The following is a 144179-nucleotide window of genomic DNA, read 5'->3' on the forward strand; positions in this document are numbered from 1 at the left end:
GATCTGGTGGTTTAAAGCAACACCAAAGAGTTTTTTTACTTAAAAATAACGTTTCCAAAAACGTTTCAGTTGTTCATCCACTCGAAACAGGGTGAACGGCACTTTCACATTCGCTTTGCAGCCCTCTATCGGCCAAAACCGCACTAAAGAAGTTTCCAGCCGTCGGGTCGTGGTCCTGTAGGTCGAGTGAAAACTACAAAAACTTGCTTTACGGCAGACCTACAATCCAATCAGAGCCAGCTTTACTGCAGTAGGCTAAATTATTTACGACAGTGGTAATGGACAATTCTGCTTCCAACCTGTAGGGGGAGCAATGAGCAAAAACTCTTTAGTGTTGCTTTAATGCAAGAAATATTTCACATACTTCATGACTGCTCTGTTTTTTAGATGTCCTTGATAAACTTTAGGTAGTAAATTTTACCATCGAGGCACAACTGTTGTTTTATGTTCATTTACCAGCCAGTGTGATTCGAACCATTTGTTGTGTGTCAATAGGGTTGCCAACTATCCCGTATAAACCGGGACATCACGGATGTTGAGCCTAATTTATTTGTCCTGTACGGGACATCTAGTGCCCTGCTTTTTGACTGCTACCATAATCTTACCAGTGACTGATACAACAAGCTTGTTCAACTGAGTGGCAAATAACATTAAAATCCCACTAGAGCGATCTGAGACATCATACAAAGGAGACTGCTATCGAAATGCTCTCGCTGTACTTTGATGTCATCCACCTGTCAATTCTTACGGCGCCACCAAAAGCAGCATTGCTGACATGACACTTGAGAATGATCTCTGACACCTTTCATCCAATCACAGACCCCCTTCAAGCACAATTACTATACGTTTAAGAGGGTCAACCAATACGATTTCATATTTGTTTTTTATATAGTGGGTTATTTAGCTGTTTGTGCATGTAAAGATCTGCAAAGTTACAAAGTTCGGTCTCAATTCTGAAGAGATTGCTGATCCAGACCTGCCTATAACGCCTCTATCTGAAATGTCCCAAAGCTTTTGCTAGGGAAATCTCACGCTCTGTTGACTCTAAAAAAACTACAGCTTAAAGAATCTATGTTAGTTTTAGTTTGTCACACGTTAGATTAACATGAAGGAGATAAAGTTTTTTACCCTTAGTGCAAGATTCACAAGTGTTTTGTTTTAGACAGATAGTAAAGGTAATGGATCAATTACCTAAGGACTGTGTTAAAAGTACCTGTTAAAATTAACAAACTACCGTAGGTTGCCAAGGCATAAGAGTTATCAATTAATATTTGAAGAGTTTTGTTGCAAAACAAGATAAATCAATTTTTTTTACATTTTTGTCAAAACATGTTTATTATTATTTTATCATGTTATTATTTTGTTTTATGGTGCAACTTAGCTGTATTTTTTAAGTTATGAAGGTTTAAATCAAAATAAACCAACTGCAGTTGAATTGATGTTAATTGGAATGCACAACCAAAAAACAAGATTTCTGAACAATTAAAAAAACGGACTTTTCTCGTTTTGCAACGAAACTCTTCATTTAATTATTCAATAATTTGAAAAATGGCTTAAATACACTGACTGTATACACCAGGGGTAGGCAACATCGGTCCTGGAGTGCCAATGTCCTGCAGATTTTAGTTCCAACGCTGATAAAACTTTGGCTGTCTGTAGTTTTCAGGTGACACTTTAGACATTGATTAGTTAGTCAGGCATGGATTAAAGTGAAAAAAAATTCTTCTGACTGAAATGGTTTTCAGGCCAAGTCATATTCCTTTAACTAAAACTTAATGTAGGCGAGACCAATAGCATTTTAAGGGGAGATTTTTTTGCCATTAATTCCATATTTAAGTCTCCTGTGGCATACAGTATATAGGTAGCTAGTCTGCATGGCATTTAAGATGAAGGCGAAACAGCTAAATAACTTACTATATAAAAAGAAAACATGAATATCACCACCTTTAATGAATCTTTGGATTTGGATGTCATCTGCCTCTTGGTTCTCGTGGCACCACATTAAGTTTACCCACGTGTTTAACAAACCCGTTGTATCAGCAATTGGCCTGATGAGCATAGCAGTAAAAACGAGATGCAGGTGATCACGTACGTGAGAAATCATTTACCCCCAAAATACAGGACCCCTAATCGCAAAGACACGTAAATTACCTGGCTGTTTGGTTTTCTTATCCCACAAACTGAAAGGCTTGCCAATCTTCATCATTTCGCTAAGTCCTTCTCCATTGGTCTTTTACACCTTTATCAATCTCAAAAACATCAGAGCCTTCCTGCATTATAAGTTTGTCGATGCTAGCTGAATATAAATAAAGTTTTACCTCAGCTTAACGTGATACAGCCAGAAAACCCGGAGTGGATCCGGTCTGTAGTGATTACAGAACACTTAAAGTGGAGAGAGGAACGTGATTTGGCTCCACTCCAGGCCTTGATCACATCCCACTTAAAAAAGGTGAATACACGTCATCTTTATGAAAAGTGAATTTAATAATTTTGCAATTGACGGAAATCTTTAATCCATGTAGTCAGGTGTGCTTGATTAGAGCTGAAGCTAAACTCTGCAGGACCGACGTTGCCTACCCTTGTATACATGAAACCATTTTCGCACTGCTGAGGCAGGCCACCTTTCGTCCTGTATTTCAGAAAGTTGGCAAACCTATGTGTTAATTAAACGATCATCCAAATGGGGAGTAACTTTGTTGTATTTACTTAGCAAAGCCAATGTTTATTAGCATCTGGCAATGTGGTAAGTGTTCATTTTGGACCCAGTTTACAAAGCAGAAAAATTGGCTAAAACTTGACAATATAAGAGTATGATCTCATTTCTGGATAATCTATAGCATTAATCCTTCACATCACACTTCCTCATCAATGATCATGTGCTCAATAACTTTAAAGTGCACCTATTTAATTACTAAAAACAACGTTATTTTGAGTATTTGGTATAATACAATGTGTTCGCCTGGTTTATGGTAAAAAAACACAATATTTTCCACATACCGTACAAACGCACTGATTTTTGTACACAATTCATCGATTTGAAAAGCTCTGTGTCCCTGATTGGCCAGCTAATTTGTACGTTGTGATTGGCCTGAATACTTCTGCTGTCAGCCGGAGATGTGACGCTCTTTACCATGTTTGAAAGATTCGCTCACAATGCAATGCTAACAGGAGTTAACTTACAGGTTGAGACCGAAGCGAGAGGAATTATGATAATGTCGGTCTTTATCACTAATCCCAGGAAGTAAACTGTTGCCTACAATCTGTGTGTTTGTTGTAGTCAAAGAAAAGAGATTTACGTTGGAGACAATAACTCGCGCCATCGTTTACTTTGGGGTTAGTACCTTTTGCATACGGTTAACATGTACTAATACACACTTACACACCAAAGGAAATCCTGAATCGGACCATACAGTAGGTGCCCTTTAATCGCATCATCTACAGTACTAATTATTCTGACTATAGGGTTGTATTTGTTTTATATTTCAAAATATTTTCTTTATTTAAAATACGTCCATTGATATATAGAATTTATCAAGCAGACTTTTAAATGCAGTGCCATATAGGAAGTTTTACAGCATACCTTACATTATTCACACAAGTCTCTGTCGATCAGGCCTTTAAAACCATTGCAGGATCTCGGCAGAAACTCTTTACAGTCATTTAGTTTGTATTGGCAGTGTGCTGCTCTTTGCTCTTCTCCTGCAGGCCAAGATCTCGTTCAGCGACCTCTGAATATGCAGAGGGTAATGCAGTGGTACTGGCCGATCCTTCTCCATCCTGAGTGCCAGCTGGATCTTGTGTGCCAGGACTGATTCTGTTATCGGCCATCAGTGGGCTGATCAAACCCAAACTGCTCAGAGCATCCAAAGTACCATCAGGGTCTACGATAATATCAATCACTAGAGGTGGAAAATTCAAGAAAGAAATGATTTAATGAGTATCATCAATCAATCAATCAATCAATCAAATAAATCAATCAATCAATCAATCCATCCATCCATCTTTCAATCTGCATATCCATCCATCCATCCATCCATCCATCCATCCATTTATCCATCTATCTATCTATCTATCTATCTATCTATCTATCTATATATCTGCTTATTTATCCACTTATTTGTTCATCTACTTATCCATCAATCAATCCATCTATCCATCCATCTATCATCTATCCAACCGTGCATCCATCTATCTATATATCCAACTATCATCTATCCAACCATCCATCTATTTATATATCCATCTACCTATCCATCAATCCATCCATATATCTGCATATCTATCCACTTCTACATCTATTCATCTACATAACCATCTATCCATCCATCTATCATCTATCCAATCTGTCTGTCCATTTCTCTGTCCAACTATCTATCCATCTACATATCTGTCAGTCAATCCATCCATCTATCTATCTTTTCATCTACATATGTGTCTGTCAATCCATCTATCCATCCATCAATCCATTCATCTATCTATCTGCAAATCCATCCATCTATCCATCCTTTTATCCATCTATCCATCCATCCATTCATCCATCCATCTATCTGCATATCCATCCATCCATCCATTTATCCATCTATCTATCTATCTATTTATCTATCTATCTATCCATCCATCCATCTCTCTGTCCAACTATCTATCCATCTACATATCTGTCCGTCAATCCTTCTACCCATTCATCAATACATCCAACTATCTATCTGTCAATCTATCTTTTCATCTACATATCTACATATGTGTCCGCCAATCCATCTATCCATCCATCTATCTATCTGCACATCCATCCATCCATCCATCCATCTCTCTGTCCAACTATCTATCCATCTACATATTTGTCCGTCAATCCATCTACCCATTCATCAATACATCCATCTATCTATCTGTCCATCTATCTATTCATCTACATATCTACATATGTGTCCGCCAATCCATCTATCCATCCATCTATCCATCCATCCATCCATCCATCCATCCATCCATCCATCCATCTCTCTGTCCAACTATCTATCCATCTACATATCTGTCCGTCAATCCATCTACCCATTCATCAATACATCCATCTATCTATCTGTCCATCTATCTATTCATCTACATATCTACATATGTGTCTGCCAATCCATCTATCCATCCATCTATCCATCCATCCATCCATCTCTCTGTCCAACTATCTATCCATCTACATATTTGTCCGTCAATCCATCTACCCATTCATAAATACATCCATCTATCTATCTGTCCATCTATCTATTCATCTACATATCTACATATGTGTCCGCCAATCCATCTATCCATCCATCTATCCATCCATCCATCCATCCATCCATCCATCCATCTCTCTGTCCAACTATCTATCCATCTACATATCTGTCCGTCAATCCATCTACCCATTCATCAATACATCCAACTATCTATCTGTCAATCTATCTATTCATCTACATATCTACATATCTGTCCGTCAATCCATCTTCCCATTTATCAATACATCCAACTATCTATCTGTCAATCTATCTATTCATCTACATATCTACATATGTGTCCGTCAATCCATCTATCCATCCATCTATCTATCTGCACATCCATCCATCCATCCATCCATCCATCCATCCATCCATCCATCCATCCATCCATCCATCCATCCATCCATCCATCCATCCATCCATCTATCTATCTATCTATCTATCTATCTATCTATCTATCTATCTATCTATCCATCCATCCATCTATCCATCCATCCATCTATATATCTGCCTATCTATCCACTTATCTACTTATCTATCTATCCATCCATCTACCATCCATCCAACCATGCATCCATCTATCTATATATCCATCTATCATCTATCCAACCATCCATCTATTTAAATATCCATCTACCTATCCATTCATCCATCTATCTATCTGCATATCTATCCATCCATCCATCCATCCATCCATCCATCCATCCATCCATCTATCTATCTATCTATCTATCTATCTATCTATCCATCTATCCATCTAACAAAACCTGTATGTAATAAACATAAATCCTCAGTTCTGCTTACCCAGCAAGTGTCGTTCCACTTTTTTCAGGTTCTGTAGTATTGAAGAGATCTCCTGAGGGTGATAAAATTATGATGTTTATATAGTCAACTTGCTTGTCCAACATAAGACGAATTTTTGGGAATTGTGCTGTGACTAAAATAATCCAAAATTAACCAAAACTGTGTCATAGAGGTCTTCACGGGTCCAATTAGATCCGAAAACCAGAGGTCCGACCTGAGACCCAAGCCAAAATGGTTGTGGGGCCACCGGGGTTTCTTTCTGTCTAACTGGTGCATGCCATGCTGCACACACGTCGGTGCTGTTTACATCCGGGTCCAGTGGGGTTAAAAAATGGGTCGGACTCGGCCTCATTTTGTTGACTTTGTTTCGGGTCCGGTATTTCCTTAAAAAAAAGTTTATGCACGTCGGGTTCGAGTACATTTCTTTGGACTCGAGAAGACCTCTAACGTGTCATATTTTAGGATCTACATCTTAGGTCTCACCCTGTGATGCTTTTATAACAGTATTTAAGAAGTTCCCATCCATAATGAGCTTTTATTGACAGCTTTTTTATTACAAGTTATTAATTTCAAAAACGTAAACTACTTTTTTTACATTTATTCATTTGGCAGACACACTCAGAAAAAAGTTTAAGTTTTTCTCAGTCGCTTTTGTAGATTTCTTGAATCATCCTCGGCATTTGCAAAACAGTAATTTCTCAAAGCAATTCGTACAAATACAAAAACACCATGGATCAAAATACATTCATCTCTCAAAAGTAAATATCTGGGTCAATGAACAAGTCAGTGCCATCAGAATGACAAGTCCTTTTGTCATTATTTACAGATAAGACAGTCGGCTTGCTTAGTCATGTTGTCAATATAACAGTTTATATTAAAGATGTTCTGATGTAAACTATGGCTAAAGTTTTCATGACAATAATTGTAAATTGTAGTTAGACTGCAAGAGACAGAAATATTTACATTTACAATTGTACTGTTTGTACTGTAATTTGTTGACAGATCATGTCATTGTGATACAGAAAGGAAAAGACAACACTGCATAGCACAAAGAAAAAAACTAAAGTAGAAATGTGAACACAGGACAATCTCCTTAGGGAAAACTATGCATGCAGTGCAGTAGGAATTACAGTGCAGTCTTCCTACACCTATTCCTGTGTGTTATGCCACAAATTCTCATCCACATCACAACAAATATCTTCTCTTGTGATGCAGCGTGAAAATAATCTTTTAGTGTCTTATCAGCCTCTGCGGGCATCTGCTGTGATGTCATCACACGCCGCATCCACCGCAGGCAGTCGGGTCATCTGTGTATGTGGCGATACTTTCTATCTGCAATGGAACTGACATTGTCCCAACTATCACGTACTTTGGCAGGTCATCTCCAATCTGACCCCTCTATTGTTCAGGGATGAGATCCCTGTAGAGAGTGTCTAAAAAGGTGACAAGACGCTCTGTATTTTATGGGCCAGTCATCTGAATACAACTTTGTCCTTCCATTGTCAGACATTGTAACATTGTGTTGTACTCCGGCTATATATACAGTATACTTGCCAATTCATGAGATGCACATTCGTTAGAGAAAGTCAAGATTTACCTGGAAACAATTTTCTTATTCAGGACGGATTTAGAAAAAAAGTCTAATGGATATGTATAGAAATATGCTTGACATATTATGACAAATGTGAATCTTGTCCGGTCTCTAACTCCCACATAACCTACTGTACAATTTTACAATAATTGTCATGAAAACTTTAGCCATAGTTTACATCAAAACATCCCTCCAGAGTAAATTGTTATATTAACAACAAATATATCATAAATATATTATATAAATAAAAATATATACATAAATATATATTTTTTAAATGTATACATGTATGTGTATATTTATAAATACATAATAATTACACACAAAACTATAATATCCAACACAAACTTTTATTTTGCTTGCGATTAATCTTTTGACAGCCCTAATTTAAACTTCTCATATTTATGCATAATAATGTCTTGATCTTCAACTGAGAAATATGCACCGCTTTATCACTGTTGAAGACAAATGGCTTTTTGTTGCAAACATCTGCCTTTTAATGTTCATGTGCATGCTAAGTAATCCCTGATTCAGGCTTAAACTTGGGAGAGTTGATAACCAGCTCCATGAAGCAGATTAACCTAAATGAACATGGGTTGTATTTTTCATGTTTTTTCAATTTACTTCTGAATTAGTTTAACTCACTTTTGTTCCCCAAGTACCTCCTGGTTAGACACTGGAGGATGTACCTTACACAAAATCGCTAAAATCCCTGTCGCTTGTGGCTTATTGCTTTAATCTCATTTATTATGAATATAATATGAATATTTAACATTCTGTAACCTTAAAATATTCACATATTTACTATTATTTCCATGTGTGTTTCTCCACTGCTCCACAACTTGGTTTGAGAAGTTCCCAAAGTTCAGCTGAGGGCAGTATGAAGTACAGAGCGAGATTACCGGCCCCTTCACTGAGCAGAGGTGCTGTGCTTCAGGCCTGATCTACTGTATGTGCTGGCAAGCAATCTAATTAAATTGAGAGATCTTGAACTGAAAGGTCTGTGATGTATGAACTCTGATATCTATCAACAGCACAAGGAGAATGCCACAGCAACACAGAAGAGAAATACGTGATATCTTCCAAAAACACTCTTGTGATTTAGTGATAGTCAGATTCTGCCTGCAAATGCTTCTGAAACATTTCAAAACATTTCATCACTGAAGCAAGTGGTTTCCTTTTGGAATTTCATTCCAAAAGGAACCACATTTGGACAACGTGAATATATGATTCACATTAAAACCTTCCAAAAGTTTTTTTTTCATTTAGACCCAAGGGTTTTTGCACTTGTGGCCTTTCTGTAAGGGTATAAAGGCATAATGGCAAATAATGGCATAATATTACATCAGCTTGAAACAGCATGGAAATTCATGCTTGTCTTTTCAGCATATTTTGTTACCTCATGTACTTCAATTATGTTCAATCTCATCATTAAGACAGCATAAACATGCTTTTAAACCACCTACAGTATTTGAACACCCTGCTAGTTTGCAAGTTCTCCCACTTCAAAATCATGGAGGGGTCTGAAATTGTCATCGTAGGTGCATGTCCACTGTAAGAGACATAATCTAAAAAAAAATCCAGAAATCACAATATATGATTTTTTAAACTATTAATTGGTATGATACAGCTGCCTGCAAATAAATATTTAAACACCTGTCTATCAGCTAGAATTCTGACCCTCAAAGACCTGTTAGTCTGCCTTTGAAATTTCCAACTCCACTCCATTTATTATCCTAAATTGGATGCACCTGTTTGAGGTCGTTATCTGCATAAAGACACCTGTCCACCCCATACAATCAGTAAGAATCCAACTACTAACACGGCCAAGACCGAAGAGCTGTCCAAAGACACTAGACACAAAATTGTACACTTCCACAAGGCTGAAAAGGGCTACTGGGAAATTGCCAAGCAGCTTGGTGAAAAAAAGGTCCACTGTTGGAGCTATCATTAGAAAATGGAAGAAGCTAAACATGATCTCCCTCGGACTGGGGCTCTATGCAATATCTCACCTTGTGGGGTCTCAATGATCCTAAGAAAGGTGAGAAATCATCCCAGAACTACACGGGAGGAGCTGGTCAATGACCTGAAAAGAGCTGGGACCACCGTTTCCAAGGTTACTGTTGGTTATACACTAAGACGTCATGGTTTGAAATCATGCATGGCACGGAAGGTTCCCCTGCTTAAACCAGCACATGTCCAGGCCCGTCTTAAGTTTGCCAATGACCATTTGGATGATCCCGAGGAGTCATGTGGTCAGATGAGACCAAAATATTACTTTTTGGTCATAATTTCACTAAACGTGTTTGGAAGTATAAGAATGATGAGTACCATCCCAAGAACACCATCCCTACTGTGAAGCATGGGGGTGGTAGCATCATGCTTTGGGGGTGTTTTTCTGCACATGGGACAGGGTGACTGCACTGTATTAAGGAGAGGATGACCGGGCCATGTATTGCGAGATTAACCTCCTTCCCTCAGTTAAAGCATTGAAGATGGGTCGAGGCTGGGTCTTCCAACATGACAATGTCCCGCAGCACACAGCTAGAATGACCAAGGAGTGGCTCGGTAAGAAGCATATCAAGGTTCTGGCGTGGCCTAGCCAGTCTCCAGACCTAAACCCAATAGAGAATCTTTGGAGGGAGCTCAATCTCCTTGTTTCTCAGCGACAGGCAAGAAACCTGACTGATCTAGAAAAGATCTTTGTGGAGGAGTGGGCCAAAATCCCTCCTGCTGTGTGTGCAAACCTGGTGAAAAACTACAGGAAACGTTTGACCTCTGTAATAATTGCAAACATAGGCTACTGTACCAAATATTAACATTGACTTTCTCAGGTGTTCAAATATTTATTTGCAGCTGTATCATAGCAAGTAATAGTTAAAAAATCATACATTGTGATTTCTGGATTATTTTTTAGATTTTGTCTCTTATAGTGGACATGCACCTACGATGACAATTTCAGACCCCTCCATGATTTCTAAGTGGAAGCACTTGCAAAATAGCACGGTGTTCAAATACTTATTTTCCTCACTGAATACTACTTCCTATAATCAAATAAAACAATTCTGATTAGAGACCACAAAAAAATCTAATTTGTGGTGAAAAACTAATTGAAAATCACCATAAAATCACATTTTAAGTAGGGCTGTCAAAAGATTAATTGTAATTAAACGTATACAAAATAAAAGTTTGTGTTTGAAAATGTATGTATGCAAAATAGATGCATGTATAAATAAATACAAAATAATTATGTATATATTATTTATTTATAAAATATATTAAAAAAAGTGTGTGTGTGTGTCAGAGCCGGCGCCAGACCATAACTAACAGGGGGGCATTTGGCTTCCAACGGGGGGGCACGCAATAGCAACAATAACTTGCAAAAACAAGACATTAAAACAACAAATACAGTGCAAGCACAGACTCATACAACTGGTACAGACTGTCAGCTAATTTCCCGTATAAAGTGCAAAAGACCACAAACAATGTGCAAAACTACTGAACTTCGACCTCGGCGTGAGGGCAAGCTGAGCTCCGCTGCGCTTGCGCTTTGCTTAACGCAACAACAAACTGCCCTCACGCGGCGCAAGCTATTGAAATGAATGGGTTTCATAGCGCAGTGCATAGCGCAGCGCACACCGCGTCCTACCTTGAAAAAAGCCGCTTTACCATAATCACGTCGTAATGCTGTTAACGGTCTATAGCCACACTTCACATTTAAGCTTACGTAATTTAAAACAACGCTAACTTACCTTTAAAATAGCTGAAGACGGCATGTACGAACATTAAACTTCCTTAAAACAGTGTCCTGTAGATTTGTAAATTCCACCTTGACCTCTAATCTCTGAGTTTGAGCCAGTCTGTGTTTGCATGAAGTCAGATGAAGCAGGCGGTGCTGGTTCGTTCTAAATGTTCTAATATCCATATTTTACACGATCCATAAAATGCCGCGAAAAAAACACGTTGCTAGTATCAAGTCACAAATATGCTAAAGACGTAAAAGACGGGTGAGACGCGGCAATACATCCAATCAGAGAAACTGTACTATTTTAATTAAAGAAAACAACACTGTAAAAAAAATTCCGTAGAAATTACAATGTTATTGCAGCTGGGTTGCCGGTAATTTACCGTAGATTTACATTTATGTAATTTATTGGCAAGAATTTGTTCAAAGTTCAATCAATTTTAAATATTTACAAGTATTTGTCTTTACAGAATAAAACTATACAATAACAGCCTCATGCAAAGCATTCTGGGAACCAGAAGTCATCATCAACCTTTTTCTGTTTTGTGCTTCAGATTTTGTTTCCCAGAATGTTTTGCTTGATGCTGTTGTTTAAGTTTTACTCTGTAAAGACAAAGACTTGTAAATGTTTAATGTTCATTTAACTTTGAACAAAATGTTGCCAGTTAAAAACATAAATTTAAATCTACGGTAAATTACCGGCAACCCAGCTGCAATTTCTACGGATTTTTTTTACAGTGAAATATCAACTATATTTTCATCATTTGATTACATTACAAGTCATGAAACATTCAATGTTTAATTTATTTTAATTATTCATGATATATATTAAATTAATAAAAAACTTTGTAGGGGGGCACAACAACCTATTTGGGGGGGCACTGCCCGCGAATGCCCCCCATGACGTCGGCCCTGTGTGTGTGTATGTGTGTGTGTGTGTGTGTGTGTGTGTGTTTGTGTGTACCTGGTAATTATCACGTTGTGACCAATTGTCCCCACAAAGATAGGAATACCAGTTTTTTGTGACCTTGTGGGGACATTTTGATGTCCCCATGAGGAAAGAAGCTTATAAATCAAACAAAATGATGTTTCTTGAAAATGTGAAGTACCAGAACGTTTTCTGTGATGGTTGGGGTTAGGAAATGGGGTAGGTAAAGGGAATAGAATTTACAGTTTGTATGGTATAAAATGAATTACGTCTATGGAATGTCCCCACAAAACATGGAAACCAGAATGTGTGTGTGTGTGTGTGTGTGTAAAATGTTTCTAAAAAACATCCATGAATGTATACAAAATATTTACACATTGCACAGTGCACACACATATATTATGTAAAAACAAACTTTTATTTTGTATGTGATTAATCGCGATTAATGTTTGACAGCCCTAATTTTAAGCTAATGGGATTTATCATTTGGATGATCCCGAGGAGTCATGTGGTCAGATGAGACCAAAATATTACTTTTTGGTCATAATTTCACTAAACGTGTTTGGAAGTATAAGAATGATGAGTACCATCCCAAGAACACCATCCCTACTGTGAAGCATGGGGGTGGTAGCATCATGCTTTGGGGGTGTTTTTCTGCACATGGGACAGGGTGACTGCACTGTATTAAGGAGAGGATGACCGGGCCATGTATTGCGAGATTAACCTCCTTCCCTCAGTTAAAGCATTGAAGATGGGTCGAGGCTGGGTCTTCCAACATGACAATGTCCCGCAGCACACAGCTAGAATGACCAAGGAGTGGCTCGGTAAGAAGCATATCAAGGTTCTGGCGTGGCCTAGCCAGTCTCCAGACCTAAACCCAATAGAGAATCTTTGGAGGGAGCTCAATCTCCTTGTTTCTCAGCGACAGGCAAGAAACCTGACTGATCTAGAAAAGATCTTTGTGGAGGAGTGGGCCAAAATCCCTCCTGCTGTGTGTGCAAACCTGGTGAAAAACTACAGGAAACGTTTGACCTCTGTAATAATTGCAAACATAGGCTACTGTACCAAATATTAACATTGACTTTCTCAGGTGTTCAAATATTTATTTGCAGCTGTATCATAGCAAGTAATAGTTAAAAAATCATACATTGTGATTTCTGGATTATTTTTTAGATTTTGTCTCTTATAGTGGACATGCACCTACGATGACAATTTCAGACCCCTCCATGATTTCTAAGTGGAAGCACTTGCAAAATAGCACGGTGTTCAAATACTTATTTTCCTCACTGAATACTACTTCCTATAATCAAATAAAACAATTCTGATTAGAGACCACAAAAAAATCTAATTTGTGGTGAAAAACTAATTGAAAATCACCATAAAATCACATTTTAAGTAGGGCTGTCAAAAGATTAATTGTAATTAAACGTATACAAAATAAAAGTTTGTGTTTGAAAATGTATGTATGCAAAATAGATGCATGTATAAATAAATACAAAATAATTATGTATATATTATTTATTTATAAAATATATTAAAAAAAGTGTGTGTGTGTGTCAGAGCCGGCGCCAGACCATAACTAACAGGGGGGCATTTGGCTTCCAACGGGGGGGCACGCAATAGCAACAATAACTTGCAAAAACAAGACATTAAAACAACAAATACAGTGCAAGCACAGACTCATACAACTGGTACAGACTGTCAGCTAATTTCCCGTATAAAGTGCAAAAGACCACAAACAATGTGCAAAACTACTGAACTTCGACCTCGGCGTGAGGGCAAGCTGAGCTCCGCTGCGCTTGCGCTTTGCTTAACGCAACAACAAACTGCCCTCACGCGGCGCAAGCTATTGAAATGAATGGGTTTCATAGCGCAGTGCATAGCGCAGCGCACACCGCGTCCTACCTTGAAAAAAGCCGCTTTACCATAATCACGTCGTAATGCTGTTAACGGTCTATAGCCACACTTCACATTTAAGCTTACGTAATTTAAAACAACGCTAACTTACCTTTAAAATAGCTGAAGACGGCATGTACGAACATTAAACTTCCTTAAAACAGTGTCCTGTAGATTTGTAAATTCCACCTTGACCTCTAATCTCTGAGTTTGAGCCAGTCTGTGTTTGCATGAAGTCAGATGAAGCAGGCGGTGCTGGTTCGTTCTAAATGTTCTAATATCCATATTTTACACGATCCATAAAATGCCGCGAAAAAAACACGTTGCTAGTATCAAGTCACAAATATGCTAAAGACGTAAAAGACGGGTGAGACGCGGCAATACATCCAATCAGAGAAACTGTACTATTTTAATTAAAGAAAACAACACTGTAAAAAAAATTCCGTAGAAATTACAATGTTATTGCAGCTGGGTTGCCGGTAATTTACCGTAGATTTACATTTATGTAATTTATTGGCAAGAATTTGTTCAAAGTTCAATCAATTTTAAATATTTACAAGTATTTGTCTTTACAGAATAAAACTATACAATAACAGCCTCATGCAAAGCATTCTGGGAACCAGAAGTCATCATCAACCTTTTTCTGTTTTGTGCTTCAGATTTTGTTTCCCAGAATGTTTTGCTTGATGCTGTTGTTTAAGTTTTACTCTGTAAAGACAAAGACTTGTAAATGTTTAATGTTCATTTAACTTTGAACAAAATGTTGCCAGTTAAAAACATAAATTTAAATCTACGGTAAATTACCGGCAACCCAGCTGCAATTTCTACGGATTTTTTTTACAGTGAAATATCAACTATATTTTCATCATTTGATTACATTACAAGTCATGAAACATTCAATGTTTAATTTATTTTAATTATTCATGATATATATTAAATTAATAAAAAACTTTGTAGGGGGGCACAACAACCTATTTGGGGGGGCACTGCCCGCGAATGCCCCCCATGACGTCGGCCCTGTGTGTGTGTATGTGTGTGTGTGTGTGTGTGTGTGTGTGTTTGTGTGTACCTGGTAATTATCACGTTGTGACCAATTGTCCCCACAAAGATAGGAATACCAGTTTTTTGTGACCTTGTGGGGACATTTTGATGTCCCCATGAGGAAAGAAGCTTATAAATCAAACAAAATGATGTTTCTTGAAAATGTGAAGTACCAGAACGTTTTCTGTGATGGTTGGGGTTAGGAAATGGGGTAGGTAAAGGGAATAGAATTTACAGTTTGTATGGTATAAAATGAATTACGTCTATGGAATGTCCCCACAAAACATGGAAACCAGAATGTGTGTGTGTGTGTGTGTGTGTAAAATGTTTCTAAAAAACATCCATGAATGTATACAAAATATTTACACATTGCACAGTGCACACACATATATTATGTAAAAACAAACTTTTATTTTGTATGTGATTAATCGCGATTAATGTTTGACAGCCCTAATTTTAAGCTAATGGGATTTATGAAACATTTCCTTCTAACCTGATTGGATGTCTTGAGGAGAGGCACCTCATTCTCTGCCTGCAGTTTGCTCTCAATCTCTTCCCACTTTCGGTCCTTGTCTTTGAATAAAATCCTGCAGGAATGGTGAGTCAAACTCATTCAAAATGTGACAATGACCTTATTAAACTAAAACACTATATACATTTTGCACTGTGCAGAATAAATCAAATCAAAATCATGGCTGCAGTAATCACAAGCCCCATTTTAAAATGATAAAACTAAAGTTTTATAATGAATGAAGTAAGAGTACCTGATTTTGTTGGCTGTCTTTTCCACAGCTTGTCTGATTTTTGCTGAGAGCTGGGAAACCGATGCCAGCAACAAACTGTCCAGTACACCCTATGCATGCAGAATAAGCAGAGAGTAGCACTTTTTGTTATGCAGGTAATTTTTCTTTTTTCTTATGCTGTTAGTGTCAGATGTTGAATCCCTGATGACAAGATTTTCACAAAAGTAAATACAGCGCCCTCTTGTGAAACACAGGCAGCAATTCAAGTAAGTTTTATATTTTTGCAGTACCAGTGATGAGAGACACAAGACTTATAAAAGCCACTCGCTGGCGACATCCACTGGTCAATGTGGTGTAATGCAACAACAATACACCTTTAAAGGGGACTTCAGCGGCCAGTTGATGAATTGCAGTTTCAATTGAAGTCACCTCCGTATTGGCTTTACGGTCTACATTTTAAGATTGACAATCAATAATTGAGAACTACTGCTGAATGTACATTTTTAAGGGTAACCATATAGCCTTTGCTTGACATACCATTTTCTTTGTTACCCAAAGCCAAAGATAACTCACCTCATCACGGTTCCAGGTACGGCGGCGGATGGATCGAGAATCCTGACTGCTGATAACACCACGAGGTCTTAATTCTACTCCTTTGCTACTGATTTCTGGAGCACTGCCAAGGACGTCCTCAAACACACGGTCCTCAACCTGATATATAGGCACAGAGACTTCTTACCCCGACTTAATCTATATAACAGCATCTAACATTTAAACAGTTAGACAGCATTGCTATGAAACCATATCTATATGTTGTACATGTAACTGTTAACTACCTCACTGTTAGTTTTACTGATGGGAATAGCTACTCTTGATTTAAAGGTAAAAATTTAAATTACTGCAATGCTACTATTTAAAATTGTTATTAGCAACAAAACAATCTGGTAACAGAAAGTGGCTACCTACATTAAACATTTTAAAGGAAAACACCACAGTTTTTCAATATTTTACTATGTTCTTACCTCAACTTAGACGAATTGATATATATCTTTCTTTTTTCAATGCGTGCACTTAATCTTTGTACAGCGCGTCGTGAATATGTTAGCATTTAGCCTAGCCCCATTCATTTCATAGGGATCCAAACAGGGATGATTTTAAAAGCCACCAAAGACATGTTTTACCTATTTAAAGACTGTTACATGAGTAGTTACACAAGTAAGTATGGTGGCACAAAATAAAACGTGGCGATTTTTTTAAGCGGATATAAAATGAGAACTATATTGTACGCCGGAAGAGCACTTAGTTTTCAGCACTTCCACCTCAGCGTGCAGTAATATCCTCACTCCTGACTACTCCCTCTCTCACTCAAACTAAGTGCTCTACCGCCATACAATATAGTTCTCATTTTGATCCGCTTAAAAAAATCGCCACTTTTTATTTTGTGCCAATTATATACATCTAAAGACTAAGAAAGAACTGATAAAGCTTTGTTATTAACGCTTTCCCCACCAGCGTTTTTATGATTTTCACAAAAGTTTAATGCCTTCCAAACAGGGGCGTAGCACAAGGTCCCGGGCCCTATGCATAGGCAGTCCTGATGGGCCCCCCATTTTTCCATTTTAGTTTTCTAATCACTACATGAACAAACTGTTTGATAACCAAACAAGACTTGATTCAGTCATATTTTATTTTGCTAAATGAACAAGACATTACATTTTTACATTACTTTATTTTTATTATGCTTTATTACTTTAAGGCATAAATAAAATTTTAAATATGCATTTCAGTTTTGTACATTAACAAAAAGCTCCAAAAAAAAACGACAAACAAAACTTGTGTCATTAGTCATTTTAATTTGGAGAAACAGGCAAAATGAAACAAATGATATTGCTTACATGCTATAGCTTTCTCAAATGTATAGCTTATACTTAAGTTTATTCCCCAGTAAATGCCCACTGGCTTTTACAATATAATGTTGACATGATATGTACCAAGCTACCTATGATACTGACTAGCCTATTATTGCTATTTTTAGATATTATAGCCTATTAATTTAAAAATAAACATGTTTCAAATTAGGCTATTATAATGGAGTTTTGTATGCAAACAGCACAGCATTAGTATACCGTTTATTTATTTAGCCTTTCACCTCAAATTGCATGTAGTCTATAACCAAATTATCATCTGAAAGTGTATGTTCTGCTTTTTCAATGGGTTGTCTCAGATCATTTTTAGCATTAATAATATGCAAACAGTTTAGCACTATAGATTTCGTTTTCTAGTTTGTGCTCACCTTTCTTTGAAAAGAATTCAGTCACAAATCGTTTCCCCTCAGTTTGTTTGTTGGCCTGATTTAGTTTTCTTTAGAAAGACAATTCAGCCAAACCTCAGAAATTTGCGCTTCACCAGACGCCTCAAAAACGTAAACAAAATGCGCGTGCAGATGGACTAAACCATTTGGCGCATTAGCAAGGGGTGGAACCGTGAGACTTTAGATAGTTTTTACTTATACAAAATTTAGTCAGTCAAACAGTTATTCAGTCAATAAACTAACTTTACATGAAAATATCCAGGTAAAATAAAATATATTCCAGACCCCTTCTTCCCTTGGGGCCTTGGTAATCAGTACTGGTTTTACCCCCAGTCCGACGCCCCTGCTTCCAGAAAATGCTCTTCTATAAATATATAAACATACAATATATAAAATGAAAGAACAGACCCTCTGCTTTCAAATGAAAAAATAAAAAAGGTTCATCCTATATACATGTGTTCTCTTCTATCACCTCTCAAATATGGGTCGGTTTCTTTTTGAGCAATTTTGAGCAAAAAGCTGAGATAATTGCATTTTTGTAAAGGACTTTTATAGAGATCAAATTCCGAGGGATGATCAAAACATACAGTTTTTACTGTTTTGAATCCGTGGATGCTTCAGTGCTTTATAAGTTGGGTAAGAGCGACACCTGACGGATAATAGCGGGAATATGGATTGCCATAAAAATTTGTCATTGGCAGGGAAGAGCTTTCTCTTAATTGACGAGATCACTTGACGAGTTTTTACAGTAATTTCCGCTATTATCCACTAGGTGGTGCTCTTACCTAACTTATCAAAACACTAAAGCATCCACTGCTTCAAAAACAGTAAAAAATCTGTGTATGTTTTGATCATCGTTCTGAATCTCATCTCTAACAAAGTCCTTAAAAATATGCAGTTATCTCAGCTTTCTGCTCAAATTTTTTTGTTTGTTTGTTTGAAAGCAGAGGGTCTGTTCTTTCATTTGATATATTGTATGTTTATGGTAGAAATTTTTCTGGAAGGCATTAAACTTTCGTGAAAATCACAACAAAATGCTGGCTGGCAACTTTTTTAAAAAATGCTGGCGGGGAAAGAGTTAAAATAGTGTACTAAAAAATGTGGCTAAGTTAGCTGCATAACCTATGTAAATAGTTGCTGTCCTTTTATCCTATGTCCTTAGAATTACAGTAATGTTCTTCATGTGTCAGCACACTTTTTATTAACTAGGTTTTTTAACAGGGTTGTTAATGCATGTTGATATTAATCTCTACAGTCATATTAAAGCAACACTATGTATTTTTTTACCTTTAAATAATGTCTCTAAAATTATTTCAGTGATAGAACAACTTTTAACTGGACAAATTTTACTGTTGCTGCAACCTGAGCAGCCTCCTAGCTGCTACAAGCACACTCTGAAAGTGGCGGTGGAGGGTAGAGCACACAGCCCCGCCCCTCCCCCTGCCTGCAGAAGACTGTCTGATACCAGGAACTGTTGCGCTTTTCAACCACATGGGGGAGCTGTAAGTCATTTTTACATGGAAACTACATAGTGTTGCTTTAAATGAATTGCTTCATAAAAGAGTGTACCAATGGGCTGTGATCTTACCGAAGTCAAGGGAGCGGAGGAGGGACTAACAGAGTCAATCTCACCGGCAACATCGTGAATCTCGCGTGCCAGCATGGCCAAATCCTTTGCCAGGTCTTGGCTGATTCTGAAACAGTCATAGATAAACAAAATATAAGATTATGGACTGAATATACACGTCTGTATTCATCAGTATGAACCCTTCTTTAAAATGTCTGTAATGAACTTATTAATGTTCAGTGAGAGACGATGGTTGAGCAGATGAAAAAAATGAAAAAAGGTAACCCTACAGTATGCAAATGCAAAACTCATGTGATCAGCCTTGAGTCATCTAATCTGGTAAGGTGTCAGCAACAGAGAAAAGTTAATCGGTTTTCTGATTTTATGCATGTTTCTGGCCACATACAGGGACATTTATATATTAAAAATGGTTATAATGAACGTAAGCCTATTCATTTGGTGTTTGTGTGGGAGAGCTTAGATAGCTTTTACAGTTTCAGCACTGATAGATGGCTGCATGGGTATAGAGCATTTGCTTATTCATTTTTCATATGACACATTATGCAGTAGTGCAATTGATATGCAATCTTTTTCTAGAGTGGTATTTTAAGTTGCTTAAAACTGATTCGATGCCAACATTCAATGACGTGGGACAAAATTTAAGCAGTAGTGACGTTCATTGCGTAGTGACAAAGCCGCTGGGGGTGTGAATAGGGTTTGAGTATGTAACTATTTTGTATGTTTCCATTGAAGTGTAAGTACAGTTTCTAAGGTCAGTAATTCATCCATTTGCTAATTTTAAAAAGTCAATTCTTTAAATTTGATTTGAAGTAAACACCCACTGCACTAAACTGCAATAGTGCAGGTAGTGCTGATGGGAATGTTTTAGGCCTTGAGAGTTACCTGGCAATCTCTTCACTGTGAGCAGTCCAGTCTCTCATATAATCATCCTGTTCTCTGCTGGACTGGTGTCGCAGCATGAAGACACCACCAGGGCTGGGTGTCGCAGGGGCTGAACCCCCTAACTGAGCCACCTGTGGAGCTATTGGACGTAGACGGGTGTGCTGGGTGGGGTGACGGTTCGAGCCATACTCATCCTCCGAGGTAGAAGCATATTCAATGGGTACACGGCGCCATTTTCCACTTGCTATGAGGAAGACGTGCAAAAAGGTTTGTTTTATTTTACCATTTTTATTCTTAAAATATAACAGCATGAGTTTGTTGTTGAATACCCAACCCAATATCTTAGGGGTTCAGGACAGAATTTTTATATTTGGATAAGCTGCTCCAAGGTCTTACCTGCTGGTGTACTTTGTACATGAGGAGCACCAGCACACTTATCAGGCAACTTGGAAGCACTGTTCGCTCTTGCTCTGGGGACTACCACAGTGGAAGAGGGTGCTGTGGACCGGAGACCCAGGCGCAGTGCACTCTCAGGGGCTGGGCGTGGGGTGAAACCCCTGATCCTGCCTGATGTAGCCTCTGAATCACTCCGAGCTGAAGGCGAAGACACTCTTGGCCTTCGTGGTTGTGCAAGCGCCTCAATCCGAGAGAGAGTCCTACGGCCAGCTGAAGGTCTTGAAGTAGAACTGGCGGTAGAAGCCTCTGAAGCGACCGACATACGGTCGGCATCTCCAAGGTCATGATCAGAAGTGTCGCCCAGTCGTGCACGGCGAAGGAGAGAAGCCCGTGTTGGTCTGGGCTGGGTGCTTGGTTTAGAGGTAACCGGTGCAGGAGCAACTGCTGTCTTTGCTCCTCTAGTTTTGCCACCTGTAGGCTCTGCCCTAGAGCTGATATTTTGTCCCCGGCCATGTGGTCTCTTGGAAGATGTAGTGTCTTGTGTAAAAGAAGAGCTTAAGTCATCATCTGTTAGGTCGAGAGACGTCCAAGCCCTTGATCCAGCTGAGCCAGCGGGCTGAGTCTTGCTCTTTCTTTCAGTTGCTCTGGTGTGCTTATTAGTATCACGATCTGGACCTCCAGACGAATGTTTCCTTTGGGCTGTTTTTCGTCTTCCCTCTCCCCCAGCTTGACTGACAGTGCTTGTCGTATCAATGTCAGATTCAGGTGAGACAGAGCCTTCCAGGGAGTAGCTGGGTGGATCTGCAAGGTCTGATAGAGTGGTTTCCAAAAAAGAAGCTACAGCCTCTGAGTCTTTTAACATATTGACAACATCAATTGCCTCACTGATAACACCCATTTCCCTTGGCTGGACTGAGGTACCAGGCCCATCGATGCAAGGTATGAGCTCCAGGGGAACATTAGCACTTGGTCTTTCTACTGTAAAGCTTTCCTGTCTCAATAGCGGCTTCCCAGTCTTTTCCCTGTCCTCCACAACTTTTTTCCGTCTCCCATCATCTTGTTTCTTCTCACCCCCTACAGTCTGTCTTGATTGAGGTCCTTGTTGACCAACCTTACACCCCACGTCATGAGTTTTGGTTGAAGCTTGCTTGCTCACTTTGGACCGATCTAAGTCTTTGCTTGCTAAGGTTGTTTCTGCCACTCTTTGTCCAGTTTTGGAAATTCTATGAAACTGATCTGCTTTCTCCTGAAGTTCTAGGTCCTGTTTCTCAGACAGAGGCACTGTTTGCCTGAATTGTCTTCTTTGGCTTTCTGGAGCCACTGGTTCCATAGCAGAGTCTTCAGAGGGAAGCTGTGGGAGGGTCCTTCGCTTACGTTCTGAGTGTCCTGATGTGTCCTCTGTGGAAAAGAAAGAGGATGTTTTAAAAACAAAGTGGTTTATAATGTTTAATAAGTGTTAAAACTTAATTAAAACCTTTCTTATCCGTGGTAAGCATAGTGGGTTCAGTCCCAGATCCCTCAGGATCTGTTCGTATATGACTTGCAGCTAGGCTAGTCCACTGTGAGATCCACCTTGGACCACCTGCTACAACCAAGTCATCTGGTAACACCTATGGAAACATATCACTTTTATTTTTATGGTTTATTGTAGATCTTTAATAACTGAGTGTAAAACAACAAGTATACAGATATAAATCTTGAACGGAATGGAAGCCTAGACGGGTTACATTGTTTTGTTCCAGACATGCATGCTTTTAGTAGCTATTCAAATTGCTTTTCAGAACAGTGACATAAATATTAAAAAATATTTCAGTCTCTGCACCCACATAACCAGCTTGTGTTGTTTCCATGGTTCCAGATCTTGGAGAGATGGTGCCTCTATCTCTTTGGTGCTTTGGGAAACGCAGTTGTGTCAGGGCTTGATTATCCTCCACCCCAAACACCTAAAATGTAACACGTTCACTGATGCTATGAAATTTATAGATGTCTACAACCATTGAAACAAACATGAACTTTTTGTGCTACTGCACATCTACCTTATCAATCATACGTCTCGCCTCTTCTTCCTCAGCATTGCCATTTTCCAGCTCTATAGTGTAGGTCCCTCTGTCGCTTTGGTCATCTATTTGTCCCTTATTAGTAGTCTCTTGAGACCCAAAGCTTTGCTGTCTGGATGTTTTGGCTTTCTGTGGTGAAGAACGGGTTGCTTTTTCGCTATCCTCACCCCCTACTGGTGCCATCTTTTTAGATGCAGATGATGGTTTATGCTGGAAGAGATCTTCCCTCCCACAAAAATGTTCTTCTGTCCTTGACACACCCTGCCTTCCTCTGTAACGCTCCTGCAGGAACGCCCTTCGGCTGCTGATCTGTTCTCCCAAAGCATTCTCAGAGTCACTCTGAGTTCCATCCTCATGCTTGCTGCCTGAGTGAGAGAGTAAAGACTGAAGCTAAGCACATGACCATTGACTTATGACTAAAGCTAATGGTTTCCAGAAGGCATTACATCATTTACACGTCTCTTTGAGCAACATACACCCAATATACAGCACATATTATTTATACTTCAGGCTACCTCTGAGGCTTTTCAGCTGCACTGGCACATCACTTTTCACGCTGTCTCCATCATCCTCTGCTACAGATTCTGAGCGGGCCAGTGGCAGCTCATTCTGTGCAAGCCAGTCCGCCACCTTAACCTCCGCTGCCACCATAGCAGCCTGCAAGGCACTCAGCTCCTCCCCTCCCCCTCTTTTCGGCCGTTGGCGATTGTCTTGGGAACCCTTCACAGCCTTGTCCTTGCCTTTTCCTGAAGCCACTGTGTCAAACTCAATAGTGAAGGAAGCGTGTCCAGGCACTCCACCCTCCTGCGCTGGGATGGTGGAAGCTGATGCTGCTGCCTCTGTGCTAACAGGAAAACTTTCTCCTGTGCCACACCCCACTGGTGGAGTCTCCTTACAAGGAATCTCAAAGTAACTTGGCTCCTGGGTTCCCAAGTTCGGTGCTGTGGTTCCTGACCCAACCTGCTGCTTTGTTGGATTGTCCTTGCGGCCTGTGGGTTAAATATCATCTTACGACAGGGTTCGTGTGAGATTCATGAAACATCCGTATGCCACCAATGCCACCACACGAATGATTGTATGTTGATAAATTTGATTAAACGTTAGAAAAAAATTATCTTACCTGTTTCACACCTGGCTTGTCTTTGGTCAGGAGCCTTTGTGTCATGTTTCAAAGAATTTTCATCATCTGCATCACCATCGCCCCACCAAGATGGCTGTCCATACAGAGGGGTTCCTCTGTGAAGAGCAGCTATGTCACCTGCACAAAGATGACCCTATAGTCTTTGTAATATTGTTAAATCTGTTTAACACACAAACCATCCTCTACCCACCTGGCAACTTCTCCTCTGCCTTTGGTGGTGGTTCAGAGGGTTTGGTCTCTTTTCCTCCCTCTGCGCCTTTAACCTCTGGACTTTTGGTGGTTTCTACTAATGAGGAGAGCTTTTGCGTCAGCTGCAGCTGGCTGGTGTACTTTTCATGCTGTCAATCAAAGTAAACATAAAGTCATTTAAGACACCATAGTCCAATACTTCTGACTGATATTGATGAACGAATGACATAACGATTGTCCAAATGACTTGTTTAACCTTCAGTGCCTCCTCTGGGACATGTAACTCTCCACGCACCACTGTGAATAGGTTGGTATGTAAGGTGGGTTAAGGAGAAAACAATTTATACATTGACTGCACAAATTAAAAATAAGTGGGAACTTTTTATTTGCATCTGAAAGGATATCATAGCCAAACCGTAGCTTGTCACCCATTTTCAAAGTCATATACTGCTGTTCTTGTATTCGAACATCATTGACAAATGTCTACAGTAGAGAAAAGAACTGGTAACACAGCTGGAAAAACATACTTTGTCAACATTTTTATGGAAAGTTTTTCATAAAACTGAGGGAATTTACTTCTTACCCCATTCAGACTGCCCAGGTCTTTAACTTTATGTTCGTCTGCAGATACTTCATAATTGATGACAGCGTGCTGTTTGTCTACACTGCGAGACTGTCAATATAAAGAAAAGGTGTAGGTTTTTATTAAGAGCATTAATAATATAGCACATGACTGATTGTTTGATGCTGGATTGCATCAAAACAAAAATCAAAAATAAGGTACACTGTCAGAAAAAATGGTCAAAAATGGCATCTAGCTGTAACTAGGGGGTACCTTTTCAAAAAGTACACCTTTACACCTAAAGAGTTCATATAAGTACCTCAGAGGTCCATATTAGTGCATTGAAGGTGCACATTGGTAGCAAAAGTATACAATGAATCAAATTTTTAGGACCCTAAACATGCTTGAAAATTCATGAAACAATAGTGGGGAAAAATTACATCTAGTGTAGGGTTCAGAATTTGGTGTGAGAAAATGGCTCGATGGCGTGACCTCCAAAATTTCAATGAAGCAGCCTTCGCACCGTGTTTGTCTCTTTGTCCTTTGGAGCATAGCCCTAAACCCAACAGGGAGTCAGCTTTTTTTAAATTTTTCTGCTATTTTGGGCAGTTTTTGGCATTTCCATGTGTCATACTTTAACAAACTCCTCCTAGAGTTTTTGTTGAATAATCATCATATGTGGCAAGTGTCATCTTGCCTTTGTGATGGTAAATTGAGAAGGATTTAAAATTTGTTTTGGTTCTGGCCTGACAAAATTTGAAGTTTCACCATGACACAGAAAGTTGCTGGAACTCAGGCATACAATGTCGATCTGTCCCGAACTTCACATGATTAAAAATAATACTGACCTGAACACATCTACATGCCAAAAGATGGTTTCAGCAGTAACAACATAAACAAAAACAGCTTTCATAGAACAACCGTAACTTCCGGTAAACTTCATTTTAGAGTATTTTTTTTCTGATAACAAGCCAAATAAGATTACCTTAGTTCAAATCATAGCTAAACGGAGCTATACTGTGTAAAATATGTACTATATAATGTATACAATCTTAAATACAGATCCCTTCACATAGCGGTGATCCATGATCATCGTCTCCCCTCATCTTAAGGAAACCAAAACATTTGTTATTTTCATTGAGATATTTGTTCCAGAGTTCAGTTTAGCCAGACCGTTAACAAACAGAGACCGGAGGTTAACTTCTGTCCAGATGCAACAATGCGCATGCGCCTAATGAAACGTCTATATTCACTTATAGTCATAGCACCACCTGTTGGCATTATGAACAGGCATGTTTTACATTAGCTCAAACATACATTTTTCATTAGACATGAACATGCATGAGTGTACTTATAATTGAACATTAACCTACAATAATTAATGCTCTAAAAATTGCTTTTTTCTTTTTAAATTTAGTTATTACATATTAGTTTAGCCTAAATTTGTTGAAGACTGTACACTTGCAGGGGGAATAGGGTAATAATGTTTGAATCACCTGTAGCATAAGCTCACAGTCGTCTCGTCCCACAAAGATCATTTCCCGGGGAAGGCGGTGCCTTGTTCCCCCGCCGCTCACCAAGAACCAGGATGTCAAACTCATCTTGACTCGACCAGTCCTCTCCTCTTTCCCCAGATCTTTTTCTAGGACATTCTCTTTAGGGGTCACAGAAGAGTTTATACAAGCATTGTTAGACTCATGAATTACAAGGGATAGTTTGTCTGAAAAGATAATCGCATACATCAAGAATGGCTTGAGGGTGAGTAAATCTTCCTGAAACATTTTAATATTTTGAGGATAGTTTCTACTTTGTACCAGGTCTAGTAAATGAGAACAGCTGTCACAGTCCTGTCTTGTGTTTTCCCTGTCCAGGGTCTCTTATTTTGAAGTGATGTCTTTGTTTGCCATGTTTGTAGTTCTTTGGGTTTTTTTTGATCATTGGTTCTCGTGTTGATTGTTTCCAAGGTGTTTCTCGTTTCTGTCTATAAATAGCCCTAGTGTTTCAGTTGTCCTTGGTCAGTTGTTATGTAACGTGTGTAGAAACAGGCAGGCAGAGACAGCGGATCCAAACGCAGTGATTTATTTAAATAAACACAAACAGAAAACAAAGTAATACTTGAGGTGGTGAATACATACATAAACATGTACATCCAACAACAACAACTGACAAAGGACAACTGAAACACTAGGGCTATTTATAGAGGGTATGCAACAAGCATATCAAGCAGAGTTTTACTTTCTAAACATATTTTTTTCAAGTATTTGTATTTTATCCGTGTTTTTCTTTGGAAAACATACATTCCAAAGCATATCATTATTTCTACTCTATTACATTTCAGAAATAATACGTTTTTATTTTACATTTAAAGATATAGCGGAAGATTTTCTTTTTCAGGGTGGATCATCTAGATTATTGGTCATCCCAGATGTCAATCATTCTGATGATATGTTGACGAATAACCGTCGTACGTTCGCTTTCTGCACATGCGTACTTTCAGGTGTATATGTGTGGTGGGCTACGGTTTCAACCATTCATTGAAGGTTGCGTTCTCACTGTGTTTTTTTTCAAAATGTCTGAGGGTCGCAATAGAAAAAGTGTTTACGAATTGTATGACAAGAAGAGAAAGGACTATGAAGAAAGAAACAAGAACAAAGTGTTTTTGGGAGAATATTTCACACGCTGGCGTGAGCTAATAGGACAGGTTGGGCTTCCCACACGAAGTTTCTACTCGAAAAGAAAACATTGTCATGCTATTTGAAGAAATCCATTTAAAATCGCTGCTAGTAAAAGTTGATGTAAGCTATGATTACCTATGCTAGCCCTGGCACAAGTCACGAACCGCACAGACACGGTAAACATGCCGACAGCAACAGTAAACAGAGCGAAAAGACGAAACTAGGCTCCTGCATGCTCTCTCATTTTCTCATGCACGCGTTTAACAGGCATTCCCTCTCGGGAGGAGGTAGAGTGGTGCACATGTGCATTTTTTTTTAGAAAGTGGAGGGGCGGTTCTTTAAATAATTCGGGAAAATCTTTCGCTATACCAGGGCTATTCAAATCTTACCCTGGAGGGGCGGAGCACTGCAGAGTTTAGCTCCAACCCTAATCAAACACACCTGAGCAAGCTAATCAAGGTCTTCATGATCACTAGACAATCACAGGTGGGAAAGTTTGATTAGGGTTGGAGCTAAACTATGCAGTGCTCCGGCCCTCCAGGGTAAGATTTGAATAGCCCTGCACTATACCTTTAACATTTAGGTACATTAACATACTTTTACTCAAGTAAAAATAAACTATTTAAATGTAATTAGGTATTTTAATATGCAATATTAAAGAATACACAGTATGATTCTATGCTTTAGAATATAGTGAAGTAATGTTTTTCCCAATACAAACAACCTAATAAAGCACAGATGCTTGGAAAATGTAACTAAGTGTTGTCCACCTCTGCTATCAAGTCCAACTAAATTCAATTTAAGCTGATAATATTCAGTTTTACTGGCATTTTCGCAGCAGTCAATATGAAAACCAGACATTTTGTTTTGCCAACAGGGCGTGCTCCGGTGTGGTCACGTGGAAAAGTGACATCAATGCATACAAGGAAACAGACACACCTGGGATACAATAAACACGAGGACCAATGATCAAAAGAACTACAAAGAACTACAAACATGGCAAACAGAGATATCACTTTAAAATAAAAGACCTGGACAGGGAAAACAGAAGACAGGACTTTTTGCAGCTGTTTTTTATGAACAAGGCAGGAAAATTTTAAATTTTATCTTCCTCATTTGCTGTTTTAATAAAGGCAGATAGAGGCTTTACCTTGAATGTAAACAGTCATTCAACTTTGCAGAAAATTCCAAGATATTCATTGTACATCATCATATTCCCAAATTATTCCCAATTATCAATATTGCCCAGCCTTATATAGTCAATTATAACGATCAGTACATTTCTTTGGGCAAAACTATATGCTGAATACATTTTGTAGAGAGTAAAGTTTAATATATATATATATATATATATATATATATATATATATATATATATATATTAATATATATATATATATATATATATATATATTCCTGGTCAAAATATTAAAGTCTGTATAAAATGTATAAAGTATAAGTATAAAATGTATACGTATGTATAAAATTATAAGTATATTTTCCAATTGAAAATATATTTAATTTCTTATGTTTACAGGTTTGTAACATAAAGTTTTTCTTAAAATGCAACGTGAATAATATTTATTTTTAAAATATATTTCAAAATATAAAAAAATGGCCAAAAAATATATTGGTGAAAAATACATTTTTGTAAACATATTTCAGCACATATATTTCTGGCAATTTTCGCATATTTGAAAAAATTACTTTTTTGACATATGGGCTGGGCTGGAATATTTTCTTATTATAATAACAACCAACAATAATCTATTTTAATAAAAAAAATCGAATAATTGGGTTTTGCATTACATTATCAATACAATAATCTATTTTAATAAAAAAAAAAAATCGAATAATTGGGTTTTGCATTACAAAATTTTTTAGGACAATTAAAAAATGTTTAATATGCCTCAGATGTGGGAATCGCCCTTATATGTCAATGCATCATCATTAGTCATAAGCATCACTTACGTTTCCGCGTCAAATCTCCGCCTTTACTTCTTAGCAATGGCCATGCTTTATGCAGCAGACCTGCAAGATCTGATGTTTATTTTAGGTGACAGTCGGTCCCACCAATCGCATATTTTATTACCAGGTTCATATACACTATAGCGAATATCATGATCGATACATACTGTATCAGGTGCGTATGTATTGACACAAACGTGACGGGCGGTGTGCTATGTACAAATAAACACATACGTACAAATATTTGTTAAATAAGCATGCTACTATTTTATTACGCATCAGACAGCGTACAGATGTCTAGTCTGTAATAGGCCGGATCAGTCTCTTTAGGGTTCATTGTGATGGCCAATTACCGACTTCAATCAGGCGAAATATCTGCCCTTACATATAATCGCTTGTATGGTCATCAGTGAGATTAATGTGTAAAAGCCACACCGCATTACTCACCCGGTGAATCGCAGTGTATTTATTTCATAAATGACATCCGTCTGTTCTTGTGCACGGAGAAGCGCTTTCACTGCCCATCCCAGTGTCAAAGCAGTAACGTTTCTTGACGCACGATGGCGTTGTAGTGTCAGAAAACACGACCGACACAGGCGCACCCTGTGGTCAGCAGATCATGATTGTACTGTAGTCTTATTCATGTGCAGCTTGTCTCGCCTGATATTTTGTTCAGTGTTGTTTATTTCCTGCAAAATGGTCTATTGGTATATAGATCTGAAGTGTCAAGTATTTACAGTAAACTCCCCTTCCTTGAGCTATAGCAGGCAACTGCAGGATCCCTTAAATCCTAATTTCTAATCGAATGACTTCTGGACTTCAGTCCGCTCAAAATGTGTTTAGTGCCAAGGTCACACTAAATACTGACTGATGAATGAAGAAGACTCTTCTTTAATTTTGTGTATATAAAGAGTTTGGGTTCCAAAACAAATTTTTCAAAAATCTTGTTTTTTGATTGTGCATTCCAATTAATATCAATTAAACTGCAGTTGGTTTGTTTAAGCCTTCATCATTAAAAAATACAGCTATGTAGCACAATAAAACACAATCAAACATGATAACGTTAATAATAAACACGTTATGACGAAAATGTTAAAGTTATCTCGTTTTTGAACCAAAATCTTCACATATTTCCTGTATTTTTTGTTTGTATCTTAATAAAAAGAGTGAAAAATAAATATTAAAACTTTGCTAAAACAACAAAGCTGGTGGTGGTGGCCTAACTTTTGCACAGTACATATATATAACTTAGCGTTATTATTTTTATTATTAAGTTCTCAGAAAGCATACAGAAAAAACAATAAAATATTTATCTAAAAAAAATCAATTACTATTTTTAGATTACTAGAATAAAATAACATGTAAAAGAAACATAAAAATGTAAAAGAACTGCAATGTATCATCATAAATGTTTATTTGTAGCCTATAAAAAATTGTGACAACAACTAAAAATAAAAAAGAATAAGCAACATAAGCCGAGGTTTTAGTGATTTAAATCTGGACCCAGTCAGATTCTTATCACCTTTATTGTTATAAAGGTTCCATAGAATAAAAATTCAATCTCAACATAACACCAACTGTGATGTCACAGTCGAGATGTACGCCCCAACATTAAATTACACATTAATAACAAAGTTGTTAAAATGCTAAAAACAAAGTTGTGACTGCTGAGTTAGCCTAATCTGCTAGTTAGTTCTATAAATGCTAGCGTTTAGGCTAAAGTTCTACTATTGACTTTACATTTATGTTTGCAGGTTCATACTAAAAAAACAAAAAACGTACCACTCAGAAATGTCCATTAACAATCTCCAGACAATTAGTTTTTCCTCAAAATCAGTATTTTCGTCCGATACAGGATCAAACATATAAAGTCTGTTTACTAATGTGAGCTACTGACATGCGCCACAGAGCAGAGCAATCAGAGCAGAGTTCAACATTATTAATCATAACCTTTTTCAAATAGGGCAATTTCATTCAAAGGACAAATCCTATGGTTGTAAATGGACATCTAAAACGTTTCTAGATAATTTTTGCACTCCATAAAGTTACATACCTTCTATGTAAATATCAAAGAACAATTTAACATAGTATTTCAATGCATTCTTTGGCACCTTTAAGGAATAAAAATGAATTTACCACTCTTAAATCATCGAACAGAAGAGGGCGCAATTGTTTTTGATAGTAGCCTAGAATTTTTTTTTTGGTCCCGGTTAAGTTTGATTAGTTCTTTATGCAAACTATATTGGGAAAAATATAATTTATCAATATAGTTTGCATTAAGTATGTAATAGCATTGTAATATCTATACATGACTATTTGAAAAGTGTAATCGTTGTACTCATTACAATTGCGTATTTAATTAAGACTTGGCTTGGTTTTCAACTTTATAACTCAAGGAGAAGCAGACACAACAAGCAGAGTCTAGCCGAGGCTCTCTCTCTCTCTCTCTCTCTCTCTCTCTCTCTCTCTCTCTCTCTCTCTCTCTCTCTCTCTCTCTCTCTCTCTCTTTCTCTCTCACCCTCCCCATTGGCTGCTGGGGTCTGTCGTTCACATGCAACCCATCATTGGTTTTTATCACTCTCACCCCCTCCCACTCAGGCTCCCTCCTCCTGCTGGTGTTTGTAGGTCCATGTCCATCATCTACCTCTGGACGGTCAAGTTCGCTGGCGCGTCACATCCGCACTTGAACCTTCAGCAGCGCAGGAGACTTCGCGTACTTTCTCCTCCACACTTCTCTGTAAGAGGCAATGAAGCCCAGCGCACGCGTCCTGCTACACGGGTCTCTCCTGTACTGTTATCTATAGTTCATTTGGGATACTTGATGCATCGCTGAAGATCTTTTCCTCTGGGATCTCCACGAATCTGGCTGTTCCCAATGTGAGCCCGGCTGAGAGCGCGTCCAACATGTCTCGCCGCAAGCAGGGCAGACCTCAGCACTTAAGCAAGCGGGACTTTTCGCGTAAGTTCAAACAAATCTTTTTTCTTCTGTTTTGATCAATTAAATGCACTTTATATGAATACGTTTCGTTGAGTTTGGAAAGACGCGTCTCTTAAGTGAATAGTGAAGAGCGTTTTGGTGTTCCGCAATGCATGAAGGCTGGGTATGCATATGTGTCTGATATATATATTTATTGATTTATTTTTTTAGCCTGTATACAGTAGTGCACGAATGTGTGGACGTGAATTAAACGTGATTTTAGCCTAATCGTTGACTGTATTCAAAATACAGGTATGTACATTTTGCTCTGGAAAAAGTCCGACGCTTAGGTTTTAAATTTGGACTTTGCATTAGTTTAAGTGCATTTTAATTAGTAAGTTATCATCTTTAGTCAGTATTTATAGATATACTGTTTTTTATTGTTTATAGGTGCGCTTCCGTTTTATCGAATATGGAGATGTTAGTTTAGCGTGCATTTTAAATAGTAAGCCTGTTTAAATCCCATGCGAGGTTTCCCACGGCTCTTTAAGTGTGTTTAATGTTACAGTCAAATTCTAAAAACCATAAACTTCACAACAAATGTTAACATTAACATCAATTCTGCTTAAAAGTCGACTCTGAACTAGGTTTGTGAGCGTTTTAAGTCATTTTTAGATAGCTTTGCTTGTACGGACGCCGCACCGTGCGATATGAATTGCACTATTTAGCCGCTAGGGGGCAGAACATTAATAAATGAGGGGCGATAGGAGATAAAACTGAACTTGAACTTGGTCTTGTTCTTGCTAACCTTTTGTCACCTTTTTTGAGTGTTCCCACACCTATCAATTTACAAACTAAGTTACTTTATGTAAACATTGGTTTGATGTCATTAATGATCATTGGGTTCAAGGTGTGTGGACATAGAGTAGGTACACAAAAGTTCAATCTCTTAAAGGGATAGTTCACCCAAAAATTTTTCTTGTCCTCATGTTGTTCTAAACCTGTATGAATTTCTTTTTTCTGATAAGATATTTTCATAAATGGTGGTAAGCACACATCTGATTGTAACCATTGACTTCCATAGTAGGAAAACAAAGACGATAAAAGTCAATGGTTACAATCAGATGTGTGCTTACTCTCATTTATCAACATAACTTCTGTGTTCATCCGAAATTCATACAGACTAAAACATGAGGATGAGAAAATGATGACAGATTTTTCATTTTTGGGTGAACTGTCCCTTTAAAACATAATATTTGTGAAATGTGAGTTTGGCAGATACTTGCAGCCAGAAAGTGTATTATTCATTTATCATGCAGACAACATGTTTAAAATAGTAAACTGTATTTTTGGAAGTGATAATGGCAAAAACTCTTTTTACAAGACCTATTACCTATTTTTTAAAAGGTTGAAATTACATTTTTTTACTCCCTTTCTCATCTCTGTGACCCACACCGTGGTCCCACACGACATGACACACAATTAGGGTTAACCTGTCACCGATGGCAACCGTCTCCTTTAGCCCAGTTCAGGCTCGTGATCGTTCTGATCGCTCTTTCATACGCTCTCTCTGCCCATCTGGGAACTACCCCACATATTCCCCTCAATAGCTAACCTCGGTTCAGAGCATTCGAGCACTTTTAACAAAATGGGTTCCAATCATCTCGAAGTCAAATGAGAATCTATTTTTTGATTCTCAGAGGTGTTGGGTTCATTAAGACGTGAGATTGGCAGGATAATGAACAGGGTCACGCAACTACCGATGTTTTTCTTCATCTTTTGTTTCTCATATACTCTTAATCTTAAATTGATTGGCTGTGAATATTTCTGGCAACATTTATGCTGCGGTTACAATGTATTGTAGCTTCACAATATCTGTGATTAGTAATCGCTTACACTCTTTCATATACATCCATGTTTGCACCTTGCCAACCCACTGAGACATTTAACGCCTCCAGTACTGCAAGTCCATTTATATGGTAGTGGTGGTGGTTATAATTATCACTTATGGTAAATGTATAATTATCACCTGTCAAGTCATTATCAGCTTTCAATATAGTGTGCGTTCACCATATCTCACACTTTCTTTGTGTTTCCCATGGTGCAGCCGAGCCTGTGACGGCAGATATCCCTGAGGACGGGGAAAGCCATCTCGGATCGGAACCATCCACACCTAAAGGCGATCCGGATCTTCTCACCTGTGGCCAGTGTCACTCCAGGTTTCCTTTGGCTGATATACTGCTGTTTATTGAACACAAACGCAGGCAATGTCAGGGGCGCCTATGCACGGACAAAGGTTCAGATGAGCCGTCGTCACCTCCACGCGCAGACATGCGCGTCCCCGTGGAGGTGGCTGTTCAGGTCTCGCCCCGCGAAGAGGAGCATTTTGCCTCCACACCACATGGATTACGGCCCAAGCAGGAACCCATGACAGGTAGAGTAACTGATGTTTATGTTGGAGCTCGCAAACATTTTTGAGAGATACCCTGATGAATGCACATATATCAGATTTCTCCTTATCAGATGCACTATACAGCAAGCAGCTTTGTCGGACTGTGATTGGTCCATGTTTTCACAATACTGGAAAAAACAACAGTAGTAGAGAAAAATTATAGAAAAAGTGATCTGTGTGGGTTTAGCAGTTGTTCCCAGTTGGTGTTGTTTTTTATAAGGTTGTATCTGAATAAATGCATGGCTACAGGATTGAAAAGGAAAAGATATGCAAATATTATGGTAGAGGATGGCACGAGCAATGCTATGGTCATAGGTTTGATTTCCAGATTGCACCGATTCATATAATGTGTATAGACGGTTTCATCGGACGCACGTGCGCTGATGCGATACACGCCTGGATCCGAAATTTACTTCCGGTTTCGTTTTTTAATGGTCTGACTAGTTGCTAAACTGATCTCTTGAACAAATGCCTCGTCGAAAATAACAAATGTTTTGGTTTCCTAGGTAATCTATGTGTTGTTTTTTTGATTGTTATATAAATAAACTACGTGTAAAGAACTTTGTTGTTATTTATTCTTAGCGGAGTTTACCGGAAGTTACGTGCGGACCACGACAGCCGCTTGTTTATGTTGTTACTGCTGAAACCGTCTATAGCCTGCGCTGTATTGTGATTACCTTTAGATAATAGTGTCTGCCAAATTCATGAATGTAAATGTGTTATTGTTTCTATTCAATTTCATAATAACATTTACAGTTTATTGCTATAGGATTTTTAGGACTTCTGTAAAAGTCTTGGATAGGAATCTATCACATGGAGATTGTTCATATTTGCAAGTTTTGGAAGTTGGCATTTGTCTCACTGTGCGTTCACACCAGACGCAGTAGAGGCGGGAAAAACGCGATATTTGGCGTAGTTGGACGCTTGAACATTTTGAGTTTACTCGCTTCATTCGCGCGTGAAAGCCGCGTGTGAAATTTTAGTCATTCCAGACATTCGGAAATTCGCGTCATGGGAGAGTTTTCTGTGACTCCGTTCGCTTCCTGTAATCACGTAACTACTAGAGCAAGCTCCTATGCATCGCAAATATCTGCCAAAGTTCAGATTTTTTTTAAAGTCCCATAACCATTCTTTAAATATGCCGCAATATGCTTGATTGGACGACAAAACAGAAGAGGTGTGGTCGACTTCGTGGCATCACAAAAACGTCAAGTGCGTATTTTGATGTCTTGGCAGCGCTGTATAAACTCGTACACACACGTTGCCATGGTTTAAGAAAGACTTATCGTGAGACAACGAAATTACGTTTTAGTCGCAAAACATCGGTTAATGCAAACGCAGTCATTTGCAATAGTCTTTTGTCGACATTTACAAAATAACGCTAATATTTTGCACAAATCTTGGAAACGCAGCTAATCTTGCAAGTTATGCTTACTATTATTATAGATCATATTTGGATTAGACAGTTCTTGTTGAAAATGACACGCTACTATCCATGTAGTCCATCTGTGCGTGTTTCCAGACAGGTCACACGCCTTCACTGTTACATGTGAAGACCACGCGTGATGTAAAGTCTGCGGTCGAGTCGTGCAAGCAGATGTCCGTCACAACAGATGGAATTCTGTATCGGCTGTAAATGGTGAATCTGTTGAAGGTTCACGCTCTGGAAAATTTGCATGATAAACAATCTAAGATATGCATGTGGACACAGCCGCTTTTAATACCCCCCTCCCCGAACAACACCCCATCAGACCCCTATTTTATTCAAGTCTGAATGCCCTCGAGCAGACCAGACGATCAGGCTGGGCAATAACCCCCTTTAGACAATCCCCCCCAAACCCCCTTATCTGCTATCTCTCTCTCCTTTCTAGGGTTATTTTCTTAAGTACATCCATGTGAAGCCATTTTCTCTGAGGCGTGTATATGGGATTGTGTGTGTTATTACCGTTTTGTGAGTTTTCATCCATGGTCTCAGATTTTAAAAGCCGCCTTCGTTTGGTAAACGCATGGAATGGAGCTTTGAAGTTAGCAGCTATATATCGCCATACAGATCATATTTACATGACACGTGCAAGTACATCACGTAATAAATTTGAGTGCAATGGGCTATCCAAAGGCGTCTGGTGTTCTTGGCTCACTCTTTTTTGACATCTTTGGCGCTCATCCACTGTTCTCTTACCAGGGAGAGTTATGGATCGTTAGCTGGGGGAGAGTTTGGGGAACAGCTTGGGGATCCCCAAAAGTGCATTGTCAGAAGAACTTTACAAGCGTGTAGTTTTATAATCTAGCTTTATATAAAAGAATGAAACTGAAGAGGAAATGGAATAGTACTTTTGATTTAGTTCTCTCATGTCATTTCTGAGAAAAGATCATAGTTTGCTTTAAAGATTGAGATATGTATTGATGAAACATGTTACAAAGACTGCAAACTATATAGTATTGAATAGTGGGGTTAAACTGTTAAAAAAATGACTTATTCACCCCCATGTCATCCAATATGTTTATTTCTTTCGTTCTACAGTCAAAAAGAAATACATTTTTTTAAGGAAAACATTCCAGGATTTTTCCCCATATGGTGGACTTTAGTGGACCTCAACAGTTTACCGTTTAAACGATCCCAACTGAGACATAAGGGTCTTATCTAGAGAAAAAATCATAATTTTCGCCAAAAATTACTTTTAAACCATAACTTTTTGTCCTGCACTAGCCGCGTGATGCATCAGCACGACCTTACGTATTACGCAATAACGTCGAAAGGTCACACGTTACATATATGAAACGCACATTTGTGGACGATTTTAAACCATTAATGACACAAAAACATATATTAGCATAATTTCACATACAGTACAACAACATCTGAACGGTCCTCTTTCTCCACACTTGTAAACACTGAAGCGCTAGTTTCGCATACGTCATGCATGACCTTTTGCCGAGATTACGTAATATGTAAATTTGCGCTGGCGCATCACAAAGGTTGTGGTTTAAAAATGCATATTTTGATATGATCGTTTCGCTAGGTAAGGCCCTTATGCCTCGGTTGGGATTGGTTAGAGCTCTTTAAAGCTGCATTAAAAATGCAATTTTAAACCGCATTGAGACTGTAAACTGTTGAGGTCCACTATATGGAGAAAACCCTGGAATGTTTTCCTCAACAGAAAAAAAAAATTCTTCCCACATTTCTGTGTTCAGGATTATTTGGGTGGGGCTAAAAAGGTGGTTTGATGACGCACAATCGTGAGCATCCATTCAGGTTGTTGCGGTATTTAAAAGTTGAACGCAACGGTGGCTTTCACACTAGTGGGCGTGTTTTTTATGATTCAAATTTGGCTGGATGGTCAATAATACATTTTTTCTGTGGTGTGACAAACTAAGAACACATTTAATATCGGACTGATTTACGCAGCTTTTAAGATGAAGAGCATGAGACAATAAAATGTAGTTCAGATTTTAGCAATGAAGAGCATCCTCCGAATTGAGGTATGTTTCTTTGATGCTGTATGTAGATTAAATATGGTTTGGTTAATGTTTACATTACAGAAGCATTAGGTTGATGTGTTGGTACGCGCTGAGGTTCAGTGTTTGTGTCTGTGGTTGTGTGGTGTTCTGGGACTGCCTAAACACAACATGATAGCGGGTTTGACTTGGCAGACGCCTCCAAAGGCTTCCCTTTCAGTGGGCATATGGTAGGACATTGGCACCGAGCAAGCGAGAAAGTGTTTGCGTGTACGTAGTAAAGTTTAGCTTTGTACTTGACACAAGTGTCCCGCTGTGTGACATGCTGTAGTACATCCAGATTATTTTAAACATTAGTTTTCTCGTTTATTTGTCATTATTATGTATGCAGGGTTTTTTGGCCTCCTATTCGATGAAAAGGCTTCATGTAGTGTCTGTAATCAATATGCCACACAGCAGTGCCTTTTGTAAAGCAAATCTAGCACAGAAAGCCTATTAATGGTCACAGAAATTGTATTGTTGTGAAAAGGTTATAGTTTTACAATGCACACACACATTGCAGAAGGACATATGTGGTGATACATATTTACGCATACACACACACACCTCAATGTTCATATATATAGTGTTGTGACAGAAACCCCTTTCAGCGTGAAGCTGTACAATAATCGGATCTGTCAGTAGCATATGATATTGTGTACGTGTGTGTGTGTGTGTGTGTGTGTGTGTGTGTGTGTGTGTGTGTGTGTGTGTGTGTGTGTGGCCGGCCAGCTGTGCTGTGGACACATTTTCTCCAGAGATGCTTTGCTGTGTTTAGTGTTTGCCTGGGGAATACAAAATTGCCTAAAGGTGTACAGAAAATACTGTACAATTTATAATTGACATTTTTTTGTTGCAAAAACATCAAGCAGGAATGGGGTGAAATAGGATAGATGGGTGATTCTGGCGAAATTTGACTTATGAGCTGTCATGACACATTTTGACAAAAATGTAAATGCAAAATAAGAGTATCAAAATAAGAGGCATAAAGTTGCAAACATCTCTTCATGTACTATTTTGCACATGATTTCAAATGACATCATACAAACCAATTTTGTTGTTTTTTCCACATTTAAGGGGGAAATTTTCATTACCGCAACGTGTCCATGACCGGATTTGGTTTCTTTGAGATGGAAATATTTATAAGTAAAAAAATCTAAACAATCGAAAGCTTCAGTGCATGTTTTACTATAAGAATTTACAGTAAAGAAACATGTGGTATTTGGTTATCATTGGTAAATGTAGAGACAATAATAAGGAATAGAAATGTGTCCAAGACCAATTTTCTCATCCTCCGCAACAATTTTCAATCATTGTTTAAGCCCTTAAGGAACTAACATTTTTAAAAAAAATTGTTGGAAGGGAAATAATTGACTGTGACACTCAAGATGGCTACCAAGTAAGCAGTTCTTATTTTTTATAAAATAAGATAAAAGTTTAAATTTAGTTTGTCATAGTACCTAGACAACTTTTTATTTCTCATTACCGAAACATGAGTTTGTAAATGCATATATTTAATGTAATATCATGTTGCGGTAATGATAATTTTTTATAATGATAATCTAAAAAATTCTATATTTTTTAAATCCTCTAAAAATAATGGTTATAGTAAGTTCAGACCTTAATCTTATATGTTAAAAATATGGATTCAAGGGCTTTTTAAAAATTCTGATGCTGGACACCGTCTAAATCTGGATTTTGTGAAAATCACCCAGATACATTAAAGCATGACTGTTAAAAATATTAAATAAATTTGTTATAATATTGTAGACCCATTTATTCACACCTGTGTCGTTCAAAATCTGTATGTGACTTTATCCTCGGTGTGAAACGAAGAAGATATCTTGAGAAATGTCTCAGTGGTTTTATGTCCATGATGTCAGCTGTTTGCTTCCCAAGGTTTATCAAAATGTCTTTTTTGAATTTGGCATAAGACAGTCATATAGGTTTACAAGGACATGTAAATTATGACAAAATTCTCATTTTTGGGCTAACTGTTACTTTAAGCAAGAAGGTAAATGTGACCCTGGACCACAAAACAAGCCATAAGGGTCATCTGAAATCTGAATAAATAAACTTTTCATTTATATATGGTTGATACAATATTTGAAAATCTGGAATCTGATATTGCCCAAAATGTCTGAATATTAAGAAAATCACCTTTAAAGTTGTCCTGACTGAAGTCCTTCGCAACACGTTATTACTAATGGGAGGAAATTTACAAAATATCTTCATGGAGCACGATCTTTACTTAATACCCTAACAATGTTTGGTATAAAAATTGATAATTTTAACCCATACAATGTATTGTTGGTTATAATTTTTACAAATATACCCATGCTACTTATAAAGTTGTTCTGTTGATTGGGTCAAAAAGATTTTACCCATTGGCCTTTTATTGTGATGCTGTAAGCACCATGTATGAATCAGACTTTGTGACTATGTTTGCTGATTCTGAGTGTTGTCAAGACAAAAGTCTTATTGTAAAATGTTGAACTATTGGTATGATGTATGTTCATGTGTACTGTATGTGTGGGGTCCGCAGCTGGTATGTCTTATCTGTCCTTTATAGACAGAATGGCGGCCCATACTGTCTGTATACGGTGTCATAGATCCTTGATGATATCTTTGATCCCTACTGTATGTCTCTATTTCTCTCCTTTGTTTGCATGCAAAAAAAACCCTCTTTTGGTCTGTCGTCTTGTGCACTGGGGTTGACGGGTGACTGTAAAATTGCTACACTGTATATCAAAACTGACAAATTTCCCTGTAAAAAAGCATCTGCAAACATACTTAAGATGCTCTGGTTTTCTTTCCGCTTGACTTTCATTTCCGCCATTGAGCACTGTGCAATTGAAAAAACAAATGCGCATTTAAAGCGCAATGCGAATAGTGCCGTGAAGAGGCAGATTAATTCGTTCAGTTCTTTGAACCCAAGTATTTAATTGAGCTCTTTTTATTGCACTAGACACACTGAAGTGGAATGTAACAAAATGTTTATGCTTTTATCTAGTCGCTCTCTCTCTCTCTCTTTTACTTTCTCTCTCGCTCGCTGTCTCTTTCTGAATCTGAGTGATAATATTCTGTGGCTCATTTGAATTTGAAGCACTTCTTTAATCTTCAAAGCCCTGATTGCTTTATGAATATGCATGCTACATGCAGACTTTAGTTCATTACCTTGTTGTAAATTCTAATGACCATTGGTCCCTCTAGGTAATTGCCAATTATTTTGCATATTTGATTAGCCCATTATGAGCTCATTCGGCTGATATGCGGCACGCGAAGATGGTCTGAATCGCTAGAGAAATAAACAGAGAGTTGCGCTATGCCTCAAAAACATAATTTTGGGATTTTTAAAGTTTTTTTTCTGTATGTGTACCGTATTGTCTTGAATATAAGCCGGCCCCTTCCCTTCAAAGTATTCCTTTTTGAAGTTTTAATAAAAAAAGTCAAATTGGACCAGTTTGGTTCCTCACATTCTTTATTACTTTAACATATAGTACCATATATAACCTGCAGTCCATCTGGACTTAATAACAATTAGCTTAGGCTGTCCACCTCATTGTGAAAAACACGTAGCCTATTAATATTTCATTATCAGCAGAAGTCTTATTGCCTTATTATAAACAACTGTAGTTTATCAGGTTGCTTTAGTCCAGATTAACTTGTTTATGTGTATTTGGCGCCACCTACCACATTTTTGCACGTGTACAGTATGATTGACATGATATCTTAGAGCTTGAATATGAGACGATATTGTTAATTTTCAATGCGTGCACTTAATCTTTGTACAGCGCATCGTGACCAGTGTTGGGGAAAGTTACTTTTAAAAGTAATGCATTACAATATTAAGTTACTCCCAAATAAAGTAACTAATTGCAGTACTTAGTTACTTTTCATGGAAAGTAATGCTTACGTTACTTTTTAGTTACTTTTGCGTTACTTTTTCTTGGCTGAGGCTTGATTTCTTTCAGGCCTTGCAGGTGTTTTTATGACTGAAAAGTTCTGCTTTCAGAAATTCCATATTTCATTGCAAAAATGTCGAGCTCTGGCCTGCCATCTCAGTTTTTGACTGTTTGAACTGTTCTCACACAGGCGTGGACGCATAATGTGACTACGTTTAGTTTAATTCAGTACATAATTTTTTTCGTATTAATTAAAATAAAAGTAACTCAAATATTAATGTGTAAATTTAAAAAGTAATGCATTACTTTACTCGTTACTTCAAAAAAGTAATATTATTACGTAATGCACGTTACTTGTAATGCGTTACCCCTAACACTGGTCGTGACTGTGTTAGCATTTACATGAGTAATTACACAAGTAAGTATGGTGGCACTGGCAAAAAATAAAACGTTGCGATTTTTAAGCAAAAAAAAAAAAAAGAGAACTATTGTCAATATTACTGTCCCCGATGTCGAAGTACTGCAAACTAAGTGCTCTTTCACCATACAATATAGTTCTCATTTTTTAATCCGATTAAAAAAATCGCCACAATTAATTAACTTACTCGTGTAACTACTCATGTAACAGTGTTTAAATAGGGAAAACATGGAAGTGTTTGGTGGCTTTTAAATTTATCTCTGTTTGGATCCTAAGTAGGGCTGGGATAAACGATTATTTTTTAAACGATTAATCTAGTCATTATTTTTTCGATGCATCGGTTAATCTAACGATTCATTTTATCAGTCCGATTCGACTTCGATTCGATTCTCGATTATCTCCCCATTAATTAACTAATAGCAATTTATACATGTTGATTTACATATCTGAATGTAAACATTTCAATATATGTTGATTGCTCTTGAAATTTCAAAATAAAAAAAGACTATACAAGTGCAAAATAATGCATTCTTAGTCAGAGGTAGCATTCAATAAAGCATTTGCAGCGCAGTTTAGTAACAGTATAAAAATCTCAAGTTCAAATTACTTTATTTTGCATGCATTTATGAGCAAAACCTCTTCAATGTGCCTTTTGATGGTCAGTGTAACTTTTATAACTTGATTTGTTTAATCCACATTGTTTTCGTGCTGTTCTAGTCCATGTAATGACACATATAAACACAATTATAGACTTAAGAAGCACATATATTATTAAATCTCTTTCTCTTAAGTTTATTAAGATAGATGAGGACTCATTTACTGCTGTACAGAGAGTGAATGAAAGCGCAGTCTTCTGGCAACAGTGTGTTTCACATTTCATTGCTTTTTGTTAAATTGCTCAAAGTCATGACTGTTTTAAACACACTTGGCATCACATTCATGATTTTATGGTAAAATGACACTCTTTCGCGTCAATCCACGAGCATTTAAACCATAAACAAAGCACTTTCACTTTAATTGCGCTTGAGCAGCGCATCCGAACCGACGCAGAAACGATTGCACCACTGTTGCTACAGAGCCGCGAGCTCGCGCTGCTCATGCGGCGGGGTGCATGCTTGTTAATATGGGCGCTGAAAAAACATGTGCCGCTTACGCACTGCTCATACTTGCTGTGAAGCCGGCGTGGACTGGAGCCACTCGTGTGCTACTAATCTACGGCGCCGCCTTTTTGGGTCTGACGAATCGACGCGCATATTTTGCGTCAACGTATTTTTTGCGTCGATGTCGTCGATTACATCAACGCATTGTCCCAGCCCTAATCCTAAGGAATGAATGGGGCTAGGCTAAATGCTAACACATTAACAACACGCTGTACAAAGTTTAAGTGCATGCATTGAAAAAAGATAGGCATGTATTCATTTGTCTAAGTTGAGGTAAGAACATAGTACAATATTGAAAAACGCTGGTGTTTTCCTTTAGGCTAAGTTTGCGATTTGTGTATAAATTTATACGATATGAATTGAACAAAAACGTGTAATTATTTACCCACCTCTGAACCTAACGTCACTGTGGCGAAGGCAAATCGTACTAAAGCCCACAAATTAGATTGTACAAATTCATACAAATTAGCCACTTTCGTAAAATAGTTACGAATTACCGTGAGATTTTGCCGATTATTTTATATTTTTAAACGAAAGCAGTTGAATGAGGATTGTGCTCTGTTTATTTTCACAGACACATTTTCTCTTGATCCAGACATCAAAACATAAGGTTGAACTATAACAGATTTGTTCAGATGAAAAATATACGGTAACTCAAAACTTCCTCTCCAGTCTAGAAAGCATTTATATCAACTGAGTTATAAAAACAACAGCTCAACTTTGTGATGTCAAATTATATTGGACTCGACAGCAAAATCACTACGATCCCTTTGATGTATTTAAAGGTATTGGGATGAGGTACTTAAAGGTAGCTACAGTACTCAGTGAGATTTGTTACCACCACAGTTACACATGAAGGTACATTAAGTATGTTTAACGAAACCACATGCTTGCAATGCGCCCACCAAGCATTCAGATGTTTGCATAAACAGTACAGTAAAATCAGGTGATATAAGACACATCAGTCACCCGCTTGTAAGTTAATTCTTGTTCCTAATGTACTGTTATCCTGCAGTGTGATGTGGGTCCATAGACACTCACGGTCCATCATCGCCTGCGTTTTTTTTTTTCATGCAAGATGCAATGCAGCTGGCGGTACCTTTAGCTGGCCCATCACAGGTGCTGGCCCTTCTCCGGAGTCTGACTTAACCCTGTGTCTATGTCATGGGGTGTGAGAAGAGGCCTGCGGGGAGGCCGACAGGGACACAATGGGAGGATTGTGCTCAGGGCGGGGGGCTCGGAGGCTAAGGCGGCCCTGGCTGTGGCCAAACAGGTCGGGCCAGACAGCATGATAGATGGCTTTGTTTAAGGGTCCCGGGGTGGGGCCTGAACTTGAGGCACTTTGTTTATTCTGAATAGAGCAGGGGGGAAGACGCCGGAATGATCTATGTTTCGATCACCGAGGAGCTCTAGAGGAACCTCCGCGACAGAAAGCAACCAAACATGTAAGGAAACCATAGTTTTGGTTAAACATTCACTTGTGATCAAGAGGGATATGTTGAAATCGTTTATCCAACAATAAAAAGACTTTCTTTCTTAAATGCAAATAGAAGTGATGCTTACTTCCATGCATTGAAAGTGGATGGTGACCAAAAAACCCCCACCAGTTGTCTAGGTGGCATATAACCTACATTCAAAGTCTTATAAGGCCATACAGTAGCCACAGTATGTGCGAGAAACAGACCCAAATGAAGTTTTGAATGGCAAACCTGGTTGCCACTGACCTGAATTACATAAAGCTTTTACTTTAAAAATAAATAAAAGATTGGAAGAAGAACTGAGGAAGAGTAGTGACGGCCAGCCATGTGTTCTTTAGGTTAAAAGAGGGTCAGGCCAAAAACACTGGAGGAGGGGCTGTCCTCGCACCCCGATGGCGGCTGTCCATTTCAAGATCATCTTGGCCGACCTCCAAGTCTTTTGAATCTGACTAGACAAGCACACATACACGTACACAAATACCTGCCGCCTATATATCAAATGCCACTAGGTTTGTTTGGGTTTTTGTTTTTTTGCCTGAAGGAAGAAATGGGGGGCTTACGGCTGGACCAGTTCAAACCGGTTAGTTGGCCATGGCTTTACTTGCATGCCTGTTTTAAACTCAAAACGTGCAAATGCACGCACAAGAAAAGGCCAAGAAACAAGTTGGTTTGGTGATATACTGTACAGTACATTCTGGATTGTATGTGAAGGCAACATTGGTTTGTGATTGAAAATAAAGATGGATATGTGTTGCATAAATATGTTCGTTTGCATACTTTACACTTGCCTATCAATTGACCCTCGCATTTGCATATGTATTTATGCAGATTTTTTGAGGGGGCTCTCACACGCAGCAGGGGTCTCCGTGTGCCACGGTTTCTCAGCGTGCATTTGTGCGTCTTTTGTGTTTAACTCTGTCTCTGTGTAAGTTTGTCTGTTTTCTCGATCTGTTTTTGCTATCGTCTTCTATTGATGCATCTCCCGTCTTTCGCTATGTGTGCAAATGCAAGTGCCCTTCCGTGTCTCCGACCCCGCAAAGTGGGCCACCACTTCCAGATGGTGCTCCGTAGCTTTGTTTGGTAAGTGAATACTTGAGCTGTACTCTGCCTATCAATATCCCCTCTGAATGTGAAGAGACGGAGACCGTCTATGGGATATACATTCGCCACATTCTCCTGCTGCATTCGCGTCCATGAATAGTTTTAGTTATTCCACATCTCTGTTTACTTCAGATATGGTTTATTTCGCGAAAGTGAGGGTTCAACTGGCCGAACCATTGACATCAAAATGGAGGTCTCTCAAATGTCCCTCCTTGTCCATTAAGCTGATTCTGAGGATCTCGGCGAATAGCAACTATGGCTGGGAAATAGGTTGACCTTTCCTTGTTATTGCTTCTTTGTGACATAAAGAAGAAATAGAATTACTTTTTAAGGAATCATAGATACAAAAATCGAACTGCAATTCCAAACAGCAGATGACTCCAGGCAGGAATTCAGCAGTTCCGGTGCGGATCCGGCCTGGAGTTGTCTACTGTCTGGGATGCTTACCGTGCGTTCACACTGGCGTGGCGCGTTTTGAATGGCGTGAGCATCGAGGAGAGTTGAATACAAGTCAACTTTATGGTAATGAGCTATGACGTGGTTCGGCGACAACCAATCAGAATGTAGAAGTCTTCCACTTGAGAAGGTTCAAGAGAATGCAGTCAAGCAAAATTTTGAATGTTGAAATCACAGAAAAATTGCTTTTAATTGGTTTATTTCCAGATTCTTACTTTCACATTTTAAACATTTCATGAGATTAGCTTATGCACTACTTGTGTTGTATCTCTGCAAATGCTAAATTGTCTAATCAGATTCAATGGATTGTGCTAAGCTATGCTAAAAGTGTTAGCGCCAGACCCGGAGATCGGCTGAATGGATTCCAAAACTGTAAAAATCTAATATTTAACTTTAGGGATAGCTGGAAAATGAGTATATTTTCAAAAAAAGTGGAGTGTCCCTTTAAATCCGCTATGAAAGAATCTATGAGCTATTAAAGGGGACGTCTACGCAATAACATTTTCCTCTGGTAATGAATAGTTCACCAAAAGTTTTTATACTTTTGACATCCATGTTGCTTACTATCTTCAATGAAACATTAAAAAAGATGTAAAGGACTGTGAATTTTTGTATAAACTTCCTTCAAGAGGTTTTGTTTAATTCTTTATCAGGTTGGTTTCTGATTTATCCTCAGCAGCCCGTTCCTTTTATTAGTTAGCAAGTGTTTGCTGTTTAGCCGGAGAGCAGATGTCCCATCATGGGCCTTTAGCATCTCACCCCATCACCTGTCAGCGGTGTAGAATCAATCCTTATGGCCAGAAACGCACCGGTCTAATTAAACGAGGTTAATTTGCTTTAGCACTTATCTGCCCATTGTACCCCCCCTTTATTAGCAGCGACTCTCTCGCTCTTCTGCAGTCTCCTCGTTCTATTGTTTGTTTGCTCTTCTCATTCACTCTTTTACTACACCTCACATACAATCTCGTCTTAGACCCCGTCTTCTCCTCGTCCTTCATCCCTCAGTCTGTAGTTTGTTTGCCTCTCTTGCATTTGAGCAAAACACTGTGGTGACATTGCGTCTGTAACAAATTGAGCACTTGTAGAATGCGGGCATGAAACCGCCACAAAGCTTCCATTCAGCTTCTTACGGACCGGACATAAAGGCCCATGACAGTTTAAGTGGCGTGTTGAGTTTGCATGTGAAAGCGTGTCTACCAACGTTTATGGCAAGAAACAGGATTTGATGAGAAGGTTGAAACAATGCGGGTGTGAAACGAGACGGGCGGAGTTAGATGTTTTAGTCGAGGGGAAAATCGGTCAAACGATTTAAAGGCGTGTATAAATGAACTTATGATACTTTATAGTAGATAGGGAACGAATAGATTTTTCCCCTAACAACAATCCTAGGTAAAGTCCTGATCATCTTCGTGGTTGAACCAATTATTTAATTAGATTAGAAATCCTGTTGTGTGGGGGAACCTCAAGGACAAAGGTCGTCGATGCTGTAGATTGTCATGTGAAACAAAACGATATCCAATCAGAAAGCAAGCTAATGAAAGACAAAACCATAACAACCGCAGTTGTGGCTGTCCACAGTATTAAAGACATTTCTTTATGCCCGTCATGTTTGTTAACTGTGAACAAACACGTTTGACCACGAGAGACATAGCGAGATTCCCGCGAGATTTCCTGTGTCCTCTGTTGAGACTTGCGTTGTTTGTGAACTTATGTGAAGGGATTTATTTGAAGATGTGTGCTGTGATGATCATTTGTGGTCTTTCACTTTTTGAAAATCTGATAAGATTCAAAAAATCTTTTGGTGTGGCCCTAGCTTTAGTGTGCCATGCAAAAGTTAGTCTGGTTCAGACTGTCTGGGCAACAGCGATTTCAACCGAAAATGGGACTTTGTTTGTGGTGCTAAAGATACTGAGTTTAGTAATGTTTCTCCAACAAAGTTTACAAGTTTTTACCGATTTATAGTCCAGGGTCACTTGTAGTAATAAACCTACTTTATAATCCATCTACACTGCAAAAAATGACTTTCTTGCGTAGTATTTTTGTTATTTTTTAATCCAAATACAAGGTCATTTTGCTCATCAAAAAATGCATTTCAATGTAAGAATTTTTTGATATTTGTACTGAAAACAAAACAAAAATACTAGGCAAGAAAATAATTTTTTGATCTCATGGAAAGTCGTGTTTTAGTCAAAAAATTTGTTAGTTTATTCGTGTCCATGGCACGAAATGAAGCTTTTTACGTGTCTTTTCGTGTCACTTACAAAAAAATTATCAATAGTTTTTCGTGTGATTTTATGTACAGTATTGTTTTCTTGTTGTTTTTTTCCTATTTTCTTACCTTTGTCTCTTGGGGTTGGGGTAGTAATCACTTTCCGTTACATTTTTAGACATCCTAACCCAAACCCCACCTCCAGGCGAGAATAGTTTTAAACATGTGGAAACCAATACATAAAAGTACATCCTAATCCAAACCCCAAATCTAACCCCAACCCCAAGCGACAATTTTTTTTAAATAGGGAAAAAATGATACAACAATACATAAAATGACACGAAAAAGAAAGTCGTGCCACGGCCATGAAAAACTATTTTTTTTTAGAAATTTGTGCGAGTGACACAAATAAGACATTCGTGCTCAAGGCACGTAAAAAAAAGAATTTTGTGTCATGGACACGAAAAAAATGCGTGAATATGTGAAATATGTGTGCAGACATTAAGTGTTTCTTTACAGGGTAACATCGCCATCTACTGGCATGTCACGTGTTATACAGTGTAAAGGAAAACACTTTTTTTACATTTGTTGTGTAAACATACCCTTAGACAAAAAAATGTTTGAGTGACTTATCACAGTTTGTTTTGGTTATTTTTAGCCAATGGTTGTGCTTGAACGTTGTGTAACAACAGCCAATCAGATTGGAGCTGATAATTTCAGCACAGTCGGTACACTGCAAAAATGACTTTATTATTTTTGTCTTGTTTTCAGTACAAACATCTAAAAATTCTTAAATTAATATGCATTTTCTTGATAAGCAAAATGACTTAAGAAAATAAGTCTAGTTTTTCAATAAGTGAATTTGTGCTTAAAAAACTTATAAAAATTAAAAATCTGCCAAATGGGTAAAATAAACTTTTTTCTTAATAACTTTCAAGAAAAAATCTGGAAAAAAGTCTTACCTTATTGGCAGATTTTTTGCTTGTTTTAAGCACCAATTTACTAAAATTTTATATTTTTGTAAGAAAATACATCTTGATTTAAGAATTTTAAGGTATTTTTACTGAAAACATGACAAAAATACTAAGTAAGAAAGTCATTTTTTGCTGTGTAGAACATTTGCGCCATCATCACAAAGGTCATTTTTCGATCCAAACTAATAAAAAAACATACCTTGAATGCACTGTAAGGGTCTGCAAAATGCGTAAATGTAAACAGACTTTGAAAAGAAAAGAAAAGAAAGGGCAAGATCTAGTGAATTCAGTAACCATAATCTGTCCGAATCGAAACTCCGATCCCCCCACTCCCTTCTTTTCTCTTCTTAACTCTTGTCATGTCATTATCGTCTGGATGAGAATGGGTCATCTTCTGCATCCCCTGCCCTTCTCCGTGAACCCCCGGCCTCCTCGCCTGTCAGATTGAACTATGGTAGACACACACACAGTGAGACACTGTCACATAAACAAAGACACATATAAACCCAGAGGCCCATCACACTGAGAGGACAGATGCCCTCGTTGTGGAATAGAGCCACCCCAGGATTTGTCTGTCGTGTATACAGAGGCAGAAGTCTTCACATAAGTACACGTATGGAACAGAGACGCTTCACAAAAATCATATTTGCGGTGTTTGTAAGAATCAAGGTAGTTAAAAGCTTTTAAAGGGGTTAGGTCAATTTGTTTTGTTTTCTTTACATTTGTGTGTTTTTTTATTTAGTCAACAAATACATTGTCATGGCTTTTTATGGCTATCAATGAATGCGGTTGTGCCTCTAAGATGATTTTCATGTGAAATGAATAGTTTTGCTTGCAGGCTGAAGGTCAAGGTCAACACTGATTTGGTGTCATAGATGTAAATATTGGCAGTCATGTGTTCAAGTGGTTTTGGTGGATATAAGGTGTATTTCACACGCCAACTTTTTGGGACTTTAGCTTATTCATCGTATCCCCCAGATTTAGATAATTCCATAGATACCTTTTTCATCTCCGTGTGTGCTGTAACTCTGTCTGACGCACTGACAGCTAGGCTAGCTTAGCAAGTAAATGGCTCCAGCTAGCATACTGCTCCAAATAATCAAAATAATCATACATATACTAGGAACTATATTCTCAGATGGCGAAGCATTGCAGCTTTGGCGGAGTGATTTGCTCGCAGCACCTGAGAAGCCCAGTGGTGAGGAGCAAGAGTCCGCGCAAGTTTTGCGCTAATCACTCCGCCTAAACAGCAATGCTTCGCCTTTTAAGAATATAGTTCCCAGTATGTATAAGGTTAAAAGATGGCTGTGTCTCATATGATCTTGTTATTTGTACACGCTGTAAATATACAAATCACAACATATAAATCAGAAAATGTTGGCGTTATTTTGTCACTTATTGGGAGCAGTATGCTAGCTGGAGCAATTTACTTCCAGTCTTTGTGCTAAGCTAGGCTAGCAGTGGGTATGTCAGACAGAGTTACAGGACGCACAGAGATTAAAAGGGTATGTATGGACTTATCTAACTCTGGGGATACGGTGAATAAGCTGATAAATCTGTAAATGATGACTCAATTTTCATTTTCAAGTATTTAGCTTTAGTATGTAACTCCTTTCTCTCCTTTCTCCTTTCTGTGCTGTGGTAAATGATATCTCCATACATGTGGCTTGTTGAAAAGTGTTTTTACTTTTCTTCGTAAAAAATACAAACCTATAGATTTACACCGAATAGCAATGACATGGCAGCCACCCGACCCAAAAGTGTAGCAACATGCTAACAACTATTCAGAACATCTTAACACCTGCATAACAACTTGTCATCCACTTAAACCTGCCCAGCACCATATTAACACTTTTGTGTGACTATCAACCAATATTTACTTTGTGTTCCTATAGCTTAATTGGTAGAGCATTGTATTAGCAGTTCAAAGGTCATAGGTTCGATTCCCAGAAAATGTATAGCTTGAATGCACTGTAAGTCACTTATTTGGATAAAAGCATTTGCCAAAAGCGTAAATATAAGATTTAAAATCTTTCTCTAGATATACTGTATGAAGCTTTAACCCCCATGCTGCATGTACCTGTATGAATAGTATTATAACATGGATTGTTACACATTCAAGTTCAAACATGCAATATTCAGGTGTTGTACAACAAGCAAGGCCGTGTCTGCATACGATTTTCCTTTAAAATCTTTCAAGGCGCCCCTGACCGCGAGGAGAGCCCAACACGCTGATGCATGTCTCCTGCGCCGTCCTGTCAAATACTCTTCCGCTCTGCTCCACCACTCCCAGAGTCGTGACCCTTGACCTAAACGGGGCCATGCATGTGCACGGTCTTGCCAGCACCTCCCTGGAATGTCGGATCCCTTCTAGCGTACAGCGAAAGATGGCTTACGAGTCTGTTTTGCAGCTTGCGAAGTATAAATCCGGTTGTCACCAGAGGGCTAGAGCTCTCCTTCAGTATGCTTCTTCTCTACTTTTCACCCAGTCACACTATTTTAAGTGCCCTAGTGTTTTAGAGCAAAAATATGTGCCTCCTGCTCAGTAGTGAATAAGGAAGCTTTTGTGCTATTGAGTTCACGGCCGTCTACGTGACCACGCACACAACTAAAACACATTCACAGATGTGGATGCGAAAAATGCAGAAAATTTAACCTGATCACATTTTTTTAAGTTTTGGAGGTAGTGTGTAAACGTAATTTTTTTATTTAAGTATTTCGGACACAAAGATCTTAAATCATACAGGAATATTAGGTTTCACTGGCTAGGTTACATGCATTTGTATTCTTAGTCATACTGTATGGGTTTAAAATGGACAAAATGTAAGAGTTAACCATGTTGTTGATATTAAGTTACACCAGCTTGGTGACTTGATGAAAATAACCCTCTCTCTGTGACCTTTGACACTACAGTCTCTTAAAAGTATGTACGGTATAAACGTTGTGAGGTACAGGCCTCCGGACAGATTTTTGGCAAGACCTCACAGGTAAAATTTCAGCTCTGTTTGAAATTCCAAGGCTGTGGGTTGTCAAAAAAGTTGATGTTTCTTTAGCTGAGTACAAGGAAGAAACCTACTCTAATAACCATAAGAGATGAGATTGTGTGTCATATCATAACAACACCAGCCTGAAATGTTGTAGCTGTTTAATATATCAATTAAAACATCTTTTTAAAAGGAAAAAAATTGCATTTTCTTCTACACTGTCAGAGAAATGGTCCCTGGAACTATACCCATTAAGAAGGTCCTATTATGTCCAATTTAGATACAGATGTCTTTACATTTGGTACAAATATGTACCCTTTTGAAGTACTACTATGCAATCTTTAGTATCATTATGTACCTCTAGGGGCTAGGGGCCTTTTTTCACACCAATTAAATAACACCAACTATTTTCCCATAAGCAGTAGCGTGCATAATTTTTAAGATGCCTTGCATGGTTAGGATGAGTTAGATCAGTAATATTTTTTTTTACACTTCACTGGCTACTATTCTCCCCATTGATACGGTTTGCAGAACTCTCCCATCTGCTAAAATGTCGTGATGCAGATTAGAGCATATGTATCCAATTAAGTAGCAGGAATCTGGGCCGATGTGCCCCAAATGAAAAATTGGGGTGAGTGTGGCCCGTCTCAGTCAAGTGATTGTTGCATCCATCTTAAGGATGCTTATTGATGCGTAATGTAATGTTTGGTGTCTATCTGCGTTTGAGGCAAAACCCTCTAAATGCATCTGACATGTTTTCTTGTTAAAAAAAGTTAATATTTTTATCATACTCTTAATGGATTCTGCCAACTAACCGGTATAACTGAATGCCCTGAGGCTGGGATTAAGCAGATTTGAAGCGAAAGTATTTGATGAACGTATAGTATGTGCCGAGAGCATTTGGTTAATGGAGGTGGCAATTAGTGGCTTTTGCATCTGAGCTCCTCATTTCCTTTCTTCGCCGGCTAGCGTGGTTATATTTAAGTTAAAAGTTGCAACTGTGTCAGATTGTCTAACAGCTGTACTTCATTTTCACACCCTCTGTTTCTGAAATACCACCCTGATATCACGAGAATTCGTACAAATTTTACAAGTTGGCTAATTCGTAGGAATTAGTAAGTGAATTGTACAAAAACATACGATTATTATAAAACAATTCACCCCTTACCCCAACAACATGGGGGCAAAAGCAAATTGTGGGTCATTGATAAAAACAGTTTGGCAAGATGAAAAAATATTCTAAAATATTTATTTATTTATTTTAAAAGCATGCATCAAGTTTATTTCAATGCACATAGTCTATCTATGTTCATTTTATGCAATAAAAAATTACATTTGCACCATTTTAATGAAAGTTAAGACTGAATTGACCTGAAAATGTCAAATGGTGTAACCGCCAATAGCGCCAAAGAATGAGAAATATTAAATAATTTATCCACCTTGATGGCATGTAAGCGTAATCAGTTAAGTTTTTTTTTTTTTTTCTAAATGTTTAGGTTTTTTTTTTGTTATTTCTATTAATGCGTTTTTGTAATATTTGTCCTGACCAGTGTTGGGTAAGTTACTCAAAAAAAGTTATTAATTACTAGTTACTAATTACATCTTCAATCATGTAATTAGATTACTTTACAAATTACTCTCTCCAAAAAGTATTTAATTACTTATTACTAATTACTTTCTAAATCCTATTTAGTATACAGGTATGATACAAGGATAGGCTTGAAACGGCTCGAAGAAATAATATATAAAAGTACATAAATTATTCTGGTCCCGCTTTAGGGTCCAATTCTCTCTAACTAATTATTAACTACTTTCGCCTCAATATCCAACTACTGCTTATTAATACTAAAGAAGTTGTTAATTTAAGTATTGGTAGAAATGGGGAGGGTTAAAGATGTAGAATAAGGTTTTGCAGAATCAGGCATTAATATGTGCTATTAAGTATTAATATACAGCCATCATCTCATTAATATTAATGCTAATAATAATCAACCAGTTAATAGTGAGAATTGTAAACTAAAACCATGTTAAATCCACTATTGTGTTTAAGTATACATAATTGTTTTACAGTCCATACACAGTTAGTTACATCAGAAGTAACTGTAATTAGATTACAAGAAAAATAAGAGTAATCCCTTACTTTACTTTTTCATAGGAAAAGTAATTAAATTACAGTAACTAATTACTTAGTAACTAGTTACACCCAACACTGGTCCTGACATATGCTGAAAACAGCTCTGTTTTCTAAATAATATTTGACAAATAATGTAAAAATGTATGTAAAAAAAATCATATTACACTAAACTAGATGATTATATTTTATTCCACATTTTTATGAATATATTTATATTTTCAAAAAATAAAGACTAGTTACACCAATTGACACAGACCGGTTACACCACATTGACATTTTTGCAATTATCCCCCAAATATTGTTTCAAAATGAAATAAAACCAGAAATTTAGACTTGTTCCTCATAAAAGAGAAAGTAATCTGCTAATTTATTTTTAATATAACCCTTTTAGATTTAATTTAACCATACGGACACAAAATAATTAACGTCAGGTCATTGACCCTTGTGCAAAATGTACGAATGTGGTTGTACGAATAAGCTACCTCGTAAAATACGTACGAATTGCCATAGCATTGGAAATACATCATCCACTGTAGCAAACGACATATTTTGGCAACATGAAGCTTAATATTTAGCTTAGCCTGCTAACTTGAGTTTCTGCTTAGCCTTTATAGCTAAAAGCGATAGTTCACCCAAAAATGAAAATTCTGTCATCATTTACTCACTCTGATGTTGGTACAAACCTGTATAAATTTCATTGTAGTACTGTTCGTAATCAAACGGTTTGGTTACAAACATTCAACAAAATATATTCATTCATGTTCATCAGAACAGGTTTGTAACAGCATTAGAGTGAGTAAATGATGACAACATTTTTGGGTGAACTACTGTATCCCTTTAAGTTCACTTACAGGACTAGCGATTCCAAATGAAAGTGCGTTATGAATAACTATGTTTCACTAGTCAGACAAACAGGTGGTCACATCCTAAACTTTAGCTATTTGTTTAGCCAGTGTCTTTGAACAATGTTGAAACATCACAGATTACAGTGTTAACGTTTTAAAGTAAATTAAACCAGGAATGGCTGACTTATACAGTAAATGTCTCCACATCTCAACGCTGGATAGCAAAAAGTATTTTACCGGAACAAAGAGCAAACAGCTGCATTAATGTTATAAGATAGTCACTTGTTAAATTTGATCGCTAAGGCCACCAGACAATTGTATTAAAGCAAATACATTTAGTTTAACTCCGTCTTGATTTACAGCATCACTCGTGGCCAAGACGCGCCAGATGGGAAGCCTTAAATATTGACCCCGTGGCTGTTATGTGAATTGGGAACACTGGTCTTTTTGTACTGGTCCCAGTACCAGAGCTGTGCCTGAGGGGGCTTCCTGAATGACTCCTCTGACTAGACTAACTATCACATGCCCGTTTAAGCCTGAAGTCCCCTCATGAAGCAGGACACAGAGCAAGACAGAAATATACATGAGGGGACTTACAATAATCTTTGTCGAGCAGTGCTGAAGGGCGGTGAGCTTTAAATCTACTGTATACTCATGCCCATGTTTTATGCTATATATCAGTTTATGTAGGTATTGTAGTTATTGAAGAACATTGCAGTATTTTTAACTTGCTACTGCGCCAACACGAAGATTGCGTCACGACCATGTCGCTCTATATTTAAGCAAGCTTACCCCACCTCTACATTCAAAATACAAAAAGTGTGAAATGTGAACCGGCCCTTACAGTGCATTTAAGAGATATCAGTATAGTATGTGTGTGACCCCTGGGATTGAACCCATGACCTCTGTGTTGCAATGCAATGCTCTACCGAGTGAGCTACGGGAACATGTCGCAACTCCTGTAATGACATAAAATAAACGATATTTTTCATTTTTACGATGACTTTGAACATGGCTCATCCTATCAGATTCAAAGCGAGAGTTATTGGTAGTAGAAAAAGTGTAAGAAAAACTTTTAGCTGGTTCCAAAAAAGTCAAATAGGCACAACCTCAACATCCCCTCCTCTTTGCTTTTCTTGCTTAGATGTTTGCTTTGTCTGTTGAATTGTGCTTTATGCTAACAGAGCCTCCACTTGTGCCCCAAGCAAGGCCGTCTAGTTCATTTTCCCATTGGCCACCTCTGTCTCTCTTTAGACCCCCCTCCCCATCTCCGGACTTCAAATCATCAGCCCCTTCACCTCACTGTCTGGTCAACTCCTTTTGTCTCCGCCTTCTTTATGTCTGTTGCTAAGGTGACTGCTGACCCATTACTTGGCGCTCTATAAGAGGCCCCAATCCAAGATGGCTGCCCTCCTCACCCATCTCAGACACTTTCAATGTACGGTGGAGGGGTGGGGTGTGTGCTATGTCCAGCGATTGTACAGACTACAATGAAAATTGCGCCAATGCAAAACTTCCTCAAAACTGGCAAAATTATACCAGCCGCCAAAGAAGAAATTATTTCTTGGGGCCAAATTTGTTTTTCTTCAATTGTCCCTAGACTATCTGTGTTTGGCAGATTCATCACATAGATATGTTTAAGTAAAATGCAATTATTTTCCAGTAAATTGTGAGTAGCTGTGGTCTAGTTGCCGATATACAAAAAGCAAATCACAATGGTATCGGTTAGTGATGGTTTTTTAAAAAATTATGCCTATGGCCCTTTAAGTACAAAGTTCAAGTGTTTGGTTTCACTTTGACTTTTATCTAAGTGTGTGTTTAGGTTAAGGACTGTACACCCAAAGTAGATGTGCAGTGACTTGCACATGGCTCTCTGAGATTTAGTCTTTATTATAACCTACAGTAACCTAGCAGAGTTTGCGATTACAACACGTCTGTGTTCTTATCTGTGGTTTGAAAGATGCAACTAGTATTGTGTACTTACTCTAGTACAGTCAATGGGTGCCACACAGAAGACAAGCATTTACAAAAAGCCAGAAATGACATTTAAGGATTAAAAAGTTTAATACCTTAGGTCGGAAATGCTAAATTTCTTTGAAACAGTAACGTTGGAAGCATGCTCGCTCTTTTCTTAAGACTTATAGGGAAATAAAACTATCAAGCACACCTCTCTGCTAGTAAACAACTGTCAGTGGTCACTCATTCAAAGCAATACAATAAGACTAAAAGAGAGCAATAAAAAAGGATTGGCTTTAGGCCTTGCCCTTAGAATGATATTAACGAAACAAAACAACACTGGATGACACGGAATCTGGAGGAATGTGTACATACGTACATTGTTCTGCCGTAGTTCCCCTCAAGACACAATTTTGGTACGGTAGTACCATCTTAACTCCTCAAATTGCATATATGCTTATTCGTATGATTCACACTGAAATGATATAGGACGTAATTGGAGTATGAATGAGAATAGGCAGGCAGAGAGAGTGGCCTTTTTATGATGGAAAAATCTCCTGAGGAGGTCAAACCCCACACAGGTGGTAGCAATTAACTGTAATTTTTGCAGATTGTAATGATCCATAATTTACCAGCCTTCCCCTTGAATCTCTTATGCAGTAAAAAGTGTTTTGATTGGGTACAGGTTTTTGTGTTCGTTACAGACTTTGGGTCAGACACTTCGGAGACAGGCAAGACAGCTGCCATATGAAGCTGGAATGTAGGACTATGCAGGACTTAACACGCTTACTTCCAGGTTTAGCCAGTGCAGTTGCAACTTATTGTGTTAAAACTGTTGAGGCAAGAAACTTTTCTAAAAATAAAGCTTTTTAACATTTTACATCCTGAATTGTTGAAAATGTATTTTATGGGGTGATGACGGCCATGCTGAAAGACCAGCATAAATTCTCATGTTTTTTCTTGCTTGCTTAATGGTAAATACATACAAAGCAATTGTAAGAGAACAAGAATGGCCTTTAACTTATCTCTCTTCTTTTGTATTGCAGAGAAAGATGAGCCCAGCAGCTACACTTGCACAACTTGTAAGCAGCCATTTAGCACTGCCTGGTTCCTGTTACAGCATGCCCAGAATACTCATGGTTTCCGAATATACCTTGAAAGTGAACCTGGAAGCCCCTTAACTCCCAGACTGGCCTCCGCTCCAGGAATGGGTGGTGACTGTGCCTCACAGCCACCATTACATGCTGCTCACCTGGCAGACAGTAGTCCATATAGCCTGATGAGGATAGCCAACCGGGAAGGCTCGTCAGTTCCCAGAGAAGGACGATATCCCAGGACGCCTCCACTCTTTAGTCCCCCGCCACGGCATCACATGAGCCCTGATGATCTGGCTTTGGCCCCCCACCACCCAAGCGCCTTTGACAGGGTACTACGTCTAAATTCTGTACCCCTGGACTCCCCATCCATGGACTTCTCAAGACGGCTACGAGAACTTGCAGGGAACTCTGCCGGTTCCTCTCCACCCATGTCCCCCAACCGGCCCAGCCCCATGCAACGACTGCTGCAGCCATTCCAACCAGGGGCTGCCCATTCTCCCTCTGGACCCCTTTCAACACCTACCCAACAGACACCAACCCCGCCAGCTGTGAAGGCAAAGTCTTGTGAGTTCTGTGGAAAGTCCTTTAAGTTCCAGAGCAACTTAATTGTCCACAGGCGCAGTCATACTGGTGAGAAACCCTACAAGTGCCACCTCTGCAACCATGCTTGCACTCAGGCCAGCAAGTTAAAGCGGCACATGAAGACTCATCGACACAAATCGTCATCCACTACCTCCAGATCCGATGATGGCCTTTCTACTGCTAGTTCACCTGAACCAGGCACAAGTGATTTGCTAGGCAGTGCCACCGATGCTCTGAAATCTGTGGTGGCGAAAGTCAAAAGTGAGACCAATGGCATCCCAGAAAATGGACAAGAGGTGGAAGATGATGAGGATGATGAGGAGGAGGAAGAGGATGAAGAAGAGGAAGCGGAGGAGGAGGAGGAGGAAGAGGAAGAGGAGGAAAATGAGAGTGAGAGCGGAGAGAGGAATGATGTCGATTTCAGCTTGAGCCTGGAAGGTGCACGGCACCATGAGAACAATAGACAGCGACACAGCAAAAGTGGAGGGGAGGGAATTCGAGGTTATCGAAATTCCCTAAACCTGTACAAACAAGGGGACCACAGATCAGCTGGAGAGACGGGTGGTAATGACTTCACAAAAGAGTCTGACCAAGCCAACGAGGCATACGAACCAACGGTAAACGGAACAGCCTCGTACCCAAACGATGAACTCTCCCGAAAACTTCTGGGTGGAAGTCCAGGATCCGACACCCCTCTCTCCAAACGCATCAAGGTTGAAAAAGACCTTGATATACCTACTCCTACAATCCCCAATGCGGAAAATGTGTACTCTCAATGGCTGGCTGGATATGCAGCGTCGCGCCAGCTCAAGGATCCCATCCTCAACTTCGGGGACTCAAGACAATCGCCTTTTGCCACCTCTTCAGAGCATTCCTCGGAGAACGGCAGTCTCAGGTTCTCCACTCCCCCTGACGAGCTGGATGGAGGGACGGCCTCTGGACGCAGTGGCACGGGAAGCAGATCCAGTACACCCCATCTTACCACCGGTCGCCCCAGCTCCAAGGATGGCCGGCGTAGTGACACTTGCGAGTTTTGTGGCAAAGTCTTTAAGAACTGCAGCAACTTAACAGTGCATCGACGCAGCCACACTGGCGAGAGACCGTACAAGTGCGAGCTTTGTAGCTACGCCTGCGCTCAGAGCAGCAAGCTAACACGGCACATGAAGACGCACGGACAGACAGGCAAAGACGTTTATAAATGTGAGATATGTCACATGCCTTTTAGCGTGTACAGCACTCTGGAGAAGCACATGAAAAAATGGCACAACGATCGGCCCTTAAGCATCGAAATTAAAACGGAGTAGAATTACGATAACTTTTACAGTGCTACAAAAGCAAAAATTGTTAAAATGACTCTGAGCCTCTTTAATGTGCAATAACTTAATGTTTTGTACTTTTCTTACCGGTTGGCATGTTTAGTGTGTTAGCTTGATTGATAAGCATTAGCTGTGTTGCTTTTGGTACTGTCTTTTGTCAAACAAGACAAATCTTTTTTTTTTACATATCATAGTTGTATTTTGTCATTTAAGCTTATATCATGTGACTACCTATACATTCACACTGGGGTTTACACTGTTCATTAGGGGACTAGATGAACTGTAGGGTTACCAGCGAAAGTTTGAACAGTACCGTTTTACTAAAATACTAAATGACGCATTTAGCATTTTTATTGTTGTTTGTAAAAAAGAGTGCCTTGGGTGCATCTGTGGTTTTTGCCGTTCGCCATAAGCCTAGGGAAATTGTTCAATGCAAAAGGTTCTTGCATCAAGTACCTACAGTATTGTGAATTCACTTAATGCAGGAATCCAGTATACATTCGTGTGTATTTCACTTACTAGTATAACCTATTGTGTTCATTTAAGTATGTTCTTTTATCGGCACGTTCATGCCGTTTGGCCCGGTGAGATTTTATCTTGTATTTTGGTATGACGTCGACAGGTACATTTTGTTTCTTTTTGAATTAGGGTTTTATTGTTTCTTTGGGTTTCTATGAAGGTTTTTAGAAAGTAGCCCTAAAAATGTTTTACTCGGTAGATATTGGATACTGATATACTGATAAATTTCTATTTGGTGCATGGAACAAAAAGCATATTAACTATGTAAATAGGTCCAGTTCTTGACAGGGTCGTTCGGGAAAGTTTAACAAATCTTATAGTCCCTGAATAAGCTTCTAAAGAGTTGTCAGGATTGAAAATCCTTTAAATTTTGAATTTAGCTCAGATCGCCTAGAAATAGAAATAGTTTAGCGAGGCCAGTTTCGATGGAGCAATGCAGTATTGTATTTCAGGACATTCACACATTCTTGAATAAGAGTCTGAACACTTTACCGTTAACCTAAAGTGGGTTTATTTCCACGACTTCCAACGCTCTTCAGTTTTTAAAGCTATGTACTGTATATATACCCCTGTCTGTTGGTAAAGCACTTAGCCACGTTCACGCATTTCTGTGCCCGCCGAGTTGACATTCAGACTTTTTATTCTCTACATTGTCCCATGGTGTATTTTATGAATAGCACTTGCCACTCAGCCTGAAACTCTGTATCTGTCCTGCTAATCTACGGGCAGGTGGTTGAGTATAAAACTAAACCGCTCTTCAACGGCACAAAAAACATGCACTGTTCGATTTTTGTCCTGTTTACAAGACACTCGAGAGAAACTTGTCATTTAAACAACCTGATGAGGTTAATATACTTAGATTAGAATACTTGGTAAGCAAAAAAGTCATAAAAATGAAAAGAAAAATAGGATACTGTTGATTTAGGAGCTAGATTTCAGGAGACATGATGTTTATTTCTCAGTGAAAATACTCCATACTCGCTGCTTAAACAGCCATGATATTTCTATTGTACTTTTGATGATTTCATAACTCAGTGTTTTGGGATTTCGTTTTGTAATACTTTTGTGTTTTTAACAGGAAATTAATTTAAAGTGTATTTCTTTTTGCCACTCATCTACATTACTTGGTGAATTACAGTGTACTATGTAAATACTAAATGTGAATTTTTTCCTTCAGTTTTTTTTTTTACTTTGTCATGAACACATCAGGATGCATTATGATACGATTGTTGGGATACATTTTAAAAGATATCGAGTTCCGGATTAAAATGTTCATCAAGCGTAGTCCAGATAGTATTTAAATAGAGGCTAGATTTCCAGACTGTTCCTTGTTCACTTTAAAGGTACAAAATACCTGTAGTTGATCTTGACGTGCTGCCACCATTTGTTTCCTTAATTTGGCAGGATAATATAGTGTGAATCATTTTAATGTATGGATCTTGAAAATGAGTTTCTAAGAAATAGTTACGTGGGGGTTTCACGGATAAAAGGCTATACCGTGGTCTGTTGACGCAATCCTGTCACGATGACGAGAAACAGGTGCTTTTATGATCTCTGGCCTTTGGATATGCAGTAAAGTTTCATAGTTGGTGGGTTTCCCCTTTTCAGTTTCTCAACTGTCCTCGTCCCCCCCCCCCCACAACCTGAAACATTCCAGTCGTCTTTGAAAGAATGGATGTCATATGCAATGAATCAAGAGTCAATAAATACATTTAAAATGCATTTTGAAATACACCTGCAGTTTGTCTCCGATTATTTCATTTATGATGCACCAGCAGAACTCACCCATTGCAGCATGTTTTACAATATTTTGGCTAATTTGATTATACTAAAAACAGTCTCTCTCTGTTTTAAATTTTTTTAGCATACATTCATTCTGCAAATCTAGTACGGAAAATGCAATTAAATTTAGTCAAGTTACATGAGTTTTTTTTTTTTTTTTGCAATGCTTTATCTTCAAAGCAGCTTTACAAGAAAGGATAAGAAAAAATTAATTACAGAAAACATGGGAAATTATTAAATATATAGTGCCTAATAGTATATATATATATATGTCCTTATAAATAAAGTATAATCTAATGAAATGGTTTACTGTTTCATTTAATAGCAGGGATGTAGTCAATTAATATGATAAATAACAGGGGTCATTTTATACTAGACATGCCTTTATAACTTGCATGAAAATGGCCCTTAAAATATATAAGACTTTACATAAGAAACTTGGAATATTACCATGAACAGCTGTGTAATAAGCAAAGAGAAATATCACCATCATTAAATCAGCAAGACGTCCTAACCCTAACCCATCAAGTGCACCAGCACCAAAAATCTACAAAATTGAAACAGTGACGTCTTTAAAGTCCGTGAATTGTTTCGAAACACATTAAAGGTAATTATAGGCGGAATCGAGTTCTTACGGCACAGCAAGAACCGTCAGGTGAATGACATCAAAGTACCGCGAGAGCAATTCGGGAATCATACAGAGGAGTCTCCTTTTCTAATCGTTTACGCGGTCTTTGAAATTTAGTGAGGCGCCGGCAGCTTTCCCATGAGTGGGTGTGGTTTCAGCCCTGACAGCGGACACGCCCCCAGCGTTTGAGACCAGAGAATCCTGCTCATTTTTCCAATATTTTGATAACTTATTTTCTTGCCGTTTTTTTTCTTCATTCTAATCATTCTAATTTGGCTGGGTGGTTTTTAACAAAAAAAATTATAATGTGACAAACTCAACAAACTTAACAAATTTTTAATGTGACTTTACATGTAGCAGGACCATTACAGTAAAAGCTATATTAGGTTTATATTAGTTAAAACGGTTTGGCAAGATGAGAAATTCATAAAAAAAAACTTGTTTTAAAAGCATGCATCAGGTTTATTTTAATGCACAGTGCATTTATGTTAATTTTATGCAATAAAAAAATTACATTTACACCATTTTTATGAAAGTTAAGACTCAATGGACCTGGGGTGCGTTTGCCAAAATCATCTTTATCCAACAAACATCGTAAGTTCCATCGTTACTAACATCGTTCAACTATTTGGTGTTTCCCGAAACCGTAGTTCAAACGAACATTCGCAAACTGCATCGCTAACTTGTTTTGTTGGAACGACAGCTCTTGACCTGTCGTTAGAAGCATCGTTCCTTGTTATTAACATATGTAGACTTACTTTGATCATGCTTTTGAACAAAATAAGCACAAAACATGTAGTAGTCTATATCCATCATTCTAAATATATTACAATTTTATTGTACGTCTTACAATTTGTAAACAGAATGAAAGCGCTGCATTTGAAAACTGCGCATGTGCGCAGACCTACGAGCTTTAAGACCCTGGGGAATCGCTGGGAGGAGTGACGTAAGCTGAATTAAATATCTTAAAAATAAACAACAGATAACTAAATCACGATAACAAAACCAGGCTTCCGATGCAATATATGTTATTTACAGCAATAATCTGACATTAACAACGTTAAAACAAAATTGTTCAAACGACGAATGTGCGACAAAGTTACTATGCTTTCGGGAAACAGTCGTGAAAAGATAGTTTGTTTCTTTAACGATGCATTGTACTATGGTCTTTCAGCAACGAGTTACGTCGTTGTTTGGGAAACGCACCCCAAAATGTAAAATGGTGTAACCGCCAATTGCGCCAAAGAATGAGAAATATTAAATATTTTTCACCTTGATGGCATGTAAGAGTAATCATAAAAAAATCATTTAAAAAAATTTTTTTTAGTTATTTCAAATTTTTTTTGTTTTTTGTTATTTCTTTTAATGCGTTTTGTAATATTTGTCCTGACATATGCTGAAAACAGCTCTGTTGTCTAAATCATCTTTGACAAATGATTTAAAAATGTATTTTAAAAAAAATCATGTTACACTTAACTAGATGATTATATTTTATTCCACATTTTTTATGAATAATAGAATGTTAAAGTTTCAGTTTCATAATATATTTGCACTTAGTGCTGATCTAGCAAAACTTCTTCATAATAGTTTGAATAAACAGGTTACATTATTCTCCACAAAGGTCCTTATAGCACCTTTAAAGGGCACATGTTGTTTTAATAGAGTTTTGTTTTACATTGATATTAGGTGCATAAATCCCCAGGGTCTGTTTTTCGGCCCACATGAGTCTATGTGTACACATGAGGTTTAACACCAGGTGTGTTTGCTTTGCAGAATCCACACAAAGAAGACGGAAGTTGCCTGCTTTATCTGTTGTCTCAGGCTTTGTCTGGTCATTTGTGTGTCTGTGTTATAACTTTAACAATCTTTTATCTCTTCTCTCATTTCTGCACTCTTTGCCTTTTCCTTTGTAGGCTGACACCAGTGTGACAAAGTAATTGCGCTCGCTCTCTCTCTTTCTCCAGTCTCTCTCTCTCTCTCTCTCTCTCTCTCTCTCTCTCTCTCTCTCCCTCTCTTCTCTCTCCCTTTGCTTTAGCTCTACTGTGTGTTTACTGACCTAAAGGAGATTAAAGTCCAGCTTTAGAAAAGGATCCAGCTTTTTAAACTGTTGACAGTTGAGCTAAAAGCCCTTAAGACTCAGGGATGGGCGCTGGATAGGTCGTGGCTAGTTTGGGCGTGTGTTTTACGGGGCTTAGGAACTTCGCTCGCTTTCCGTTCCCCCCTTCCAAGTTCAATGTCAAAGGGTGAACAATGGCAAGTCACAGGGATCCTGCGCCCAAACAGACCACGCATAGTGTGCATACTTTTCCCATAGCAGACCCTGACCTCTGCTCTCTGCCTCCCTAAAGAATAGATTTTCGAGCTTTCACCGAGAATCTGTCCGATTTCCTTGACAAAAGAATCCCTGTCATTTGAGACACCTTCAACAAACCTGACAAGTTTTGCAGTGCATGAAAGGATCAAGTTTTGAATGTAATCTTTGGTCAAATAGCATGCAAAATTATGCACATGTATTGAAAATGATGTATAAATTTTCTTGAATGCGCTGTTTTGTCTTGTTTCAGTGTTTATATATGATCTCAAAGTTATGTGTATGCATATACAGTATATCTTGTTTTTCTGGTCGGTTCACAATTTCTTCTTTGTGCGAACTCACGCACACACAATTATCATTGGCCGAGGTGCCTGTAGATTTGCCTGGACAAGACTCAAGGGCCACTGGATTAGACCGAGGTCTGTGTTTTGTCTAGGTTGGAAAAAAATAGTTAAAAGCGGCAGTCCTACGTTCTCACAAACACGAACGCACAGCAGTCTCACACACACATATGTCCGCACACGTGTGCCCAGGGAGAGTCTGGGGGGACGTGACCTCTCCCCATTGCCTTGGATTCTGGCCCCTTCTCCTTGGGTGAAGGCAGAGAAAGGTCAAAGGTGATTTTTTGGGAGGCTCAAGATTAAGTTTCACATGACTGAGCACCTTTGTTGAGGCCGGCCAGCCGAAAGGAAACGTCCAGAGGCCCTCGTGACTGTCTGGGAAGGGCTTCAACATCACCCTTCCCCCTATGGCCTCTTCTCTTTAATATCTCACCTCTCGTATTTGTCTCGTAACTTCTCGGTCGTTTTTCGTATTTGTCTCGTAACTTCTTTATTTTTGGTTTTGTCTCATTGTTTAGTCTCATATCTAAATGATAGCCAAAGTTAAGACCTCACTACGAGATTTTTGATTGATTGAAAGTTCAACACTTGTTGAGTATAAGCGGTTTTAACGCTGCGTTCACACCAGCCATGGTAGAGGTGTCAAGCGCGAGTGAATTCCATGTTAAGTCAATGTGAAAACGCGTTGACGCGCATCTCGCGGCGCAAATGAGGCGTTTAGCGCGGCGTGGTAGACACGATTCCGCCTCATTCGCGCGACTAATTTGCGCAAATTGAGCGTTGCACGGGAAACGTGAGAGTTAAACATTTTTAACTTTGGCGGAAAAACGCGCCGCGTTAACCAAACAGTAGCTTTCTCTAGTACTGACGTGAATACAGAAAGCGAGCTGAGTCACAGAAACCCCTCCCATGACGCAAATGTCTTGATGACCAGAATTTCACATGGGCTTTCACGTGTGAATGAAGCGTGTAAACTCAAAATGTTCAAGCGGCAAACTAGACGCGGTAGAGACGAATTTGACACCTCATACGCGGCTGGTGTGAACCCACAGTAACGTTTTCAGTCACGTACGTTCAGCCTGATTTCACAGAAATTCATAATTATTTTAAAATGTGGCTAATTTGTATAATTTCATATGATGTGAATTTTACAGGCGGCCGGTGATATCTATACAATAAAAGAGACGCCCACGTTTGCTAGATTCTCCCTTAATCTCATGTGTAATCAGAGTTTACTGTTAAGTTAGTGTCTTGCGAGTATTTTGTGAATGTGAGCATTTCTTTTATCATAAACACTTTCGACGGGTTTGCAGCAGGCACGTATTTTGACAAGATGCATAATGCACATGGTTCACATGACGCAACGAACACGTATTTTAAAATTTGCGCCCCTCGGAAGAGAAGTCAACGGCCCCCACTGCCCCTAAACCTAACATCAGTGGGGTGAAAGCAGATTGCGCAAAAATTTATTTTTACAAATTAGCTTGTAAAATCATAAAACCTTGTAAAATTATGATGAATTGCCATTCGATCATGTTGTGTACACTGTAAGTTGGATTAACTTGCAAAATTATGTTCTTAAATTTTTAAAAAGATTTCAGTTGAAAAAGCTTAAATATTTTAGGCGTACCATTTAATGTAAAGTTTTTTCACTTTTAAAGTAAGAAAAAATTAAGTTGACCAAACTTAATTTTTTTATGTTACCAACTAAATTTTTTAAGTAGATCCAACTTTCACTTTTTACAGTGTATATGAATATATTTATCTCTATAGGCTGAGTCCTATAAAAGGATGTTAATGCTTTCTTGCATGATTTTAGGTAAGATATGATTTTGTGTTGGTTGAAAAGGGCTCTTGACCAATCTTGTAAATTGTTTAATTTGATAATCTGACTGTTGTGTTGTAATTACACAGCTTTAAATTTCAGTTACACTAAGCTATCATAAGACTTCCGATGTGGCGCACAAGTCCTATGGATATTTTTTAGCCCATATACGCAAAACTCACGTGTTGAAACGTTTTCCCTGTACAAATGACCCATGGGACATTCAACAGATGCCTGAACATAATTATATATGACTGGATTAGAGATTTGATTTATTCTTATGGGCCAATCAAAACACAAACTAGGCAATCTAGATCCGACAATGCTGTGAAACATAGCACGTCCCGCCCGATAACAACGTCCTGGAAATCCACGAGCGGCAGGTACTGATATCTGTCTTTGTAAGAAAAGAAAATAAGGTAATTTTATCATTGACCTCTGACCCAGGCATCTGTGTACAGTTCTGGTGAGACTGTAGGGCGCCAGCTTTACAACCCTATACATAACAGAGGCAAAGTTCATCTCGTTTTTTCTTATCTCCTTCTTTTTTTGAACTCCACCTGAGACCAGACACCCTGTGTCTGCAAGGCCGGGCGATGTTTAGGTTGACCCTCTTTTGCCGTGACCCCCTCACCCCAAAACACAAGCCCGTCCTCACACACGCGGTTTTTGTCGCGAACTGGTGAGAGTCGATTCTGGGACTCATGCATAATTCATCAGAGCACCAATAATCCCAGACTGCACCAGGAAATTTGATTGGATAGACAAAAAAGGGTGTGTGGGGAGAAGCCGGAGGGGGCTGAAGAAGGATTAGACAGTGAAAATATGCCTTTGATAGCTTTCACAGTCTGAGAGGGTTTTGGTTTACGGTCATATTGTGTCTAATCTAATCTGGGACAATCCTAGTAAAGGAGGCAAGAAAGGGATGAACTAAGTTATCATACTCCATCCTGCAAATATCTCAAATCACTTCATGGCACACAATTGCCCAAACATGCACGCACTTAGACATGCATTACATGCATGCACCCATGCATGTCCGCACACACGCATAAACAAAAGCGTCCGGACGCTTCAGGTGATTAATTGGTCTGTGGGATTCAGCTCTATGTCTGCTGTTTGTACAGTTTCATCTTTGTGGCAGCTGGTGTTTGAGATAGAGACACATTTTTATTAGCGTGCAGAGGATTTGTGACAATAGCCATGAAATAGAGGACAAAGAAAAACCAACCATGGGACTAACTACATAGTCCAAAATGCTGGAGGAGTTCAATACCGGTAAACAAGTACACTTGCTAGTGGTGAAATGGGAAAGAATGATAATGAAGAACAAACCAGAACCGAAATTTTGACTCTTTTGCAATGCCTTGTGATGGTGAGGTTTACTTTTAACCCATTTGCAGACACTTTTATCCGATCTTGGGTTCGAATCCACAACCTTTTGCATTGCAAAGATTCAGTAGCTTGGAGTTTAAGTTGCATGACAGTGGTGACCCCTAATGGCGCTTTTCCATTGCATAGTACCCCACGGTTTGGTTTAGTTTGGGTCGGGTCAGCTTACTTTTGGGAGCTTTTCCATTGGGTGCAGTACGAAGGACCCGATACTTTTTTTGTACCACCTCAGTTGGGGTTCCAAGTGACCCGAGCTGATACCAAACGTGACGCGAAAACACTGTAGGTCACTGATTGGTCTGAGAGAAGCGTCATCGCTATAATGTAAATATTAGCTTTAGCTTACTGCTAGCTTGCGCTGTCTCAAGCAAACATGTTGTTATCTGTGTTCTGCTCTAAGTTTCCAAACACCCTTTTAGCGATGAAAAACATCCACAGGTTGAGAATCCGGGACACCGTAACAGTTTTTTCCAGACTTGCAGTTTGTGGCGGCACATTCGCGATGTGCACGTCCGCATTATATATGCTTAAATGCAACTTGAATGAGGCTCAGCGGAGCGCCGTCGACTGACGCCACGGGTCGGGTGTTTGAACAGAAACTGTAATGTGAGACAGAGGTAGTTATTAACGCGATGTGCAAACATCTATTTGTGGTGGCCAATTTTAATTTTGTGGCAGACTGAGAAATAAATGAATGTATGGGAATGTACAATAACGCTCTCACGTGTATGATGTCACAGCAGTAGGCAGCGTAAATATAACAACACGCCTATAATCCCTCCCACTCCGAAGTGATACTAAACTCGATGGAAAAGCTAACCACGCCAAAGTGAGATGAGCTGACCCGACCCAAACTAAACTAAACCGTGGGGTACTATGCAATGGAAAAGCGCCATAAGACAACCAGCTGGGCAACCCTATGCCCCCCCTTCTGTCTGTGGTAAAATCAATGGGTCAATGGGTTTAAAGCATATAGTACTACTGTCTCACAGCGATCCCACAAAAGCAAAACAGCCTTTTAAAAAAAAACAAGCGTACTTTTGTGCATCCAATGACGTTGCACAATGCAGTTCACCTGTTGTCACATTATGCTGCTAACATGGTTTTGTTACGTGCACAAAGCTCAAATGCATTTGTTGTTTGCATTTAAGCTGTGCAAACGACAGTTTTGTGATGTTTGCTTGCGAAGTTGTTTGTGGTCATCTGATGAACTGGTATGTTTGCGAAGAACGGGCGCGGAGGGGCGACCTTTAAAAAAGAATTTATTTAAATTCCACTTTTTCCAGACATGCGCTGACCTTTCCGACCAGACGGGCCAGAGGGGAAGGGTGAGATTGTGTCTGTGTGAAAGCTCGGGGATCATGAACTATGAACCAGCTCTTTTCCCGTCCTCCTGCTGTGCCTTTGAGTTTTTTATCCACTCTCTCTCTCTTGCGTAGACAAATGGAAACAACTTACTTTAATATATAGACTAACATTCACATAGTTGATCTTTAACTCCGAAAACTAAAACCTTACTATAATAAATATGTTTTAGAATAATTTAAACAATTAAAAAAAAATTAATCATTTTAATTTTCACGCTATGAACTGCCCAGCATGAAACCAACCAGCCACAATTGATCTCGAATTGCTCTTCATTCGAATTGTCTGAGCACATCAATGGTCCCCTTCCCCCTCGACGAACCCGCGCACATTTACCTAGCCATTTAAAGTTTCTGCATGTGTGTCAAGCCATTGATCAATAGCTGTCTTACTTGGGCCATGTCTTGGTAGATCTTCCGCACCCCTCACCCCCCAGCCTCCATAGACATCGGGATTATAATGAGGGATCCGGCTTTCACAGACACTCAGGAGGGGGAGGTGTCAGACAGAGCCAAAGGACCCAGACGGGGGGCCCCATGCCGGGGTCACGCCACAAGGCCAAGGTCTTTGTCCCCACCCCCTCGCACCAAATTTTTTAGTCGCTTTCACCATCGCTTCTCTGACCGGCTGCGACGAGGGGGGTTTCACCGGCTGCGGTGGCCAAATTCAATAACCGCGGCCCTCATTGATTTTGTGTGTGTAGTGTGTGTTAAGTGTGTGGATGTCTATCAACAGTACTTACATTGTCATGAATCAGCTAGCATCTAGTGTGAAAAAGTGTGCAGTTTCCAAAAGTGAGGGAAACAACAAAGCGATTCATTCTAGGACACTGTATGAAGTGTTATATTGTGCCATGATACAGGGTTTCAACAATTTCTATAGATGTACCTGTGAGAACGAGGAAAGAAGTAGTTTTTTAACTATAATTTTTTATTGGGTCTACACACCAATTGCGAATTTAACGATTTGCATGAGTAGATTACATACGAAGCCAATGGCCTCGATTGAGATGAGCTAATTCTGCGCAGAATAGATCACCGGTGATCACAGCGAGATGCATGCTGGTTAGGAAAGTGTCAGAGATACGTCCGACTTGCTCTGATGTCGCGAATGGAAAGATAACGAAAAGAATGATGGGAAAAGACATGCTGATAACCAGAGGCGCACCTTGTCAACAGGCAAGGCAGGCAACTGCTTGGAGCCCCGAGCCACTAGAGGGCCCCCGAGTTTGTTTCTCGGATGGCCAGCTACACCCGGTAGATGAACAACATGACTGCATATCAAAATTCCGATTGGATGGAATGTTGATTGACATTGACTTAGCCCAGTCAAAATCCAACCCAGGTGGATAACTTGCCAGTTTCGAAAATGAACGTAGCGAATGGGTGACGTTGTATCATTCAGTCGTGCTGTCGCAGTTGATCCGTACTGATCACGACCCACGGTTTGGCTTGCGATTGCCAGATTAATACGCAAATTTAAATAGGAAAAGTTTATCATTTGCACGTGTTTGAAAGGCTTGCAAATGCTAACACTCAAATTATTTAAAACAATTTAACCGCAAAAAGGCGCTAAAGTGAGCAGCCCCGTACCCACATGTGGTTTAATGTGTCCGGTCCAGCTCCATTCAGGCATATGCCCAAGTGTAAATCTTGTGTGCCCCGGTGTAAATCTCAAGTTTAAATTTCAGCAGTTAACTAGTGCAATCCTTTACAAAGACAATCGCGGCAAAAACGGATCTATATGTAATGTAGTTACTAATCAGTCGCAATGACTCGTACACGCACATATTCATGTCCGCGCGCGTCTTTGCGTTCATTCGCGCACAACCGCATTCAAAAGACGCCACGCGAGTGAGTTAGCTTATGAAAACATGACGAGACTAAAGGAAGTTTCTAAATAACAATGCAAATCCTATTTTGACTCGATCATTATTGGCTTCTGTAGATGGACATCAGAAATGTTTTGTGCAAAGCAGGGAAAGGGAAGAAGAAATGAGAGATGATGAGTTCATTAAGGGAGGTAAGACAAACTACATCCTCACCCTGTCAGGTCTCAAACATTATCAAACAAATATCTGGAAAACCTCTTGTCAAGTCTATAGAATTGCATTGTTGCTGAGAAAATCAACAGATGTATGTGTTATACTGTTCTGTATTTTCAGATATGAAATTAATATTTAGTTTACTAATATTTAACTCTAGGACACTAACTTACATAACAGTTAGCAGTAACTTTACTGAGATTATTTAGTATAGCAGTCATAAAATGACTGGTTTCTGAAAACATTCTTGTAAAAATAAGTTATTAATCATTGCTATCATTGTATAATGTAGAAAATATTTCTCTGCTGTCATTATTTCCAAACATGTTATGCCATTTATGCATCCAAACATCTTAATAATGTTAGGTATGATGAAGATTACACTTGTGTATCTTTCGCAGTAACTATTGCACTGTAGAATAGTGGGTTAAGCAAAGGACATTGTATAGAAGTTTTGCACACTTCTTGCACACAGGGAATTTTCTGCTTGGGGCCCCCATAGACCCTAGAATCGCCTCTGCTGATAACACAGCTTAATGCTCATTGGCCTGGGAATATCAGCTGATGACTTCTTAATTCTAAAAACTCCAATACCTGTAGTAGTTTTTATAAACTTGTTTTGACGTATGGAATTTATATTTTAATGAATTCATGTAAACTTTTGTATTGGTGCTAAATTAATTGTACTGTGAGCTGTTTATATTTTACACAACAGAAAATAATTTGTTTTACGACTAGACTTCCACTTACATCCCAACATTTTCTAATTAGCCTTTTCCAGACATTCATGGTCGACTGGACTGCAAAATTGGTGAAGTGTCCGACTTACCGTGGGTTCACACCAGCCATGTTTGAGGCATCACATTTGCGTCTACCATGTCTTGTTTGCCCCTTGAACATTTTGAGTTTACTCGCTTCATTCGCGAGTGAAAGCCGCGTGTGAAATTCTAGTCATCGAGACATTCACGCGAAAATTTGCATCATGGAAGGGGCTTCTGTGACTCCGCTCGCTTCCTGTAATCACGTTACTAATTTTATTTTTCTTAATAAAATATATTCTATGAATATGTTTTAAAAATCTGTTGTACTAATATGATGACCAGTTATAGTTTTAGTGCTAGTAAGCCTAGAAGTTAGAAGTGCAGATAAATTCAGGACTTGAACTTCAGGAAGTGAATGACGAGAATTGGGCAGTGCGTTTTCCGCGAAAACATGCGTTATTCACCTAAAGCACGTCTTTGAGCAAGTTGGAAATATTCAACTCAAGCAAAAGATTTGCATTGCACGAAGTTAAATCCCGTGAGTAATATAGAGCGAACATGCGTCTGGAGGTCTCTCTGCGATAATGAGGCGTTTAACGCAGTGCGGTAGACGCGATTCCGCATCATTGAAGCATCTAGTTCGCACGAATAGTGCGAATTGAGCGTTGCTGCGGGAAACGCGCAAGTTCAAAATTTTAACTTTGGCGGAAAAACGCGCCGCATTAACCAATCAGGAGCTTGCTCTAGTAGTGACGTGATCACAGTAAGTGAGTGGAGTCGCAGAAGCTTCTCCCATGATGCAAATTTCTGCATGAATGTCTCGATGACTAGAATTTCACGCGCGGCTTTCAGGCGTGAATGAAGCGGGTAAACTCAAAATGTTCAAGGGGCAAACTAGACGCGGTAGACATGAATTTGACGCCTCAAACGCGGCTGGTGTGAACCCACAGTAACGTTTTCAGGCACGTACGTTCAGCCTGATTTCACAGAAACTCATAATTATTTAAAAATGTGGCTAATTTGTATAATTTCATATTACCGGTATGTGAATTTTACAGGTGGCCGGTGACTTCTTTACAATAAAAGAAAACATGCGTTATTCACCTAAAGCGTGTTGGAAATATTCAACTCAAGCGAAAAATTTGCATTGAACGAAGTTAAATCCCGCAAGTAATCTAGAGCGAACATGATGCTCCAACAATTTGCGTGAGTAGATTACATACATATACATAACATACATATAAAAACTACTATAGGTAGTGGAGTTTTTAGAATTAAGAAGTCATCAGCTGACATCCCTGGACCAATGAGCATTAAGCTGTGTCGTCAGCAATCTTTTCCCATCATGCTTTTCATTAACGCAGCCGGTGGAGAGCATCTGCGTTCGACTGCTGAATCCAACGAGCCCACCTCGCTATCGGGAGAGTTTTTGGCACACGTCAGCGTGACATCAGAGCAAGTCAGACATAACGGCATGCATTTCGTGGTGGTCACTGGTAATCGATTCTGCGCAGAATTTGCGAGCCTAATATTCTCAAGCGAAAAATTTGCAGCCTGCAGTAATCTACAGTGAGGAGCGTGATGCTTCGCGCTTGGAGTGTATGCAGCATTACTCGTTGAAAATTACTTAGTTTTTTTCTTGCCTGCTATACTGTTGTATCGCTCCTGACACCCTTCAGTATTGCACATGAAAATACCCACAGAAAATAAATATTAATTTGTAATACATCACCAACAGATTACTTTTGATTTCATACCAAAACAACATAAAAAATACGCGGAAAACAAGAATAAATGTTAATGTTAAATTTGATCATCCTTTCTTTCTGGTCTCTCATCTTGTCCTCAGAGGACATTGTGGTCAGCTTAGAGTGAAAGATTAGAAGAAAAGAAAGAGGGTTACCCAACACTGATAAAACATAATTGGCAAGTAATAAAAAGATAACCAGAGTGCAGAAGAGCTTCACGGTCAGAGAGACTTCTGGAAATGATTGATAATACTGTTGACACCTTTGTCCACTGACAGCCGCAACTGGTTACTGCTTATCTGAGTGTCCGTTTGTGTGTGCTTGTGTGTGTGGATACTGTAGGTATGTGTGTGCATACATACTATGTGTGTGTGTGCTGTAAGTTTGTGCACTGATACACTCATATCCTTTTATGACTATTTTACAACATAGGGTTCTTTTGGGAAATAAGAAATATTAGATGTTTTACAGTACATGTTGAGTAGATCACACACACAAACACACACACCTTAGAGACTTCAGTACAGCATTTATCTGTATGTACTGTAAGGCAGCTCTAGGGAGATTTTGAGGTCAGATGTGTCCACATCTCTCGAAGCAAAAAAATATATCTTGTTGATTTCTAGCAAAAGCAGACAAACACACCTGTCTTACATGACTATGTTGTTTTCACATTTCCTTTATTATAAATACAGAAAACATGATGTACTGTTTTACATTATCATTATATATCATTATATATTATCAATTTTCCACATGCACGTGCCCCAAAAGTATTATTCGTCACTCCCCCCGGCTGTGTGCCATTATCTACAAATAACGCATTAGCATTTCGAGATCCTCACTTCATGAGCATTTCTTTGATAAGATGACATTGTAGCTCTAATGCATATGGTGAGTAATGTACATACTGTATGCACGCACGCTTAACACGTATACACACATGCATGCCATCCTCAGGATCACGCTTCAATGCTCCTCTGTAATCTAGTCTCACCTCCCCAGAGCAAAGCATGCTGAATCTCAGCCAACAGGACCAGCGCTTCTGGAAACTGTTCAGAGCCAAGAGCCAATTTTTGGCTGATATAGTGAGCAAGGGAACTGAAGCGGTCTGGATCTGCTTAGGTAAATAACTGTGGTTTCTCATTTGAAGCGTGTGTGGTTTCGTATGTTCTTTTAATTATGTGTAGTTTTTGCTTTGTTTATTTTTGCAACAGTTCTGCTTCCTTTTCGAGCCATGTTTTGGATAAATCTTTGCATAAAACATGAAATATTAATCAGCAAAAACTTAATATTTCTGACCCTGGACCACAAAAGCAGTCATAAGTAGCACGGGTAAATTTGTAGCAAAAGCCAAAAGTACATTGTATGGGTCAAAATGATTGATTTTTCTTTTATGAAAAAAATCATTAGGATATTAAAAGAAAACACCACCGTTTTATTTTATTTTACTATGTTCACCTCAACTTAGACTAATAATACATACCTATCTTTTTTCAATGCATGCACAAAATCTTTGTACAGCGCGTCGTGAATGTGTTAGCATTTATCCTAGCCCCATTCATTCCTTAGGATCCAAGCAGGGATGCATTTAGTAGCCACCAAACACTTCCATGTTTTCCCTAATTAAAGACTGTTACATGAGTAGTTACACAAGTAAGTATGGTGTCACAAAATAAAACAGTGATTTTTTTAAGCGGATAAAAAATGAGAACTATATTGTATGGCGGCATTTTTAGGACTTTGACCTCAGGCACAGTAATATTGACAGACGTTTTAGCGAAAGGGGAGTAGTCAGGAGTGCTGCACACTAAGTGCTCTTGCGCCATACAATATAGTTCTCATTTTTATCTGCTTATAAAATCTCTACGTTTTATTTTGTGCCACCATACTTACTTGTGTAACTACTCACGTCTTTAAATAGGGAAAACATGGAAGTGCTTTGGTGGCTTTTAAATTCATCCCTGTTTGGATCCTAAGAAATGAATGGTGCTAGGCTAAATGCTAACACATTCACAATGCGCTGGACAACAATTAAGTGCATACATTGAAAAAAGATAAGTATTTATTGATTTGTCTAAATTGAGGTAAGAACATAGTAAAATGGGTAACACTTTATTTTACGACCCGCAAAGTACCGCGTAATTAAACCGAATTTACAGCGTACCTATTTGTAACAACAGGGTAGGTAACCTGTAGGTATAAGGGAATAATATTTTAAGTTTGGGGTAATAAGGGGGTAAGAATATGAAGAATTATAAATTATTTATACTCTAAGGGTGGGTTGCACCAACAAGGATTAAATTAAGCAGAGTTTAGAGCTAATCTAGGGTTTGTTGATCTCAGTTTAATTTTAATTCGAGTTGTGTTGCACCACTTAAATTTAAACACAGATTAACAAATCTTAGATTAAAACTTTAAACTGTATTAAACCCTTCATCTGCGATTTATTTTGTCCGCCATGTTGAATTTTCCGGTGTTAATAAACAGCAACAATGTTGACGTTGTCATTCAAAAAGGAAATAAACAGTTTATGCAGGCAAAGGTAATGTAATTTTTCATTATTTTGATTTTAAATCACCTACATACGCCGGTAGGCTAATCTAAAGGTCTGATTCATATAAAAACATTTGACAATCTTTTAAAACAACTGTATTTATTAACAGATCAGGAAATATTGTGACAGGAAATATCGCAAAGCTCAGATATTGTGATATAATGAAAAAGATGTGTCGACGCATTTGTCATGAAGCGCCACCATGTGTCCGTTCATTCACTGTCGTTCGCCTGACTGGAGCGCGCGTGACAGAGGAGAAGCACATACGAGCATCGCTTTCAGCGGTGCTGTTAATAATATTAACACACTTTGTTGAGACGTTATAATAAACGCATATTTGAATAGCGCCACCAAGCTCGCGGTATGTGTTTCTAATCATTCAACCAGACATTTAATTGTAAAAAAAAACATATTTAAACCTCCTCATATGCAAGTTTAAAGTTAATCCCTCACTGAGATTTAAAACAGAGTTTAAAGTAATGGAGCAACAGGATTAAAGATAATCTAGATTTACTGTAAGATTTAAACCTGGATCAAAATGACCGTTTAAATTTAAACCTGTTTATTTTTAAACAGGTTTAAAGCTTGGTGCAACTGAATTATTAAATAAGCTTTGATTTAAACCAGATTTAAGCTTAATCCTTGTTGGTGCAACCCACCTAAGTATTTTATAACAACAGGGTAACTATTGTAATATTACGTGGTATGTATGACTTAGTCAAGTCTATGGGGAAATTATGTTTTATTTATTTTTTATTGTGAATTTTTCATATTGACTACTGAATGTTGTATACAGTCAATGTCTACGAGCCACATCGGCAAATAAATATAACAGCATATCACTTTTATTTTAGTAGCCTATATTACTTGCTTTTAATAACAAAAGTCCAGCTGATTTAATGTGGTTATCTTTTTTTTAAGGTAAGTACAATACAAATAGCAACTTATTCCCTATTTACCAGGAAACTCCTACATTTGCGGACATATTTGAAGTGGTGCTTTGCAATTTATTTACTGTAAACACAAGTATTTTAGCCAAATATAATTTATGAAATGGCAAACCAGAATGAAACAACAGCAGATATCAGCTTCCGCTAAAGCAAAAGACGACTACATGCGTAGGTTAGTGCGCAGGTGTAGAGCACGCGGCCGTCTGCTGGAGGTTTGCTGGAACGCGATCCTGAGGTGAAATTTCTTTAAGAGGTTTTAAAAACGTTCTACACTGTGGAGTACAGCTGCGAGTGATGTTAGCAGGATCCGCATGCTGGATAAGGTGACTGGTTTTGTTAATACATGACTCACGCATTTCAAACAATGTTTTTCAAGAAAGTTGCTAGCTAACGGTAGCCGGTTAGCTAGCACATAAGTAAGCCTAAAATTTATAAACGTAACTGGCTTAGAAAACTCTGTTTCTGTCAAGGCACAGTGAAGAAACATTTACTGAAGGCTTTCATTTATGTTTTTTATATGTAATGCAGAACAGCATTTGTGAGACGACATCAACTCATCATCCGAGTGGACAAGAACACCAACAGAGGAAGCCAAGCCGCAAAAACAATGAAAAATTGTCATGACTTTTTATTTTAAATAAAAGTTATGTGATAATAAACATTAAGTGTTGGCTTAATTATAGTGTTTTAAAGATATTTTGAAATAAGTTGTTTTAAAATAAAAATAACAATATTCTGTATGTTTATGGTATTTACCCTATAACAAGAGGTGAACAAAGCACCACTTTAGTTTACAGCCCGCAAATATGAGAGTTACCTGGTACATACACCGAACAATCGGGGAATAAGCCCCACTTCAATTTACAGCCCGAAAATATAAGAGTTACCTGGTAACTCCTGTATACATATACAGATCAAAGAGGTACAAGTTGCTATTATTTTTATTGTGTGTTATATTTTATTTGCCGACGTGGCTTGTAGACATCAACTGTAGGCTATACAAAACACTTCATCAGGTAAGTAGCAAATATGAAAAAAAAAAACATATTACACATAGACCATATTACCCATAGAAGTAAGTCATACATACCACGTAATATTACAATACTGTATGTACCCTGTAGTTATGAAATACTTAGAGAATAATTTTCCATATATTCTTACCCCCTTATTACCCCAAACTTGAAATATTATTCCCTTATAACTACAAGTACGTACTGTAGAGGTACTCTGTTGTTACAAATAGGTACGCTGTAAATTCGGTTTAATTACGCGGTACTTTGCGGGTCGTAAAATAAAGTGTTACCGTAAAATGTTGAAAAACTGTGGTGTTTTCCTTTAAGTAAAGATCATGTTCCATATAAGATCATATTTTGCACATTTCCTAAGCAAATATATCAAAACTTTTTTGATATGAGTGTATGCAATGATTAAATTTGGCAACTTTAAAGGTGATTTTCTCAATATTTACATTTTTTGTACCCTCAGATTCCAGATTTTCAAATCATATATCTGGACCAAATATTGTCCTATCCTAACAAACCACACATCAATTGATAGCTTATATATCTCAATTTCAGAAAATGGACCCATATGACTGGTTTTGTGGATTTATTTTAGGTAGGAAAGTCCCTCACAAAAGGTTCATTATATTTGGGGGTCCTTGGCAAGGATATTTAGTCTTAATAAATGAGTAACAACTGAAACATCAGCGATATCCACTACAAAAAGGTGGAATAAATGTCTTGAGGACACCTAAAATATGTGACACAAGTAGAGTTATTTATTTAATACTTTTAAGTCCTTTTAAAGCTAAAAGTTTTTTTATCAATATTACGAGAGCCTAGGTGGTCACCATCCATTCCCATAGTTACCAGAAACCCACAACAACACTTTTTAACTCTTTCCCCACCACCGTCCACCGCCAGCATTTTTCATGATTTTCACAAAAGTTTAATGCCTCCCAGAAAATGCTCTTCTTTAAATATATAAATATACAATATATTAAATGAAAGAACAGACCCTCTGTTTTCAAACCAAAAAAGTTTCATCCTACCTTCACAGTTTTCTTTTTATTACCTCTCAAATATGGGTAGATTTCTTCAAAAACACCAAATTTTGAGCAAAAAGCTGAGATAATTTAATTTTTGTAAAGGACTTTAGAGATCAGATGCAGAGGGATCCTTAAAACTTAGACGGACATACAGCCGTTTGCCCTATGGCGTTACTTCCGGGTTTTATAAGTTAATAAGAAAATAGCGGCGGATTGACAAATAACTCGTCAATGGCGGCGAAAGAGTTAAAAATCTGTGTTTGGGTTCTGAAGAACAACGAAAGACACTGGGTGTTAAAAACGACAAAAGGGTGAGTAAATAATGATGAAGTTTAATTTTTTGGTTTGAACTGTCCCTTTAAATGTTTGTCAAAATATCATCTTTTGTGATTTGCAGAAGAACACATAAAATTTTGAAGGATTTAAATGATCTCCTGAAAAAATTGTGCCTGGCATAACCGTCCACCAAAAATGTCCATGTCTAGCTATCTGAGACTTTATGATTTAAAATGCCTCTTCTCAGCGTTGGTTGAAGCAGAACAGTGTTGGTTTAGCTGTAAGACAGGATTAAATGGATCATTGATGCTAGTGTAGACTGTGAAGTGATCCACTTCTCTCCAGAGGAAGAGGCCATCAGGCTAAACAAACACATCAGGACGTTCACATTCTCTCACTATGGACACAGACCACTTGTTTAAGAATGTGACTTGGAAGAAAGTAAAAAACATTTCCTGATGTGCACAATTTCAAAGAATAAACTTGTAAGGGGTCATTCATTTGTGTTCTGCATCTTAAAACAGATATTTAGAAAAAGTCTGGATTGTTTAATGGACCTGACACAATATAGTGTGTAGACGGGCTTTCATTGAAGAATGTGCTGGGTTTGTTAGCTTATCGAGTTAACGGCACCAAGGTCACGCACAACAATTTGCTTTAGGTAAAAGTGTCTGGCAAATGTGTAAAATTTTTTAAATGCAACATGATGCCGTCTACGTAAAAGCCTTGAAAGCGCGGTGACAAAAAAAATGGCTGGATTAATTCTCAAAAGGGTCACGTAAGGGTGGATAATGGGCCGGCAGAAACAGGGTGATTTACTTTATTCTCTAAATGCAATAAAAGTGGAAAATTTGGGGGGAATGTTCAATAATAGCCACCAGATTTCAAAGTGGGCGACATTTGAACTTTGGGAGGAGAGATCTGGAACGGGAGCACATGCTGTCTGGCACAGTAAATACCGTCTTCAATCAAACTCACCAAAACTGAGTTCCTTTCTAATGACAGCTTTCAGTATGAAGACATATGAGAAACATTATTCACCCAATAATCATACATGAAGCAATGCCAGTGTATCGTTCGGTGAGTACTGGTGGCATGAATAGTTACTTGAATGGCCATCTGTTCTGAACTGCATGTCATGGTCTTTGTCCTGGTTCCTCAGAAACCCACAATGTTCTCCAGATGCTGATATAAGGGTAGATTTGGAAGAACTCAAACTCTCTCATTATTTTTTACAACGCATACAAAATGGAAAATGTTTTGCAACAAAACCAAAGGTGGCTCGTTTCTGTATAACTTTGTTGTGTCAAAATGTACATACGAATAAACATAAAAGCGTGAAATAATTTTCAGTTTTGACTCAACTATCCCTTAAAAAAACACTTTAAAGACTTATTTTAAAGATTTTTAGAAAATCTTGCTCCCCAAACATTTCTAAGCCATGAAAATACGTAATATTAAAGGAATAATCTCTAATAGCTTTGTTACATTTCGTGCTCTTGGTAGGGAGTTCAAAAAACATGGCCAAACATTGACACTGCCTGACACTTCTTCCATTACATCATATTTAATTTCTGCTCCTTTTCTTTAATTCAACAGATGAAGAAGCTCTGGATGTTTTTTCAGGACGTTGCTGATCCAGTAGACCATAGATATTTTAACCTCTGACACAGTACACCTTTCTGGTCTACCTTTCTAACATTGTCAGTAGCTTGTCTTTTACTGAAAACAAAGCCTCTAAGCCAATGTCAGTCTCATCTTAGACAAAATACATATCCACCTACCAAACTATTAAGAAGAAAAAACAGTACACAGCATGAAATTTATTCAAAACAAGATTCGATGCAGCTGACAAATCAACTTTGTGAAGTAAAGTCTTTAACCGGAAAATACCAATTAGCGCACCATTTCATTGTCGTAACATGACAAACTTTTGACCAAAACTAGGTATTTAACTCATTAGTAATTTATTGGATTGTGAAACATCAACCGATAACAATATTAAATGACTTGATCGGTACTCGCTAAATTTGCCGATCTCATGAACCGATCTTACTTTTGTCATCATAGGGCTTTTGAATGCGTCTGCAATTAGAGACCATTTTTACGCAGTGCAAGCATTTTTATAACCTCATGTGCTTATGTGCAACGTGCGAATATGGATTTCTCGGACGGGCTCCAGTCTTAACAGTGCGATGCGTCTTCACATCCACATCAAACAGCGTATACAACACATATCTTTCGTGGACAATTGTATTTTCATGCCGGAAGTTTATTATTTGCATGCGTTTTAAAGTTTTGACTGTTTAAATTTGTATTTTTTTCACAGCTACTCTTGTCTGCGTATACCTGACGTGCACACACAGACCGCCTGTCATCAGCGCAAGAGTGATCGATCTTGTGTCTTAAAGCTACAGTAACCTAATTTATCTCTCAATAAAATCACTTTCTGCTCGTGACTTAAGAACTGTTGTACTTTAAACGAATGCGTGTATATTTATTTTCATTACTTTTAACAGACATAATCCCTTTTAAAGGCATATTAAGGGCGCACTCACATTATCCAAACCAAACCAAACCATGCCCCAGCGCGATTGTCACCACTCCCTACTCCCCCAGGTGCACGCACTCACACTGTTCTTCTTATCGATCCGAGTCCGGGCGCGCTTTCGTCATTAAGATGCGATTGTTTTGAAAAAGCAGGAAGTAAAGCGCTCTCTTAACACTGGAACCCACCGTAATGATAAGTCTGTGTTTTTTATTCGGAGTCGTTTGGTGCGCGATTACAGACAGCCCTCTCACATGTCATCATATTGCTTAGTTGATCTGTCACGTGTGCAGCTCGGACATTCACGTAACCCCGCTGCGCGCATCAAACGGTTTTTACGGAGGCAGATGAAGGTGAGTGGTATCGCAACTGATGTCTTCACCTTTTGAATCGCGCTCAGGCGCGATTGCGCTCACACCATAGCCTTCCGCGCCTGAGCCCAAGTGAACCGCACTCCGGCCCACCTCTGCAACCCAGTCGCGGCGCGATTAACCAATCCTGGCACGGAACAGAGCGATCACACTAGTCAAACAAACCAGGCTTTGGGGGTCAAACGCGCCCGAGCGCAGTTTGGTTTGGATAGTGTGAGTGCGCCCTAAATTTCCCTAAAGAAGAAATATTTGTTGTGCTAATTTATTTGATTCTCTATTAAAACAATAATATACCTAATTACTGTAATATAACAAAGGCAACATCTGTGATATTACTTTATCTAGAAAAAAGTTAACAGTTACAGTCATAAAAGAGCTTGCATATCACCCCAAGGAATCGGTATTGGCATTGGTATTGGCCGATCACAAAGACAACAAATCGGTAATCGGTATCAGCTGTAAATATACTGATCGGAGCATCCCTTAAAGCCAAGTGTATAGTTAGATTTTTTACGTGTACGCGAACGTAAGTGCATGGTCAAACGTACGTCCACAGCCTTCCAAAGCATAGTTTCTTTGAATCATACATGTAGGCATGCGTTCGACGCAATGCAATATCCTGGGTTAAATACTACATTCTTTTGTACGCGCATGCGTGTCCTACGTGTAAAGTTCGGCAGTACGCGTAAAGTATGCGCATACTATGCCGAATTATTCATCAATCACACAGTCCGCGGACACTTGCGAATGTGTAATAACGTAAATGTACTTCTAGCTTCAGGTTAAAGGAATGAATTTTTGTGATGAAAAGCAAAAGCATTTAAGATGCATATTGATTTCAAATGAATTAATAGCTAAGAATCAGACAATTTGACGCCAGACATGCATCAGAAATGCAACTGTGTTTATTTTGATTTTAGGTTGATTTTGGTCATTAAATTTGTCAACATTTGTCAAGTAATTGTGTTTAAATAAAAAATGATTCTTTAATAAAAAATGATTATTGCCCTGTATGGTTTCATAAAGAACCTTTCTGATGTACAAAATATTTTTTGTGATGGAAAATTGTTCCACAGACTATAAAAATATTTTTAAGATTAATTTTGTTAAGAACCCTTGACTTATAGGTTCTTTAGGAAACAAAAAATGGTTGTACACTGTAAAAAAATATTTTCAAGAAAAATTATCTAAAATTATTAAATTAAGGTGCTTTTTCTTGATGAGCAAAACAACCCAAGAAAATAAGTCTCGTTTTTAGACCAAAAATATCAAATTTAAATGATTTTTTTGTGCATAAAACAAAGAAAAAAATGCTTACCCCATTGGCAGATTGTTTTATGCACAAAATCACTTAAATTTGATATTTTTGGTCTAAAAAGCATCTCAATTTAAGATTTTTTTTATTTTTACTGAAAAAAAGACAAAAATATTACGATTTTTTTTTCTTGAAAATATATATTTTTGCAGTGTACCCTTTTAAGCACCTTTATTTTTATGATATTACTTGCCCAAATATGAGATTTTGGTAGTGTGGTTCTTCATATTCAGACTCTCTGTAAAAACATCATCTGTTTTTGTTCAGATCCAGTTGGATCTTACATTACATTTAAAGTATACAATTTAACAGTATGTGTGTTCCACAGTAATCGAACCCATGACCTCGGTGCTCTCAACCCAATGCTTGACCAATCAAGCTGCACAGTTAGTGCCAGCTTTTACTTTCTAATGAAGGATTATAGTCAATTTTTGTATGATTTTTTTTTTTTTTTTTTGCATAAACTTTGGCATTTTAAGCTAAATTAGATGTTGTAGTTTATGACCAAGCCTAATGTATTTTAATGATGTGCTTGGAAAAATGTCCATATAAATACACTCAATTTGGCATCAGGTTTGGTCTAACAAGTCAAAAGTAGTTGTACATTTTTAGCTGCTTCTGTGTGAGATCTTTGCATGATGTTTTTTTAGGATACATGGAAGATGAAAGTAATGTGGTTCACTTTAGGATTCCTTAGGGCTTCCTAAATTGCTTTTTCTACTGCAATTAATTGAAGTAGCATTAGCATGTAGTCACAAATTATCCTTCTACCCACATGGGACAAATTTTAAGGGACTGAACTAGTTATGTTTGGTGAAAATGTGACATAACACTTGTATATATGGAAGTGTTACTGATTTTCCATGGCTTTTCAAGGCGATTCCACTAACAAAAGCTACACTCCGCACATCTACATATTCCTGGAATGTTTTCCGCAGTGTGCTCCCATGAAAGCTCTAATAATCAAAGTCAAAGCTCATCTGGTCATTTATTCGTGCCTTCAGGACATCTGAACTTGGAGGGACATCTCAGTGGACCTGCTCGACTCAAGCGATGCTCCTAAAAACCTTTGACTTCTTGACATTCTCGACATCTCAAAGAAATTAGCAATGCACACCATTTCCATAATTAATCGATAGAGCAGCGATGAACTATATTCACTCCCCCATTTGGCTTCTTCTTCAAAATTCAAAATTAACGGAGCATGTGCTTTATTTGCCGAGCGTTGGCTTTTCCTAAAACAACAGTGTGAATAATTATTCCCTGCAATGTATGAGTTCAAACCGCTCTGCTTTCACTCAGCTCTTGTAAAACCGACGAACTGTGACCTCAATAATTGTTCTACATTGTGACTCTTGACCTCAAACTTGCATTAAGAAAACATAGATGGGTGAGAAAACACTTTCTTTTTGTGCGAACAATCGCTCAGAAATGTAAACAAATGTGTATTATCTCTGAAACTATTGCATTATGCAAATAGCTCAAATGGATGAAACAATAAAATTGTAAATACACACAAAAAACTTGATGGCCATGTCAATAATGAGGATCTTATGTGGATCAGTGAGGATACCTTAAAATTGAACATAAATAAAGATTAAGCTCAAATTATTGAAGCATTTTCAATAAAAGACATAAAATTGACAGCTTGTCAAATCAACATATGTTAACTTTAACTTAAATAAGTTCAACAATTTCAACTTGATTTTATAAGTTACGTAAACTTTCACAAGCCAAAACTATATTAGTTGAGGTTGTTTTAACTTCATGCTGCATTTTTACAGTGTAAATGATTGCACAACATCATTTCCGTGCACAGTATAGGTGCTTAAATCAATTAAAAAATATTAGTTAACTCTGAAAAAAATGCAGTGTCAACTAATAATTTGACGATAAATTAACAAAAAAAAAATTAAGGTAAACACACTGTAAAAAATACTTTGCTGCCTTAAATTTTTTTGTGTGTTAAATCAACTCAGATTAACAAGTCATTTCAACTTCCTATACCGAAAAAAAACTTCTGGACATCGGTTGCACATGATTAAATTAGGTTTTCTTAAAATGAAATTAACATAAATTGCTATTAATTTCATTTTAAGAAAACTTGATTTAATCATTTTAAACTGGTGTACATAATTAAATTACGTAGATCCAACCATTTTTTTTAAGAAAATCAATTTAAGAAAACTTAATTTAATCATGTGCAACCGGAGATTTTTTTCAGTGTATCTTGACAAGAGATGAGTTGTTACAACTTATAAAATTAAGTTGACTTTTTCAACTGTATTTTATTACTTATAACAACTCACCTGTAACAACAACTCATCTCAAGTCAAAATACAGTAAATAATAGAAAGTTGAAATGACTTGTAAATTTGAGTTGATTCAACAAATAATTTTAAGGCAGCAAAATACTTTTTACAGTGCAGGTAACTTACATTTTTAAGTTGAACAAACATTTTTACAATATATGATTGGTGATTGGATTATAATATGCTGTTATATTGCTAAATGGTTTGTGTGGATTGTTTAAAAAAAGACCATAAATCATTTTGTTGCAACCTTTTTGTTGGTTTCATCAATATAAAGTTTCATATCAGCTTTTTAAAAGGTGAATCTGAAATGATTTGCATAGATAGTTTTACTTAGAATTTGCATATTTTTTACAATTGCTATTTTTTTATGAAAATCCATAGCTAATGTTTACCGATGTAAATCACCATCTTGACTTTGTTAATAGGAAACCTGGGCTGCTCAGCACAGTTTGGAGAGGAAGCTAACGCAACATTAATGTGTCTGCAGGGACTCATGGTTTGTTCAACCGAGTCTCCGTGACCCTTGTGTGTCCAGATTCACACTAATGAAAAACAAGCCAAGACAGTAAGAGCTCAACACAAATGCTAATGTCTTATTAATTACTGCAGCGCCTAATTAGCAATTTGCTAAATGATGCAGTCACACTTTTTATGTAAATATTTAGCTGAAGATTTTAATTAATGTTTAAGTGGAAAAGCTGCTAAAAGCACACACATCCATCATAAAAGTAATCTAAATGACTCAATGCGTTAATAAATGTCTTCTGAAGTGAAACGATATGTTTGAGTAAATATTTGAAATATTAACTTTATTTACACAAAATTTGTGCACTAAATTCCATTTTTTCAAACTTGACCAGGCTCGACCAATCACATTCTCTGTGCAAGCCAACGCATATAATTGTGGAACAGGACATGAAGGTATCTCATGAGACAGGAAGTAAACCAAACACTGGATTCGGACATGACTTGATGCCTTCCTGCGTCCATAACACATGCTGTTTCTGCATATCTGATGTTAATCTGGAGTACTTATAGAGTAGTATTACATCCTTTATATCTCCGAAGAGTCTTTAGTTTTATCAGATTTATAAAAGACAGATTCGCTTTAGCGATTCTTTCCGATAACGTACGAAATAACTCAGAAGGAGGAGTTACGAGTTGCGGGAGGAGCGAGTCACGAGTCATGCAACACACTGGATAACTTATGATTCATACATGTTCGTTTCGTTTATATAATATGTACTTACGCGCCTATTTCCAACATAACACAGAAGTCTTACTTACCGCATGCAACTTATGACCCGGTTAGTACTTTTCAATGAAATCCAGTGTTAAACAACACACAAAAAACTCCCCTGCTACTCCGGATAAACAAATTATATTCATTGTTTCCATAATGCTTGCTTTCTTCTCCTTACATCCAAAAACACACTTTGACTTTCGTGCAATTGTTGAGTCTTGATATAAAACAAATCTGTCACGTGATGCCTGATCAAAGATCAAAACAAAAGTTGAAACTCTCTTCGACTGACAATATTAGCATGTATAGTTTGCAAAATAGATCTACTGTCTAGTCTGTCTGCTTTGGCTTTGGGCCGGCTAATGTATTCAGACGACTTGGAGGGCCATCCGCTGCTATCAAAGCTCACTTAAGTGCTTGTTATAACTGCAAATTGCATAGATAGCCTGAAACAATCTCTCAAATCACAGAGAAAGTTTATTAAAATGATATCAAATCAAATTAGCCTCTCCACCTCCTAATAGATTCAATAGCATGTTGAGATGGTATTAATCTAAGAATGCTCGCAGACATCAATGACAAAAACAATATTAACACCGATGTGGACGCTTGGGAAATCTATTGCAGCTTATCAGAAGCTCCTGTTTTTCAATAATTCATAAGCATATAAAGAGTCGCACACGAGAGGTAGGCTGGTGACTTGGTTATTTGTCTGTGTAATTTTTTATACAGATAAAATCACATCACTATTAATATAAAAAAATAAAGACTATCATGCACTGGTAGTCATATTTGTATATAAAGTATAGCAACGATTTCAAAAAAAACCATTGTGACACACATTATTTAATAAGTAAAACAAATGATTGTTACAAAATGTAATGATAATTAAGTTTATAATTAAATTCGATTGTAATTAAATTGGGCAAATGAGTTTTAATAAATTACTCCCGTTTTGATTTAATTAATAAATAACTTGGCCAACAATTATGACAACGTCCCTTTATCATTTACTACTGTGAGACAGACAAAGTTTGTTATATGGTTGCATTTCATTCTTGTCTATTTTATTTTATAAGGCATTTACCTATTTCTTTCATGTATTATGAAGGACTTTTATTTTGGTGGGGGAATGCGCGCGGGGAAGAGAAAAGGAGGGAGAGAGAGGAGTACTTTTTCCTGTGTGCCCGGTGTTCTTGTTGAGGCTCTCTGTGCTACCTTGAATAAAAGTTAATAGTTGAGAATACCTTCATCCATCATCTTATTGGAAAGCATTAACATCTATACTCCACGCCTTACATATTTATTGGTGGCAGTGGTGGGATATCGCAGCAAAACTGGGACATTTGCAGACTTCGGAGTTGCTGTCCTTGAAATATTCACAAGACACCAGAAAAGTTATAAAATTGTACAAACAACAAAAGGGTTTAAATCGAGGGGAAACTTTCCCATCTCTCTGATGAAGCCAATACGGAAATGACTTAAACTGCAATTCATTGACTGGCCGCTAAAGGGTGGCTCCAAAAGGAAGTCAGTTCCCATAGACCTCCATGTTAAAATGCCCAACTTTACAGTAGAAAATAATAAGTTTACAGCCTGGTACAAAAATAGTTTTTGGTCTATATAGCTAATTTTGCCTTTCATGGCAACTGTAAGGGGGGTGAATTTTTTTGTTACTCATCCGTTTAAATGATATAAAGGGCCCAATCATACACCTGGCGCAATGCAGCGCAATGCACGACACATGTGTCTTTTGCTAGTTTCAACACGACGCAATTTAGCATCACATTGCTTAAATAGCAAATGCATTTGTGCCCAATTTCACACCCATGGGCATTCTGGTCTGAGAACGAGGTGTGTTCAGGAGCATTGTTGGCACGTTGCTATTTTGAAGCAACTAAAATAGACTACGCCATCGACCATTTAAAACCTTGTCTAAAGTCTAATGTCAATTGCGCAATATTGTTTTGTTATTTAAAGAGCGCGTTATATAATTGGGACGACGTTTGCTTTTACACAAATGGATGCGCAGCAGCACACAAACATGTTTAAATATGAAAAGTTAAAGGATTTTTTTTATGCTACCCCACAGATTTATTGTATATGATGACTTTGAACTTAAATCATTAAAATAGGGCCTTAGGCCTTTAAGTTATGCATAATTAAGGGTGTAACACTTGAGTGACCGGTGAACTGCAACTGCTGTCACTACAGTAGAGCTAGGGGGACGTGGTTTCTGCAACAAGCTACCTCATCTTCACCCATGTCCCACCTCTTTACCCATTTTCGGTAATCCGCTAGTGATGAGCGCTGGCGGCCAAGATGGTGACGGCAGACACCGCCTACTTTAATCTTCAAACCAACTCTTCACAAACCTATGGGTGACGTTATGGACCCTACGTCTACGTTTTTTTTACATTCAATGGTTTAAATATAATTTATTTCATGTTAATTAAAAAAAAATATGTAATATAATTTTTTTAATGCTGTCACTGAAACTGAACCTTTTTTGAAAACTTCTGCCAGGGTAAAGATTTTTAGAATTATTTTCAGAAGCCAAAATCTCCAGTTTCAGTGGCTACACGGCAACTCCAAGATGTTTTCAAGATGTTTTCTTATCTTTTAAAGCTTTAAAGGGTCTTTAACTTTTTTTAACAAGTTGCTACATGGGACTACAGACTTTGTTTGGTCACTTTAAAAAAAGAGCAGTGCGTTGTGGCTTTTTATGTTGCCAGGCAACCATAGAGGCAGCTGTCCTGTCAATCAAATTGAAGCGTGAGCGCTTTTTTGCTCTTAACTGTCATATTAGCAGAAACTTTAAAAAGAGAGTGCTTGCTCTGACCTTGATCAAGGATGAGAGGTGTACAAACATGCAGGAGACAGTGAGTGAGTGGCAATCTCAAGTCGTTCCAAGCAAACTTCTGTCAACGGAACGCTTGCCTCTCCCCTCATACGATTGAACAATGGCACAAACTCGAATGACGTCGGGCACTTTTCCGCTCAAACCGAAAAGTTTAAAAACGCGTGGCATGGAAGGTGGTCAAAACGCAAGGCGTTCGGCATGGATAAACAGGGCGCATAACGCTCTCTGCCCATAAAAAATAATTCAATAAAGACCCCTACCACTGCCATAAACACATTTTTGTGATCGGCCCTTATGGTTAGCTTTAAATTTTTAGTAAATGCATTTAGACTTCAAAATTCATAAAATTTGTTTTCATCTGTGAAGATTATCCTGTCAGACAAATCATGTTTTTTCAATAATCCAAAAGTCTACGGAAAAATTTGAATGGGCTTTTTGGAGAGGGAACCACCATCCCGCTAACTTCTGGGTTACAAAAAATACGTCATCCATGCATCACTCTATTATCTCCTATGTTTGACGGCAGATTGTGTGCGCCTTCTCCTTTGTTTACATGGGGTGAGTCTGTGGAAGGCTTTACAGCTAGGCTATATCGCCACCTGTTGGTGTGGCATGCTCTTGACAGCGCTTTAGCCAGGAGGAAAAATCTTTTTTTATTAAAAACCTGTGTACGTGTAGACTAACATGAACGACTGTATCGGCATTAACTAACATGAACTAAAATAAATGAATGCTAAAAAACATTGTTAGTTCACGTTAGCTACTGCATTTACCAATAACAAATACAACCTTATTTTATAGTGTTACCAAGTTTTGTACTGTATAGAGATTTGAACTGTACAGAGTTTAGCCATCTACTGAGTTTTTTATTGTATATCAGAGAGTTCAAACTGCCTTGGGTGTGACTAAATGGCAGCTCATACATTGTGCTGATCTTCTTTATTCTTTCATCTTTCTCCGCCCAAGCCCCCGAGAGTTTGATGTGAACTTACCACAGGAATAACCACATCTCTCTTCTGCCCAACCTGATTCTGAAGACAGACCTTTGTTGCTATCCTTGGAGCTAACAATACTGACAGGGGCTAACGTTAACGAGAGCCCTTTGATCTTGAGCTGTAATAGAGAGAGAACACAAGTGTGAACGTAGGAATCAATTCTGCTATCAAAAACACTTCTCTTGTTATCTTGCTCTGTTGTTTGATTCATGGGTTGAATTGTAATTCACGCTTAAACTGAAGGAAAATGCTGAAGTTATCAAAAAATCATATGAAGTGCGTCTGAATGTTTTCTTGTAAATAAGCATTTTTTTCTTATGTGTAGGTTCGGTTATTTCATTTTAATGGCAATGAAAAGTTATTGAGGTCAGTAATGTCACTTTATTCATTTCATTGGTATTTAACAAATTTGTCTTTTTGGCAAAAACCTCCACTTCTAAAAAATGTTATATCTTCTGTGCACTTAAAGGACTTTGCTAAAAAATTGACACTGCAGATTCTGCCAACAAAACCTAGTTTCTGAATAATACCGCGATAAAACCAATTTAAAGTGAAAGTATTTGATGAACGTATAATACGTGCCAAGAGCATTATGTTAATATGCTTGATCTCATTTTTGACGGATGTGGCGTTTAGCGGCTTTTTATTTGAGCTCCTCATATATATTCAGATGTAATTCAATTAGCACCTGTGTTGAATCTTTATCAGGTACTATTTGCGATGGTATAGTGCTGCATCATGCGCATTAAAACAGACGTGCGGCCAGAGCCAGATTGTGAATGGTCTGGTTTTATATTGAGTTTTAAACAACTTTCGGACCTCTCCATCTCAAACCCGGAAGTAAACGTCTGGAACAACACTTGAAGTTGGATGTCTGAACTTGGAGCAGATTTTTTATTAGATATTGAACATAACATACAACATTTACATTTTTACCAAGACATGCAAAAAGATAACATATTTAAGCAATTGGATTTACATTACACAAAGAAATTGAAATAAAATAAATAAATAAATGAACAATAGAAAAAAATTTTTTTAAATAAATAAATAAAATGAGAGATAATTTTCAATTAACTTCAATTATTTTGCGTATAAAAATGTATCTCTACATTTTTTTTGTTATCAATACATTGGTGAGACTGAATATATACATGAAAATCAATCTTCAAACAGGGTTTAGAATTATTTCTTTTCCTTTTATTAATATGACATTTTCCAAATAAAATCATAAGATTCATCATAAAATGGACAGATGGATTTTTTTATTCAAAATATAAGATAACATCTTTGGATGTTAATTCTGAACTTGGGCAGATCGATCTACCCAGACCTCAGGGAGACACATTATTTGACCTCATGCTTTCAGTGAGATTACAGTGAGCTACAATAAAATTTAAAAACACAATTTTGAATATTTTACAGCACAAATGGCATAAATTAATTCTCGTTTGTAAGATTTATTAATACATTTCAATGATCTATATCATTTTGGCACTCTTTAATGTGCCGTGACGCTTTATAGACTGGAACAGTTTAGGGTCGGAGGTAGGACATAATATCTGAATTGTCTGGAATGCAAACCCAGGTTCACATGCCTAGTTTTACATCATTTACAATCTGAGACAATGCTATCTAATGGACAGAGTATAACTCGCTGACGGTTGAAACTATGGTAATGCAGGACTGTTAGTGGGTGGGGCTATTTCAATATGACCTCACATTGATAAGAGAATCAAAACCGCATGTCTAATGAGACTGCTTTGGTTTAATGTGGATATTTTTCATCGTACGGTGGTTGTGCTCCCACACTGCCAACACACATTATGTCCAAACACCATGTAAAAGTGGATTTTGCATAATAGGTGCTCTTTAATATGTGACTGTGTTTCCCAGGATCAAACTCATGACCTTCTGTGCTGCTTACACAATACTCCACCAATTGAGCTACAAGAAGACTTTATAGCTTCTAAAAACACTTTATTACATTTTGATGATTTGAAATAATATGCATTCATGATGCATGCATACCAAGAGCATGGAAATTTATTTGGAAAATAAGTTGATTTTACAGTATAAGTTCAGCACATAATCCATTCTGCTACTGATCATCTCAAAATTCATGAAAGCACTGATTCATCCCTTACAAAAATTAATCATGGTTTTACTACAGTTAAAACCAAAAAACCATGGTTACTGTAGTAAATCCATGGTTTTGATATTAATAATTAATACACCAAAAAAACATGGTTACTACCCTTTTATCACAAAAACATTTAGTTAGTATTCGTAAGTGATTATTGATCGTTGTAATCCTAAATGAAGCAAAGCGTTTAAAATTGTTACCAAAACTCCAAGCAACTAGCCCTGTCCAAACTAAAATCTCATTAACCACAATCTCACTCGCAAGTAATTCCATGCCAGGAGATCTCGGTCAAATAATCAATAATGGGAAAGTCCACTTTCATCTGGGCTGTCTGATGGGGTGAAGAGAGAAAGGCCGTGCGTGAATGAGTGAATCAACGAGTGCAGGGTGGATGGAGGGCCCATTGTGTCCGTGGCCCGGAGAGCGCGGCATGGTCGGAGCTTACACCCGTCTGATGAGCCTTAAAGCAGATGAATAATGTATTCCCCATCAATGCGGAGAAAAGGTGCAGGGCTTCAGGCCATGTCTAAGCCCCTATTCATCCACCAAGCCAGACACAAAGACATAGAGCACCCGTCTGTGGGAGCCCATCCGGAGGAATCCACAATGAGGCCATCTCTGCTGCAAATCTTCACTTTGATACTCTGGGATTTCTATTGAAAAGTGTATCGTAATCAAGGCCGTAGGTTTGGTTTGCTGGGGATGTTGCAAAATCAATCAAACTGCATGCATGTTTTAATGAAATTGCCTGGACGGCACATCGGCTCGTATTGTTTAGGAAAAGTATTCGATCAAGCGCACCTATACAATAAACATTCGGTACATTTACATTTATGCATTTGGAGGATGCTTTGATCCAAAGCGACTTAAAACAAAAATATTCTTATATATTTTAATATTCAATATTTTTGTATGCGTGTTTCCTGGGTCAAACCAGCTGTTAAATCGAATTCTCTAACATTAAATACAAAAAAAAAATAATATCAATTTATACGTGTCCATGGCACGAAATTCAGCTTTTTTACGTGCCTTGAGCACAAATGTCTTTTTCGTGACACTCATACGAATTTCTATAAATAGTTTCTTGTGTCCGTGGCACGACTTTCTTTTTCGTGTCGTTTTATGTATTGTTTTCTCCTTTTTTTCTTCCTATTTTTAAATCATTGTCACTTGGGGTTAGATTTGGGGATTGGGTTAGGATGTTCTTTTATATATTGGTTTCTACATGTTTTTCTTCCGCTTTTAAAACTATTCTCGCCTGGAGTTGGGGTTAGAGTTGGGGTTTGGGTTAGGATGTCTAAAAATGTAACAGAAAGTGATTCGAACCCCAACCCGAAGTGACAATGGTAAGAAAATAGGAAAAAACACTGAGAAAACAATACATAAAATGAAATGAAAAACTATTGCAACGCACAACTATGAATAAAAAATTTGTGCAAATGTCACCGAAGACATTCGTGCTCAAGGCACGTAAAAAAGCTGAATTTCGTGCCAATGACCATATAAATTTATCAAATTTTGCATGACTATAACACGATATTCTGTGAGATCAGTCTGGTAAATACATAGCAAATTGTTAACTTGCATAACAAAGAGGCTTTGGTAAAGCTCTTGTTAAGTTTACACAGAGTAAAATCCATTTTTAACTTTATTTCGCATTTTGTCTTTTTAATGTGTGATTATTGTAAATGCGTGATTATCGTAAAATATTTGTAAAATTATAAAATTATTCACATGAGCGAACAGTTTAAAGCTACCTAGAAAGGGTAAATGCACATTTCTATACAATTCTATACAAACCCAGCGAGACCAAGAGAGATTTTAGTTATATATTGTGTTCCTGGGATCGATCTGTTAAGATAGAGGAACACAAAATAGTAAAAAATTTCAGTACAAATATCTAAAAATTCTTAAATCAAAATGTATTTTCTTTATGAGCAAAGTGGCCTAAGGAAATAAATAAATTTTAGACATAAAAATATACAATTTATGTGATTGTTTCTTTTAAAAAAATATAGCAATGATGTAAAAAAATATTTCATTTTCTTGAATTTATTTTTTAAGAAAAAAATTTAAAAATTCTTACCCCATTAGCAGAATATTATTTTTTTCTTGTTTTAAGCAACATATTCACCTAAATTGTATAAGGTTTTTGTCTAAAAACTAGACTTATTTTCTCAGGTCATTTTGCGCATCAAAAAAGTGCATCTTAATTTAAGAATCTTTTTATATTTGTACTGAAAACAAGACATAAATACAAAGTAAGAAAGTTATTTTTACAGTGTATTATATAAAATATTAATTATTTTAAAAGGCAATGGCATTATCTAATACCCAACCTAAACCTTGGTACCTCCATAAGACTCTAAGATTGCAACGTTATGACTTTTTTATGACAGACAGTTTTATGTTCCAAGACACTGTTGCTGTCGTAATTTGCAGTCCAAACAGAAAAGTACGCTATGGGAGTCAGAGCATCATCAGTCTCCCCTGAAAAGCCTCTGTGTGAATGAGACGAGATTAGCAGAAAAAAGTAAAAACGTTTCTCCGCTCTGCTACACGCTGGGCAGAAGAAAGGGGGCTTTTGCTCTCTCTAAGCTTCCGTGGAATAAAGATGTCTGGGTCCGTTCCATGTTATTGATTGGAGAATGTTTGGATGAACAAAGGGCTCAGTCCTGTGAGGGGGGTGTTAAAGACAGCGCTGTTACCATTAAACTTTAAAACGTTCTCTTTGGTTTATTTTAGCCTCGTGAGAGGACACGCAGCAGTCCTGACTACGTGACCCAAGGCAAATTTGAACTACGCTGGTAAATAACATTTAATGGAGGTGAGGTGGTCAGATCTCATTTCCAGACATGTACTTCAGGGGTTTACTCTGGAGAAAATAGAAGAAAACTGGCCGTATGTGAATTTCATCTTTGAAGTGATTCAGATATAGAAAAATATTAATAAATTAGTAATGATAATTTTAAAATAAGCAACAGTAGCTGTGTTTCCATTAAAGATTTGAGCAAAACTTTAGCCTTATTTACTAAATGTCAACAAAAAAACTGATTGCGAAATGACGGCATTTCTATTAACGGATAGTCTAGAAATCTAGACGCACCCTAGCGGCCGCAAAATATATTTGCTGCCAGGGTTTAGTCTAGGCACTCACAATACACTTAACCGGTCCAAAAACCAAAATTTGGTCAGGCCAATCACATCGTGTGTAGCGTCTGTTGGGCGGGCTTAACATGATGACGACAGAGCTGCAACGGTTCCTACTTGAAAACAGAGAATGGCTGCTGCTGCTGGCGAACAGCTATCTTTTGAAGCGGCTTTGGCCGCGACTCTGGAGGACTTAGACTTATGTTTTTCTTTGAGAGAAGAGCAAATAAACCCTACTGAAGTCCTTTTTAAGCAAGAAAGATGTGTTTGGAGTTTTGCCGACTGGTTACGGTAACTACGTCACCTTCTTCGTTGCTCTGATCCGTCATAGCGCTATCCTATTGCGTGCAGAGGCATTTTGAGGGACAACCTTATATCCCGCCCCTTGCATTGAGCCGTTTGTGTGAAGAGTTGCCAGACCTTACATCTTGATGTAGGTCTGGCTAACCAGGCTAATTAACGGATGTAATGTGACTAAAGCATAATTTTGTTGTCTCGTAATAAGTCATTCCAAAAACCATGGTGACAGGTGTGTTTGACTTCATATTAGAGGATGACACGGGAGTGGATTTTCACTCCTGTCCCGTCCCACTCCCATAGAAATAAATCTTGTCCCGTCCCACTCCCAGACAAAAGTTTAAAAAATAATCCCATCCCATCCCGCTCCTGGTAAATTGACTCCCACTCCCATCCCGCTCCTGTTTAAACTGACTCCCGCTCCTGTATCGCTCCCATATATTTTTTTCTTCAACTAGTGTTTAGTTCATACAAAGAATTTGATTTAATCTGCTCTACATCCTGTTTTGGACCAGTTGCTGAGCTGGTTTCTAGATTTTCTCCAGAAAATGGAATACAGCAAATAAAAGAAAAACAATACATAGTTCACTCCATGTCTACAATAGTTTAATAAACCCAAAGTCTAAAGTCCAGAACACAAGAACCAGACGAATAATTGGATTATGGGTGTTTAATTCACAGTTGCAGTATGGGCATAAAACCTTCCATTAATAAGCACTTAAGTATCTGTGTTTGTGTGGTTCTGCAACAACAAATAATAAACAAGAATAAAAGCCTTATGAAAGAACATTAATATACATTTGTTTAAATAACAAGCATTAACAGCTGTAATTAAGTTCAAAATATGCAAAAATATACAAGATACCGCGAAATGGTGACATATGTTCTAAAATGTGACTAGCACATGTATCAGATAACACATACAGAAAATAACTATATTTGTTAGAATTGTTAAATAACTGTATAAGTATTAGAACTATACAATCTCCAATATAAGGAAATAATACTGAATAAATATGAACAAGATAAACTAACACAAATATAAACTGGGTACCATGACTATTAATGAGAAGATTCGCGCTATCTAACAGCTTCATTTACATTATGAATGATAACTGACAATATAACATAAAAGACGCGGTAATCTTGCTGCTAATTTAAAGACAATTAGAAAAAAACGTACTATTCGGCACTGATGCACACAATAAAGCACAGAAACTATCCAAACAGCAGGAAATCTCTTCGCAACACAACTCTTGTCACACACTTATCTCTCCGTTTGATCAGAGCCGCTATACTCTTTGCTGCTGTTCCCTTTTCTCATAAGCGCTCAGGCTGCGTTGGAGTGCTTATGCACCAGGGAGACGCATCCGTGAACATTCATGCAACCTTTCTTACACATGCAAACACACACACAGGCACGCACGCACACAATATATTAACTAAGTTTATTTATAGAAACTGCATATTTGTGTATAAAGTTGGGTATCATAGTTTTATTACGATCCCGGTCCCGTCCACTCCCGCTGACATTTTTTCCTGTCCCGTCCCAATCCCGTGATTAATAGTGATTTTGTTCCCGATCCCACAGGAATCCCGCGGGACCCGCGGGACCCACAGGATTCCCGACAAAATGTCAGCCTCTACTTCATATGGCAACACGCAGCCAGGCATGTGGATGAGATCAAAATAACGCGAAAGCGACTCAAAAGCATACAAAGGAGTCGACTCCTGAATCGCTCTTTCTGCATTTTGATGTCATGTGCTCGTTGGTTCTTGTGGCGTCACAAGAAGTCGAACACACTTAATGCTTCTGTCTTGTCCTCCTAGCAAACATTTTAAAAGATAGATCATGTGACTTTTACGCACATCAAGGTGACCTAAGTGCGAAAAAACGCATTTTGCGTTATAATGCTTAAAAAAACTTTTTTGTGATATATGGGAGTTTATGCAAAATTGCTGTGTTTCAATTGGCCGCATTTTTTATTAGCTTTTTCAATTTGCGCAATTTGAAGGGTAATTGAAACGCAGCTAGTGTAAATTTAATGGTAGAGTTTATTGTGTCTTTGATTTGGCCATCAACGTATTTATTTATATTTATGCATTTGGCTTTTATTCAGTTTAACGTATTCATTTGTGTGTTTACTGTAATCAAACCCATGACTTTTGTGTTGCAAACACAACTGAGCTACAGGAAAAAATACGGCAAAAAAAGTTATTTGGCCAAAAACATATTTAGAAAGTAAAGCTTAACTAAATATATTTTTGAATTTTTAACTAAATATATTTTTGAATTTTAAAATATATTTAGTTTAAACATTCATATATTAACATACTGTATATTTCAAAATATATTTTACAGGCTACAAAAATGTTTTTAATTTTGCAACCCATACGGAAAAAAATATATTTTTCCTTGCCAAAATATAAAAGTTTGTATAAAATATGGCTTTGTATAAACTAAATAAGTGTGTATAAAATATAAAATTATAAACATATTTTTTGCAGTTTCATTTTTTTATATATATTTTTTAAACCTGTTATGTTTACAGGTTTGTAAAAAACAAAGTTTTTCTTCAAATGCGATGTGATTATAAATGCCTTAAAATATAATTATTTTAAAAATATATGTTGAAAAAATTTTAAAATTATATAAAAAATATGAAAAGTTTGGTTCCAAAACAAGATAACTTCAAAACAAAACAAGCTCATTATTATGTTATCATGTTTTTATTGTGAATCAAGCTCTACATATTTTTGCTGTATTGGATGTTTGGTGTTATGTTAGACAGAGGAGGTGTGTTCGACTTCATGCGGTGTCAAAAGAACTGACAAGCGCATGACATCAAAACACTGTGAGAGCGCTTCAGTAGTCTTCTGCTCTCTATGTTTTCGAGGTCGCTCTCGCTGTATTTTGATGTCATCCGCATATCGGTCTGCTCAGCGGCTTAAGAAGTCGAACACACAAGTCAAAATTGTATCATTTCGCAATCGTTTTTTATAGACATTTAAGAAATAACACTAAAGTTTTGCACACAAATCTTTAATGGAAATGCAGCTACTGTGTGTATGACTGTTGCTTTAATGTGTTTTCTTAGTGTCCCACCCCTCCTCCACTGTGATTGGACAGCGAAGGTAAAAGTGACATTGACAAGCTGAAAATGTTTCAACTCTTGGCGACTGGTAAAAACCATGTGGAGCCTGGCATTTAGTGTGGAATAGATGTTCAGCGTCTCGCCAGCAGACGGTATTTCTTAAAACGGTGTGCTCCCATAGCAAACAATATACCGAACTTGGTAAAAATACGCTGAACTCTGTTTTTAGTGCAGGCTACCTGATGTAATAGTCAAATCTAGATGACCATTTACCATAGCATCGTTTGTCAGGTAAAAGAGATTTTATGTAGAAGAAAAGATGTATTTCATACACACTCATTCAGTTCAGTCACTCAGTTTGTTTCTATTCACACTACACAGATTCACACTGAACTGTAAATGCAATCATCACTACCTGATATTTTAAAAAGGAATTTGGTTTTAAAATGCTTACTTAAGCATCCACTTCTTTAAACAACTGTGTTTGTTTTAAACGGGATTAAACACATGACATATAGTGACATATAGCTGCAGTGTGTACGTGGCACATACAATGATCACAACTTTAGGTCCACACCAGATGCCAAATGATTGTAAAACTGGTAACAACAAAAATAAAGCCAGTTGCCATATGGTTTATCTATTTTAATTTTGAACCACATCTGTGCACAATAACCCAATCTAATACATATATAACCCAATATGACCTAATCTAAATTTCTCCCTTACTGTAATTTTGAGGCATTTACAGTAAAGCCCTCAGGGTTTCTCCTCAGTCCGTAAGATGGTGCAGCTGCGGCCTCCCGCGTGACGTCTGTTTCTAGAGGGACTTAGCGCTCACGGCTATGCTAATCACAGGCTGCAAATGACTCTTTGACTCACCGGTACTAAGTGTGTCAAACGCAAGACTTTACAAGCAATAGATGGGTAAAATAAGAGAGATAAATATGACTGGAAAGAGGCGGTGAGAGGGTGTATGTGGAAAAAAAATGAGCTTGATTAGTTGACCTAGATTTTTTAAATTATCTCCTGTTTTGGGCATTAAATAAACTAAGCATAGTGGTACGATCAACTGCCACCGTAGTGTGACGCACCCATGTAGGGCAATTGAACTTGCCGGGACGAATTGAAATCAGGTCGTTCCTGGGGGCTTGTAGTAATGAACTTCACCGTTGTTCGTGCCCGTTTGAGGATTGTCTGACCTTAGAGTAATTCCGTATGGGACTCAAGGACTCCGTCGATCTTGACATTTTGCACGGCTTGAATCGCACTTTCATCTGAACTAAATGCGATGATGTAGCTGTTCCTGTAGCTAGAGCATGGTGGCAGGTTAAATTACAGATGGACATGAACTAATAAAACGTATCCCTTGAATGCATTATGAGCTGCTTTAGAATAAAATGCCAAAATGCACTTTGTTCTGAATGTTCAAGAATGATGAGAACTAAATATCAGGGTCCTCAAAATGAAAAAAAGACTACTTGAATCAAGTATTGTCTCCAATATCCCAAATGGCAGGTTAGATCAATGCTTCAAAATCCAATACATTCATGCATTTAGATGCTTTTATCCAAAGTTACTTACAGTGCATTCCTCAGAAATGAACCCGCAACCTTTGCATTACCATCTCGATGCTTTTGAGATACAGGCAATGATATAAAAATGATCATGATGCATTTCAACATGCAAATGCAAATCTAACAGTATCGCGATTCTGGCTTTCCATCACTTGCAGCAGAAAGTCATGAGGTGACAGTGTGATCAGGTGTCCATGTGTAATGGCTACTGTTATAATCAGTAGTTTTGAATAATATCGTGCCTTGCCATATTCCTGCAATTTAGTCGTAATCTGGGAAGGCTATCCCATAAATCCGAGTGCCGAATGCAGAGCAGCGGTGCAGGACGCTCTGATGGATGGGCCTGTCGGAAGGTGGAGGAGTGCCCTTACCTTGCTAATGCCACGTATGGGGAATATATCTCAATATATTAAAGGTCGGCACATATCTGCATACATCTTTCGCATCGGCCTGACCCTCCTCCAATAGACACGGCGAGCGGAACAGAAGCTGTATGATTAAATTTGAATTTGTGCATGTGAATGTATTTGCATACAAAGAGAACAGAAGACTGTGTATGCGACAGTATGGGAGTGCATTGGTAAAGATTGGGTTTGGGTCTAGGCTGGTTTGGTGCCGATCTAGCTACTGTACCAGAGTTGGCATTCAGGGCTTGCACTGCATTTTGATTTAAATATAAAAATAAGTCAAACTAAGCTGGTTTATTATGGTAGTCCAACTGTTGTAGAGACACGAGCATCCTCAACCTATGCTGCCATAAAGGAAGACATAAAATAGGCCGAAGATGTGCGTACAATACCATCCCCATCCATTTTGCTCTTCCTCGTCTCGTTCCTCCTCAGCCTCCCTGGTGGCAGCGTGCCAGAGGGTGAGAATGGACCGCCGTCTGTGGAAAAGGGATAATTTGTACCTTCCCTATGAATGAGAAGGACAGGCAAATTACCCAGTGAATAAGGACTGCCTGCGGATCGCCGTGTCAAAGGCACGGCAATAATTATCGGCCACCGAAGAGCGTTCACATGGAAGGACAATGGCCAAATGGATGTGTGTGTCCCGGGTGTGCGCGCGTGTGCGGCCTTCGAGTGGCACTCACAGCAAGGCAAATGGATCCTGCCAATAATCCTGGCAAGATATCTGAATTCAGACACATTATAGCAGCTGGACAGTATTAGAGCAGCACTTTGGGTTACAAGGCGAAGAAGAGAGGAGAGAAGAAAAAAACCGCTATGAAAAGCCTCTATTAGACTTGAATAGGTGGGGGTTTGCATGCCGGGCCGTGGACTGTTTTGTAGGTGCGCCACAAAGAAAGCAGAGGTTAGCCTATTAATGCCCGAGGTCTTTAATGGTACGACCACTTCCACCCATTCAGCAGCCGGGCGAGGGGTCACGAGCGGTCACCGTTAGAGAGCCTGAAGTGGGACACAAGGATCTGGGAGAAACGCATTTCAAGATAGGACACCTGGAGGGTCACGACCGATTCTGTTTCGCCGTATAAAAACGTGTTGTATATAAACAGGGTCTAAAGAAAAGGGCTAACAATTCTAATGCCACTCACCCCCGGCCGTTCCGACGTGTTTACAATGAAGCTAAATGCGAGCCGAGACTCGAATGCAGACGGAGAGCCGGTGGGCGGAAGGTCTCATCCTTGGAGCGTGTTTTGGGCAAGGTTTTTTCTTTGTTTGAAACTCGGGAGATAAACACGATTAGAGGATACCACACTTAACAGGGGCGAAGGTGACGCGCTCAGATGTTTCATATTCAAGGTTGGATGTTGAAAAGTTCTGATTCGGAATATTTGACCTTAGAAATCTTAATGGGCACAAAGAAACACAGCGAGACACAAAACCGAGAGTGCTACACTCTTAAAAATAAATGTGGGGGGTTCTTTGCACCGATCTGTAGTAGAACCATTTTTGGTTCGCCAAAGAACCTTTAAGTCAAAAGATTAAAAAAAATTATTTTACTTTTTATAGAGGGTATGCACGTGACGTTACGTTTAATAATATTGTTAATAGTTATTATTATAGTATGAACACCCCTTAAAAAATGGCAGCTCTCTGACAGTATACTGTTCCTTCTCTTCTGTAAGCTGTCACCATAAACGCATATAAACACACACACACAGTGGTCACGGAGAGGTCACACACAGGCCAGGTGGTTCTGTTATTTTTCCATGTCATCCAGGAGTCTGGATCATACAGGAGGGGTTTCCAGACCCCCGGACACAGACTCCCTTCACTTCTCCAAGAGGTCAGAGTTTAAGCGCACATAAACACTAAACATATAACACAGCACTGAATCTGAAAACACAACTGACGAAAGATGCTTAGGATGAGTTACGTAAACTATAAACACAACATTCTGAGTTGTACGTGTTGGGAGATCATTCAAGTAAAAATGCACTTAAAAAGTATGGCGGTAATATCATGTGTTTCCTTCATTTTTGTGAATGGTAATTCTCTGAGTACCTTGTAAATACTATAGTATATGAATATGGCAATCATTCAGTACCATGAACTGTAAAAAAAATATTTGTTGGTTCAACTTAAAAAACAAAGTTACCTGCTTGCCTTAAAATTTTGAGTTGATTTGACTTAAAAATATTTTTTTACTCAAAAATTTGTTGTGTCAACTAATATTTTGTTTTGAATAAACAAACTTTTGAGGTGACCAGGTAACTTTGTTTTTTAAGTTGAACCAACACTTTTTACAGTGTGGTATAAATATCTTATACAGATCATGCCCGGTTATGCCTACTGCCTTGAATACTTTTTAAAACAAAAAATCCTAATAATGTTTACACAACGACAATATTTATACTTTAAAGGGGACATGTGTAAGTGCTATAATTGGGTCCCCAGTGCTTTTAATCAACCTAGAAAATTTGAAAAAACAACCCAGTAACTGAATTTTGGTAACCCATTCTCTGCAAGCATGTGAAAAAATAGTTCATTGAAATTTGGCTCCCCTTGTGATGTCAGAAGGGGATAATACCGCCCATTAACCCCTTCAGACTTGATTTTTCAGCTGTTTAATCAGTCTGCCCTATTTTAATTGGTTGATCACTATTTGTATTGGTTTGAACCACAAAACATGTGATGTCTTTTCTAGTGGACACAGGGTCTGAAGGGGTTAATCTGCACTGTCCAACCACGGCACTGCCATTTGGTGCAAATATCAACTCATTTGCATTTTAAAGGACACCCCAAAAAACGGCAAATTTTTGCTCACACCTACAAAGTTGCAATTTTCACATGTTATAATCAATTATCTATATGGTATTTTGAGCTAAATCTTCATATATGTACTCTGGGGACACCAAAGATTTATTTGACATCTTAAAAAAGTCTTGTGAAATGTCCCCTTTAACACGATTTAGGTGAAAATAACAGATAAAGATGATTTTGATATACTCTTACATTAAGTTATATATGTTTGGATATAAGTTTAATATTAATTTATTTTACCCAAACATTTGTGTAATTTCATCAAACCATATAGCCTACACATGAAGTGATATTAAGATTATTGGTAAAATGGGAATGTAGATAATATTAAAATAAATGGATTACACTGTAAAAAAATGGTCTTTAGTTGACACTGGGACGGTATCGAAAAGTCCACCTAAAGAGTTCATATTGGTATCTCAGAGGTACATATTGGTACCAAATGTTTACATATCTGTGCCTAAATGGTACATATTAAGACTTTTTTAAAGGTACCATCCCTATGAAAGCTTGTGTACCTTTAATTCTGAGAGTGTAGTGTTATTAATATAAACCATACTAATGCTCAAGTGTGACTGACTTTAGGATTAATAGAGAGAGAGAGAGAGAGAGAGAGAGAGAGAGAGAGAGAGAGAGAGAGAGAGAGAGAGAGAGAGAGAGAGAGATGTACAGCATGGTCAAGCCTTGGTTATTTTAAAATGAACTCACTGAACCTGCGTGGTTGTTTTTTTCACTTTGCCTTCAGGCACCAGGCAGGGCAGCTTTCTTAGATGCCAGAGGTCAAAGGTCGTATGTGGATTCCTGGACATCCTGCCACATGGCAAGTGTATCACATGACACACGTGGACTAAGCAAGAGAACACAGAGGGTTTTTTACAACGAAGCCTCCATAATCATAAGACACAAGGTCATCATAATGACCTTTTGTATGTAGAGCCCAATTTTTTAGACGTGAAATATAAATAACAAAAGTAATGCGGATGACATAATGAGCAATTATCATATTTTATGAGCTTTTTTTGCTTGGCCACAAACCATTTTATCTACTTGACTGAGAAAATATTTACAGTATCTGACAAATAACGCCGAATGATAAATAATACAGTAAAAAATAAAATGAGGCAAACAGTAAAGTCAGATTTCAGTAAAGAAATCTAATTTTTATTGAAATATAATATTTTTTTTAAAAAAGTCTTTCAATTTCATACCCATTAAAGCAACACTATGTAGTTTTTTTACCTTTAAATAATTTATCTAAAATTATTTCAGTGATAGAACAACTTTAAACTGGACAAATTGTACTGTTGCTGCAACCTGAGCAGCCTCCTAGCTGCTACAAGCACACTCTGAAAGTGGCGGTGGAGGGTAGGAAACACAGCCCCGCCCCTCCTCCTGCCTGCAGAAGAGTGTCTGATACCAGGCAGTGTTGCGCTTTTCAACCACATGGGGGAGCTGTAAGTCATTTTTACATGGAAACTACATAGTGTTGCTTTAATTAAAGGGGACATATCATGAAAATCGGACTTTTTCCTTGTTTAAGTGATATAATTGGGTCCCCAGTCCTTCTATCAACCTAGAAAATGCAAAAAAAAGATCAACACAGTAACTTAGTTTTGGTAAACCATTCTCTACAAGCATGTGAAAAATTAGCTCATTGACATTTTGCTCCCCTTGTGATGTCAGAAGGGGATAATACCGCCCCTTAATCTGCACTATCCAACCAAGACACTGCCATTTAGTGCAGATATCAGCTCATTTGCATTTTAAAGGACACACCCAAAAACAGCAAATTTTTGCTCACACCTACCTAAGTGTCAATTTTAACATGCCATAATAAATTATCTATATGGTATATTGAGATAAAACTTCACATATGTACTCCGGAGATACCAAAGATTTACATTCCATCTTAAAATAGTCTTGTACATGTACATAACTGATGACCTTCTTCTCACAGTGACAAACTGACATACAATCACTGAAAGGAATCATTCATTGTCCAAAACCGTGACAGCCCTCCTGAGTCACATGACCAGAGCCCTGGATGAGTGTGTTTTCATTGCTGTATTTGCATAAAGCCATCACCCCTGGCGATGCAGGACACAAATGTCGTCTAGACGTCCAGTCTCAGTCCACTAGGATGAGACACAGACAGGCGAACGGCTCTCAGTCGCAGTCCGTCTGGATCCTCAGCTGCCCCAGATGCATGATGGGGTGAGTAAAAGCAAGAGAGCCGATGCTGCGGATGATCACATGCATATAAAACAATTCCTGTGGGAGGAAAAACAACTGACACTCATGTTATGTCCTCCCACCTTAATAGTTTTGACAAAGATCCCAGTATCCCTCAAAAAAGCACTAAATAAAATAAATCACCATTATTTATCCCTCTCAAATATGTCACCCAGTCTGGGAAAACCTCACCTTCAAATATAACTTTCTTATCTTTAATATTGATCAATCTTTGATGCTCCAAATATCATCATTAGATTATGAGACTTCAGCATGGATTTCACAGATATATTTTAAATGTACATGCAAAACTAAATCTGGACCCATATCATATTAGGAAAACAACCAATGAGATTTTATCACCCATTTACGATGACAGTTACACGACCACTGTGAAAACAACATTTGGAGCACCAGATTTAGACAGTATTTCTTTGTTACCATAAATCACTTGGTCATTCTTTTCTCATTTGACAATCATATTAGAGACGTTGTGATTGATATTTTTAAATTAAAAATAGAAATATGTTTAAATCACATAATACCACAATAATCATAAACAGAGCAAAGATTTGTCAAAATAGCTTCCCGGTGCTATGATGCGAGAGATTTTATCTACGCATTTCAAGCGTTGTTAACTGTACCAGGATCAAAATGAAGGTTCCTTAGAAATCTGCTTCTCTTTGAATCGCTTTCATGATTTCATCAAACAATCTTGCTGCTGGTCACGCCTCTAGCCTTTCCCATCTCCACCAGTGACCGATGATATCTCCATATCTGCATCACGGGTGAGTGACAGGTCTGTGTTATCTGAACATATGCGCTGAATTGTGTGTGTATGTGTGTGTGCATTCATGCATCAGTCTCTTCTTTTGTAATATGGGTTTCATCTAGTTAATTCAGATATGAGTTTATTGTTAAACAATAGATTCAGATTGTTCATAAAGGTATAAAATAATAAAAATAATTTTCTTTTTTAAATAGTTTGTATTGATTTTTTTACCATAGACAACGCGACGGCACTTCCTTCCATTGTAATGAACTGAACATAAAATGTCCGATGATGGGCGCTGACATGTTACGCAAAAACGTCTGTTTGGAGCCAGAGCATGCACAGAAGGAATCGTCCGTGGAGCCCGGAGGTGGAGCCGCGGTATGTAACTTACTAAATTACTATAGCTAAAATGAAACTTATCACAAAAATGAACTATTGAACATATATCAGCGTGATCAAAACCATCTTTCTGAAAATTTTATTGGAAGTGTAATTCTTTTTTTTTTGACCCAAGTTCCATTCGTTCCAACCTATTCTCCAATCCATACGATTGCTTTGGTCGTTTGTCCATTTCACCAAATACGACCAATAGATGCATTTACTAATTAGCGCCTCTACCGGCAGCAGGTGAAACTTAATTTGGTTGCGTCTTCCGGAAGTCATATTTGTCGACTGCATACGTTATCAAGATTTATTATTTCAGGTTCTATTTCAGAGTAGCAACCGTTACATTTCAATGGTTTTAACTGAAATGTGAGAACCTCACTGATGTATGTGGTCGACAAATACGACTTCCGGAAGAAGCTCCCAAAATCTTGGCCAGGACGCCTCCCAAAACAATGGCATGTATGGTCACCCTTCATGGGGGTAACTAAATAATCAGCAAATCGTTTAAGCGAAGAAAACATCATTTCCGTATTATGACTAACATTTCAATGTTTCACAAAAATATACTCTTATTTATAAATAGTTTATTTCACTATTGATGCATCATGAATTTATTTTCAACCTGGGCTTCAAACACTGGTCTAAATCTAGAGCTTAGCTCGTGCAGGCACACATCTTTCATTGGCGATATCTGGAGGTGTCAAACAGGGGGTGGTGTCTAGCACGCTTTTTATGGAAAAACTTGCATAAAAACAAATTAGCTTTGTCCGCACACAGTTTGCAAATATGTGTGCAATCAGCCGGAAAATAGATGTCACTCCTGACCAAGGTCACGCTGGAGGAGTCCCGGCAAACGAATTTCCAGGACTGATGTCTTACACATGCTGTGCCCTTTCAAGTGTGCATGAGACTCCCGATATGAGCATGGCCAGATACAGTTAGTCCAACTTGATGACACAATAGATCTTTAAGATGCTTCACTTGAGCCTTTGTTCCTCATTGGTGTCTTAAGAAAAAATATTCACCTTAAGAAAAGGTTAAAGGTTTTATTATTTTATTTTTTATTTTTTAATAAATTAAGACTTTATGGAGATTTAATACTTAAAACTAGAACTGTCAATAGATTTAAAAATTTCATCTTAATCGCATGATTGTTGTGAGTTAACTCGCAATTAATCGCAAATTTATCACACATTAATTTTTTCTAAATTTACCTTAATTTATCACTTTTCAAGTTTTTAATCCTCTAATCAACATGGGTGTGGACAAATATAGATGCTTTTTGCAAGTGTATGATTTTACCAGCCTGTTTACATTTTCAAAAGAACCATCAGCCATTGTTTTGTATATGAATTTTTCGTTCAGAAGACCCTTTTCTTTTTGTGATTTGTTGGAATGAAGTTGACCGAGTAAATCCAAGATTTGGTTAAGGTTTAAAAATACAAAATCACCACATCCATACCTTAAAATCACTGGTAAAAATAAATTAGGCACACACAAAGTCAAAAGCAATATTTATACATGTTTAACTTTTTTTCTTTTATTGACAGCTTTAAGATCTACTATATAATGCATAGATCTAATATAGCCTAATGTTCAGATAATTTTCCTCAACAGTTTTGAGTCTTGTCACTCTTAATAACTCTTTTAACAACTCTTAACATCAGGTATAGGTGCCAAACTTTATTTATCTTAATAATTATTTTACTGCACTTTTTTTCTCGTTCCTGCATGTTTTAAAACCAAAACCAAAATCTTAGACGTGCAAGTGTATGGACAACCATCATTTGTTAAGTAAAGCATTTAGGACGGTACAAAGAAATAATAATTTTAGATATTTAATTAATATTTAGAGGATTGGGATCTCTTCAGGAGAGCTTAAAGGAACGGTATGTAAGAAATGTATATCAATTAATCATAAAATGGCCCTGATATGTCACTAGACATTAAGAAATCATTTTCATTTCAAATACTAATATCACTGACAACAGTGGTCTGGTCAGGATATTGTCATTTAAAAAGTGGAGTTGCAGCCTTTAACTGATGTTTATGTTGTCATTTTGTGTATTGGCCACCAGTTGTGTGATTGCAGTACCAGTTTTAGCCACAAGTTTTGTGATTGCAATACCAGTTTTGGCCACAATCCTACAAACTGTTACTTTAATGTTCTTATTTTTATGAAAACCTCCGACTCATTTAGACAGCACGGGTGGACCAAGGGTCAAACAGAAATTGTGCATTACATTAATCGCACATAAATAAAATTAGTTGCGTTAAAATTAATTTCCGTTAACGCGTTATTAATGTGTTAATTTTGACAGCCCTACTCAAAACCAGACAAAAATCGCTTTGTCAGTGGGATAATAAGAATATACTCACCTAAAGGATTATTAGGAACACCTGTTCAATTTCTCGTTAATGCAATTATCTTATCATCTTATCAGCTTCAGTGCATTTAGGGGCGTGGTCCTGGTCAAGACAATCTCCTGAACTCCAAACTGAATGTCAGAATGGGAAAGAAAGGTGATTTAAGCAATTTTGAGTGTGGCATGGTTGTTGGTGCCAGACGGGCCGGTCTGAGTTTTTCACAGTCTGCTCAGTTACTGGGATTTTCACTCACAACCATTTCTATGGTTTACAAAAAATGGTGTAAAAAGGTGAAAACATCCAGTATGCGGCAGTCCTGTGGGTGAAAATGCCTTGTTGATGCTAGAGGTCTGAGGAGAATGGGCCGACTGATTCAAGCTTATAGAAGAGCAACTTTGACTGTAATAACCACTCGTTACAACGGAGGTATGCAGCAAAGCATTTGTGAAGCCACAACACGCACATCCTTGAGGCGGATGGGCTACAACAGCAGAAGACCCCACCGGGTACCACTCATCTCCACTACAAATAAGAAAAAGAGGCTACAATTTGCACGAGCTCACCAAAATTGGACAGTTGAAGACAGGAAAAATGTTGCCTGGTCTGATGAGTCTCGATTTCTGTTGAGACATTCAGATGGTAGAGTCAGAATTTGGCGTAAACAGAATGAGAAAATGGATCCTTCATGCCTTGTTACCACTGTGCAGGCTGGTGGTGGTGAAATAGTGTGGGGGAGGTTTTCTTGGCACACTTTAGGCCCCTTAGTGCCAATTGGGCATTGTTTAAATGCCACTGCCTACCTGAGCATTATCTCTGACCATGTCCATCCCTTTATGACCACCATGTACCCATCCTCTAATGGCTACTTCCAGCAGGATAATGGACCATGTCACAAAGGTTGAATCATATCAAATTGGTTTCTTGAACATGACAATGAGTTCACTGTACTAAAATGGCCCCTACAGTCACTCAACCCAATAGAGCAACCCAACAGGAGCTTCGTGCCCTGGATGTGCATCCCACAAATCTCCATCAACTGCAAGATGCTATCCTATCAATATGGGCCAATATTTCTAAAGAATGCTTTCAGCACCTTGTTGAATCAATGCCACGTAGAAATAAGGCAGTTCTTAAGGCGAAAGAGGTTCAAACACAGTATTAGTATGGTGTTCCTAATAATCCTTTAGGTGAGTGTATTAAGTGATTAAATAAGTGCATTTGTAAATGTGAAGAAAAGGAATGAATAAAAGTAACTTTGATGTAATTTCACCATCTGCACTGTAAAAATATTCCTGGTTGCACTTATATTTTTAAGTTTTTATCAACTTGAATTAAACATTCTTGATTTTGGTGACATGTTGTGATGTAATGCTTTCAGTTGATAGCCAATAGAAATATAGCACCACCACCAAAATAAGTTGTGAATAACAGTGACTTACAAGAAACATTTTAGCAAAACGCAGGTGTTCAATAACCAATATAAAAATCATTCACTGGTCTTATTTTAAAAAATGATACCTAGACCTACTGCCGATCTAAATGTTCAGACAGCAACACTTATGGGTCTATTTCTTATTTTCCCTCTATGCAAAGCCAGACGTGAGTGATGTATTTGTGAGGTTGGTTACATTACTGCAGGAATAGAGGTGTCAACGGGTGAAGGACAGAACCTTTAGTCCGGCTGTAATCAAATGCAGATGGGACTAAAACCACTGGAGCAGCAAATCATCACTCCAAAGAGCCAGACGCCCTAACAGCACCTCCTCCTCTTCAAAACTCCTACCGTTCTGAGAGAGAGTCTCTTTAACAGGTTAGGCAGAGAGAGATCACAACCCAATCACTCCCCCTGATAAAGCATCGATCCGAGCACTCGAGTATTCGCAAATCAATTGATGGGACTGAAATCTGTGCAGGTCAACGCTGTGCTCTCGAGCATAAGAGAAGGTGAGAATGAGATGGAGAGGTGGCTGATGAACATGACAAGGTGAGGTCAAGTAAAAAGATGGCATACTTTGAAATATTCTCAGCCGGTCGGAGAATGCATTAGAGAGCAAAACATTCAGGACTATGATAACTATTATCAGTGCTTAGGAACCGTGCGGTGTCATGAGGTGAACTTCACCCCTTTCATTTTCCATTTTAAAGGTAGAAAAGAGCGAGTTTGGGTATTATCACTTTTACTACGAGGCTGAAACAAACAAGTAAATTACCCATAAGGCTACGGGTAAACCTAGCAGGTTTAAAGCTTTAGAAAGGAAATTACAGAAATTTAAATCCTTCACCCAGAGGTCTATTCAAAGAATTTGGTGTTATTGAATGTAGGTCAAAATTCTGCTGTGGCGAAACTAATGGTACGTTTAAACGATAACAAAATCTGAAAAGTTTTGCGTATGAATGTTACCAGGGCCGGCCCTGGCCAATTTGCTGCCCTAGGCAAGATTTCACCTGGTGCCCTTTAGAATCACAGAATCATAATTGTGTTCCAATAATTTTGTTCATAAACTTAAATAAATATTCTGTAAACACACACATGCACACATACACACAATACCCTGTTACTCAGGCATTTGATCTTGACATTGTTAAAATCTTGTCTTTTTTACACTGTACATTTAACTTAAAATATTTAATGTTTGTACAAGAAAACAGCTCTTATAAATGAATTATTAGTAGCATGTTGTAGTGTCGCGGGAGATTGTGCTCATTGATAAATAGCTTTGTGGCTATACTGCATTGAAGCGGCAGTTTAAAATATAAACCCAGAATTCAGCCAACGTCAAGAACAAAAAAAAAAAACAATAAGGCCGAGACGCGGGATTTAAATTACGTTACACGGACCATGGTTTAAATTTCAATGTTTCTGGACAAAAATACCAACTTTGTCTGGTATTAATAAGCTGCACATTGGAGTGCTGGCTGCTCCCCGCAGTGCTGAAGACGCGTGATGGCACATATACACAGATATTTACGTGCAATCTATTGGAAAGCGGAGGAGTCATTAATTGGGTTAGTAAAATAACGAAATTACAGCTTTTAAATAGAAGAAAAAAGTTTTTTTGTAAAGAGATATTTTTTTAAAGTTTAAAAGTGCAGAACTCTTCTCAATGGGAAGAAAGCTATACTTTTCCCCTTACGTGCAACCTATCGGAAAGCGCAGATGAGTTAGTTGGGTTAGTAAAATAATGAAATTATAGATTTAAGTACAAAATAGTATTTATATAAAGAGAAATATTAAAATAAAAAAGTGCTGAACTCTTCTAAAGTGGAAGTAATAAAGTAAAATAACGAATAATAATTATATAATAACGAATAATAGTTTCCAATAGGTTGCACGTAAATATCTGTGCTGCCACCAGTACTCCGTCCGAGCGCGTCTTCAGCACCGCGGCCAGCACTCCAATGCGCAGCTTATTAATACCAAACAAAGTGAACAAGTTGGTATTTCTTTGCAGAAACATTGAAATTTAAACATGGTCTGTGTAACATTATGTAAATTCCGCGTCTCTGTCTGATTGTTGTTTCCGTTTTCTTGTTCTTGACGTTGGCTGATTTCTGGGTTTATATTTTAAACTGCCGCTTCAGTGCAGTATAGCCACAGAGCTATTTAACAGCATGATCTTCCGAGATACTATGCTACTAATAATTCATTAATTACTGCTGTTTTCTTGTGCAAAATTAAACATTTATAGTTAAATGTTTATATACATATATTAAAAAAATATATAATTTTGGCGCACGGACGCCCCAAGGGGTCGGCGGCGCCCTTAGCATTTGCCTATTCCGCCTATGCCCAGGGCCGGCCCTGAATGTTACAGTAAAGGCATTTTTTTTCTTAAAATTAAAATTTGCATTTTCAGGCCTCTTAAACGAGATTAATGTATAAGAACTAAAATGTATATTTAGTTAAAAACTGTGTCATGTAAATACACTGTGAAACCTCCACACATAGCATATATGAAGAGTTTGGTTCCAAAACACGATAAATGCCTTTTTTATTAGTTGCCGCCAAAATCAGTAGGCTACTGTATCTGGTCAGTATTAAAAAGTCAATTCTTCATTTAACACAAAATCCGATATCCGCCGTGTTATTCTGTCATCTTTTCTCCCTTTTTTCCAAACCGAGACAAACGGCAGTCTTCCTCCTGTGCAGAATGCAATAAATCCACTTAACCAATCACAGAGCACCATTCCACGCATTATAAACAATAATGGCGGTGCGTTGTTTGAATACACACAGAATCCTAGTTTTCCTCATCTACTTTGTACTTTGTGATCAACAAACAAAAACAAAAAAGTAATTATGATGGCAGTGATAAACCTGTGGTGGTTTTCTGTGGCGGGGAAAAAACGTAAGCCATCAAAAATAAAAATAAATGACTTGAGAGGCACTCGAGCTACATCAAGCTCCTGTCAATGCTAATACATTGAGCCCAGGGGATCTTATGAAAAACTTTCCATTATTTTACTCAAAGTCAATGAAAATCAAGCATGACCAAAACATTTTAAAGCTGATCGCTGTCAAAAAAGTTCAGCGACGACGTCCCATGGATGACAGCAGCAATGACTGTGTTCTTAATATGACAAAGTAAGTGTTATGATTAATGCCATTAATGTTTATTTTTTTAATCAGTGTATACCACTAGTCAACTTAATGAATATAACATGGCAAAGATGAATGCACATTTATATATTGATTCAATAGATTATATTGATTCAATTTATATTAATCAGTTTTTATAATAAATCTTTTCAAAATCAAATTATGGATTAGAATTTTTTTAATGTTATTATAACCAAATGATGCTATGTGAACGTTTGTAACAGAAAATAGTGGTTTTGATCTTGTCACTTTCTTGGAAAACACATTTTTACCCAAATTAGTCAAAATGGATTTATTGCGTTTTAGAACTAAACTCTTCATATTAACTTTTTTTTTGAGTTAATTAATATATTTAAGTTGAATTAACAATTGTTTACAGTGTGCCAACTGTGGCCACTATAATACCTCTTTCTTTTATCGGTTTATCCATCGTATTTGTCCCACCCCTCCTCTATTGTGATTGGACGACTGAGCGAAAAGTGACATTGATGAGCTAGTGTTTCACCCAAAGTTGAAAATTTTTCAACTCTCAGCGCTGTAAAAAAAAAAACGCTAAAAAAAGTGTGGCGCTTCCATTGGAAATAATGGAAAATATACACAGGCTGCAGGAAAAAACACTTTGGTTTAAAATACCCAAGGCCTAATATGTACAATTTAGGTACAGATATGTATACATGTGTTACCAATATGTACCTCTGAGGTACTAATGTGAACTCTTTAGGTGCAAAGCTGTAGTTTTTGAAAGGGTTTTGCTCCAGGGACAGATAGGGACCATTTTAGCCATTTTTGTCTGATGGTGTACCAAGCTACAAAAAGAAAAAACACAGTAAAAGTATCCTGAAAGATGCCCATATCATTTATGTGTTATATTCAATGTCTTCTAAAGCCATTTGATAGCTAAATAAAACAAAACAGGGTGTCAACCCGGGTGGTTTAAAGATTACAGAATTTATTTTTGGGTGATCCGTTGCTTTAAGTACATACCCTTATTTTAAAACCAACGGACTAAAACTTCAATGCAACAACTTTCACATTGCTCCTCTTTCCTTTATGACATATCTGTACATCTGCTTGAGCAGACAAGCAATGAAGGGCAAACCTCGATCTCACGCCCACCAAGAAAATTCAGCCTGGTACCAGCATTCCTTCAGGCTTAAAGACCCATAGAGCAAAGAGAAAATAATATCAGTGATCAAAAAGAATACATCAATATGTTATAAGAGGTTTATTGTCAGATAAGCTTAGTTTTCTTCACCAAACTCCTATCTGCTCTTTTCATCCATCCAATAGCTACAACATATCCATCACATTGATGCCTTCATCCTGTTTCATCTCCAAATCATACTGACACATCTCTTTAAAGCAAACATACACGTTAGGTCACAAGGTTGGACTGTGCCATCCACCGGACGCTGATCTCAGATCTGTAGGGCTGCAGCTAATGGAAAGCCATGCCATATTTCCCCCAGTGCACAATCCTTGTCACGTCCCTTCAGACGAGAGAGGTTCTCCAAGGTAAAAGGTGTTGTGCTGCAGAACGTCAGGGAGATGTTTGAGGCCTGACACATGTCTTTTTGTTTTCCATCAAACTGAGGAAAATGGTTCCCTGAGGAGGGTATCAGTGAGAAAAGCTAATATGGAGGAGAATGCTAAGCAAAACACAAAGAAGTTTCAGAGCTAACATATCGTATACCCGTTATAGCAGTTTTTTATTTGAAAAAAAAACATGGTTGCCAAAAGTGTTCAGACTCTGTTGAACCCCAAAAATATCCGAAGGGGTCCAAATTTTTACCTACACTCTTAAGTTGTATAAGGAAACATTTTTGGTTCCCTAACGAAACTTTAAGTTCAGAGGTCTTTGGCTTTTTTCAGGCCAAGGACTCCTTAAAGGATTAGTCTTCTTAAAAAAATCCAGATAATTTACTCACCAGCATGTCATCCAAAATGTTGATGTCTTTCTTTGTTCAGTCGAGAAGAAATTATGTTTTTTGAGGAAAACATTCCAGGATTTTTCTTATTTTAATGGACTTTAATGGACCCCAACACTTAACAGTTTTAATGCAGTTTATACTTTCAGTTTCAAAGGGCTCTAAACAATCCCAAACGAGGCATAAGGGTCTTATCTAGCGAAACGATAAAAAATGCACTTTTAAACCACAACTTCTCGTCCTTCTCAGGTCCTGTGACATGTTAGCACGACCCCAAGTTATACATCATCACATCAAGAGGTCACGGATAACTTATGCAAAACCATAAGTGTGTAGAAAGAGGACTGTTCAGACATTGTTGTATGTCGAATGATACTAATTAATGTCTTTGTGTCAGTTCTTTGTTTAAAGTGGTCCGCAAATGTGCGTTTCATATATGACACGTGACCTTTCCACGTCATAACGCAATTACATGAGGTTGCGCTGGCGCGTCACAGGACCGGAGGAAGACGAGAAGTTGTGGTTTAAAAATGCTTATTTTTTATTTGTTATGCTAGATAAGACCCTTATGCCTCGTTTGAGATCATTTATAGTCCTTTGAAACTGCAATTTTAAACTGGATTAAAACTGTTAAGTGTTGGGGTCCATTAAAGTCCATTAAAATGAGAAAAATCCTGGAATGTTTTCCTCAAAAAACATAATTTCTTCTCGACTGAACAAAGAAAGACAACAACATTTTCGATGACATGGTGGTGAGTAAATTATCAGGATTTTTTTTTTTTAAGAAAATTGACTAATCCTTTAACGGATAGAGAGAAGGGTTAAGGTGCAGTTTAACAAGTATAACAATACAGTATAACAAATGTGACCACGGACCACAAAAGCATGAGGGTCAATCTTTTGAAATTGAGATTCATTCATCATCTGAAAGTTGACTAAATTAGCTTTACATTGATGTATGGTATAGGGTATGACAATATGAGATACAACTATTTGAAAATCTGTAAGGGGGCAAAAGATCTAAATAATGAGCAAATCGCCTTTGAAGTTGTACAAATGAAGTCCTTAGCAACTGCATCCACTCACAAAAATAAAGTTTTGATATATTTACGGCAATTTACAAAATATCTCAGATCTTTACTTAATACCATGACGATTTTTGGCATAAAAGAAAAATCGAAACTTTTGGCCCATACAATGTATTGTTTGCTATTGCTACAAATATACGCCTGCAATTTAAAGGAAAACACCACCATTTTACAATATTTTACTATGTTCCTACCTCAACTTAGATGAATTAATACATCCATCTTTTTTCAATGCGTGCACTTAATCTTTGTACAGCGCGTCGTGAATGTGTTAGCATTTAGCCTAGCCCCATTCATTCCTTAGGATCCAAACAGGGATTAATTTAGAAGCCACCAAATACATCAATGTTTTTCCTATTTAATAAAGACTGTTACATGAGTAGTTACATAAGTAAGTATGGTGGAACAAAATAAAACGTTAGCGATTTTTTAAGAGGATAAAAAATGAGAACTATATTGTATGGCCGAAGTGCAATTCGTAGAAGAGAACTTGCAGCACTTCGACCTCGGCGCAGTAACATCATCACTCTTGACTTGGAAGTTTGAGCGAGAGGACGGAGTTCACAGGAGTGATGATGTTACTGCGCCAGAGGTCGAAGTGCTGCAAGTTCTCTTCTGTTTGGATCCCAAGGAATGAATTGGGCTAGGCTAAATGCTAACACATTTACGATGCGCCGTGCAAAGATGAAGTGCACGTATTGAAAAAAGATAGGTATGTATTAATTCATCTTAGTTGAGGTAAGAAAATAGTAAAATATTGAAAAACTGTGGTGTTTTCCTTTAAGACTGGTTTTGTGATCCAGGGTCACATATGGGGTTAGAACAACAAGGGGGTTAGTAATCAACAGCAACACTTTCCATTTCTGGTAATTATTCTCTTAAAAGTAATTTGTCTCTGATTTTTGGTAGTGTACTGAGTTTTTTAACACAATAAAATTTCAAACTGTCCTCACAAACATATATGCACACAAGCTTTAAAAATAATTATTTTCTCTTTTCTTACAAACATGTATAGAGGACACGACATATTATCTGTTTCTTATATAACAATGGGTTTAATATTCCCTGTGCGATACCCAAAGCGGCCAGGTCTTCGTCGCGTAGTCTTCATTTCTTGAACATATTCTCTCAGCATAAACAAGCCAAACTATCCCGTCTGACATTAATATTAGGGTCGAAGAAATCAGATAGGTGTATTCAAAAGAGCTGGAATCGCATGCGGCATTAGCATAATTACAGGCTGGAAGTCCAGGCGGTGGTATTCGAAATGCGGCAGCCCCAACCCTTTAAATGTAAAACCTGAGAATGGAATAGTGGGCTTGATTGCTTTGAACAGAGTTCACGGCCCTCCGGTGCGGAGCTGTGTACTGCTGGTGGGTGGTGAGCCATGTTTCTCTAGCTCTCGACTTGAACTTGAACTTGGAAGCCCTGACGCTGATTGAAGCTGGAGGAACTCCCCTTGGGATTGCAGCAAAGCTAATACAGACAACAGCCACACCATCATAATATGCTCTCATTCGCTCTCTCTCTCTCTCTCTCTCTCTCTCTCTCTCTCTCTCTCTCTCTCTCTCTCTCTCTCTCTCTCTCTCTCTCTCTCTCTCTCTCTCTCTCTCTCTCTCTCTCTCTCTCTCTCTCTTCCCCCTACAATGCTTGAAAATTTGAGAAGGTGAGGTGTGTCTGTAAAGCACATCGTTGGAAGATTAAAATAATATTTTGATGTCGGTGTTAAAATGATTTATTCATGATAGTAAATCAAGACACGCCTCCTGCATGGCAACTATGTAAGTGACATAAATGAATAGTTCAGCCGAATATGAAAAATCTCATAATTTACTTCCCCTTACTACTAATGAATAATTGTATGTTAAAATACTTCATGTTATCTTCTTATATAGGGCTTAATATGGTGAAGCTCCAAAAGCACATCAATCCATCATTAAAGGTCACGTATTATGCAAAATCCATCAATGTGTCAACAATGAAAAAAATCCATCCTCTCCCTTTTTAAACCCCCATTAAACCAAAGCAGTTTTATTAGAAATGCTGTTTTGATTCTTTTGTTAATGTGATGTCACACTGATATAGCCCCACCCATTGAATGACTGGTTAATTTTACCGAAAAGCTTTTCGAAATGTGTTTGTTAGCACATTGTTGCGTTATCAGATCAGATAATGGAGTAAGGTAATGGAGTAAGGGGCTGTACCTCATTTGGGTGATTCTCGCGAAATTACATCAAACATTTTGATAAAAAAGTAAATGAAAAGTAAGAGTATAAAAATAAGAAGCATACAGTTACAAATGCTTATTACTTATTATTTCATGTACTATTTTGCACATGATTTCAAATGACATCATACAAACCAAATTTTTTTTTTCAACATTAAAGGGGAAAATTGTCATTACTGCAATGTGTCGATGACTGGATTTGGGTTATTTGACATGGAAATATTTATAATTAAAAAAATCTAAAAAATAAAAAGCTTTAGTGCATGTTATACTATAAACATTTACAGTAAAGAAACATGTGGTATTTGGTGATCATTGGTAAATGTAGAGACAATAATAAGGAATATAAATGTGTCCAAGACCAATTTTCTTATCATCCGCAACAATTTTCAATCATTATTTAAACCCTCAAGGAACTAACATTTTCAAAAAAAATTGTTGGAAGGGACATAATTGACTGTGACACTCAAAAGTTGAAATTTTGTTTGTCATAGTACCTAGACAACTTTTTAGTTCTCATTACCGAAACATGAGTTTGTAAATGGATATATTTAATATAATATTTTGTAGCGGTAATGATAATTTTTGATAATAATAATCTAAAAAAATTTAAATAATTCGGTAACGCTTTAGATTACAGCCCGGAAAGTACTGGGTAAGTACAGCGAATTTACATCGTATGTTTCTGTAATTATAGTTTACTTATGAAGTAAGTACGTGTAATTATTAGGGAACAATTTATAATATTTGGGGAATAAAGGGGTAACAACCATGATAAATACAAACAATATATGCAGTAAAGTACTGCGTAAGTACAGCAAATTTACAGCATACATTTCTGTAATTAAAGTGTACTTATAAAGTACATACATGTCATTTTAAGGGAACAATTTATAATATTTTTGTAACAAAGGGGTAACAAGTGCCACTTTAATTTACAGCCCACAGATGTTGTATTTACTCTTTAACTATGTGAAACAAGGGGGTAACAAGTGCCACTTTAATTTACAGCCCGCAGATGTTGTATTTACTCTGTAACTACGTGAAACAAGGGGGTAACAAGTGCCACTTTAATTTACAGCCTGCAGATTCTGTACTTACTCTGTAACTACGTGAAACAAGGGGGTAAATTTTTTTTACTTAGACTGTAACAACACAAAACCGTAACTACAGAAAATACACTCTTAGAAAGGATGTGTTAATTTTTTACACATCTTTGTGTGTTAAGTTTTTAACACATAATGTGTAATTTTAACACATTATATATCATTTTGTGTTGATTTTGTGTTATATAACACAAGATATAACACAAGTTGTGTTAAAATATAACACAAGTTGTGTTAAAAGTATCACAAAATGTGTTGTTTCCATAATAACACAGAGATGGGTGGATTTTGGGGCAACGCATTTAGTGTGTCGTCCCAGAATCAACACTAATGTGTTGTTTTGCTTGCTTTGTTTTCACCAAAGTTGCCTTGCCTATTTTTAATTTTGCTTGATGACCCAACAAATTCCTGTACTCTTTTTCTTTCTTAAAAAAAGAACACATTCACAAACCCCTTAATACACCCACCGTGTCTTTTATTTAAGCTATCCCCATCGCCATGTCACAAAACGCACCTTACTAACCATGAAAAATGACTCGTGCCGTTTTGTTATTAAAGAAGATAGAATGCAAATAACACTGCATTTCTAGGAGTGGCCTAATGCCACGACACCGGGCCCTCATGCATATTTAAATAGCTTCGACCTCGTGTCTGGCCAGCAAGCAATTTCCAGCTCCACTCCGTATGGCCCAACCCCCCGACCTCAAAAGCATGCATATGTATGAAGGCCTGTTTCATATGTATCAGGTCTATCATTTTCTCCTGTTTCACAGAGAGGCGATGACACGCACCCTCACGGGGAGGCCAGGCGCTCTCACAGGAATACAGCAGAGTCAAAACAAACTGCACACTCCCATCATGCTTTGCAAGCGACAGGGAGATGAATGGTCCAGATACACGGTGTGTCACTGATGGCCTCTCAGGCCTTACATGGATAAGTGCTCGGGCTGAACACAGATGCTGGATCGTGTTACAGACCATTGTAAACTCGGTTGGATACAGTCAAGTGGACCATATAAAAATGTCATATATCTGTTGAGATCTCTTCTGAAACTCTAATGGAGACATTTGTGAGATTCTGGGTCTTTCCATTTAATCTCATTGATGTTTAGGAGAAATGTTTCATTCTTATAGGATTATCCTCCCATTACTTCAGTCCCTTCAAAGAATATCATGGTATTACAATGGGAAATGTCCAAAAACATGGTACAGCTCATTATGAAGCCCCCCACCAACCCAGCTACATCTTTGACAAATAAGCTAATCATCATTAATGAACATCAATCTGACAGGCAACACATTTTAAGACATGACACCAGTGATGAAACACTTGGCACTGTGACTACAGTCATTTATTACAGAGGATTCTCTCAGACTGCTTCTAATGGCAACGGTCCACATTATCACATATGTCTAACTAGTGTTTGATAATTGCTAGCATGTGCTAATTAGCCCCAAAGCAGCTGATATGGTCGCTGATAACAAGAGTGACAGCAAGAGACAAAGAAAGTGTTATAGAATTATAGGGCCATTTTCCAAAAAAAATGCTGGGTTATTTTCAACCCACCAAATCCGGCCATTGGGTTAAATTAACCCAGAAAATGTTTAAATATTTACCCAACAAAAGGGTTAAAAAAGCTATTCTCATGCTTAACATAGGCAAAGTGTTAAACAAGCCAGCCTGATCTCATGACCATTTGTACGTATTTTACGAGTTGACTAATTTGTATGAATTCGTACGAAGTCCATAAAAAACAATTACGAAACCCTAACCCCAACGTCACAGGGGTCAAGGCAAATTGTACAAAAATGTATAAATGCGATCATACCAATTAACTCATTCCCCGCCAGCCTTCTCTTTAAAAGTTGCCCGCAAGCATTTTTCGCAAAAGTTTCACAAAATACCTTCCATGAAAATGTTCTTCTAAAAATAAATAAACATACAAATATATCAAATGAAAGAACTATGGAAGCCCGTTTCCGCCATGATGTAAAAAAATAAAATACAATTCTGACTTTGTATCTCAGAATTTTGAGATACAAAGTAAGAATTTTATTTTATTATTTTTTACAACATGGCGGAAACGGGCTTCCATAAAGAACAGACCCTCTGCTTTCAAACAAACAATAAACAAACAAAACGGGGAAAAAAAACGTTTCATCATATCTTTATTTTTTTCTCTTAAATACGGGTATTTTTCTTCAAAAATTAAAATTTTTGAGCAAAAACCTGAAATAATTGCATTTTTGTGAAGGAATTTTGTTAGAGATCAGACTCAGAACGATTATCAAAACATACATGGAGTGTAAAAAAAACAAATAATATTTTTTGCTTTAATTTTTTTAATAAATTCGGTAAGATCTAGTGGATAATTGCGGTATTACAAATTACCATAAAAACTCATCATCCACATGGGTTTCACTTTATTTTGATAGTCCACTTTAGACATTCTACTAACTATAAATAACTTTGCAACTACATGTCAACTAACTTTCAATAATTTGCAACTATACATCAACTAAATGTCATTAGTGTATTAGTAGACTGTAAGGGTTGGGGTTAGGGAAGAGGTTTGGGTTAGTGGAATAAGTTGACATGCACCTGCAAAGATACTTATAGTCAGTTGAATGTCTGTTGAGATATCGTCACAATAAAGTGTTAGTAGATAATAAGCAGACAGTCTACTAATTCTCTAAAGATTGGTAGTTGATAAGTAGTTTCAAAGTTACTTATAGTTAGTAAAATGTCTAAAGTGGACTATCGAAATAAAGTGTTACCTGAACATGTTTTTTCAGGCAAATGTTTTCTCTTAAAGTGACACTTTGTAGTTGTTCAACCTTCATAATATATTTTCAAGACCCTTGTGATGGTACATCGACTTAAAATAGGTTGAATGACATGTCTACCATAGCCTGACAGGGTCTGTATCGCTTTTACTTGTACTTTTAAACTTGGGGTTTCGGGAAGTAACCCGAGCACAAAAAGAACTACAAAAATCTGCTTTTACGGCATACGTCACTTCCTTCACTTCCTCAAATTCGGACGTGAGAGCACAACTATTTATTTTCCTGATGTTTTTGTCAAAGTGACAGAATAAAAAGAAGGACGAGGATAAATATTGAGCCAGCGTTCGCTTGCTGGCGTGAACTAAAGGAGGGGTTTCTGACCGATGCTGACTTGGCCATCATGCTTTTGGACAAGTAAGTAATGTTATATTGCTTGCATATATAAGTCCTGTCTGGCGCCCAAACACTATATTTTTTTTTCTCGTGAATTTTACTGGAGGCTACTTGGAGAGTGTAGAAAAAATCTTATATCACATGACACTGTGGTGCTGTGGTAGCGTCAGGGGCCTGCGAAATGGGTGGTCTGGGTTTGATACCCCTTTTAGGCATTTTTTTTTATTAAAAACTTTATTCGACCACCGTTACAACTGGCTTGTAAATGTGAGCTACGCGATCTTTTGGCGTTTGAAAAAAATAAAACCCATGAAATTATATTCATATGACATGCTGGAAGGCACACTTTGTGACCTAAAGAGTTGTCTTCTTTACCTTTGCGACAGTGCTGCGGCGCTTGTGGCCTCTAGGGGCGCTAGACGTGAAAAATACATGTCTAGCACCCCCGTGTGGCCAAAAAGTTCCACGGTGTGCCTTTATTTGACGAAGTAACTCGTCAATGGAGGGAAAGAGTTAATGACGAATTAGCCACATCATAAAAAAGTATTTTTGTGTCGAATGCAATTTCGCCAGGGTTCGTGAACATTTCGGAAAGTTTTATTAGAACATGAGAGATTCATACGTAACAATCTTGCTGTATTTCTGCTATGGGCAATTTCAGTGCAGGAAGTACAGTGGATGTCCTTATAAGGGCACACCAACCAAGAGCTGTCACAAAATCAACGTCACAGAAGAAGTGTTTTAAGGTTGTTCAGCTTCCCGAAAAACCCAGCATTATGAAAATAATGAATATAGTTTGTTTATCTGGTGTAGCAGCGGAGTTGTGCATGTTTGTTTTTGTAAATTTCGTTGAAATTGGGTGGTCCCAACAGGGTCATGGGTCGTAGGCGGTAAGTAAAACTGCATTAAATGTTTGTGTTTTGTTGGTGATTGGCCTGTAAGTGCATATAAATATAAACAACACAAACACATAATTAATAAGCTATTCAGAGATAGTGAAATATTTTTTTGTGTGTGTTGATTGCTCATGACTCGCTCCACCTCGGTACACCTCCAGGAGCTTGCGTTTATCCTGGATGTTTCTTATCTATGTTTTATAAATCTGATAAAACGAAAAACTCTTTGGATATATAAAGGATGCAATACTACTCAAAAGGTATTCAAGATTAACGTGAGATAAGCATAAACATTGTTTGTTATGTGAGCTTTAAGCAATCCAGCATTGGTTAAATTACAAGCCAAATGGCTGGGTTTGTCTCTTTTTGACCCAACGCTGTGGAAAATAACCCTGCATTTTTTTTAGCCAACACAATCACAACCTTTGCATCAAATACATGTTTAGTATGGTTGACTGTTTAGTATAAAGACTTCCCATATTGAAATAACACAAACACCTCTTAAAGAGATCTTAACTGCAATGACAGCAAATAGACGCGTGTCCAAAATATTGTCTTCGGGGGACAGGACTCCTACAGTTGATGTCTCTGCAAATTATAAATGGTTTATCGCGGTCACGCCTCGCCGTTTTAGCAGTACACGTGCTAAAGATCGTATCTTGAGCTTTGAACATGTTGAAATCTGGAATGCTGACATCTGTTATGAACCCCGAAAGAGCAATTTTAGCCAGGCTGAGATACTGTGTGACATTCATGGAATGAAAGCCTGAGGCACAAGCAGACAGTGTGAACGAGGACATGATAGAGAGAGTAATAGCTGGTGATGAGGAGAGAGAGAGATGAATAGTCACCTTAGTGGTGGCTGATAGCTCTTATGGCTCTGGGCAGTGTTCATGTGATGGGCAAAACGGCTGCAGAAGATTGTGGAGGTTCATTCACCCAAGACTCACCGAGTAATAATAGACAGAAGACATAACACATCTGTCGCCACGCGAAACATTAGCACAACATTGTTAATTACGGTATGTCCAGTCCATGAGGGGAAAACTGGGTTTAGTTTTGCTCATATGCTCTATGTGGTTTTTGATCAACAAATTTTCTCCAACTCAATATTGACTTTGTACATTTATCCAGAGATAAAGCCTGAACTCGATAAGAGATGATGTGTGCAGTGTTGCCAAGAAATCTGCTTTTTGGTGAACATCAGATTTGGGCTTTAAAGATGAAAGTATTTTATATTTACATATCATGTATATTGTTATTTGGACTGTGAATAGTCATTGGGATACTTTTGGGTTAAGCTTGTTTTGAAACACGAATCTGGCAACCCTGGCTGTGTGCATGCACAGACATTTGGTTCAGATTATATAGAATGCACATGTGAACTAACATTTTAATCAGATTGCAATGTTTAGGGTACATGTAAACTGTATGGTCGTAACCTTCAATCGGATTAAATTCAGTCGGATTGACAAAATTTTGTTCATGAATCTGGCAACCCTGGAAGTGCGCTTGCGCAGACGTTTGGTTCAGATTATATAGAATGCACATGTGAACAAATATTTTAATCAGATTGCAATGTTTAGGGTACAAATAAACTGTATTGTCATAACCTTCAATCGGATTAAATTCAGTCGGATTGACCAAATTTTGTGCATGAATCTGGCAACCCTGGCAGTGCGCTTGCACAGATGTTTGGTTAGGATTATATAGAATGCACATGTGAACTAACATTTTAATCAGATTCCAATGTTAAGGGTACATGTAAACTATATGGTCGTAACCTATGTAAACTTCAATCGGATTAAATTTAGTCGGATTGACAAAATTTTGTTCATGAATCTGGCAACCCTGGCAGTGCGCTTGCGCAGACGTTTGGTTCGGATTATATAGAATGCACGTGAACTAACATTTTAATCAGATTGCAATGTTTAGGGTTCATGTAAACTGTGTTGTCTTAACCTTCAATTGGTTTAAATTCAGTCGGATTGACAACATTTTGTGCATGTAAACATAGCCGCTGTGTACTATGCAATTTATAATATTAAAAAGCCATGCTGTACAGTGTTGAGTGCTCTATTCCGCAATGCAATTGACTTGACCTTACACATAAACTATACATGTTTCAACCCATTGTTGAGTAAAATATGGACAAACCCAACAGTTGGTTTAAATTAAACTAGAGGTTAAAATAACTTTGCGTCTTCTTCTTATGTCATATTTTTAATCAGACTACCAAAAGACATTTTTTACACAAAAGTACAGATTTGTTCAGACGTAACAGCTGCATTCTACATTGCAACATAATGAGGTTGTGCCAATAATACAGGTATTGTTGCATAAAACAGTATGCAGTTTATGTAAGGTTGTGTTCTGTTCCTACAGCCAAAGAAATGATCCCTGCATCACATCTTGCAAATCGCCCGTGCATGTGCGCCTGGTTTTGGGGGTTAGTATTCGTCAAGGTAGGAAGGCTTGAAGAAGTGGGTTGGAGAAGGGGGGTGCTAATGCGAAAAGCCACTTCAAGTAACACTTTTCATCTTCTTTTCTTTTTAACCATCCAGCCCTCCATCATTTTCTCCGTGCCCTCCACGCCGCAAACCCCCCCTTTCATCTGGAGAGGGATCAAGACCGCCGATGCGTTTGACGTAATTACTCGCGATCAGAATAGCGTCTGTCCTTCTGCAGGAAATGATTTCATCCTTTTCAAAAGCAGGTCATAATCAAAAATAAGATGGAGTGAATTTCATGTTCTTCCCTTTTGCATGATGATGATACCCCGCTGTCCGCGAAGACCTCGACTGCTGGCTTTATTCATAATTCATGTCTAGCGTGACTGACTGTAAGCTTTTTGCCATTGAAAAGACGCGTGAACTCCAGCCACACTCAAATGACTTAGATGTTGAATAATGAATTTGTGGCGTAAGAGTGCACGATTCAGCACACCTTTGAAAAACCCATTTCTTTTAACCCCTGACTTTAAAAATTCAAAAGAAAACAGGACTGACCACATTTTTTAAAAAGGAAAAGTTCACATACACACAAAAATCCAGTCCTTATTTACTTTATTCTATGCTCTGTGGACAAGAAGTGTTTTAAAAAGCCTTATGCACTGTAAAAAAAATCATTGCTGTCTTAAATTTTTTGGTTGAATCAACTCAGATTTACAAGTGATGTGAACTTACTATTATTTAAGAGATGAGTTGCTACAACTTATAAAATTAAGTTGACTTTTTTCAACTATATTTTATAAGTTATAACAACTCATATTAAGTTATAACAATTCATCTCTAGTCAAGATAAATAATAGTAAGTTGAAATGACTTGTAAATCTGAGTTTCGAGGCAGCATAGAATTTACAATAAAATAAAAAAATCATAATTGTATTACAGATACTATATATATTTCTGTAGTCCAATGTATGAATGTCCAAATGCCATTCATAACCCGATATAAAATTAAACTAAATAGATATAATCCAATGTGTATTGTTTGGAAAAAGGAAAGTACTGATAAAAGATGAAAACTTTTTACTCTAAATAATGTGCATTGATAATCCATGTATAATAAAACCAGAAACTACACTGTAAAATGCAGTATTCACAAAAAAATATATACAAGAAATATACAACCAACATATATGTTTATCTACTTTAACCTAAATTAAGTAAAACCATTTCAACTTTTTATAAGTTATGTCAACTTGACTTACCAAGTTGTTTTGACTTTATTCTGTTTTTTTTTTAATAGTATAAAATGACATATTGAAAGATGGCATGACTTCAGACATTATGGTTATAAGTCATTACATTTACATTTATGCATTTGACCGACGCTTTTATCCAAAGCAACTACACAGTAAAAAAATCTTTTTGCATTTAAATTAAGTTTAATTAACTTAACTGTAAAAAAATACTTTGCTGCCTTAAAATTTTTTGTTAAATCCACTCAGATTTACAAGTCATGTCAACAGAGATGAATTGTCACAACTTATAAAATAAAGTTGAGAAAAGTCAACTTATAAAATAAAGTTCTGTAGTTATAACAACTCATCTCTAGTCAAGATAAATAATAGTAAGTTCAAAATGACTTTTAAATCTGAGTTGATTCAACAAAAAAATTTAAGGCAGCAAAGTATTTTTTACAGTGTTGGATTTACAAGCCATTTTAATTGCATTGACTAGTGATGAGCTGTAAGTTGACATAACCAAAGCACATTCAACTTGATTTAATAAGTTACAGCAACTCATCACTTGTCAAGATAGTTGAATGACTTGTAAATCTTAGTTGATTAAACTTAAAAACACAATTATTTGCTGCCTTACATTTTTTGTTGAATCAACTCAGATTTACAAGTATTTTAACTTACTATTATTTGTCTTGAGATAAATTGTTATAACTACAGATAAGTTGTTATAACTTATAAAATGAAGTTGACTTTTTTTAACTATAGTTGATAAGTTGTAGCAACTCATCTCTTGTCAAGATAAATAATAGTAAGTTGTCATGACTTTTAAATCTGAGTTGACTCAACAAAATCTTTTTAAGGCAGCAACATTTTTTACAGTGAATGTATAGTGAATTTCAACTTTTTGACTAGTAAGGAGTTGATATAATTTATAAAAATTAAGTTGAATTACATTAAATTTACTGTTCGGAGTTTGCTGTTAAGGGAGTGTCTTGTGTGTAACGTGAGCATCTCTTATCATAAACGGTTTTGACAAAACACGTGATGCACAGGGTTCACATGATGCAACAAACACACTTTTTTTTTTAAACACGAGCAACACACATGACACTCCGAACACATATTTTGAATTTGTGCCCCTCCGTTGAGCAGTCACGAGCCGCCGCTGTTCAGTAAAAGTATTTTTTATCAGTATGCGTGTTACCGATCGAACCTATTACAGCCTTGACATTGCTAACACAATGCCCTACCGGTTGCAAGCTACAGGACGATCATGTTACGGTTGTTACGGTATAATACCGTAGATTAAGTCTATGGTACTGTTGCTTTGTTTTGCTGCTTCAGCTTTACCAACGCCATGCATATTTTAAAAGGTGGCTAATTTGTATTAATTTGTATGACCACATTCATACATTTTTGTATGATTTGCTCTGACTCCTGTGACATGGGTTTAGGGATAGGGTTTCATATATTTTACAATAATCATACGTACATAATGATTAACTTGAAATATGTATGAATTCTCTTGAGATCAGGCTGTTTCGTTTTCTTTTGAACTTTAAGATTCTCTAAACATTCAGCAAGTCATTGTTTATGGTTCTGTTCACATGCACATGTTGTAACAGCACAGCGGTGGTCACCCTGGAAAATTGCCCGAACTCTTTCTTACGGTAGTCAAGCTGAATTGGACAACACAACATCCACAAATCTATAAATATTCAATCCGTCGCTTCAATATCATTGACACGCTTGAACTTTGTGGCGGTCACCAATTGCAACAGGTGACCGGCAGTAATTATGCAGATTTATTCGAGACATTAGCATGATTAATTAGGTGCAAACCGAGGTGGCTACACTTGAATTAGTAAGCATTATGAATAATTACCATGCATATTTTGCTCTTTATGCGGCTGGGCTTCGCGATAAACAAAGCTTTAATTACGAGAAAACATCTGGGAATACCACTGACCTTCATTAATCTTACGCAAATTCCCTCGGCATCACACCCCAATGCATAATTATTGCGTTAATAAGAAACTGTTTATTAGTCCACTTGAGAAAATATATACTTTTGCTTTATATTACAAACTGAACGAAAAGTTAAAACGGTTACGTTCACAATGCAAGGTTGTGGGTTCGATACCCAGTGACAAAATGTATTAAAAAATTAATGCACTGAGATCCGTAACGATGACCGAATTGTCATTTTTGGGTGAATGGTTTCTTTCAACTACAACCGATACGGTGGCATTCATCTTTCTTTATTACCAGCCATCGTTCATGTTTCTCAGCAATTCTGCGAGTCCAAAACTGCAGGACAGCGTGATAGATGAGAACAGCGGAGGAAAGGGTGAAGGGTTTGTCCTCTCAGCAGTGAGTCTGCCTCTTTGGCCTGACTTCACTCACATAGATCACCAACTATGAAAAGGACCAGAATCTAGAAGAGGGGATCGGTTTTCCTTGAGCCTAACCGCTTACCCAGCCGAGCTGATACACACACATACATACGATTCATGTCGGGGTTGTCACAGTAACCTGATCCTAAGGCCTCCTGACATGCAGCAGTCCGGTCTGGGCTCTCTCTCTCTCTGCCCATACACTTTGGCTTTATAACAAAGGAATTACTTCCACATGTTTCTAAAGGCTGTGGAGTCGCAGGGTACAAATCTTCAGACTCTGACCCGCCTCTGCCAGGACAGTCAAATCACCCCGGTACACTTACACCAAAACTGCCATCTAGTGTTGCCTTGAAATATTATTTTTTGTTACCATATAACATGAAACTGACAGACAGGGTAGATGAGATAGACAGATATGCACAGCTTGCTAATGAAAAAACTTGCTGGTAAAAACTATTTCACAATGCAAAGCAAAACTCACACCCTGTGCTCCTCCACCAGGCCAGCCTTGACACGCTGGTTGTTCATTAACCTAATTACAATATAATAATGAGGATGTTTTTTTAGTGGGCAGCAGACAAAGGCTAATTTGCATATACAGATTTAATGAGAGCATGGCAGCAGGTGCAAACAGATGATAATTATCAGTAATGACAGTCACCTGTAAACATTTCCACTTTTGCTGAAGGTTCATTTCTTTAAAAACAATTTTGCATGAACAATATGGCCAAACTGTTGTGTGTGTATAAACATTTATTTTTCTCCTGATTTTGAATTGGTTTCTTTTTGGGTTTAGTCTGCTTTTTATGTTTTGTAATTAACATAACGAGGGCTTTTAACTTATGCGGGGATCCTTTTAATGGGAGATGGTGTGTGTCCGCCCCCTGCTGGTAAAAAACACAAGCTGCACAATGCACCAATAACAATTGATATATAAGGCACTCTTATTGTTGCCTGTCTTAAGTTTTAGTATGTGTCTGTATATGATTGTTTTAACTATTGTGAAGCATTATTGGCAACAACAACTGTTGTATTATGTATAGGTGCTAAATAAATAAATAAATTAAATAAGTGCGTTTTTTAAACTCTTATAGCTTGTTTATTTAATCTAATTTCAAAATAAGACAAGTAGTAGAATTAGAATTGAATGTGAATCTATTTATGTTGTTACAGTAACACGGCAGCAGCGGGCGCAACAACTCTGCTTTATGCTGTGAACACAGTGGATAACATCATCAAACCGAAAAGCGTATTGTGATTATTTTCTACTGATCATATTTCAGACAACATATATTTTAACGAAGATTATTTTAGTGATAAAAATGTTCATTCTTTCCCGTGTTTGTTTCACGAAATGCATTGATATTTCGAGTATGATACAAAAAAAACCTATTTCAAAGCAATACAAATCTGGTATGTAAAATATTAATATGAGAGGATCATTTTTTTTAAGTTTTTTTATTGCATATGAACATATATATAAGGGGATTTTTTATATATGAAGGGATAAATATTTGAGTTTTCCAAAGCGCGATGACGTAGCTGCTCACGTGACTACGTCGCCCTTCCAAACAAATATGGCGACGCACAGTAGTTGTTTGCAGGTTTGTCTTCTGGTTTTAAGAACGTATTTTAACATCCATAGTAACTTAATCAAACGTCTTTGTGCCGTTCGAAAAAATTCACATAGAAAACGACTACGTTTATGGCGAAAGGTAACACAACACATCTTTATATCTTGTTTAATTGTAATTTTGCAGCATGAAAGTCTCTAATGCGGTTTTACACTCAATTAAAAGTTATGGAAACGCAAATAATTTTTATGTCCTGAAAATGTTGTAGTGGAACGTAACTGCATAAAATATCCATATGTTGGTATGAATGTGATTTAAGGTGGTGTTGCAAAAACCGACAAGCATCGCATCCAAGTATCGCGAGAGCGTTTCGAATGCAGACTGTTTTAAGATTTCTCAAATGGCTCTCGCGGTACTTTGATGTCATCCGCTTGTTGGTTCTTGCAACTTCAGATGAAGTTGAACACGCCCATTGATCTCATCATTTCACGTTCCTACAGACTGAACCACTGTAGTGACTCCACCCTTACAATGCATTTTTTAATTTTTTTTATTTTAAAAAGGTTTTTGAAATTCTCATCTTGCCAAACCGTTTTTGTTACTAGCCCAAATGCGAATAATTCTGTTGTTTCCGCTGGCGTTGTTTTACCATATATGGGACTCGACTTCGTCTACAAAATGCTGCATTTCTTCCATGCACAGCATTCAGTGTGGCAATTACAAGATGCACTGCTAATAAATTTATAACTTAATAATTAATAACAGCTGAGACTATTATTTTGAAAAATGTCCTGGTGATGACGTAATGACACACAATCCCGCCTCTCGTCGCCATTTTGGAGTGAAAACAAGAGCACAGAAACAGCCAGAATGCCAACGAAAGAGAAGTCGAAGTTGAATAAAATAACACAATGTTCAGCAATCCAATGCAAAAACGATCAATGTGATAGTAAAGAGTTTGCATTTTATCGGTTTCCCAGAGATTCAGACAGGTAATTACTTTTTACAAACAGTAAAAATATTGTTTGTTTTGAAGCGGTAACTGTTACCTATTTTATGCACCGGTTAACTTTAAAAGTCTAGTACGTTAGTAAACTTGATTCATTTTAGGTAACGTTACTGCAAGTCGTAGCCATAGAAACCATAATAATGATTTATTTATGACACTAAGTTATAATGAGTTTATTAAATTAGTTAAAACTATTTAATTCAATTGATAACTTGTTATGTATGTAACATTATGTGTACCTTTTGGGAAATTGTCTAACTTTATTAGATTAATTCGTATCACTTTATTCTTACATGTCATGCTTAATTTAGATGGAAATCTTACATTAATAAAATCCTTGAATTTATAATGAATAAATGCATGCATGCATACAATACTGTCTTTTACAGGTGTGCCAAGTGGGTGCAGAATCTCGGGAATGCATCTTTAAGGGAGATAAGCTCTCAGCGGCTCAATCAAAACCATAGGGTGTGCAGTGCACATTTTGATGCTAGCCAGTTTAAGAGACCATCAGATGTGTATGTATATACTGGGAAAAATTAATATAGCAATAATATAGAAAATTGCCTTTAGAAAAATCATATAGATGCTTAATAAACTGTATCTATCTTTCTTATTACCTTATAGCCATGCAGGATTAAAACGGGATGCAGTACCCACAATGGTTAACGCCCCTGACCCTTCACCCCCATTGGACTTGATGTTAAAGAGAAAGCCACCAAAGACGCGTCACCAGTTACCACCAAAGAAACGCAAGATAAATATAGGTAAATATAGGGATACTTTGAGATGCCAGTCAACATTACAGTAAAAGCTCCATCGCTCTACATTTCTTTTAAAGCGTACATCACATTATCCATTTTAGAGTGGCATGCTTATGGTCTTAAGTGAAAGTAACACATTTTTATTTAGCTGGAATGTGATTTTTAGTTCATAATTTTAAAAAATTGTGTTTGTTTTACAGGCAAAAATGGTGATATTGTTGACATGCCAAATGCAGGCTCATCCACTGCAGACAATATTGAACAACCCACCGTTTCGGAGACAAATATTACATCACCTGATGCTTCTGTAGCAGGCCCCGCGATCCCACTCACACCACCATTGCCACCAGTTTCATTGCCGACAGACCTTGAAGCTGCTGCTGATGAAAATGACCTGAAGACGAAGATTAAAAGTCTAAAGTGGAATAAAAGAACGCAGTGTTCTGCAATCCACTGCAAAAACTATCAGTGTAACAATTCAGATGTTGCCTTTCATCGTTTTCCCAAAGAACCTGATAGGTAATATTCAAATAATAAGTGTTAAAATATTGTGTGTTTTGAAGTTGCTAGCGCTATGCACCTGCTTGCGTTTAACTTGTAAAAGTTTAGTAGTAAAGCCACATCCACACAAAGCCAGAGCTTTCCCAATCCGATCTTATTATTTTTTTTTTCTAAAAAGAAATCCATAAACACTGCACTGTCTCAAAAAAATATTTGCGTACACAAAACCACTGAAACTGACTTTGCCACAGAGATACACTAAAAATAGAGATGTGCATAAGCCATGTTGTTCATAATCATTTGTTGCTCAGCGTAGTAGCAAGGGAGCAGAAGGTTTTCCTAGTAAAGCTTATAGCCTCACCACCTTTTGGAGCACAAAAACATGCATGTAGTCAGCCATTCTTGGGACCCGGTTTCCAAAAATAGTGGTTTCAGGCTCCCAAAACACCAGATCCATCTGGACGAAATGCTGATACGGGACAGAATTTTTACGTATACAGCTAAACACGTATCCGTGTGGATAGGCCAATAATTCATTCCTTTTAAGACCTGCAGGTCCTAGCCATAGAAACCATAATAATGATAAATTATATGGATATGACACTAAGTTATAATGAGCTTATTAGCGGTCTTGCGCGTGTGTTTGCACGTCGACACAGACGGCGACGCAAAAGTATTAATGAAAACCCACGCGGAACCTATGCCGTAGGACCTACGCACAACTATAACGAGACCTTTATTTCTTTGATGTTTAACTACACAGAATTTATGGAAAAAAAATTTATTAAAGGGCATAAAACTGGGGCCTCCTTGGCACCATATCATGCCCCCCAAGGGGTCCTGCCCCTCAGTTTGAGAACCTCTGATTTCGAGAGAAATCATTAATGAAATCCTTGAACTTCCCTGCCTATAGTTTTGTGGGAAAGACCACTCTGGTAAGTTAGCAAGTTTTCCATGCATGTAACTCTGTCTGACGCACCCACCGCCAGCCTAGCTTAGCACAAAGACTGGAAGTAAATGGCTCCAGCTAGCATACTGTGCCCAATAAGTGAAGAAGGCGAAGCACGGATACTTGGGCGGAGTGATTTGTTAGCAGCACCCGAGAAGCCCCATGGGAGGGAGACAGAGAGTTGCGCTAATCACTCCGCCCAAGTAGCAGTGCTTCGCCTTCCGACAATATAGTTCCCAGTATGTATACGGTTAAAAGATGGCTGTGTCTCTCATGACCTTGTTATTTGTACATGCTGTGACTATACAAATCACAACATATAAATAGGAAAATATTGGCGTTATTTTGTCACTTATTGGGAGCAGTATGCTAGCTGGAGCCATTTACTTCCATTCTTTGTTCTAAGCTAGGCTAGCAATGGGTGCGTCAGACAGAGTTACGGCATGCAAGAAGATGAAGAAAAGGGTATGAATGCACCTATCTAACTCTGGGGGATACGGTGAATAAAAATAACCTCTGCGCTGGACCAAATATGTAGTACTAGTCATCTTTCCACTTAACTACAATGCCTGTTTGAATGATAAAAAATGAATTTCGGCTTACCTTTCCCCTCTTGTTTTAGAATGAATGTAGGCCAATCCGGGTTTTTTCTTCATTCTCTTAGCAGTTCTTGTTTTTTATTGTTGAAATTGTCATGACTATACAAGTTAAATTAATACATACATGCATACATTACTGTTTCTTTATAGGTGTGCCAAGTGGGTTCAGAATCTCAGGAATGCGTCTTTGATGGGGATGAGCTCACAGCGGCTCAATACAAACTATAGGGTGTGCAGTGCACATTTTGATGCTAGCCAGTTTAAGAGATCATGTGATGTGTATGTATACAGGAAAAATATCACTGAAATTGCCTTCAGAAAAATCATAAACATGCTAAATATTTGTGGGAAATAAACTTTTTACTGGTACTCTATCTATCTATCTCATTACCCTACAGCCATGCGGGATTGAAATGGAATGCGGTGCCCACAGTAGTTAGTGCGCCTGACCCACCAGCCCCATTGGACTTGAAGTTAAAAAGAAAGAGACCAAAGAAGTGTCAGGAGTTGCCATCAAAGAAACGTAAGCTAAATATAGGAATAAATATAGGAGTAAAGTGGTCTTAAGTGAAAATAACACCTTGTTGTTTTGCTGTAATGTGATTTCACTTAATACTTTACCAAATTTGTTTTACAGGCACAAAAAGTTTTATCGTTGACCTGCCAAATGCAGTCTCATCCACTGCAGACAGTGTTGAACAACCCCCTGATTCAAAGACATCACATGACGCTTCTGTAGCAGGACCTTCAACGCCACCGACACCACTATTGCCACCAGTGTCATTGCCACCAGTGTCATTGCCACCAGTGTCATTGCCACCAGTGTCATTGCCACCAGTGTCATTGCCATCAGTGTCATTGCCATCAGTGTCATTGCCACCAGTGTCATTGCCACCAGTGTCATTGCCACCAGTGTCATTGCCACCAGTGTCATTGCCACCAGTGTCATTGCCACCAGTGTCATTGCCACCAGTGTCATTGCCACCAGTGTCATTGCCACCAGTGTCATTGCCACCAGTGTCATTGCCACCAGTGTCATTGCCACCAGTGTCATTGCCAACAATGTCATTGCCAACAATGTCATTGCCAACAATGTCATTGCCAACAGACCTTGAAGCTGCTGCTGCCAGGGAAAAGGTCCTTAAAAAGAATATTAAGAATTTAAGGGTACAGGTGTGCAGAATGAAGGCGAAAATAAGGAACATGAACCAGCTGAATAAGACTAGGAAGGCATCGGTCAATAAGGAGACGGTGATGGAGGAGCTGAAGAAACTCTTACCAGCCAAAACATATGCTTTTATGAGAACACAGATACGTGTGTCTCAGCGGAAAGCTAATGGTTTTCGGTGGACCACTCAGGACAAAGCTTTCTTCTTGTCTCTGCTACACGCCAGTCCAAAATGTTACAGGCTACTGTTAGATGTGTTTTGTATGCCATCTGTCCGCACGCTGCAGAAGCTTATGAAGTCTGATGATTTCAAACATGGCTTTAACCCCAACATTCTTGCCACAACGAAGAAGGCTACAAAAAGCCCACGGAAAAGGCCCATGGATAAGGTAGGGGTTGAAAATAACAAGCAATTTTCTAGGAGCCCTGACTATATTTGCATTAAGACATTTTAACGCACTGTTAGGGTTGCCAAATATCTTGTAAATTCATCATCTTTTACATTTTTTAAAACATTCAAAGTAAATTATTGAAGCTTTAATTACAAATTGTTTCTTGTTTCATGTGTTAAAATATTTGGATAAAATACTTACTATAAAAAGGTATAAGGTTTACATTTGCATAGAATTGTTATATTATGTTTTTCTGAAAATTTTTACTTTTGCTCCGCTCTTCTCTGCAGAATTCAGCTAAACATTGCTCCCAGGATAGTCCCAGGAGTATTATTGAAGAACACAACTATGATAAAGTGACTACCGACTGTATAGAAGATGAAACGGACGCCGTATATGCAGATCCACCAGTCACTGCCAATGCGGGAACCGAAGTAGAGCAGTCAGTGCAGTATTTAGTAGAAATGATCATTTGACTGCCAACAAATATCTTCTTTTAGTGCTGGAGATCATGGTAAGTGATCTTGAGAGAAAGGAGGCCACCAGTTTCAGCAGCTTATGCAACCAAAATTGGTGAATCTCAGTGAAATCAGAAGCGTAATATAAAATTTCATTTTAAAATGACATTATTAATTACTATGACACCCACAGTAAATGTTGTCTTGTTTTGTTAGTTTTATATTATCAGTTGTGGAGTCCAACCATTTAGTAAACATTTAATAAGGTAGTTTTAGCCAACTTTGCCTATTTTAATTTTAAGCAAACTATTGCCCAGCCCTACTACAAACTTTATCATTCCCATTCCCATTTTTTTCTGATGCATGCCCTTACTTTAAATTTATATATTGGTGTTATGTTCATAATGTTCATATTTCTAAGAATTTACTAAGAATTTTTGACAAAATTGGCCACCTTAAAAGGTGTTGTAGAATGTAAAACTGTATGAATAATAAGATTTCTGTACATGGTAATGACATCGTAAGCCTCAAACATTATTGTTTCCTCCTTCTTCTGGAAACCTTGTGCATGCTAAAGATCTCAACATGAAACCAACTGTGACGTTACGCCCCAACATTAAATTACAAATTAAGTACCATGTTGTTGTTACAATGCTAAAAACATGTTGTGACTGCTGAGTTAGCATTTAGGCTGAAGTTCTACTATTGATGTTACAGTTACGTTTTGCAGGTCCATACTGGAAAAAAACCCAAACTTATCACTCAGAAACGTCTATTAACAATATCCAAACAATTGATTATTCCTCAAAATCTGTATTTTCGTCTGATACAGGATCAAACATAATGGGCCCTATTTTAACGATCTGAAACGCAAGTGCGAAGCGCAAAGCGAAAGTGACTTTGTGGGCGGATCTTGGGCACTGTTGCTATTTTCCCGGCGGGAGAAATAACTCTTGCGCCAGGCGCAAATCTATAAGGGGTTGGTCTGAAGTAGGTTCATTATTCATAGGTGTGGTTTGGGCATAACGTCAAATAAACCAATCAGAACGCTATCCAACATTCACTTTAAACGCAAGGGCGCAAGTTCCATGGCGGGTTGCTATTATTATGACGGATTTACCAGGCGCACACCAGGAGCGGTTCACAGCCGAGGAGACCCACATTCTTGTAAGAGCAGTCAAAGAAAGAGAAGTTGTTTTATATGGGGATGGGAGAAACCCGCCGAAATCAGCGTCGGTTAAACAGGCATGGGAGGAAATAGCCGCAATTGTCTCATCAGCTGGCATCCCCAGGACCTTGCGCCACAAGCGCTACAATGATGTCAGGAGACGGGGCAATCCCAAGCTTGCCAGCATAAATCGGCCACGGCGTGTAACGGGAGGTGGGTCTGCCTCCACACAGACGCCAGCAGAAGACATCGCTGCATCCACCCTCACCACTGAAAGCCAAGAAACGCAAGCAGTCCTACCCCAAAGAACACTTACAAATCAAGTTCACATACATTAAGGTTTCTTATGAAAACATTTTAATTATTATTTACATAAAATAAACATAATACAGCCACACAACAAACTTATGAAAATATTTAAATCGTTATTTGCATGATAATTTTTTAATGCAGCCACACAAAATAAATAAAAACTATCACCACAATGATTTCCCTTATCTCATGTGTTAATATTTTTTATTGTAACAGTTTATGATTTGCAAAAATAACTGTTGCATCTGTGTAGATTAGATAAGCAAAGTGTGTGCGCGTTGTGCACGCTATACATTATGGTCAAGCATGCGCCCTTAAAATAGCATAATGAACAACGCGCCACTGACTTTAGACTAGTTTTTTCTGGTCAGTGGCGCAATTGTTTTTTGAAACTGGAAAATAGCATCAGGGATGGTTTGCGCCGGAACACGCCTCATTTTTTGCGCTGAACCGCCCAGGGAGTGCAAGTTCATTCCCTAGTTTGCCGACGTGCGTCTGTGGAGGGAAAAACCCACTGTGCGCCGGTGCAAAACACGAATGATACATGCGTCACTGACACAGTCAATTGCGCTGGGTGCAAGATAGGGCCCAAGGTCTGTTTACACATACAGAGAGCTACTGAAATGAGCCTCTGAGCAACAGCCAATCAGAGCAGAGCTAAACATTATTATTCATGACCTTTTCAAATAAGGTAATAATAGACCATTTCATTCTAAGGGCAAATCCTAGGGTTGTAAATAGACATGTAAAACCATCTCTAGATAATTTTTACACTTAATAAACCAACATATCTTCCATGTAGATATCAAAGAAAAAATTTACATATTATTCCAATGCATTTTTTGGCACCTTGTCTGTAAAGTCTGTAAAATAGGTAAGGGATAATGTAGAGGCAGCCGGTAGTTATTGGGAAATAAGCCCCGACAGTGTGATCAGGACCCGACGCGAAGCGGATATATAGCCGTGTAATAAACTGTTATAAGGATTTGATGATCATCATGATGATATTCTAGTGATTGTACGTTATTTATTTAAAAAAAGAGGAAAAAAGCACTAAAAACATGTTAAATCAACATATTCTTATTACTTTGTTATTTTTTAAGCTAAAATGCTACTGCCTAGCTCTACTATATTTTATTCGGTAAAAATTCGTTAAGTGAGGGAGCGGTGAAAAAGGTTAAGAACCATTTCGAATTGATCTCGCGGTACTTTGATGTCATAAACGGATCAAGTCTGCGCAGATCCTCATGCAGTCCAACACGGTTTGCTTTGAAATGGACTGCATATATGCAGGCTGCTGCGAAATAATATTTTATGAGAGGAAGATACATTTCATGTCCTTAATTCCTGATAAGACACATTTTGCATAGTGAACTGTTACTCGAAATGCTGATAGATGACACAACTACACTTTTGTGTAGCCAACAACATCAGCTTTTTTTCTGACGTTCCAATCCATTTTGAGGAAATGATTAAATC

The 144179-nt window shown here is 37.8% G+C and overlaps 3 protein-coding genes and 1 long non-coding RNA gene across 6 annotated transcripts; 3 read left to right on the plus strand and 1 right to left on the minus strand.

Moving 5' to 3' along the window:
- Window positions 1-470: 470 nt before the first annotated feature.
- Window positions 471-30295, minus strand: cep170ab (centrosomal protein 170Ab). Its single transcript, XM_065260319.2, has 19 exons — window positions 30205-30295; window positions 26611-26768; window positions 25136-25225; window positions 24957-25035; window positions 24809-24867; window positions 24554-24701; window positions 24343-24480; window positions 23738-24211; window positions 23202-23587; window positions 22992-23108; window positions 22640-22775; window positions 21166-22563; window positions 20770-21013; window positions 19888-19993; window positions 16562-16699; window positions 16010-16098; window positions 15739-15832; window positions 6045-6096; window positions 471-3899 (listed from the first exon to the last, which is right to left on the minus strand). The coding sequence occupies exons 2-19, from the start codon at window positions 26713-26715 to the stop codon at window positions 3661-3663; spliced, it is 4092 nt and encodes a 1363-aa protein (XP_065116391.2). The 5' UTR covers window positions 26716-26768; window positions 30205-30295; the 3' UTR covers window positions 471-3660.
- A 2060-nt stretch (window positions 30296-32355) lies between these two features.
- On the plus strand, window positions 32356-63468 carry bcl11ab (BCL11 transcription factor A b). Its single transcript, XM_065293771.2, has 3 exons — window positions 32356-32716; window positions 34782-35108; window positions 59288-63468. The coding sequence occupies exons 1-3, from the start codon at window positions 32662-32664 to the stop codon at window positions 61222-61224; spliced, it is 2319 nt and encodes a 772-aa protein (XP_065149843.1). The 5' UTR covers window positions 32356-32661; the 3' UTR covers window positions 61225-63468.
- A 16188-nt stretch (window positions 63469-79656) lies between these two features.
- On the plus strand, window positions 79657-80123 carry LOC135783329 (uncharacterized). Its single transcript, XR_010545609.2, has 2 exons — window positions 79657-79785; window positions 79991-80123. It is a non-coding gene; the product is annotated as an uncharacterized lncRNA (long non-coding RNA).
- Window positions 80124-135382: 55259 nt separating this feature from the next.
- On the plus strand, window positions 135383-142836 carry LOC135783163 (uncharacterized). Of its 3 annotated transcripts, none has more exons than XM_065293769.2 (8): window positions 135383-135521; window positions 136779-136907; window positions 137017-137156; window positions 137354-137672; window positions 139353-139481; window positions 139601-139725; window positions 139840-140759; window positions 141053-142835. In XM_065293769.2, exons 3-8 carry the CDS (start codon window positions 137051-137053, stop codon window positions 141236-141238), a joined length of 1785 nt encoding a protein of 594 aa, XP_065149841.1. In that variant the 5' UTR covers window positions 135383-135521; window positions 136779-136907; window positions 137017-137050; the 3' UTR covers window positions 141239-142835. The 3 variants fall into 3 exon arrangements, with proteins under 3 accessions (XP_065149841.1, XP_065149842.1, XP_065149840.1); XM_065293768.2 differs by lacking the exon at window positions 135383-135521 and adding an exon at window positions 136004-136372; XM_065293770.2 differs by lacking the exon at window positions 136779-136907 and having other exon boundaries at window positions 135390-135521; window positions 141053-142836.
- The last annotated feature ends 1343 nt before the right edge of the window (window positions 142837-144179 follow it).

Source organism: Paramisgurnus dabryanus, chromosome 7 (assembly GCF_030506205.2).
Source record: "Paramisgurnus dabryanus chromosome 7, PD_genome_1.1, whole genome shotgun sequence".
NCBI lineage: Eukaryota > Metazoa > Chordata > Actinopteri > Cypriniformes > Cobitidae > Paramisgurnus > Paramisgurnus dabryanus.

Coding starts and splice junctions, on each gene's coding strand:
- LOC135783163 (XM_065293768.2), top strand. CDS start 136,251: ATGCCAACGAAAGAGAAGTCGAAGTTGAATAAAATAACACAATGTTCA. Junction 136,908..137,016: donor TTTAAGAGACCATCAGATGT/GTATGTATATAC, acceptor ATTACCTTATAG/CCATGCAGGATTAAAACGGG. Junction 140,760..141,052: donor GGAAAAGGCCCATGGATAAG/GTAGGGGTTGAA, acceptor TCTTCTCTGCAG/AATTCAGCTAAACATTGCTC.
- cep170ab (XM_065260319.2), bottom strand. CDS start 26,715: ATGAGTTTGACATCCTGGTTCTTGGTGAGCGGCGGGGGAACAAGGCAC. Junction 25,036..25,135: donor ACCTGGGCAGTCTGAATGGG/GTAAGAAGTAAA, acceptor TCTCTACTGTAG/ACATTTGTCAATGATGTTCG. Junction 22,776..22,991: donor AAACAACACAAGCTGGTTAT/GTGGGTGCAGAG, acceptor ATGTTTCCATAG/GTGTTACCAGATGACTTGGT.
- bcl11ab (XM_065293771.2), top strand. CDS start 32,662: ATGTCTCGCCGCAAGCAGGGCAGACCTCAGCACTTAAGCAAGCGGGAC. Junction 32,717..34,781: donor AAGCAAGCGGGACTTTTCGC/GTAAGTTCAAAC, acceptor CCCATGGTGCAG/CCGAGCCTGTGACGGCAGAT. Junction 35,109..59,287: donor CAAGCAGGAACCCATGACAG/GTAGAGTAACTG, acceptor TTTGTATTGCAG/AGAAAGATGAGCCCAGCAGC.